The following is a 144,179-nucleotide window of genomic DNA, read 5'->3' as shown; positions in this document are numbered from 1 at the left end:
ACAAATGCAAATCCATCCTCTCTACATACCAAATCACCCCACAGAATAGTGGACATTTTGCTAATTTATTATCTCGTACAGTCCAATACAAATCAAAACATCAATTTCTTTGCAGCCACAACACTTTGTGGCGAACTAATGACATCACTTTTGTCTGTCTTTAAGAAACCAGAGGTAATCATCAATGGGCATGGTTTTAGTTAATAAAACACAAATCCAAGGAACGAAAATCTTTTATTGGGTGTGGGGTATAATTATCTGAGAACCTGCTTTCCTTCACCCTGGACTACCTAACTTATTCTCCTCGAGAAAGAGACATTTGTAGGTAGGAGGGAGAGAAAGCATGGAATGGCCAACGTTTACATAGAAAGTCTCTGGGATTTAGCCCAAGGATTTCTCAACTTAGGCAAAACCATTGTCCATAATGAAGCCATCAAGCTAGTTGCATGCTGTTCTTCCATAGATAATATATTGGGTGCAGCAGGAGTGTTTCCAATTTGGGGAAAAAATATTCCAGATATGTGTGATAAAAGGTACAAGAAGCTCTTAAAGTGATTTGCCAGAAAACTACTTAGGTGCTTGTTATGTTGCTTTCCCAAGTTGCCTTTACTATTTATGTGATTGCAAACACCAGCCAAACAAAAGAAATGTTGCTCCGGCAACACTGTGCTGTTACTTCGATATTTCAGTCACTGTTGATTGTGAAAGGTTTCAAGTCAATGAACAGCTTAACCTGGATGGGCTGCATTCCATTCAGGAAAGGTAAGCATACCTTCCAGAGAAAGAGTTGGATAACATTATTGAAACTTCTGTTGAAAAACATCCTAATGCAATATAATTTTAAATCAGGCACAGAAGAAACTAGGGAAAACCAGAAATTAATCATAGTGGAGAGCAGTTTGCTTCCCAATAGTTTAAGTAATACTAACAATATGGCTCACTCACCAGTTGCCCCAATTACATTACTAAAATGAAAATGAAAATTAATGGATTAATGAGTGGATTCTCATGAGCTGCATTCAATTCTGCTATACAAAATACATTCCTAAGCTCTGAATTCTTGAGTGCTATATGGGTGTCCCAGGTTCCGATGGGTGGAACTCAAGAGATTTTTTAAAAAGTAGATGAATAAGCCCAATCACCATATAAATTTCCTGATGTTGTGAAACCAAAACCAGCAACAATAGGTATTCCATTAAACTACACTGGCAATATCCATATAATTACTTTAATGTGTTCCCATCCTAGACCTGGCAAGAAATACCAATGCCTTGGTTGCGAGCTAGTGAATGTCTAGGTCAGAGGTGGGTTGCCAATTGTTTTACTACCGATTTGAATGTGCTCACACACACTTGCACGTGTGCGCAACATTTCTACGCATGCGCAGAAGCTTCTGCGCATGCACAGGAGTGTCCAGGTGGGTAGGCGAAGCCTCACGCCACTGCTACTACCGGTTCGCCTCATCCTGGCTGAACCAGCAGCAACCCACCTCTGATCTAGGTCAGAGGTGTCAAACTCATGGCCTGCGGGCCAGATGCGTCACGTGCTGGCCCCACCCCCACCCAGTTTAGTGAAGGGGTAAAAAGTCTCGATACGTCATGTGACGCTGCCATGACGATGCGAGTTTGACACCCCTGGTCTAGATTTATGCAGTATCTTGGTAAGGGCTGTTGAAGAGTGGAATCTGCAAAGGTTTTAACAGTGGGGATCAGTGTGGGAGCTGCACACTATGCTCAAAGCAATAGGCAAGAAGAAGAAAAGAAGAGGCAGGGGTGCTGGAAGCTCCTGGAAAGGAAATACAAGAGAGGCGAACGAGCACCTTATGATAACATGTAATATTTTGGGGGGAGGGAGGGGAAAGGCAGCAGAGGGAGGGCTGTGAAAGAAAGCAAACTTTTTAAAGGTCTGAAACTAACTTGTCACATATTTGCCAGTCCTGTTCAAAATGGGCCACATTTAAAGAAAAAGAACTGAAGCACACAAAAAGAAGCCAAAGGAGAAATAATGCCAAATAGTATTTTGTGCCTAAAAAGATTTCCTAGACTCACACAAAAACTTAATATTTATTGCACCCTACAAAAATCAGAAGCTTTCACTAAATTATACAGGGGAAAAATGTAGGAAATAGAATGGCTACTAGTTATTTATGTGCAGTCAAATCAAGCAGTAAACTTGGAACTAGTGGAGGGAAGTAAAATAATTCCTCTCCTCCAGTGGTGAAATTCAGCAGGTTCTGGAGAACCGGTAGCAGAAAATTTGAGTAGTTCGGAGGACAGGCAAATACCACCTCTGGCTGCCCCCAGAGTGGGGTGGGAATGGAAATTTTGCAATATCCTTCCTCCAGGAATGGGAAAGGAATGTTGATTTTGCAGTATCCTTCCCCTGCCACATCCACCAAGCCACACCCACAGAACTGTTAGTAAAAAAAAAATTGAATTTTACCACTGCTCTCCTCCAATTGAACTGAGTGTTTATGCCAAATAACAATCTATATGAGCAACCCAAAACATTAGACTAGTGGTTCCCAATCTTTTTTTGGCCATGCCCCATCTAAGCATCTCTAAAATCCTGATGCCTCCCCAGTGATATATAATTTTTATTTTACTGAAAAAGTGAACTCTACTCACACAGAGGAAGCCTAAAAGGCCATTAACTTGGTTTAAACAAGGTTCAAATTGCCCCCATTAAAAATCAAATTGCCCTCCCTGTGGAGTGTGGGCCCCATGTTAGGAATCAGTATGCAGCTGTTATAAAGAAATTTCTTATAAAGAAATTAGGGACATTTTTAAGGGGCATTTCTAGATGACGTGTTTCCCCTTCTCTACATGGGGCTACCCCTGAAAAGCGTTCGGAGACTACAGCTAGTCCAGAATGCAGCCGCGCGAGTGATATTGGGTGTACCCAGATACACCCATATTTCACCTATCCTCCGCGAGCTGCACTGGCTGCCAATTGGTCTCCGAACGCAATTCAAGGTGTTGGTCATTACCTTTAAAGCCCTACATGGCTCAGGACCAGCGTATTTGCGAGACCGCCTACTGCCACATACCTCCCAACGGCCGATAAGATCCCACAGGGTGGGCCTCCTTAGGACGCCGTCAGCCGGACAGTGTCGGCTGGCGGGGCCTCGGAGGAGAGTTTCTCTGTGGCTGCTCCGACCCTGTGGAATCAGCTACCCCCAGAGGTCCGGACCTCACCCACCCTCATGGCCTTCAGAAAAGCTGTTAAGACCTGGCTGTTCCGGCAGGTCTGGGGCTGTTGACCTTATTATGTAGGGTCCAGCCCCAATCAGAATGTATGCGTGTTGGAGAATTTTTTTTAAAAAATTTATTTTTTATTTTTATTTTGTTTGTTTTCTTTTCTTGTTCTGTGTAAGCCACCCTGAGTCCTCCGGGATTGGGCAGCCTATAAATCTAATAAATTGAATTGTATTTAATTGAATTCTCCTTTTTCAGTAATCAAGTTTAAAGAAAAATCAAGAAATGGAGCCAAACCAAAATTGAAAGATTTCTCCATTGCTTGCTAACAGCCACATCCAGGAAGGATTACAAGGGGAAAACAAAGGAGCATTCAATAATCTTTGAAGTAACTATTTTGTCTCTTGGCCTCTTCCACAAGTGGGAGAAGGTGTGGCAGACAAAACCGTCTCTAAGCCCACCTTTACATGTGTATATAGTGCCCCCTAGCGTTCAGGTGGGACATCTCTTCCTTTCCACAAAGAACAATGCCAGGCTTGTATTGCTGAACTGCATTCCAAAATGAAAGAGTCGTGAAAAATCCAAAAGGATTAGCAACTAAGCTTTGAATAACATCCCTTGTAGACCGAAGAGTGGGGAGAGAGAAATTCTGCTTCAGCAGCAGATCAAACAAAGACAGAATCTTTTGGAGTTGTGGCATGTGTGGGACAGCTCCAAAGATTCACACTAAACATATTTATTTATTTATTTATTTATTTATTTATTTATTTATTCATTCATTCATTTATTTATTTATTTATTTATTTATTTATTTATTTATTCATTCATTCATTCATTCATTCATTCATTTATTCATTTATTTATTTATTTATTTATTCATTCATTCATTCATTCATTCATTCATTCATTCATTCATTCATTCATCCATCCAAACTTATTCTTCTCACTCCAGCTATTGCACTGCATTGGAAGATACAGGATTTTGCAGGAAAGAAATGCATATTGGGGAAACAACTGTGCATAGGATTCCCCAAACTTTCAATGAGTTAAAACTAAGATGGAGTCCTGTGGAAAGATAAATTTAGCCGCAAGAGGAAAGTTTTATTCTTCCATACGATCAGGGCAAATCCCAAGATATTCATTCACTGGAGGTTAAAAAAAAAAAAAGGATGGTACGATTTTACACAGAAAGTGACCAAACAGGCAGTTGAGTGTTTTTTCAAGGCTAAAATAAGACTTCAGTGTTACTCCATGGAATTATGTATTCTGAAGGCAACTTAATAAAATAGTTAAGGATTATAAGGCATCTCATGCAACATCTAAAACTCTGACTTAGGCATCCAAGAGGAAGTGTTGAAAAGTTAATATGGCAGACTCAAGAGAATGATCAACATCCTACTCCACAGATCAAATTAATTCTTCTATCCGACTAACTACTACCCACTCTGATAGTTTTTCTCTGGGAATTATATCATGGCTGATAACCTAGCATTCTTTGAACTGGAAACACCAGCTGAAGACACTTAGAAAGCAGATGTTCTTACAGAATTTCAGTGCCTATTCTTGTTGCAATCAACTGAGTAGCAAAAAACAATATTAGAATGCAATTAACTCTAATCATGCCTCTGTTACCATTCAGTCCAGTCCCCCTGACAGATTCCATACTACAGTTTTATAAAAATTCAGATTTACAGGGCAAAATGCGATCTGAAGTGTGCCAGGAATATGCTAAGCCAAATATGCATCTTTCCCAAAATTGGCAAGCAGCTGTGCAAGGCAGCGGTTGAATTCCATGAAAAACCAGTGTTGTTTTAAAATATACCTAATAAGTACTATGTGTATAGTAATATATATGCACTGTGAAGTTGATTGTCCGCTCGGACCTATTTTATATAACCTGAGGCTCCTTTAGATAGTATCAGAATGAGAAAAGTCATTACTTTTGGCCCAGTATTATTAAGGTCATCTTAAGTTTGCTTCTTTCATAAAACAGGGATGAGATGACAGCAACAGGATTAGGACACAATAAGAAAAGGTGTTTGGAAAGACATATTTCTATTGTCTCAAATGGCACATAGGAAAACATTGGCAGGGATGGTGAATCAATGATCAGGGCATCCACAACATCCCTGAATGGCATCAGTAAACCTCAACGCCAATAAAATGGCTAAAAGGCTGATACAATTATCTTATCCTGCAAGGTTTCAGTATTTCTTGTGTGGCCATGTCTCCAGAAGACTTTCTAACAATGGAGGCAGTGGTGGGATTCAGGTGGTTAACACCATTCGGGCAAACTGGTTGTTAAATCCCTCCCCCCCCACACACACACACTATCAAAGTGGATCCTGGGCGCAGGGCTGCAATGGAGAAATGGGCAACAGAGCAGCTGGCATGAGGGAAGAGGAAAGCCGCTTTCCCTCTTTCTTCTCCCTGCTCCTTCTCCTTCCCTCGTGCCGGCCACTCTGTTTCCCATTTCTCCATTGCAGCACAATATCCAGGCTCCACTTTGATAATTGGGGGGGGGGGCTGTAATTTAACAACCGGTTCACCCAGGGTCAGGTTGGCCATTGCAGGAGGCTCATCCCACATCTGTGGCAGAGCCGGAGGTCATGGATGGGCCATGCTTCCCATGACAGCCAACCTGACCCTGGGAAAACCGGTTGTTAAATTATTTGAATCCCACCACTACATGAAGGGTATTTTCAAACTATAACCATGACTGGTAGGAGATTATTTTCTTCAGGAAAATTTAAAAAAAAAACTGGGAAAGAAGGTTTATATGAAAATACAAGAGAGGAGCTTACATGTGACATTACAAAGCATGGATTATATTTGCAGCCCAGGGACTGAGGTGAAGTAAAGCAAGTCTTCTTAAAGAAAATATCCATGATACCAAACACCACTTGCTGAAAAATAATTCAGAGAACATGTAGACCCAGACCTGCCAACACTGGCATGACTATCTTATGTTTATTTCTAGCCAGAGACTCCAATATAACTCTCTATTCCCTTTGTACTTCTAAGCACACCTGTAGTGCCACCTAGTGCCAGTCACAAGTAGAGTGAGACATGCGTGCGTGGCACTGCGATAGAAATCCCCTGGCTAAATATTAAAGTTATCTGAGAATCCAAATAAATCCCATCTTCATTTTTATCAATCAAACTTAATGAAACAAGATTCTTCTATCTCCTCCGAGTTATTACCTACTCAGCCGAACCGGGCTGAACCTGTAGGAACCCACCTCTGTTGCACTCCTAAAACTAGCCTGCTGCCATTAAGGATGGTGGAGGCCATTTTCTTCTGTCAGCATCCAGGAAATATTTGATTGCCAGCACAGCCAGACAGAAATGCAAGGGCCATCTTGTTCTCCATTTCATTTCTCCATTATAAGCTGCACCTGACCAAAGCCCGCATTTCCCCACCCAGAGGTGGGTTCCTACCGGTTCGGCCCAGTTTGTCCGAGTAGGTAGTAACTCGGCTGTCCACGCACCCAAACCGGTTCTATTGTCGGCGGCGGCATCTTTACTTTTGCTTCTGCGCATGCGCAGAACAATCTCCATTGCAGAAATATAATTTCCCCACCCCACCATTGATAAAGAGGTAGAGAACAGCCAACCTTTATATTACAATGAAGAAGGAAGAGGAATGTTCCATTTCAGATTTGAAGAAGAGATCATACTTTGGAGTATCAGAGGCCAGACAAGCTTTGGGCTAATTCCCTCTTTGAAAAACTGATTTTTCTAAAGAGCATGAGATTTTCTTGTTACTGTTACTAAATCAGCAATACCCTCCTTCCCCACCAATACACTCTTAAACTGAAGTCCAATGGAGATTCCTTGCTATTTTATTCCTCTCTTTGACCCTTAAAATTTGAGAAGTCGGGATTAGCAAATGTTTAGATTCTATTGCCAGATTTCATATATACATCAATTATTTTTTCTCAGAGGTCTTCAAACTTGACAATTTTAAGACTTGTGGACTTCAACTCCCAGAATTCTCCAGCCAGGCTTGTGGACCTCAACTCCCAGAATTCTCCAGCCAGCTGGAGAATTCTAGGAGTTGAAGTCCACAAGTCTTAAATTTGCCAAGTTTGGGGACCCCTGAACTTTTCCTCTTAAAACGGAATTTGGGGATGGGGCTTGGTGAACAGAGATAGGATGAACGTTCATGTAGTTTCGTGAAAGCTACGCCAGGCACACGTTTGTGGAACTGAAAACTACCAAGCTAAGCTGTTCGTACTTAAACAATGAATTACAAAGAAATCTCTCTCTTTTTAAAGTCTCTTATTTTTGCCCTCCCACTGAAAGACAATCATGTACTTTGTTAGGTGGAAGGTTATTTTGAGGTGGGAAAACAGCTACAGCTGTGCATTCACAGGGAGAAACAAGGAGAACATTCCACCTCCGTTTCCAATCCGCAAACTTTGGAGAATAATACTACCCTGTTTTATGTGCAATGATGGAGGAATGACTGGAAAAAAACGACTGCAGAGTATTTTGAATATCCAAATGCTCTTTATGTTTTATTGGAAAATATAACTTTAAATATGTTCCACCTGCTAAACAACTGTGTAGAGGCAGCTTTACCTTGAAAGGGGGATATAAAGCTATAAAAAGCATAATGCTAGTCAACAGTCAAGGCTGTCACAGCTATGAAAAAGAAATATTTTTTAAAAAAGGTAATAATAAAGTTTAGCACCATTTCCACATTTACAGATTACATTACAGCAGATTCAATTCCCAAGTATCTACAATATTTGGATAGCAGGACAGTTACAACGGCACTGAAAAAAGTGACTTATGACCATTTTTCACACTTATGACCATTCCTATGGTCGTGTGATTTACATTTGGATTCTTAACAACTGGTTCATATTTATGAGGGTTGTGGTGTCCCGGGGTCATGTGATCACCTTTTGCAACCTTCTGGAGGAGCCTGATTCACTTAACAACCACGTTACCAATTTTAACAACTTCAGTGATTTACTTAACCAATGTGATAAGAAATAAAATGGGGTAAAACTCAACAAATTTCTCACTTAACAACATACATTTTGGGCTCAGTTGTGGTCATACATTGAGGACAACCTGTATTGGTCATTCTTGCATTAAAGTTTAAATAATGTAAGCCTATGTTGGTTGTTCAAGTAGAAGCCCATCCCATAGAGACATGATGTTCAGCTGGTTCGGACTGATTCACCTGAACCAGTAATAGAAATCTTGAGTGGGCCCGCCCACCTGCCCCAGTTCTATGCCGTCCTATTTAGGCACATTTTTGAGGCATGGTGCATGCGCAGAAAGTGCAAGAGCAAGCAAAGTGCATGCGCGGAAGGGCAGGTGGTAACAAAATGTGAAACCCTCCACTGGATGTATATGATATGTATATACATGCTACCATAGCAGTCCTTGACTTATGATCATAATTGAGGCCAGAATGTCCATTGCTAAGCATGGTGGTTGTTAAGTGCCGTGCACTATTGTAAGTTTTGCAACTGCTAGCAAACTTTGAATACCGAACTGATTATATGATACTGGACTATGTTATTTGGATTATCCCTTAACTGAAAGACGTTGATGACTGACTGTCTTATCCGTGTATGACTTGGACTGTTTGATGGACTCTGATACCTCTATTTCCATGAAAGTAAAAGTCTATTTAAACTGCAGTGTCTCTGTATGCTGGTTTGTGTGTTCTCCAACACAACTCTCACAACACTTCGCTGAACGTACTCGCTCTCCCAACAGGGAACTAACCTAACACTTTGTATTAACATTGCAACAGTAAAGCAAGAAAAATGGGGGATAACCTAAAGTATAAGAAGTGTACTGGCACAGGATAAAAGCAGAGCTACAGCACTCCCTAAAATGTGTGTTCCTAAAATATTCTTAGCCAGACAGGCTTAATTAACACAATTATCTGGGTTCATATTACACAAAGAACCAGGACCTAACTATAACTGGCTGGGTTTGCTGAAACCCTATGCTGAAATATGGTCAGTTAGTTTAGAATTGAGTGGGTCCTATAAAGAGCGGGTACATTTAGTTGCATTTCCCTCATTTGTTAACCCATTTTCTTACAAGGAAGGGAAGGAAGGCACTTCATCCACCTGGAGTTCAATGTAGAGTATTTTTCCCCTGGACAAGTTCAGTCTCTTACAAAGGTGTGGCAAATAAAGCAAGCATTCTTATTTACCATATAAGGTTATCTCTTGGTCTCCTCAGGATTGACTGGCCTATCAGGAAAGGAATGCAAACATTCCAGCCCTTAACTAAGAATTCAGAATATCTGCCAGGAGGACTTAACTTTTTTTCTTCTCCTTTTAAGAAATTGCTTTCAGCTCACCAGGTGTATTGAAGGCAGTGCACAAGCTTAGCAGCAGAGGGCTGGCCTTTCAATAAAGGATGGAATGTAGCAATGGTCATCACAAGATTTCTCTTCACTCTGAAACCCAGCAAAACCAACAATGCCTAGATTAATCAGGCCAATTAAAGGTCTATTGGCTGCATTTATATAACATGCAAAACTTTTCCAGCTTTAAGTTTAACTAATATGTATGTTTCTGGGGGACTTAGAATCCTCTCAGAACAACTCGTGGGGTCTGTTTGTGGCTCACTGCATTGAAACAATACAACAAATGGGGTTAATTCAGGAACTGTATTGCGTATTGCTCAGACACTCCTTGAGTGAAGATTTCCCTAGGTGTGCGGGGGTTTTCACAGCAGTATAGAGACTGAATACCTTCTCTACTTGTGGGGAAACAATAATACCCCTGAATATTGGTGGCTTTGAGAGAGCGAGAGACAATTTGGAAACCAGTCATCTCACTCACAAGAGTTACATGAGAGGGTTATGCCAACACTTTCTCTGGCATATATATTTTACGTATGAGGGATTTATTCATCATTATCTCTATTTATGACAGGATTTTGTTTAGTGATCTGGATTTTGAATGGTGAAGGGTGAAATCAGGGGTGAAATTCAGCAGGTTCTAACAGGTTCTGGAGAACCGGTAGTGGAAATTTTGAGTAGTTTGGAGAACTGGCAAATACCACCTCTGGCTGGCCCCAGAGTGGGGTGGGAATGGGGATTTTGCAGTATCCTTCCCCTACCATACCCACCAAGCCACGTCCATAGAACCGGTAGTAAAAAAAAAATGAAATGGGCTTGCACGTATCCTTTATCACTGATGTAAAGTACCAGAAAAAATCACATTAAGTTTAAGATGTTTGTGTCATGTATAGTGTGCACCCGACATGCTCTGAATCACATTGTTCTTCAAATGTAGATTTCTGTACAACCCTACTTAGAAAGATGGTTTTCTACCTTTTTTCTTACAATCTGTATACTGAGGAGAAATGGTTTTTAAAAAATATAATGACTTAGATTGGTATTTTGCAATTGGGACGGCTGCGAGGAGACTGGCAGTCTTTGACTATATTAAATCCTAAATAGAAATTTATTCAGCCAAATTTTCTGGTGGCTAGTTTCACTTTTTATCCAACAGGCCAAACGATTCTGAAATGAATAGTTTTGAAATGTATTTTTCCTATTTCCAAATAAGAAATTTGTGATTTCCCTCAATCCTGGACGAAATTTGTGACAGGAGGACAAAATCCAAACTTGCAGGACCAATTTTATCTACTGGCTATCATGAAGCCTAATTTGAAAATGTTCGTCTATATCATCCTGCTTAGCATCTTTAGAACATGCCTGAGTTAGATACATGCACGTATACATACACAAACACACACACCTATACATACATACAAACATAACGTAAGTTGAAAGATATGTTTGCCCAACAGGCAATCTTAACTGTGCTTGGCATGATTCTGAATGAATATAAGTAGGAATTTAAGAACAGCCAGTAACAGGCATTCTGGTGCCAAAATTGATCCTTATCAACTCTGAAGACTTCAATTAGATCATGAATTTTAGGGTGTCAACATCTGGAAAGAGAGACAGACAGATTAAGAAACAGAGGAAGGAGGGAAGGAGTGGAGAAATTAGAGTTGGGGGGGAATGAGGAGGGCTTTTTGTCATTAAATATGTAGTGTTTTGACTGCATTTGTGGGCACATATTATCCATGAGATGAGATATCATCATTTATAACAACATGACCTCCAGAGATTTCAAATGCCAGTTTCCCTCAGCTCCAGCTACCATGGTCACTAGCACTTAGTAATAGCACTTAGGCTTATATACCACTTCACAATGTTTTACAGTCCTCTCTAAGCGGTTTACAGAAAGAGCATATTGCCCCCAACAATCTGGATCCTCATTTTACCCACCTCGGAAGGATTGAGCCAGTGGGAATTGAACTGCCTAACTGCCTGCAGTTGTAATACATATTGTAACCCTAAATCAGAGGTGGGTTGCCCAGTGTGGCCGAACCGGTAGTAGAATTCAGGCCTGGGTCGCAGAACCAGCAACGACCTAGGCCTGCCACACCCCTGAACAGTTCCCTCACCACTGCTGGACAGGTGAACCAATTCGGAGGCGTGGCAGGCCTGGGTCACTGCTGGTTCCGGTGACCCAGGCCATCAAACCACTACCGGTTTGGCCGAACTGGGCCAAACTGGTAGGAGCCCACCTCTGACTTAGGACCCTCACAGCATTTCCACAGTCACGTGATCAAAATTCAGAAGTTGGTAATCAACATGGATTTACAATGGTTGCAGTCCCCTGGGGTCATCTGATTGCCGTTTGCGACCTTCCCATCTGCTTCTGACAAGCAAAGTCAATGGAAGAAGCTGGATTTGCTTAATGACCGTGTGATCCATTTGACAACCATAGCAAAAAAAAAGATTGTAAAATCAGGCCTGACTCACTAACACTTAGCAACAGAAATTCTGATCCTGACTGTGGTCGTAAGGGGAGGACTACCTATATTGGGTTACTCTAGAGTTTAGTACTGATAACTAACTTCTCCTAATCAAGGATCTCCGGCAGCACATCTGTACATGCTGTGTTGTGGGTGGCTAAGTTTCGTTTCTCTTGGTACATTAATAACAGTGGGTTCTCACAAGGGGGGGAAGGGTGTTTTAATCAAATACTGTACTCCTTTATCAAAGTTAGGATGCATTAGTACAACAGCACCACCATGTGCTCAGTGGATGTTAAAAACCATTGATCAAGGGAATACAGAACCTAATTGAAAGCAGAGATATGCTGGCGTCAATACCTCCTGTCCTTTTCTGCTTCTGTCATCCACCGAATAAAAAGAACTTTATATATTACATGAATGTGCAAATATATCGACAATTTGAAGAAAATGAGTGCAGAAAACTATATTCAGATTGTAGGACAATCTGGGTTATTTGTTTATTAGTGTATAATCTGTCTTTCTTTCATGAATTTGGGCAGGGGTGGGATTGAAAATTTTTAGCAACTGGTTCTCTGCCCAGTTGCTGGGGTCGTGGCTATGAGGGCATGGCCTACTCAGCCTCCTGCACAACGGAGGGGGTGGCGTCTTCACACACATACACCAGGCTCCGAGGTTTTCTTCGAGCCTCCAGGAGGGCGAAAATGGCCTCCCCCAGGCTTCAGAGGCCCTCTGGAGACTGGAAACAGGCCCATTTCCGGACTTCCAGAACTTCTGGGAAGCCCATTTTTCACTCTCCCAGAGCCTCTGCACAGGCCCTGCACTTACCTGGCATGATGAACGGGCTGCGTGGAGACTCCTGGAAGGGCTGGAATCAGCCAGTCCTTCCAACCACGGTTAGGCGAACCAGATGTAAAATTAGTATCCAGTTGGCCCGAACCAGTTCGAACTGGCTGAATCCCATCGCTGAGTTCGGGGCAGCATACACAGTGCCCCACTATTCCAGTTTTGTCCCATAACCACCAATCGTAAAATAAGTTGAGCTGAGAATGAGCGATGAACACCAAATTACTCAGTAGTTTTCTGTGGCTCAATCTTCTTTCTCAATCCAATACTTCTTTTCTCTGAGAACATGATATTGCCATTTTCTCCTTGCTGGAAGTTAAAATAACCAACTTGTCTAATCAAACATTTAAAAATGTAAATCTAAGAGGACAAGGATTGCTTGAATTTCAAAATGCAGCTTACTTATGTCTTTCTGATTTGCGTTTTGGTTCTCCAGACAGCTTTATAAGCTTAAAAATTATTGAGGACACCAACAGCATGGTTTTGGTTATATTTATTAAAACTAAACATTTAAAATATTAGACTTTGCAGATCTCCCTGAAAGAGTCTCAGGGATCCCATAGGTCCTTAGACCATACTTAAGCCTTAAATCCCTTAACACAGAACCAACACATCAATTTTGTTTTATCTTTCTTTTTTTTTACTTCCTTCAAATATACGAGCAAGAACCCTAGACAGATGTTGCACTCATAAGTCAAGAAGAAGGGCGCATTGAAGGCAAAATACAATAATGAGTCAATTACTTGATTAGCCTACCAAAATCTGGAATATAAAAATCCAGATGAGCTCCAAATTGCTATCAAGCACAGTAGTCCTGTATAAGAGGAAAGAGAAACCAGAATCCCAATTTGGTTTCCATATTTCAGCTGGCTATGGAAATAAGGCTGGGACTGAGGAGGACATTAATTGATTAATTGAAACCATGGTGCAAATGACTGGTGCTTCAAGTGAGCTATGTTGTCTGACATGGGCTGGTGGCATGAGGCCAGGGATGGGCTACTTCTATAGGGCAGCAATGGAAAAGCATCTCCTCACTTCTTGCTGAGGCCTGTGAGCATTTGTGAATCTGGTAGTCACACCCTCTGATTCAGGGTTTTGGGAAGGGGCGGGGAAAGTAACGCAAAAGGAATCATCTCACAACTGAAGAATCCTTGGGCAGGGAGCTGCCTGCAAGAGCTGGGGGAACAAACCAGGGAGGAGATTGGGATCCTGCCAATTCTAGGGCAAATAAATCATTTCCCCTATGCTGTCTCCCAGTAAACACTGTAACAAATAAAATGAAGGCTTTCCAGAGTAAATATAAAAGATCTATAATCCTAGTGACAGAACACAGTGCTTCAAAATTTATGATTCATCCCTGTTAAAAGCTTTCTGCTCTGGGTTTTGCAGGCATAAAGATCAAGGTGTTACCCTGTTTGATCCAGCACTATGAATTGAAATGGAGATGGAGATAGTTTTAGCAGGGTCTTCAAGAAAACTAAACAATTGGTGATAATTTCCTTGCCTGGCAAAGTTCTAAATATATAGGTGGCAAAACCAAGTTATTTTTCTGGCCAGAATTGCCTACGTTAATGTAAGAAACATGCATTATTAAGTTTGGATATTTTATGATTTTGGAAAACACACCTTCAAATAATATTCTTCTGCTATTTGATACGTGATAATGGTGATCATGGGAGGTAGGACTGATCAAGAGCCAAGCAAGCAGGCAGAAAAGTTTCAGAAGATCCCAGACATACACACAAAAAATTGTGTCCTCAGAGAAGTGGCTCAAAAAAGGAAAGGAAGGAGACATTACTGCTCCTTTCCCAAAATACTTCTTTATGTTGGATTCCTTTTTCATATGCCCAAGAAAATGGTGGTTCAAATTCCATACTACCTAGGACTCAATAAATTTAAATTTTGGAGGTGTTCAGTTGATTTCCACTGAATTGCTCTAATTTGTCAAATCACTTCAGAGTTGCCTTTGTTACAATTTTAAGATTAGATGAGCTTTTATACAGGGGTACAGCACTTTCATGAAATTAAATCTCCCAAAGGAATTGGATTTGATACACTATTCAAATTAAGTTGAGCGTTCAAATTCTATTCCAACTTGACTGACTAGCTCTGGAGTAAGGCCCACTAAAATAAGTAAGATTTACTTCTGAGTAGGCATGCATGCTTCAAACCTTGTTGTTAATCACCGCTTCAAATATTTTTTCCAGAACTGAACTCCAAAATTGACAACCTATGGAAGCGAATTAGGTGCTTTGAAATATATTCGAAGTTTTGTTGGGTTTTACTCATGCAAAATTAAACTGAGTATTTGTTTTCATTCAAAAAAGCAAGTTGCACTCAACTGACTCATTTCAGCTTGACTCAACTCTTGTAATCAGAGCATATTTGAATAAAATCCTGGTTGATTCATGCAAACTTGTCCCTTGAGGATTAAATTTAATAGGGTTTACTTCTACGTAGAGAAGTAAAGATAGAGTGTCCTGCAGAGGATTATGCTGTAAACTTTTTGCAATGGAGCTTCAGAAGGAAGAAAGATGTCAGGGTTCCAAGTAACAGACCCAAAGCAATCAAAACTCTTGAGTCCTGGAGTTTCCTCAAAGTATGATTTTTTTAGGAATTCATATTGGCACAGCTGGTGAAAACCCGACTCTGAAGGACCCGAGATTTCCCCCACCTAAATCAAAACCCAAAGTTCTTTCCCCCAGGTCACACTTCCACCACATGGTCCAATCAGGTCGCAGTCCCAACTCTGACTGGCTTTCGTCCATGCCCCTCCAACACCTGGTAGAGCATCCTTGGCTCCCATGGGGAAAATTGTTATTTTGGCTACACATCCCCCCCCCCAGCTATCTCTATCTCCCCCCTCATGTTCCCACAGTTCCAACCAACCTTGCTATCACAGTCCTGAAAATGCTCCCAAAATGGCATCAGGGCTGATAGAAGATAGGACCACTTCAGGGGTGGGTTGCTGCTGGTTTTACTACCGGTTTGCAACCTGTGAGCTGCGCACGTGCGCTATTCAATGTAAATTGTTCTTCGTGCATGCGCAGAAGTCAAGAGGCCAAACTGGGGTAAATCCACCTCTGGACCACTTATTTGAAGTTCTTTAAATTAGGAATTTTAACAAAATGTCTTTTCTCTTCTCCATTAACAATCATTTTCTTTATCAACTAGAAATTGTGTTCTTTAATCTGGCTATTAGTTCTATAGCCAGCCAAATTCTGAAAGGCATGCAGCAACTGTTTCTATGTGTGTTCATGCTATTTAATGGCATTAGTCACTGAAGGAGCATGTCTGAACCTGGGGAGAGAATTTCATGATATTTTTAATATCACCCACATTAAGGTGCTCCACAACCACACACCCAGTTATACAATACTGCCTGTTAAATAGGATACCAGCATTTCATTTGCATCCATACAGCTTGAATTGGTTTTAGAGGATCAGAGTCCCTAAAGAATCAAACAACAAAAGTATAAAATCCCCTTTTCTTCCAAGAAGTTCTAAATAAATGTCTATTTATTTGCAATGTATGTCTTGCTTACTATGTTTTGATAAATGCTTCTGTTAATAAAAGGCAGAAGATTACAGGGTACCTCATCCTGAATATCCCAACTACTATAAGTCAAATCCACCAATACCAATTAAGTCATGTGGGAGAAGCTTTCATTTCAATACCGAACTACTTCTATCACTTTAATCCCTCTCCCCAATAAAGCTAGTTGACAATTATTTACTAATAGGGGAGAAAGTTAAGGATGATAGCTAATCAGTCCAAATATAATTTTCCTCTTGGGACGTCACCTCAGTCACTCAGAATCAAGCCTTTTTTTTAACCACAACATTCTGTTATTTCATCTACAGTCTCTTCTTTTTTCTGGGTTAAAGTAGAATGTGACACAATATTGTGACAACAGAGCAGGGTTTTGAGAAAGTGGCTTTTATGTATTTAGGTACCTTAAAACCAGGGGTGGTCTTCAGCCAGTTTGGACCGATTCGGGCTAACCAGATGCTAATTTGACATCTGGTTCACTGAACCGGTAGTTGGAAGGACTGGCTGGCCCCGCCCACCCCACCCTGCCTCTCCAAGGAGTCTCCATGCAGCCCATTCATCATGCCAGGTAAATGCAGGACCTGCACAGAGGCTCTGGGAGGGCAAAAAATGGGCTTCCCGGAAGTTCCGGAAGTCCGTTTGGGGGAGGCCGTTCTCGCCCTCCTGGAGGTTCAAAGAAAGCCTCCAAAGCCTGGGGAGGGCAACCACCACCACCCTCGCCACTGTGGTGCAGAAGGCTGAGTAGGCCATGCCCCCCATGGCCACCACCACCCAGCAACTGGGCAGAGAACCAATTCTAAAAAATTTCAATCTCACCCCTGCTTAAAACTGTGTTTCTTAAAGAATATTAGTTGAGATCCCAGACTTCTTCGAACACTTTGTAGGTGAACCACAAAGCTTAATGAAAATGCCTCAGCCCTGTATGCCTGCCTGGTCCCGCTCTGCTATCAAATCACGGTTGCACATGTAAATATCTTTAGCAAGCCGATTTGATGCATCACCTCAACCACAGCGTTGTGGTGCCTGAAGTATGGAATCACAGTGCCTCACTGACACTGCACACAAAGAACAATCACAAAGCAGCTCAAACTGGTATGTCTGTGTCACCATGAGGGAGACGTCCTTTGCACCTGCACAGAACACCCCTCCTAAGGGCCTGCAAAGGGTGAGAAGATGTTGAAGGAAAGCTGCTGAGTTGCCTCAACCATTTGCACAGCTCTATTATTATACCATCAGGTCAACAAGATGGGAGCCACCAAAGAATGCTGACAAATCCATTAGGACAAGCATAGCCAAGTCTACAACTTGGCCTTTGGTTATGGCACAACCCCCACCCCTGGCATACTATATTTAGTTTTATCTAGATGAATTCATCCTAAGTGAACATCCTAAAATTGTGTCCTTTATGACCAGCACGCAGCTTTCTCCTGCATGGCTCCCACATCCTCACCTTGGCCAATATAAGCCAGTCATGCCTCTTGGCAGAAGTAGCCCAGGAACTGTGTCTTGTCTTCTTGGCTGGTGGTTCCCCATAGAGAACTACCCTATGTTCAATCTGTCGGACTGCACTGCTGTTGCTCTTGTGTTTTCCACCTTTGTGAGAAGCAAAATGTTTGGTGTTCTACAGCCTTAAAAAGGTAAAAAAAAAAAAGGTAAAGAAAAGATCTTGCCATATAGGTGAATTAAATATTTCCAAAAAAGAAGCAAAACATTTAAAAAGTCTTCAGAGAGAAATGAATGTAGAGCTGGCTAAAATTCAGTAGAGCTGGTTAGTGATAAATCAGAATCCTATTTCCTCCTAGCTAATTTACCACTGAATGGTGAAAACAGATTTGTTCTAGGGAAAAATGTGCAAAGCAGTTGCTGATTTATATGGGGATGTGCTGGGTAAAAATTGCAGACAGAAAGAGGAAAGAAGGGAAGGGAAAAGATGTGGCAAACTCTGTAGAAAATTCAAATCATTTAATATCTTATGTACAATGCTTTTAAATATAGGTGTGCTGTATATTCAATTGTGAATCATTGACCACTTAGTTCCTGGGAATGCTTACTGAGAATTAACTGTGCCTGGGTTTAATGGTGCGTGTTCCTAAGATGTACACATGGGCTTGGAATGTGTTGGACTTTTGAAAGAAGAGTAAGTGAATAAAAGGAAAGTGTGTGTCAGAGCAGGAACAGGCCTGAGGAAAGGGGGGTGCAGGTGGTACATTATTCTGAGGCCCATGGAGCTCAAAGGGGGGGTCCATGAAGATGAATTTTTTAAAAAACTTTTTACAAAACTATTTTTTTAAAGAAAAACAATAGTGGATATATACTTCATACTCTATACTTTGTGTGTATAGCAAAAACGCCTTGCAGCCTTGTTTGACATAACCTTTATGGGTGTGCGACCCCCTCGTGCCCCGTTTTGGGCCTAATAGGTTTTCCTGTAGCCTCCTGGGAGGAAAAATGGGCCAGGGAGGGAAGTGTTACACCACCCTGCACCCCATTTTGGGCCTAGTAAGCCTCCCTACAACCGCCTGGGAGCAAAATGGGCTGAGGGGGAGTTGCACACACAGACCCCCATGTCCCGTTTTGGGCCTAGCAGGCCTCCCTGCAATACAATTATGACATTATTGATTTATGTGTCCGTGTGTAGGTGAGGGGGGGGGGGGATATTAGTCTTGTTCCAGCACTTAATAATCCTCTCAGTGGCCCTCTGCAGGAAACAGAGTAATGGATTTCATTTGGGCTGAACGCTCTTGTGATATAATGTATTTTTTTTTTAAATGACTCACAAAACTTCTCTTCATGTCTTGATCCATGAGAACCTAAAACTTGGCTGAAAGCCTTATTGTGAGATATCACCCTTCCTTAAACACATCCAGTACCTGACCTCTAGCCTGCTGTGTATCTGTCTCTGGTTCCATTGTCTTTAGCCAGCACAGCAATAGCAATAGCAATAGCAATAGCAATAGCAATAGCAATAGCAATAGCAATAGCAATAGCAATAGCAATAGCAATAGCAATAGCAATAGCAGTTAGACTTATATACCGCTTCATAGGGCTTTCAGCCCCCTCTAAGTGGTTTACAGAGTCAGCATATTGCTCCCAACAACAATCCGGTTCCTCATTTACCCACCTCGGAAGGATGGAAGGCTGAGTCAACTCTGAGCTTTTTTTAGTAATTAGCTCATTCAGCAATTGCTCTCAGTTACAATGGTGATGGAAGACAAACTTTGTGACCAATTTATGACCTTCGCAGGTCATAAATTGTAATGTGAAACAAAGGAAAGCTGAAATAATAATGGCCATTAAGTAGTTAATAAAAATTAGTCTTAGTAATAGAACCCTCATTAACCTTATGTGTGGTTCCCAGCAGTAACTACAGGTAGTCCCTTGACTTACAACCACAATTGAGTCTGGAATTCTGTCATTGGGCAAAACAGTCATTAAGCAAGATGGCTGCTCACATGACTGTTTCGCTCAACTACTGTAATCCTGTCACTCTCAGTTGCGATCATTAAGCCACCACGTTGTTAACAGGATGAAATCCCATTAGAAAATGAGGGTGCCTTGGGGCAGAGGGGAAACCCTGGGAGGCTCTACTCAGAAGCTGACAATCCTCCCTGATAAAATCCAAGCAGGATTTTCAGCCCCTGAGGGAGAGACAGAATAATGGAAGCTGGAAGAGGAACCTTAGAAACCTTCTAGTCCCACCCCCCTGCTTAGGCAGGAGACCTTATACCATTTCAGGCAAGTGGCTGCCCACAATCTCTTCTTACAAGCCTCCAATGTTGAAGCATCCACAACTTCTGAAGGCAAGCCATTCCACTGGTTAATGGCTCTCACTGTCAGGAAATGTCTCCTTATTTCTAGCTTGGATCTCTCCTTGATTAGTTTCCATCCATTGCTTCTTGTTCTGCCTTCAGAACAAGAATAGCTTGACCCCCCCTTTTTTTTCTTTGGAGAATAGGTTGTGGAGCGTAGCTTGACCCCATTCTTCTTTTACATTCCCTTAGACATTGGAACACTATTAACATGTCTCCTCTGTTCCTTCTTTTCATTAAACTAGATACTCACACATGACCTATGCTGGGACCCCCATATCTTCTTGAGCCATCTTGCACTATTCGTCTCTGCATCCTTTGCTTGGATTTTGGCTCCCTCTCATCTCTGGGGTCTGGCTGAAAGAGCTGCACCCTGAAGGACATCATCTCTCCTGACCTTTGGCAGAGGTCAGGAATGGAGCTCAGATTTTCCCCTCTGTCAGCAGAAGAGAAGAAAAGCAAGTCAGAGTAAATTGTGCCATTAAAAAGCCAAACAATAGGTTGCAGGTACAATATTGGAGATTTTGAAAGAGGGAACTAAGTGATGAGTTTCTACCAATAAATCAAGATAAGGTATGACTTGTTTCTTTTCATCTCTGAGGCAAGCCTCCAACTATTTGCCTAGTCTTTTGACATGTCACTGGCAAGTTGTTCCCTCAGGCAAGTCAAATCTGTCACATCTTGATAGATGTTCTTACACACACAACTTTCCCACAAGAATTTTTCGATAGCTGTGTTATTATTCCCCACCCTAATTTTCAGAACGGTCATCACTTTATCATTTAAGGGTAAAAGGAGATTAGGAAGGAATACAGTTGCTAAAAGTATTGGCCCTTTCCCTACATAGTTCAGGATTTCCCAAACATGGCAACTTTAAATCCTGTGTTAGAAATGGGGGTCAAATGAAGAGGTAGGACTCAGAATAGTGACTACAACTCTTTATTGCAGGCTTGGTACATTCTGCTGCCGGCTGTCAGACAGCTCCTTCTCTTAAAGGAAGCTGTCCAGCAGCCCAACCATTCAGGTTGCTCCAACACACACACCCCTGTGGTGTCAGCCAATGAATTTAAACCTTCCCACTTTCCCGCTTGGAAAGCGGACCTGAGTAAAGCCTACGTTCCAGGCTTCACTCCCTATTAACATATCTAACAACCTGTGAACTTCAACTCCCAGAATCCCCCAGCCAAAATTCTGGAAGTTGAAGTCCACATGTCTCAAACTTACCAAGATTGGGAAAGCCTGATGTAGTTTGTGGTAAAGTCTGCTCTATCCAAGTAGCACAATAAGGGGTTAGAAATCCTGAGCAGGCCAGAAAGAGAGGGATGCCCCTTCTTTCATTGATGTGCCAGAGTTTGAGAGCACAAAGAACCTGGCCCCATGAATCTGCTGATTCATATATATTTAAAATAACAAACCAGGTAAAAATCAGATGGCACCATCTAAAACTTGGCTGCCCACCTCATTCTGATGCTTACGTTACAAGTTGTACATCAATCACTGCCTTACCTTGCTGTTACTCCAGCTTTCACCGAATGCTATTAAGAAGCTTCGTCCTTTCTGGTCAGTAGAACAAATGTCCTTGTCCCAGCTTGACCTCTAGTTTCCTGTGTAGGATTATCAGGAACTTTCTTGCTCAGCTTGTTGTGCTTTTTCACCACTCAGCACTTCTATTTTGGCTGCCATAGCAGCCAAGAATTTGCATATTTTGATTATTATGTGCAATAGCAAATGTAGAAATAACTATGATAGTTATCTCACCAATATGAAGAAAATTGCAACCATGTCCCCTCCCAGCCTTTTCAATCTGCCATCTGAGTGTTGAAGGTCAATTTCTTTCATAGCAATAGCATTTAGACTTATATACTGCCCCATAGGGCTTTACAGCACTCTCTGGGTGATTTACAATGTCAGCATATTGCCCCAAACAATCCTGGTCCTTATTTTATTGACCTTGGAACGCTGGATGGCTGAGTCAACCTTGAGCTCTGTTAGGATTGAACTCCTGGTTGTGGGCAGAGTTTGCCTGCAATACTGCACTTAACCACTGTGTCACCATTGCTTAAGTCCAGTTTGAACTGGCAACCCCTAGAGTAGACTGTGACTTCAAACAGGGCACTGTCCATCATTAAGCCACCCTGCAGAACTTCCTAGACCAGTTAATTTACTATACCAGTCATATTAAATTGCAAAGTAATGGTATTGAGTAGGAGATTAACAGATTAACAGAATTGGAAGATAGCACACTCAGATTTTGTTTCAGGAAAAAAAAACCAAAACACCCCCTGGCCTAAAGTCCAGTTTTACTTGTTTTAACTTATTTTTGCTTTGCTGCAGGGGAAAAAAACAGACTTTGCTAAACTTCTGATTGCTCTACGCCTGCATCATTTCATTAAGGTATGATAGACATGTAGCTTACTGTCCCCCACCAGAAAATGCCAATTCCTTTTAATCACTTGAGTACAAGAGAACAATTTCACATTTCGGGGTTCACATGCATTGTAAGATGAGGAATCTGGTCCCATACATCTTACCAGGTTGTTTTCCCTAGATTTGGCACTTCCAGATAATTTCCTGGAGTCCTGTCAGTGTAACTTTTATACATATTAGAAATCCTTCTTTATTCTGTGGGTTTCTGAAATTTATATAGAATAGTGTGCCTATGTACTTTATTGGATCTTTTTGTCCCTTTAATTAATTCTTGTCTTTTTGATCCAAACCACACTCGCACATTAGTCAAAATAAATAAATAAATAAAAAAGTTGGATGGTAAATAAAATTGGAAAGGGACAGAAATGGTTGGCTTAAGAATGGGGGGCGGGGTGCAAAAGAGTCTAGGGCTAAAGTCAGCAGCTCATAGATATGAAAGGAGCCTTTCAGTTAACACAAGCATATTGTTTTCCTTGCCCTCTCTTGCTTGGAATATCTGAGTAATGTTGTCACTGAGAAAGGCTATACATTCCATGCCAAGGCTACAGGTCTTGGCTGGTAGTTGCTCTGTGTGAGTGTATGTGTGTGCGTGTGCAGGCGCGTGCGTGCATGTGTGTGTGTGTGTGTGTGTGTGTGTGTGTATGTGTTTCCTCCGCTCAAGATTTGAGCAAAGACTTGCTTTGGCTGGTTCGAAAGAAGTGCTGACTGCAGCACTTCCCAGGAATACAGGTGGAGGTACAGTACAAGGAAGTACTATAAGAAGTAGAAGGGGGAAAGGTTATGAAATGAAATTGTTCCAAAGAATTATTGTAAACTTTTTTTTTAAAGGGACAAGTTTCTTTTTTAAAGCCAAAGAGCAAAAAGAAAGAAATTAAAGTTTTTGTTTTAACCAATCAAAACAAAGGGTCTTGTAACTTGACAGCTTTCAGACTTGCACACTTCAGTGCCAGAGTTCCTGAGCCAACATGACTGGAGGAGGAATTATGGGAGTTGAAGTCGACAAGTCTTAAAGCTGTCAAGTTTGAACACCCCTGGGGTTTTTTTCCTAAAGGGTCTTGTAACTTGACAGCTTTAAGACTTGCGTGCTTCCTATGCCAGAGTTTCTGAGCCAACATTTTGGTTGCTAAGCAAGAGCGTTGTTAAGTGAGTTTCACCACATTTCACAAGCTGGCCACGCCCACCCAGTCACATGGCTGGCAAGCCACTCCCACCCAGTCACATGGCCGGCAAGCCACTCCCACAAAGCAGGCCACACCTACAGAAGAGGTTCTAAAAAGTTTTGAAACCCACCACTGGGCAGAGGGGAACCAGGCCGCCCGAGCGGTGGGCCAGCATGCATGTGCCTGAGCGGTTGAACTTGTGTACACCAGCCTGCTGCTCGCATGCCTTGGTTCCAAATAAGCCACAGCCTGATAGTGGGTCATCGCCCAGAGGTTGGGGACCCCTGGCCTAAGGCATGGAGCCCTAAATAAATCTTTTCCCATTCACTCTGCAAATTGTGACAAAAGGGTAATCAAATAGCTACAAGTTACCCAAATGCTTCTTAAAAAGGCCCAGAATTTGCTTGGATCAAGGAGGTTTTAAATTATCCACACCTCTCAGGTGGCAACAGCCTTGTACATTCAATCAGAGCAATATCAAACACTGTTCCGCTAAATCTTGAATCAGTTACCAAGTTTGTTACAAATTTTATTTTGTAGCTCAGGGTTGATATGAGGAGTCCTTGATGCTCTCTGAGCTTGCTTGTTTTCTTGCAGATGTTTCATTACCCAAACTAGGTAAAAATCATCAGCACTCATGATATTACCTAGTTTGGATAATGAAAAGTCTGCAAGAAACAAGCAAGCTCAGAGAGCAGCAATGCATCCTATACAATATTGAAGATTTCATTATGAATGTTGCAGTGCATTTGGTTCCTCACTAGGGGACTCCCTTATAACATCTTCAAAAATCTGCAACACTACTAAAAATATAATACCTTAATTTTCTCCATTTCTGAATTAATTTGTCTTATCAGTTTTGTAACCTGTGGATATGGCCGACAACTCTGCAGTATATCCCAATACTGAATATTCTGTTAAAATTTCTCCCTTGATACTCATCAGGATCTTCTCCACTTCACTTTTTATGTTAAGTTAAACACACCCACACACTGACACAAAGAAACTGTTTTGCTGCCGGGCAAACCAGGCCTCAAGGACCATCTTTATTTCTCAAAATGTTTCAGGGCCCCAAATGAGTCCCTAAAACTTCTTTAGAAAGCCAAAAGTCACTGATTTGTTTAAAAGTTTCCAGCGAAAGGATAAAGACAAAGATCTCTATACGTTTCTTTTGAACTCCAGCATCTAAGCAGGCTTCCCTAGACCAGGGGATAGCAACCCGCAGTTCTGGAGCTGCATGTGTCTCTTTCATCCCTCTGCTGCGACTCCCTGTTGCTCAAAATATATGTCACAACCACCAATGTGCGACACCCACCTACACACAATTTATGGAGCTTTTTGACCCCTCAATAGGTTTTGTGGCTCCCGGTGTTCTCTGTGGGAAACAGATCCAAATGATTCTTTGAATGTGTAAGGTTGCTGACCCCTCCCCTAGACCATTATCTGATTTAGCTGCTCCTATCAATGAGATCTGATGCTTTCTTTCATTTCAGACCTCGTCATCCAACAACCTGCTGCTCTCAGGGGTGGAAAAGCAAGTGCCCTCCAGATGTTGTAAGCCTTCAGCTCCCAACACCTTCATGCGTGATGGTGAAGGATGCTGGAAGTTGTTCTTCCAAGTTCTTCATCTATGTTTTGTCCTCCAGTATTCCTGATTATCCTCTGCAAGACCATTTTTCAGACCTCAAACTCTTAAGAGTCTCACCACTATTACAGTCTTAGAAATCACACCAACCCGTTCTTTGCATGTAAAGTTAAATAATGTTTTGATTATTTAGAGTAGATGTTTTTTTAAGTAAGCAAATTAGAGGAGACTGTAGTTTTTCTAGTAACTGATAAATTCAATTTAAAAAATCTACAAGGGTTAAGAATGTTCAAGATGCACAATCCACAACAATTGCACTTTAACTTCACAACAATAGTACATTGTGTGAGGGTTCAGCATTAATTTGTTTGGCTTTGAATTCAGAAAATAGTTCCCATTCTTCCCAAAGAGTTGGAATTAACATAGCAGAACTAACTGCTATTGCAGCCAATTACTGCTACAATCGCCAATTGCATTTTTTCCTGAAAACAATTAAGCTATCCTTTCAATAGTAACAATACCTTTTGTGAATGAAGACAAACACCTTTTGTACTTTGTGCTTATTTGAGCTTTAGTTACAAGAGCTGCCACATAAATCTGTGTTTTATGTGTTATCCCAGTGCTGTTTTCCAAGATATATTACATTAAAGAATTAGATTTGCAGTTGCATTGCTAATGCTTAATCCTAGTTGTACAGACTAGAGAGAAGCTGATTTTTTATTTTATTTTTTTGCAGCAAGTGTTTTGGCTGAAAGGAAAGGGTTTTGTATTTCACAGCGACTTCCCCTCCATGTTTTACAGATAGTAATAGTTGACTTACAACTATTTGTTTAGTGGCTGTTCAAAGTTACAATGGCATCGAAAAAAGTGACTTATGACTGATCCTCACACTCATGACTGTGGCGGCAACCTCACAGTCGTATGATCATTCAGGTTGTTGGCAACTGACAGGTATTTATGATAGGTTCAGTGTTCAGTTATGTGATTGTCATTTGCAATCTTCTCAGCCAGCTTCTGATAAGCTAACTAATGACCGCATGATTTACATAACAACTTCAGTGATTCACTTAACAACCATGGCAAAAAAAAGGTTATAAAATCATGTGTGATTCACTTAACAACCCCCTTGCTTAGCAATGGCAATTCTGGTCCCAATTCTGGTCGGAAATTGAGGACTTGCTATTCGTTCTCCATCAGTAGGATACTTCATGAACAGAATGAAGTGAATAGATATGCCATGCCATGCCCTCTTAGAAATGTATCAGTACGTATAATAGTTCAATTGAAGAGATGGCATCATTTATGTATGTGGTGACTAGACTGTAAGAAGTAGGAGGGGGGAAAGGTTATGAAATGAAATTGTTCCTAAGACTTATTGTATACTTTTTTTTAAAGGGACAGGTTTCTTTTTTAAAGCCAAAGAGGAAAAAGAAAGAAGCTAAAGTTTTTGTTTTGACCAATCGAAAGAAAGGGTCTTGTAACTTGACAGCTTTCAGACTTGCACACTTCAATGCCAGAGTTCCTGAGCCAACATGACTGGAGGAGGAATTATGGGAGTTGAAGTCCACAAGTCTTAAAGCTGTCAAGTTTGAACACCCCTGGGGTTTTTTTCCTAAAGGATTAGCGGTGCAAGGATCTTGTAACTTCACACCTACAGAAGAGGTTCTAAAAAGTTTTGAAACCCACTGGGCAGAGGGGAACCAGGCCGCCCGAGCAGTGGGCCAGCATGCATGTGCCTGAGCGGTTGAACTTGTGTACACCGGCCTGCTGTTCACATGGCTTGGTTCCAAATAGGCCACAGCCTGATAGTGGATCATGCCCCAGAGGTTGGGGACCCCTGGCCTAAGGCATGGAGCCCTAAATAAATCTTTTCCTATTTACTTAACCTTGAGAAAACATCCTTCCTACATGTAATTGTGGACAACCAGGAGGCAAGAAAAAACAACTGGCTCAGAGGCAGGCTGGAGTTCCATCAGTAGTAAAAAAATGAAGGAAGAAAAAAAACCCACAAACAAAACAAACATAATCCTCCTATTCGAGCTCAGAGAAAATATTGGATCTGGGTGCATTGAATGCTAAGAGAACTAGGTCCTATCTGATTGAGTGGGACGAGTAAGTTCTTGGTACCAATAGAAACTCAACTAAGGCTGACCATTATGCGTTCTTTGAGTGACAGCATTCTTCGTACGTAAGAGTGTGGTGCCAGAAAACCTATAAGTGCCAGTGTGATGAGTTTTGGGAATCTGGCTGACATAAACTGTTGTAAAGGTCAGTTGAGCAAGAGTCCAGCTATTGCTGCATTGTGATAATCCCACAAAACTGGCATATATAACACCCAACTTGGAATCTGCCCCTACATACTATTGTCTGTTAGCGCTGTGGTATAATTAAGACCTTGATGACTATCTCTCTATCATAGCATGGAATACATTCAGTGATATTCTGATACAAAGAAAGAAGCCATTTCAACTCCAGCGTATGCTTCCAGATTTTATCTTCAATATAAGCAAAATGCACATATAATTTCACGCAAGATCTCATTACTGTTCATGGTTCAAAAATGGGGGAGAAACCTCTAGAAACCTTGCAATGTCCAATGGTTCTGAAGGGCAGTTGGTTGTTTCTTGCACTTTCCCACTCTTAAAACAACTAGAGATAAGTAGTTACTGTTAGGAATATAATCTAACGGTTGGGTTGGCAATATATAAATCATGTAACAATGCTATACATGTTTCTTAAAACATACTGTAAAATGTGATTGGTTGCTGTTTTCTTCAATCCGCCATAAGAGGGAGCCAGAATGACTGTTAGCTCTCTGTTCGTTAGATGCTGGGCTGATCTGATCTGAGTGTTTTGGAAGCTGGCTGTTAGAAAGTGCTGTGAGCTATTGTAAATTTTGCAACTGGTAGCAAACTTTGAGTACTGAACTGATTATATGATACTGGACTATGTTATTTGGATTATCCCTTAACTGAAAGACATTGATGACTGACTGTCTTATCCATGTATGACTTGGACTGTTTGATGGACTCCGATACCTCTATTTCCATGAAAGTAAAAGCCTATTTAAACTGCAGTGTCTCTGTATGCTGGTTTGTGTGTTCTCCAACACAACTCTCACAACGCTTCTCTGAATGCACTCGCTCTCCCAACAGAGAGCTTACTTAACAATTACCACACAATGAGGTGGTATGAAGCTTAATTGCTTTAAAGGAATGGTAAGAACAACAACACTTGGTCCAAATAATCACAAAGGTTGAAGGCTGAGCTCTTAATGGAGATCCCATTGCTTTTATCTGAGCATCCTTAGGTCAGGCCGCATAACTGAGCTTCCTGTGGGATAAGTGAGCTGAGTCACAGATTTGCCCTTACTTATGGTAAGAGGTACTTAGTGGATTGCCTTTGCTTAACCAGGCTGCTTTTGCAAAATAAAATTATTGAGCGGGACTACGCCTTTCCCTGGAATGGAACTAGCTCCTAACAATGTTGCAGAACCAGGCAGTTTTCCCTTATGCTGTGTTCAAAAGATATCTGAAAAAGCTAGAGTTTATGGCAATACATGCCAGGCCTTCTTAAGAGATGACAATTGAAGTAAACGTCTATCAACTTTTTATCTCTTGCCAAACTGGCCTTTCATGCAGAACAGCTTGTTGAGCAGGCAGTAACAGATGTGCACGCAAGAGAAGAGCTGTGGGGAGCAGTCAGAAAACTTGCTGCTTATGTCTACAATTAATACTTGCTTACTTCTTAATCTGATTCCATAAAACCTCATGCAGGACCTCTCCCTAACTGCTGGACTACAAAGTTTCTCAGGATATTTTCTGTCTGAATCATAAAAGGATGGTCAAAACTGACTCCTCAATTACCCTGAAGATCTGAAGAAAAGTCTGATTACTTATTAGCACTATTACTTTTTTAGCCTCATATTTCGTCCAAGAAACTCTACATTGCCTTTTTGGTTTATGTATTCCTATAGGACTCACTGGAGAAGAGCCTAATGCTGGGAACAATTGAGGGCAAAAGAAGAAAGGGACGAGAGAATGGGGTGGCTGGATGGAGTCACTGAAGCAGTCAGTGAGCTTAAATGGACTCCAGAGGATGGTAGAGGACAGGAAGGCCTGGAGGAACATTGTCCATGGGGTTGGACAGCACTTCGCAAATAACAACAACAATCCCTATTATCTCTCACACTCAGAGAGAGGGTCGGACAGCACTTCGCAAATAACAACAACAATCCCTATTATCTCTCACACTCAGAGAGAGATACATACACTTTTGATCATCACAACAACTCTGTGGTATTTAGAAATAAATAGCAAGTAACCACGGTTACTTAATGCCATGATAGGAAAGAGGTTTCATTCAGTCTGATACTCTGAATCTCTAATGCAGGTGGGAGTTGAAGTCCAAATATCTTGAAATGGCTAAGGTTGAGAAACAGTGTAATAACTATCACACCACACGGTTGTTCTTGATTAGTACAACTTCTGCTTCTTTCACATATCTTTTACCTCCTATTTGGGACTTGGGATTTAATAGGACAATAATTGTGGCAAGGCTGAAATGACCTAGAGAGATCTCTTCCTCCTTTCCTTTTAAGAGAGTCCTTCAGTGGTACACTACTACCACCAGCTGGGCAATTTAAGTAGGAAAGCGAGGCACACACATCAATATGATTTAACTTGCAACTTTATTACCTCAGTTCCAAGGATGTATATAAATATCTTACATACATTCTGGAAAGTTAAATAATTCTGCATATTCTGCATAAATAATTCTGCATATTCATATGCTACAAGACAGTTTTTCTCATGGAAATATTTAAAGTGCAACAACACCAGCGAAGGTTTGGTCCTGACTCAGGGGTGAAATTCACCAGGTTCTGACAGGTTTTGGAGAACCGGTAGTGGAAATTTTGAGTCGTTCAGAGAACCTGCATATACCACCACTGGTTTTACTTCCATAGCAATATCTATGGAGATTCTCAAATCATCCAGGTCATGGTTGTTCTGAAACTGAGCTGAAGAAGCTTCTTGGGTGAGAGGTGAAATGTTTTTCAAGGAAAAAAGTTTTATTAAAGTAGTTGAATAGCATTCAGCCCCCTTTCCAATTCTGAAGCATGCCTCTACAGTTCTCCCTAAAAAGCATTGCTGTTTATATTAGCAAAATATAAATTTTATCAAAACATAAAATATAGAGCCAGTATAGAAGCAAAAGAAAAACCCAAAAATGTTATGAGTCTTTATTTTGGAAATAATAGGAATCAAATTTCTGTGATGAAAAAAGAATCATTAAAATGGTGAGATGCAGAAACCAAGCATATCTATTTTCCTGTTTCTGGAAGAAACAGAAAACATTAAACTTTGTTCCTATCCAGTGGGAATTCTCTGTGCAGAATCTGTCCCCAAAATTTTAAGACTCCACCATGAGTCAAGATATATTGGTAAATTTGGAAAATAATTTCTGATATACTGTAAAAATTTATGATAGAATAGAATAGCATAGCATTCTATTCACAACTTCTGGAAGCAAGTTGTTCCACTGATTAATTGTTCTGTCAGGAAACTTCTCCTTAGTTTTAGGTTGCTTCTCTCTTTGATTAGTTTCCACTCACTGCTTCTTGTTCACCCTCAGGTGCTTTGGAGAATAGCTTGTCTTGTTCTTCTTTGTGGCAGCCAGTGAGATATAACACTGCTATCATATCACCCCTAGTCTTTCTTTTCATTAAACTAGACATACCCAATTGCAACAACTGTTCTATGTATGTTTTGCCTCCATTCCCCTAATCATCTTTGTTGCTCTTCTCTGGCCCCATGTTATTCTTACAGTTCAATCACAGCATAGCAAGAGTTGGTTCTCCCAATAACTTGCCATTTTTCCTTTGACTAAATGCAAGAATATAGGTTAAAAGTCTTCCTGTCCCGTTGTGTTCAAATCTAGGGGGCAGTGCTCATCTCCGTTTCTTGGCTGAGGGAGCCAGCATCGTCCAAAGACATTTTCAGTGGTCATACGGCCAGAATGGCCATACTGCCAAAGGTGCACAGAACACTGTTACCATCGCACCATCTCAACAAGCCATCACACCATAAATGTCATCATCATCATCGAGCCAACACGCCCCTTCAAAAAGAAAATACAAATCCTAAATTACCCCAAATGTTTTTTCTCTTTTGATTTAAACAGCAAGAGGCTCCTGTCCCAGCTAGTGCTTCCAAAGCAACACACAAACTCCATGGCACAGTCTCTTGTCAGGATCTGAGTTATCTTCTCAGCCATGTTCCCTTTGATGGTGAGCGAATGGAAATGGTCAAAGTCATTCCGGCCCAACTTCCTCAGGCGCCGAGCAGCTGCGCGGTAGCATTTCCATGGCTGAGGTTCAAGAAGTAAATACGTACATTTAGTTGCAAGGCAAGATAAGAATTTCACCAGACCACTATCCCCATGATTCAAATGGATCCACATAGTTACAGACATGCAGAAGCAAATGTCAAACCAACAACGACCAAAGTTGTTCAAGTAGGAGGTCAGCAGAGTCTCTCTTGCACTGGCGTCCATAAAATCGAGAGTGATGTAGGAAATAGAACCAGGGAAAGGGCTGCGTTGTTTGGCTCTCTCAATTAGGTCTGCATCAATGTCACAGCAGAGGAGGCGGAGGTCCGTTCCATCCACAGAATGTTCCGGATTGCTATGGTTAAAGCCAAGGAGGTGCTTATAGAGGCCAACACTGAGTTCCTGAAGAGAGGAAAAGAGAAATATCTCAACTTTTGCTCTAACATTTTCTTAGTTACCCACCCCTAGACTAACTGTAATTGCCCCTCTATGATACTAAACAAAGTCCAGCAAAAGAATAGTTCATGACTCCAGCAACTCAGATTCAATAGGACACTGGCTGAGTCCATCCTGGCCAACTGGCTAACCTAATAAAGGAAATCCGATTGTCTATATAAGCATCTGCCTATATAAGTCTAAACCAGACTGTCTATATAAGCATCCTATTTCTTAGAGGTTTCTTGAAGTGAGCCACCTATGGGATTATAAATGAAGTATAATTGAACTATATCAAATCATCTCTGTCTTTTGTCAATTATTGCTGGGGAATTGATGAGCTGATCCAACACATTTAGAACATACCAGGATGAGAAAGCCTGACCTACAAAAACCGCTTTGCAATTTCTTCCAATATAGATAGCCCGGATTTGCCAGATACGCTTTGCAGTTGGGTTCGCTGGACTCAGAGAGATTGATGCCGAGATTAATAATGACCGGAGTAATATGAAAATAAATGATTGTGTAAGCAAGAGCTGAATACCCGTTTGCAAGCGAGAAGAAACCAACAGGGAAGCAACTGCAGTGTATACAAAGGTGATGAAATGATGAAACCTCACTTCCCGCTCCTTTTTCTTTCTTACCCCCGAATTGCATCCAACATCCAGCCCCAAAAGGGGACCCGCACGCGGGTTTGGGAACAACTCGCTCAAAAGACTCGCGGGTAAGAGGCAGACGCGTCCTTCGGGCGGATGGAAGCAGGAATAGTTGGGGAAATTTCCGTACGGCGCCGCCCCACCGGGCAGAACCGGGGGCTCGGCGTCTGCAAGAACCTTGCAGCGCGCGCTCAAGGGCGCTGCCATGTTAGGGGCCGGTAGCCTTTCGTTCCGACTAGAAACTGAGCAGCAGCAGCAGAGGTTCCGGGGCGGGGGGGGGGAAGGGACGGGTTAATATAGCAAAGCTTTTAAACAGTAAAAGGAAGGAAGAAAGGAATCGAAACAATTCCCCCACGATTCCCACCCCTTACATACACAAACACACACCCGCGCGCGTTCGCTTTGAGGTTTCAATAGACGCAGGGGGGGGTTGCTCCCTCCCCCCAAAAAACCGGACGACTACGTGGTGGCTGCAAACAGTTGGGGACCTAAAAGAGCGGGCATAAAAGGAAGGGTGAGCGGCAGAAGCATTCAACGTGGGAAGGGCTTGCTTCTGATCTGTTGGCAAAGGATCCGGCTGTCTCCGAGGAGTCTTTTTATTTGTTTGTTTGTTTGTTTGTTTGTAAACTGCCTGGCTCTAGAGCAGTGGTTCTCAACCTTCCCAATGCCACGACCCTTTAATCAGTTCCTCATGTTGTGGTGACCTCCAGCCGTAAAATTGGTGTCTCGGTTCCTAAAACCATCGAAAATGTTTTCCGATGGACTTAGGCGACCCCTGTGAAAGGGTCGTTCGACCCCCAAAAGTATCCAGACCCACAGGTTGAGAACCACTGCTCTAGAGTGACTGAAAGTGAGTAGGTAGCCATATAAATTCTCTAAATAAATAAATAAAAACAGATGCACAGATGCATCAATCTTGCCATCACTCTAATCCCCACAACACTGTCAAATTATCTACTAAAACAGTATTACTATTATTCTTCCCTTCCTTCCTAGTACCCATCTCTTTCCTAGTACCTGTCTCTTCCCACTTACGACTATAACCATGTTGCTTGTATCTTTAAATTTTATAGTTTATTTCTTTCCTAGTATAATTTGATTGCTTATTAGTAATTATGATTATCACTAAGTGTTGTATCTTATGATTCTTGATGAATGTATTCTGTTTTATTTTTCTTTATATATACTGAGAGCATATGCACCAAAGACAAATTCCTCGTGTGTCCAATCACACTTGGGCAATAAAGAATTCTATTCTATTCCATTCTAATCTAATCTGGAACAATCTGATGTGTGGATCTTGTGACATCACCATCACAGTTTACATCATCCCAGTTTGCAGGGACTGAACTGTAAATTGAGGTGCCAGAATAAGGATGTGAGGCACAGACTAAAGGATAATATGTATACGCCTTTTAAGGTGCTAACTGGTGGATGGATGGAAGCAGGGTTCTTCCTTAATATAGGTTACATAGCTAGGTGTCAATCCCTCCCTTTTCATTGTTTTACATTATTAGAAAGGAAACGATCAGTAGACCTCAAACTATATATACTGACTTATGACCATTCACTCTGAACATTTGATGTTGAGGTGGTGCTGAACAAAGGGAATGGTCCTTGAACCAATGGCTGTTGCAGCAACCCCATGATCACATGATCAAACTTCAGTTGATTGGCAGCCCACCTGTTCTAATAACCACAGGGGTATTTCCACTCCTCACACTTGTCAATCTCCCCTCCCATCTAGGCCCCTTGAAGCCAGCGGGTCCAGCCACCCCAGATGAATTTTGCCATCTTCCTGCTCCCGCTGCCGACCAAGCATACCTGGCCGGGCCCTTCATGAGGCAGATGGTGTCATATGGCCAGTAGTTCCCTCGCAAAGGACCAGGACGGGCACACATCTCATCAGCAGTGGGAACAAGAAGGTGGTGAAGGTCAATTGGAGTGGTGGAGTGCAGAGCAGTGAGGACAGCTGGGGCTTCCTGGGATAGGTAGGACTTTGTACTGCAAAAAGTCCATCTCCCCCCTCCCCCCCCCAAAGAATGAAATATTTTGGGAAATATTAAAAAGGCAGGATAAAATATTTTTTCCTAAAGAAGAAATAAAAAAAAATCTTAAGGGAGGCAGAAACCAGCCACAGTTTCCCTGCCCCAAGCAGAAACTGACACAGCCAGCTTTTAGAAATACAGATTTGGTAATCCATTCAGAAAGACTGGGGCAGACAGAAACTCCAGATAAGCAGTTAGGTTGACAGGATTAGCAGACAAACACCTTTCCCCTTTTGCCCATAGAGCCAGCCATGACCCCATAGGAATCTGACAACAGCCAACAGAATATCAAAAAACATGTTCTTGCACAGAAACAGGAAGCTCAAATACAAAGAAGGTATAAAATCCACCCACTCTCAACTCCATTTTGTCAGCTGCCCAGAAATACATGTGGTTGGTGGTTCTGCTCATCAACACTTTGTCAATCTTACCTGAAGTGCACAACTGCCTTTGCCAGACACATGCTGCTTGTTAGAGTTACCAAAGATTCAAAAAGAGTTTGTGCCATTGCAGCCAATTGTGAAAGTCATTGGTTGTTCTCATATAATATTGCCAAATACCTAGCTGTACATTTATAGCATTACATTGGACTATGCCAACATATTCAGAATTTAATTCATTGCAGCAATAAGCTCAATTTTGGACAGCAGAAAGCAAGCCCAACAAAGGAAGAATGCAGGTCAGGATGGGAAGGCAGGTTGCCTGGCTCCTCTTTTTTGACACACACACACACACACACACACACACACACACACACGCCAGATACCCTCTTCAATGAGCCATTGACGTTATGGGAGGATCAAAGGCAGCCTTGGAGATAGTAACAACAGTGCAAGATTGGAATTTGAGTACAATCAGTAAGTGACTAAGTTGTTTTATTACTTCAGTGAATTTACACTTTAGTATGACTAACTGTGGATCCAATTTAGACCTTAATTTTATACTTCCTATCTACAAATAAGTTGAAATGAAATTTCAGCATATATATGCATCATCTTGAGTTTTATTTATGTTAACCATGGAAGGAACTCTGATCTCACCATAGTTTACCTGCATTAATTTCCTAAACAGGAAACAACTCAGTGTTATGCTACGTACATAATGGTGTTTTGAATACATTTGTATTTGATTCACTAATTAATCACAGACATCAAAGATGCAGTGAGGGTGCAGGTCACAACTTATAAATGTGCCAGCAGATGGGATGGACCAGAAATATAAATATCTAATTTCTATCAGTACAGAATTATTATATTACTCAAATAAAGAAGGAAGAGGAGGAGAAGGAAAGCAGAAAACTCTTGATAATCCAGTACTGGATTATCTAGTAAAACGAATGGCCTCATATTCTTCATTTTAATAAGCCCAGTTTACATATCAGTATTACTGTTGATAATGAGTAAACTGAGAACAGCAATCTAGAACTATTAATGGTCCTGATTTAAAGGCAGCCACGTCAACTGCAAACATGCTTGAAGGGCTTTCTAAATCAAGTCCCTTTGTAAGAATCATCTTGAAGGCCACCTTGATGGATTCAAGGAGAGAAACCAGTTTCTTTAGCCTTGCTAGAAAATTATATCGAAGAAAAGGATTGTTGCTTATATCTATGGCTGCCTTAGGTTGAAGATCCAGATTTCTCCAAAATACCCAAAAGGTGGTAGCTATCTTAGATTTAATTATCATGAATTAAATGTAAAGTGCCGTTTAAACCCATCTCAGGCTTCAAGTCTCCCCCCCCCTTTTTTTTTACCTCTCTTAATCTAAGACATAATTGATTTCAAGACTTGTAAGAAAAACCCAATTATTTTATAATGGAGGTCAAAATAGTAATAGTAATAGTTTTGTCCTGAGTTCGTGGTGGCAAAGATTGGATTTAGCACAAGGGTTCATCCTCCTCTTTCTACTTGCACACAAGATAAAAAGCAGTGATATCAAAATGAGGACATGTGCATGATGATGTCATCTCCCAAATGCCACAATTCCATACTTGTATCATGGTGTCTGGTGCAAATAATGTTACATAATGATGTCATGACATGCCATGTTTTTTGCCTTGTTCTCCTGCTTGAGTACTGTTATTTCTCAGGTGCACAGTTGCCTGTGTTTCACCCATATGCACTCTATATATTTGTTCAACATACTTGTCAATCTTTGCATTATTAATTTTTAAGGTCATTTCTGTAATAATAGTATTCCAAGATATATAGGGAGGGAAAAAAAGCTAGCGGGCCTTTTTTCAGCAATGACCCTATAAAGGTCAATTCCCCCCCCCAAAAAAAACCCATTTGAAGCCATATTTTATTTTATTTTTTAAATGTGAAGATGTTTTTGTTTCAGGAATTTTTAAAGATTCGCTGTGCTAGGATACGTTTTTAGGGAAACAATGCATTTTGAACTAAGGATTTTCATATTAAGTTTCATTTTAAAAAATGCAAGTTACTTTGTGAGGACTCTGCCTCAAAATCTATTTTAGAAATCTGTAAACATGTTAGTTCAGCAGCTATTTTCTTAAAGTTTTTAATTAAATATGCTTAAGAATGAGGCCATGGTAAGAATATTCTGCTTTAGCATTCCTAATTGTCATGTTGTAGGAAGGAAATACTTCATTTGGTTTGTTTTTTTAAATGGAAACCATAAAAATATTTTACCATAGATCTGGAAGAAATGAACTCTCCTTGTTTCTGGTAAGATCTAGGCATTTTCCCTGCCCATTTTTTCTTAATTCTGGCAAGATGGTTTTACAGTCTTCTCTGGAAGCTTTAGGGCTAAGTCTTGATACTAGATTTCATCAACTTACTTTTACTGCTCATATTACACATACCATCTTTGTAAAGCAACAACTTTTGTGCCCTGCCTTCAAGTGGAAAGAGGGTCTCTCACCCTTCCTTTTGTAGGAAGTTAAAACCCACCCCTCTCCTAGAAGAATGAAATACCCTGGGAAATATTAAAAAGGCAGAATATTATATTTCCCTGGATAAGAAATGGAGACACGTGTTTTTAGGCAGAAAACAGACTCACTCTTAATAGCCCCCACCTTTGCCAATGGGCCATTAGAAGCCTAAATCAGTCTATTCAACATAACAAAGATCCCCCCTTCAGCACCAGGATTAAGGCATGATAGTATTAGCCCTTTACCCATCTCACCACAAGGCAACAGGCTTGGGTCTCAGCACAACCTACAGAGTTGCCCCTGGACCGCCCCCTGGGAGTCTCACCACCAATCAGAATGCATTTCTTACACAGGAATGGGAAGCTCTGAGTGGGGCCCAAGAGGGCATAAAACCAGGGACTTTCAGCATCTTTGCCTTTTTCATTCTTCACCCAACATTTTGAAGCATGTGATCACCTTTTCCCCCAGGACCCCAAGCCATGTGATCCTGTCCACCATTAAACCATCTTTCCAAGAAGCCTCCATGTTTCCAGTGTCTTTCTCCCCACTTGGAACTGAACCCAGAAGAACATTGCTTCCAACTCTTACTTTCCTTTTTTTTTATATCTATCACACAATATTTGAGTTTTGTTCTTTTTTTAAAAGAACTCTATTTTTAGATCTACCCAATAGTTCTTCTGTGTTTTCCAAAACAAATGTTTGGGGAAAGGGGGAACACAAGCTTTAACGGAGAAAGTGGAGTACTCAAAGCTTCAGATTCAAATGCAACAAGATATTTGGAGTGCACAGGGACATTCATATTGCCCAAGTCTGAAACTCCTTAAACCAAACAATGTGGATTGCAGTGCAGTTGTGGAGCAGCTTCATGAAAGCCGAAGCAGCTGCTTGAAGAAGTTGCAGGGGGAGGGGTCATATGAATGCACCTGAAGCACCCTTTTGTCTTTGAATTTGAGGCACTATAGACCCCAAAGTAGGAATATCACCAACTCTCTTTAAACTTTGGCACATGCAGCTCTCAGAGTTGTCATCTCTGCTTTGCTTTCGTTATCACAATCCACAATTTCTATGTGGCTGTATAAACATTCAGGCCATTCTTGATGACCTGAAAATTTTCATTAATCCATCTGTTATTGACCATGATACAAATAAGTGGTAAGCAGACTTAATGTATTAGAAGGCCTCCTGATTCACATTGTCTTCTTTTTGAGTTTCTTATAAATCATTCGATTGAAAGAAAATGTGCTGGAAGGTAATACTGTTCTTCCAAATAAAACAAACCTTCAGTTTTACTTAACTGGCAGAAAGCATTGGTTATGTTTTCTACCTTGTTAACCTGTTTCTCAGCAGGTTGCATCTGTCCCTTTTAGAGGAATCTGAGGTCAGCTGTTCTTCTAGATTCTCAGCTCTTTAAACCATGAAACTCCCTGGGTGATCCTGGGCCACCCACTGTTTCTGAGCTATCTTACAAGATTGCTTGCAAAAATAAAATAAAGATGTGAAGATAAAAGGGAATGCAAAATAATATAAAAGCTGACCTGAGCTTTTTTTTTTTTTTTTTTTTTGAGAAAAGGGGTTTCTCAACCAATTCTGACAGGCTAATACAGCTCTATGGGAAGGCTAAGAAATGGCATCCGGAGATTCTAGGACAGAGAAGGCCTTCATAAAGGTGGCATCTTCCTTTCCTGGGGTAATTTGGCAAAGGCCCTGCCTCATTCTGCCCATTTTCTTATGGTTGGATTTTTCACTACATTTACTTTTGAGGGCTCGGCAAGAAAGTTGTTGAATAGAAAAATGTTCAAAGCATTTGATATTTGTCAAAAAGAACAAATTTCAGCAGATAAAACACACCTGATGCAGGACATAATGAGGGATAGTTGAAATCAAATAACCTTTTACAGTATATGTAAAGAGGAAAGGAACACTTACTTTCTTTGTTTTTCTATTCAGGGAGCAAAGCAATAGCAATAGCAATAGCACTTAGACTTATATACCACTTATATAGTGCTTTACATCCCTTTCTAAGTGGTTTACATAGTCAGCATATTGACCCCCGACAATCTGGGTCCTTATTTTATTAACCTTGGAAGGCTGGAAGGCTGAGTCAACCTTGAGCCCGTAAGAATCGAATTGCCGAATTGCAGGCAGCCGGCGGTCAGCAGAAGTAACCTGCAATACTGCATTCTCACCACTGTACCACGGTGACTCATCCTTTTTGGTAATAAGGACCCCCGACAATCTGGGTCCTTATTTTACTGACCTTGGAAGGATAGAAGGCTGAGTCAACCTTGAACTGGTGAGAATTGAACTGCTGCAGTTGGCAGAATTATCCTGCCATACTGCATTCTAACTACTGCTCCACATCATTAGCAAAAGGCTGCTCTTTCTGCTTATAGTTCCTGGCCAGATTTTGAATTGCTGTCCTACTGTATTCTATTTTTAAGGCCAGGGTGATATTATCACCACAATTACTGAATCCAAAAACATACTTTGGTTGCACACAATTGTGTGCAAGCAAGAATCCCTTGACAACAGAGGTAACCAGGTGAGACATTTGAAAGAGGCCAGAATACTATAATGTTTAATGTGACAAAAAGAGCCATAGATGTGGGAAAATCATATGGACAATCACAAGTTTCCTTATTCCTATCAATATAGATGGTGGTTTTCGTACTAGTCTTTGGCTTGGAGTAGCATATTTTGGGGAGATGTTCTCTTAAATTCTTATTGCTTTCCAGTCATTGGTGGAAGAAGAGATTACTCAGGTTGGAAGCAGAAGAGATAGAAGATAAGTTAAAACCATCTTACCAATTTCAGAATGTTAAGAGACACACTGATTTAATAAAGCTTTTTAAATAACTTTTTTTAAAAAAATACAAGGTTAAAAGTTTCCGCTCCTGTTTTGTAATGAAATAGTGTGGTGCCTTATTTTCCACAAGTCCCAATCAAAGCCAGAAAGGTGATGGTTCATCTTTATTTATTGTTAATGAAAACTAAAATGCCCAGGGCTGTTTTATTAGTTTCATTAGTTTCAAGCATTAATTGTGAATACTCTATTACTGAAGGTTTTTAAGAAGAGATTAGACAGCCACTTGTGCAGAAATAGTATAGGATCTCCTGCTTGAGCAGAGGATTGGATTAGAAGACCTCCAACTCTGTTATTCTGTATTCGGTATTGTATTTATTACACTCCCTATCCTTCATGGCTGCATACCAGATTCCCTAGGTCATTTATTCTCTGCAATGGTATGAATTTGCTCTATTAATGTGGATATGAAAATTTAGTAAAGCTGGCCTTCACCTTTTTAGAGGAACTTGACCAGTGGAGACAAGATTCCTCTGGAAGGTTGCCCAGGAATGAATAAAGATGAATTTATTTATTTATTTGGGTTTTTTAAATATTTTTGTCAAGCATGTACAAGATAACAAGTATAGGTATGAACATAAACATGAACAAAGGAAGTAAGTACAGATAAATGGGGACAGTAAGATAGGGACGGTAGGCACGCTGGTGTGCTTAAGCACGCCCCCTTACAGACCTCTTAGGAATGGAGTGGGGTCCACGGTAGACAGTTTGAGATTGAAGCTGTGAGGGTTAGAGGATGTAATAATGGAGTGAGGTGCTGACCACTGTTGCTGAAGTCGTATTTTCTGCAATCGAGTTTGGAGCGGTTTACCTTGAATTTGTATCTATTGTTTGCCCATGCATTATTGAGAGTGAAGCTGAAGTAGTCGTTGACAGGTAGGACGTTGTAGCAGACAATTTTGTGTACTATGCTTATGTCAGACCATACGTGGCCTAGTTCCAGGTTGTCCAAGCCCAAAATTCCGAGCCTGGTGGCATAAAGGATTCTATTGTGAGCAGAGGAGTGGAGTACTCTTCTTGTGAAATACCTCTGGACCCGCTCAATTGTATTAATGTCTGATATACATTGTGGATTCCAGGCAGACGAGTTGTATTCGAGAATTGGTCTGGCAAAGGTTTTGTATGCCCTAGTTTGTAGTACAATGTTACCGGAGAAGAAGCTTCACAAAAGATTATATTTAAGATGATAACTCAGCTGGTGACTACATGGAAATACTCATACTATTCTCTTGACAAGAATATGGAAATAGCTTGCTTTTACTTCCCTTCTGATGTTATTTCTCGTCATCTGATTTCCAAGTCCGGCAGGTGGCAGCATTTGGCTGATGTTCTCAAACTCAGGTTGCCTGCTCAGAATCTGGATAGCTTTCCAGATGTAGATGATCAGATGTCCATTAAGACACCAGGCTTCAAACTTGACTGAAAGGATTTATGGAGCGGAGGAATCCCAGGGTATCCCTTAGAAAAATACAACTGCACTGCTTGGAAATTTTTTCTTGTATTTAAGAAAAGAAGACTAGAGTTTTTCAGCAAATAATTTGCTTTTAAAATGTCTTTGATTCCCTGAGATTGTAATAATGGAGGCAGACAACTTTCTTTTGTCTAACCATTTCAGTTAGGAGAAGGGGAATCTTTATTTTTGAAATTTTCAAGAAACCTGTTCATACTGATTGGGGAAAAATTGCTTTACCTTTTAATAAGAATGTACCTAACTCACATTTTTCAGATATGTATAATAAATCAAAACGCAACTGTTCTTCACAGTTTTGTTACCTTTGTAAGTAATTTTTAAGCCCTCCTCACAAAATATACAATAATAATATTGCAGGAATACATGCAGAAAAATTTTCTCTATTGGGTGAAAATCATACACAAACACACATTATAATAGGGATTATCGGCAGTGTGGTGACTCAGTGGCTTAACGACACTGGAGATGGTCTCTGTTCTAGCGGTTCGAGCACCAGCATTGTGTGGCGGGGTGAGCACCCACCACTTTCCTTAGGTTCTGCCCACCTAAGAGTTCGAAAGTATGGTCTATGCGAGTAGATAAATAGGTACCACTCTGATGAGGATGAGCTCTGTGCCGGCAGTCAGATTCCTGTCAGCTTTGAATCTTTCCATTTGTGGTGCCCATTTGCAAGGCAGCTCTAGTGGAAGAAGTGGGGGCTTGGATATGCTGCAGGAAGAGCCCCTGATCATTTTTTTTTTGCTGTGAAGCTAGCTTGCCTTCCTGTGATGCATCTTGGGAAGTGCACAAGCAAGCATGTACATAGTAAATCAGCAGCCAAACACCTACTCTGCATAAGCATTGTAGTCTCCTTGCTAATGTAGCAAAGCCATATGCTAACAACAACAACAATAAGGAAAATTTATCCAAAAATATATGAGAGGTTTTACAGACACATACAAGCTTTTTGTCATAAAATTGGGTTGAAAGGAATGCTATCTATGTTTGGTCAATAAAAACACCATGTATGCACAATCAGAAAATATGATTTTTGAAAAATGACCAGTGTCCAAGATTTTACCATAAAAAAATGTAAGCATCTTAAATATGTGGAACAGTATCTTCCTAAACATATTTCTACACTCAAATGGTAGCAGCAATAGTAATATACTTTATTATGCAAAAGGGGAGATTGTACGGCGTCTCACCCAGCTCCAGGCGTTAAGGCAGCTACTTTATGGAGCTACCTCTGATATCTGTGACAATGATTTCATCCAAGCTCTGAAAATTATACAAAGCCATTTCCTTAAAGGCATAATGATGCTTCTGCCAGGAAGCCTGTCCATTCTTCTCCAGACAATCACTCAGCTTCCTTTAGGATTTGCTCAGATTGAGAAAGCCTGAATTAATAAAAAATACACCTGGCTGAAGGATAATAAATCCCTGGTTAGCTTGTCCTGCAAAGTGCTGAAGCATCAGAAGGCATGGAAATCATTACTGCAATCATTGTTTTCCTCATCTACGGTATAAACATGCCTTGTTGAATCATCATGAAAAGCTGAGAGACTGGATCTATTTGCATGACTTAGTAAGCTGAAAACAGATCACCAGAAAGCTGGCTATCTCATTATTATAACTTCCTTGATAGGGTTTTATTCCTACAATATTTCATTCTACACTAAGAGCAGTGAGTTATGGACAGTACCACAGAATCCATGGTCCCAGATTGAAGATTTGATTTGTTGCTTGTCTGTCTATCTGTGGAAAGATCCTTAAGGGTTGGATATTGAACATTTAGATATGGATGATAATGTACATGAGTGTGTATTTAAAGACTATTTTGTCTAGCTCTCCTAATGCATGATTTATTTTACCCTGGCAGGCAAGTGATTGTAAAAGAGACATCATCTCAACATATAAGTAGAAATTGGAATTAGCACAATATCTCTAGATATAATCTGTGAACCATGCATAAAAATGAATCAGGTTTTATGTGAAATGAAAAGAAATTAAGTTTTAGGAGGAGGAGAGAGATTGTCAGATTCACCCATTCTTATTTGGGCCTTGGGGTTAATGGCTTGTTGTTGTTGTTAGTTGCAAAGTCATGTCCGACCCATGGCGACCCCATGGATAACGTTCCTCCTTCCTGTCCTCTATCATCCTCTGGAATCCATTCAAGCTCACGCCTACTGCTTCGGTGACTCCATCTAGCCATCTCATTCTCTGTCGTCCCTTTCTTCTTTTGACCTCAATCTTTCCCAGCATTAGGCTCTTCTCCAGTGAGTTCTTTCTTCTGATTAGGTGGCCAAAGTATTTGAGTTTCATCTTCAGGATCTGGCCTTCTAAAGAGCAGTCAGGGTTGATCTCCTCGGTTTGATCGCCTTGCAGTCCAAAGGACTTGCAGGAGTCTTCTCCAGCACCAGAGTTCAAAGACCTCAATTCTTTGGCACTCAGCCTTTCTTATGGTCCAACTTTCACAGCCATACATTACAACTGGGAGAATTATAACCTTGACTATACACACTTTTGTTGGCAGGCTAATAGCTACACAGTGGATATTTCAGTAGCATGATAGCAAACACAAAGCAGCCTCCACAGACTTCTTAGTCAAGAGCACCCCTATTTAACAAACACTGCTGAAGCAGATGTGATTTCCTGAAAGCAGTTAATATTTTGCAACAGCGAAAATAGTAGCATCTGCTTTGATTCCATAGAATAGTATTAAAATGATTGTATAGCACAAAATACCACGGAGCAAGATAACTTTTTAGAGCATCATAGCTGAGCCAAAAACCAGATCAGTAATAATCTACAAATATTACCCACAGATACTTAACATACTTGCAATTATTATTTTAAAGCAGCTATTCTCAACCTGTGGGTCGCGACCCTTTTATGGGGGCGAATGACCCTTTCACAGGGGTCGCCTAAGACCATCAGAAAACACATATTTTTAATGGTCTTAGGAACCGAGACACCGCTCCTCTATCCGTCTCCAGGCAGGTCCGCCCACATGCAGGTACACCTCATACGAGTACCTGGTGTGATGACATCATCGCGCCAACCCCATCACATACACCCCGTACAAATATAGGTGTATGTGACAGGGTTGGGGCCATAATGTACTTATGCGGACCAGTCACATGTGTAGAGAGCAGCTACTGTGTAGAAAGCAGCTGCTGTGTTGAAAGCAGCAGTATTGGAGGTAAAACAACACTTCCTGAATTGTAATTACTGGATAAATGTAAAATTATGTACTGTAAAATCGTCAACAACTGCAAAAAAAATATATCTGTACCATAGAAACTTAATCTGGGTGCTGATTGGTCTTTTTATATTCAGCTGTGGTTGGTGTGAATATTGCCCCCTTGTGATAGTAACAGGTATGTAAAAAAACACACACAGAATGGTAAATCATGGGAAACTTTAATGAACTGTATTGACTGAATTATGCCATGTATCATCTTTTGTATTATTATCCAATGACAATGGATTGTGTAGGGAAGAACGTTAAGAAAAGAAAATATAGTGAGGATTTTTTTCAGTATGGTTTTACCTCAATAATTATAGCAGGAATTGAGAAACCGCAATGTATTATTTGTTGTGAAGTTCTATCAGCCGAATCTATGAAGCTGAACAAACTAAAATGCCATTTTGATAGCAAGCATCCGAGCTTTGCCGGCAAGGATACCAACTATTTTAGAAGCAAAGCTGATGGATTCAAGAGTCAACATCACCTCAGAGAAGGAAATCTTCCTTGGGGGGTCAGCAGAGACATTACCACAATGGTCTTATCCTAAGACTGTGCTACCTTCATTGAGCTGCAGTGGCACAATGGTTAGAGTGCAGTACTGCAGGCTACTTCTACTGACTGCCAGAGCCTGCAATTTGGCAGATCGAATCCCCCCAGGCTCAAGGTTGACTCAGCCTTCCATCTTTCCGAGGTGGGTAAAATGAGGACCCAAATTGTTGGCTGACTCTGTAAACTGCTTAGAGAGGGCTATAAAAGCACTGTGAAGTGGTATATAAATCTAAGTGCTATTGCTATAGTGCTATTATGTGTATGAAGCAGAGAGAGGAAAGGAGGGAGGGAAAACTGCCAAAGGAAGTAAACATCACCATTTATTCTCTCTTGGGATCAATCTTAGATTATATCCTACTGTACTGTCTGTTCTACACATAAACAATGAACTGTAGCAATTAGTAAGTGCTCCTTGGTCTTTGCTGGTCCTCAAATGAAGAACCCTTCAACTCAGTTGCTATTTTGCAACACTTGGTTAGCCACACCAATGAAAAAAGTGCAATATTTTCATAACGAAAACAAAATCAAAGTGTTGGGTCAATTACGTTCCATTCCTAAAGTGAAAATAAGCAAAGGTAGCTGCAAGGAGCTACAAGGAGAATCCACACACACAGAGTACCTGCCAAATAAGAAATCTCGATCCTTAATTTCCTTATTAGACAAGATTCTGATGAAAAGCCATTCTCAAACATGTTTCAGGTGATGGCTATCGCTGCGTTTCACCACAGTGAAAACTGAATGACCAGATCCTTTGCTGTTCACTTCACTTGAAACTGCAGCAAAGGTTTAGCTACTGAATAGAGAATTAATTGTCCACAGAAGATGGCAACAACCAAACCACATACACCGCTCTGGTGAATTTGGGGAAAAAAAACCACAAGGGGGCAGTGACTGTATTCTTTCCTAACTTTCATTGCAAGCATGTTTGGTTTATTCCCCCCTACACACACACACATACACACAAAAACACACATATAGACAGCTATAAACTGTAACCAGGAACACACAGTGCAAGAATAAGCTGAACACTGTGTGCTTCAGAACAACACTGAAATGTGATGCTGGCTGCTATGGTGCCTTAGTTAGTTTAAAAGAGGCTAATGGGAGAAGATTGCCTGGGGGAAGTTGCACACCAATCAGCATCATGTTTTAGATTCAGTTTTTAAACAATTACCATTAAGTATGTATTACAGCAGTGCCCCCAATATTTTGGGCACCAGGGACCAGTTCCATGGAGAGAGTTTTTTCCCCCGGATTGGAGGCTTCGCATGCTGCCTGCATCCCACGGATGGGGTTTCGCTTGTTTGCACAGACCGGTTGCTGGCCTGCTGCAGACCAGTGCGGGGCCACGGATCGTTGGTTGGGGAGCCCTGTATTACAGAACTAGAAAAAGAGTGGGCAGATCACTTTCTGGCAACTTACAGAATTTCCTGCCAATTTGAGATAGGAAACTCTCCATGGATGTATCTGTAAGCCATAATGTACTTAACATGGCTGAGAAGAAAATCCTAAATTCTCCCATCTTCCAGAGATGCCCAGAAATCTTCACCCTGCCCTGTTGGCTTTCTTGCTCCTTTCACTGCATTCCCAGCAGAGGGAAGGAGGGAAGGAAGGAAAGGAAGGAAGGATATGGGAATGAGAAGGAGGGAGGCAGGGAAGGAAGAGGAGGAAGGAAGAAAGGAAATGTGATCTCAGACCATCAAAAAGTTTCTGCCTTCTAACATAGTCTATGAACATCTCCTCGTCATGGATGACTAAGGAGTTGAATTGAGACCAAAGCCTCAGGCTCCTACTCAGCCATGTAGCCACTGTTTTCTCTGCTCAACCCACTTCACTCTGTTATTGTTGTGTGTATAAAATGAAGGATCACTCTCATGGCTGCTACTTTGAGCTGTCTGGGGAAAAACCAAGCATGCACATATAAGAAATGTTAGGATGGAGATTTACAGCAAGATGCATATGTAATTTTGTGTAGAGTCTGTAAAAAACTGAGCAAACTGAGGGGGCAATGGGAGGAACAACTCACTTCAAAGGAAATAAAAAAAAATCTGTTCTACGTCACAGTGCAACCCACCAACTTCAATGGAGTTCTTGCATATACCTAAAGCCACTTTTAAAACACGTAGCCCTTTTCTCCGCAATAAATGTCAAAAGGCCTACCTTTTCTTAAATCTTCATTTCCTGTAGGTGAGCTTAATTGGATGACCTCAGATGCTGAGTTTATGAGGAAAGGTTAGCCTTCTCAGACACCGAAACCAATGCTGCCCCTCTAAGTAAACCAAGCCTTTTGTGTCCTAAGCAGCAAGTCAGACATTCACTGAAAAAAGTCCGAGCTTTTGCAAGTTTTTTTCCTTGGGAGTTTTGTAAAAGCTCTTAAAGGAAGCTGCAGAATATTATACCTCTCATCCAGGGGTGGGATTCAAAAATTTTAGCAGGGGGTTCTCTGCCCGGTTGCTGGGTGAGGGTGAGCGTGGCCTAGTCTGCCTCCTGCACCACAGCGGGGGGGGGGGGGTTGCCCTCCCCGGGCTCTAGAGGCTTTCCTCCAGCCTCTGGGAGGGCATAAATGGCCTCCCCAGGCTCCAGAAGCCCTCTGGAGGCCAGAAACAGGCCTGTTTCTGACCTTCCCGAACTTCTGGTAGGCCCATTTTTCGCCGTTCTCGAGCCTCTGTGCACGCCCTGCACTTACCTGCATCCAAAATGGGCTGTGTGGGGACTCCTGGAAGGGGAGGGGTGGGTGGGGCCAGCCAGGAGTGGGAATTGGGAGTTCTCCGAACTGCACAGAATCTTAGCTAGAGGTTCTCCCAAACCCCTGCGAACCCCCAGCAGCCCACCCCTGCCTCATCTTAAAACAAAATTAAGCCCCTTTTCATGTGAATGAAACTTAAGTTCCATATTGAAAGTGTCTTTGGAAGTAATAATAATTTAAAAAAAACAAAATATTGTATCTTGACTGAATGACTATATTTAAACTTGTTTCTGAGAGAAATAGATATTCCTTGAGAACGCTTGATTATATGCTACTGTTAATTATGTACCATCACTTTGCTGAATTCTTAGCAACTGTATAGGCAGACCAGTGGTGGGTTTTGAATTTTTTTACTACGGGCTCTGTGTGTGTGGCTTAATTTGTGGGCGTGGCTTGGTGTTCATGTGACTGGGTAGGAGTGGCTTGGTGGTCATGTGACTGGGTGGGCGTGGCCAATTTAGCTGTTCATTTTGCCAATTTAGCAGTCCATGGCACGTGGCAGCTTAGGCAGGCAAGGCAACTTAGGCAGCTTAGGCAGGGAAGCCACCCGGGAGGTGAGGAATGACTGGGTGGGGCGGGTGGGTAGGGCGAGTGACCAGGGAACCGGTTCGGGGGTGTGGCAGGCCTGGGTCGCTGCCGGTTCCAGTGACCCAGGCTGCCAAGTTACTACCTATTCGACTGAACAGGTAGGAACCCATCTCTGAGGCAGACTTTCTCCAGAATAAAGCCATTGTTTTAATGCACATCTTTATTCTGAAGGGCTCTTTCCATATCTACTGATTGATCCTTTGGGATCTCCAATTGTTTAGATGTGTCCAGTTTTTGAGTACTACCAAAAATTTAGTCAATCCTAAAGTACAGGTTCAGGAGCCATTATGCCCAGTGAAAGTGGATAGCTTTAAGGATAATGTGTGTTTGGAGGGGTGTTTGATGTATTAAATCTATAAATTGTTACCTTTCAAGGACCCTTTCAAATGCAGGGCATATCATTTGGATCTCATTCCCTGCCTTCAGAGAAAATAGTTACAGATTATTCCTGTTCTCTTGTTGTCTTTTATGACAGAGGCCACCAACTGGAGGTCCGTGGACCACTGGGGGTCCACAAGAAAATTTTGATGGTCCGTAGAAAAAAGATTTGCATTTTTTATATTGCACTAAATACTATTTATCATTTTAAAAAATTCATATTAGTGGCCCACAGGATTTAAAATTATGAATTTAGTGACCCCTGAGATCCAAAAGGTTAGTGACCCTTGTTCTATGGAATTCAATAGTTTTAGGATAGGTTCTGATGGAGTATTTAGAAGGTAAGTATCCAAAACCAGTAGCAGGTTCATAACAAATATTTTGCACAACTGTTTAATCCATTGCCAGGTCTGTTTCATTTTAAAGAAAAGGTATAGAAGAGTCCAATATTTAAGCCTTTTTCAAATATTTCCATCTACCTACAAATGTGACTGAATTCTGTGGAATAAAGGTGGGGGGGGGTATACAAAAATAAGCAGTTGGAACTACCAGTAGATACAAGATCCCAATTTCTGTTAATTTAACCCTCTACCCAGAAAGTTTGTTGGAGGAAGGCTACAGCTCCTTAATCAAGGTTAGGAAAGCTACTCCTCTTCAGAGGCCCTGAACTAGGGTTATCTTAGTTGGAATGATGGAAATGAAACCCCAAACAGAACAATGGAAACTGCTCCTACATTGTTGATCGCCAATCATTCCAACCTGACTTTCAAGGCAGCTTCCTCAATCTTGTGTTTGAGAATCACATCATAAAGGCAAGTAGACATGGCTATATACAGACTTCTTCACACCTGAACAACCTCGCTTACATTTGATACAAATGAGTGTTTGCCCATGTCAGAACATCAGTATGGACCATTTCCTCAACTTGCTGTGCTTGTTTGCTTTCACAAATCACACTGCTTCACCCCTTTATTATGAAGGTGCTTTTGATCTTCAACTTTCCAGCCTGGCTTTGAAATGTAAATATGTGCTAGTCGTTCCCGTCTCTAGAGGGCGGTGCTCATCTCCGTTTTAAAGCCGAAGAGCCAGCGCTGTCCGAAGATGTCTCCGTGGTCATGTGGCCGGCATGACTAAATGCCCAAGGTGCACGGAATGCTGTTACCTGGTGGTTCCTATTTTTCTACTTGCATTTTTTACGTGCTTTTGAACTGCTAGGTTGGCAGAAGCTGGGACAAGTAATGGGAGCTCACTCCGTTACGTGGCACTAGGGATTTGAACCGCCGAACTGCTGACCTTTCTGATCGACAAGCTCAGCTTCTTAGCCACTGAGCCACCGTCTCCCTACACAAATTGTGTAGAAATGTTAAAAGGGGGAGGGGGAAACGGGACAAAAAGCCTTTGTTGGTAGGTGCATGGCAATTCTCTTTTTCTGTCCTTCCATGGCTTTAACTGGCCAATTGCTTGAGATACAAGGATGGCAGAGGCAGAAGTGCTTGGAAGAGCAGCTGCAATTGGATGGTGCTCAGGACAGGCGATTGGGGCCCTTGCTGGCGAAATCCTTTTTTCTTCATGGGCCAGAATTGCCACACACCACCCAATGACGCACTCCCTTCTCTGCTCTCAGGGAGATCTCAGATAAACCACCCCTATCAGCTGGAAGCATCGCCTTTTAAATAATAGTTTCAGGCTGCTGGTCTTAGCCTTCAGCCCACAGTTAAGAAAATAACTGGTATGATTTCCAAATGAGGAACATTAAGGGCCCAATGGAGATGAAAAGATACTCTGGCTACTCTCTTGAGTTCATTTGAACTGTAGCCTGGAGACATGCAGAGGTGGGAGGTGGCATGTAAAGCAAGCCATCTCTCTGCTCTTCCAAATGAGATTGCCCTCTGGTTAGCAACAAAAGTCCTCTTAACTCATCCCCTCCTCCCCCACCTCACTCCCCAAATCCCTCTGCTCTAAATACCCCTGGTCACAATTACTCTTTTTTTTTTTTTAACTAAAAGCTCTTCAAAGGTCTTCTTCATCTCTTCAATTCAACTGACACCTCACAGCTGTCATTTCTCTTTTAGCTTCTGAAATTTGGGAGGGGATGGCTAGTTGCTGACCTCAGCTCTGGTATCGCTCCCCCCACCCTCAGGTGTAATTTCCTGGGCTTCCAGGTCATGCCACTTAGATACCAGGGAGTATTTTTTCTAGAGCAGGGAGCATTGGCACGCTTCCTTACTTGGCACGAAGGGCTCTGATGGAGACTACAAACACGAGCTCATTCCAGTCTTGAAATCAGCCTGCAAGTTGTGGAGGGAGGGGGGAGCCGAAGGAACTTAATGTCTCTGCACCAGGACCTGATGCACTCAAGCAATGCAACCAAAGGCATACATTAACCTGGGACAGAATGTCCTGCTTGAATAACTGAGCCACCTGGGAACACAATATGCTATAAACACTGGGAAAGGTGAGCAGGTATTCTGACTGAACACAGCTTGGATGACAGGCTGCTGGTGAGCTCTGCCTCATGTGCAGAGATCCTCGGAGGCTAAGCAGGACAGTCTAAAAAGAAAAGCAGTGAGCAAATCATGAAATAGGCACCATAACATCCCATACAGTGCATCTGTCTGCAGATTCCAGGTGGTAAAGGAGACCTGGTTTCAGCTCTTTCTCAACCACATGATTTTCTCAGCTCACTAAGAAACTCAGCTCACTAAGGAACGCCAAATATTGTTGTTGTAAAATCATTCAAAATAATCTGATTGTGCTTGGTGCTCTCCAGATTCATGGGTCACCAATGCCCACCTGTCATGCTGGGAAGGATAGGAGTCTAGATCAGGGGTGTCAAATCAATTACACCGAGGGCCGCATCAGGGTTGTTTGACCTAAGGGGGTGGAGGGACCAGGGTGGACATGGCCTGCTTGACATAACTCCTGCCAGGGGCGCCTGTGGCGGCCCAAGCGCTCTGCCAGCTAAAACGGGCTCCCAAGCTCCGTTTTTGGCTGCCATGGCCTCCTGCAACCCTTTACTAGTGAAAATGGAGCTTATGAGCCAGTTTTCACTGGCAGAAGCACTGGAGGCCAGTCCTTCGCTGTTTCCAGGGTGGCCCCACAGGCCATATCTAAGTACCCTGCGGGCCAGATCTGATCCCTGGGCCTTACGTTTGACAGCCCCAGTCTAGATAAACACAACTCAAAGGCTCCAAATTGGGAAAGACTACTACTTAGAACCCCCACCCAAACCAAAGCTAAGTATCAACACTGTCATTTGACCAGAAAATATTTGGGAGAGGAGTAGAGTAAGGCATGGCAGGCTCCAGAGGGAGTCCATTTTTCCTCCAGACCATTTACGTTCAATTTTAATAGTTTTCTTAACAACCAGCAAGAGCCATCTGAACTATCGTGCCAAAATACGTTGATATCCTCTGATCCATCCAACATCATAATAAAGTTTGCAGACAACACAACGGTGCTGGGTCTCATAACTGGAGGAGACGAATCAGCATACAGGGAAGAAGTCCAGAAGGTATCCCCATGGTGCTCAAGAAACAACTTATAACTAAATACTAGTAAAACAAAGGAGATGGTGCTAGATTTCCAAAAGCACAGAGAGCAGCCGGCCCCACTATATATCAAGGGGGGCTGTGTGGAGAAGGTTTCCTCTTTTAAATTCTTGGGAGTGCTTACTAGTCAAGATCTCTCCTGGAAAAACAACACGTCTCTGGTGATTGGAAAGGCCCAACAGAGACTTCATTTCCTTAGAGTCCTGCGAAAAAATCAGGTGGAATAACAGCTGATGATCTTTTTCTATCGGTCCACCATAGAAAGTGTCCTCACATATTACATTACAGTATGGTATATTGCTTTAACAGCTGCGGACAGGAAGGCACTACAGAGCGTGATCAATTCGGCACAAGAAACCATTGGTTGCCCTCTGACACCACTGGATGACATCGCCAGATCTCGCTGCTTTAGCAGAGTAAGGAAGATACTCAGAGATGATTCACACCCTGGTCAGTGTCTCTTTGCACTTCTACCATCGAGCAGAAGACAATACAATACAATAGCAGAATTGGAAGGTACCTTGGAGGTCTTCTAGTCCAACCCCCTGTCTAGGCAGGAAACTATACCGTTTCAGATAAATGGCCATCCAACATCTTCTTAAAGACTTCCAGTGCTGGGGCATTCACAACTTCTGGAGGCAAGCTGTTCCACTGATTAATTGTTCTAACTGTCAGGAAACTTCTCCTCAGTTCTAAGTTGCTTCTCTCCTTGATTAGTTTCTATCCATTGCTTCTTGTTCTATCCTCAGGTGCCTTGGAGAATAGTTTGACTCCCTCTTCTTTGTGGCAACCCCTGAAATATTGGAATACTGCTATCATGTCTCCTCTAGTCCTTCTTTCTATTAAAGTAGACATACCCAGTTCCTGCAACCGTTCTTCATGTTTTAGTCTCCAGTCCCCTAATCATCTTTGTTGTTCTTCTCTGTACTTTTTCGAGAGTCTCCACATCTTTTCTACATCGTGGTGACCAAAACTGAATGCAGTATTCCAAGTGTGGCCTTACCAAGGCATTATAAAGTGGTATTAACACTTCACGTGATCTTGATTCTATCCCTCTGTTTATGCAGCCTAGAACTGTGTTGGCTTTTTTGGCAGCTGCTGGCTCATATTTAAATGGTTGTCCACTAGGACGCCAAGATCCCTTTCAGAGTTACTACTGTTGAGCAAAGTACCACCTATACTGTACCTATGTATTTCGTTTTTGTTGCCTAAATTTAGAACCTTACTTTTTTCACCATTGAATTTCATTTTATTAGATAGTGCCAAATGTTCAAGTTTGTCAAGATCCTTCTGTATCTTAAGCCTGTCTTCTGGAGTCTTGGCTATTCCTGCCAGTTTGGTGTCATCTGTAAATTTGATGAGTTCCCCATTTATTCCCTCATCCAAATCATTGATGAAGATGTTGAAGAGTACTGGGCCCAAAACAGAGCCTTGGGGTACTCCACTGCATACTCCACTGCATCTCCATGAAGATGCAGTTACATTGAGGACTACACTTTGAGTGCGGTTGGTCAGCCAGTTACCAATCCATCTGGTGGTGATGCTGTCTAACCCACATTCTTCTACTTTATCTAGTAGTAGGTTATGGTCTACCTTATCAAATGCCTTACTGAAGTCCAAGTAAACTATATCGACGGCATTCCTCTGGTGCACTAATTTTGTCACATTATCAAAGAATGCAATAAGATTAGTCTGGCATGATCTGTTTTTGACAAACCCATGTTGGCTTTTGGCTATTACTTTGTTTGCTTCTAGGTGTTCGCTAATTTGTTGCTTGAATATCTTTTCCAGAATCTTTCCTGGTATTGAGGTCAGGCTGATAGGTCTATAGTTTCCTGGATCTTTTTTCCCTTTTTTGAAGATGGGAACCACATCAGCTCTTTTCCAATCCTCTGGTAGTTCCCTGGTGCTCCAGATCTCTGAAAGATATAGTTCAGTGGTTCAGATCTGGTCTGCCAAAACCCTGGGGTGTAATCCATCTGGTCCTGGTGATTTGAATTCATCTAGGGTAGACAGGTGCTCACTTACCATATTCTTCCCTATTTCAATTTGTGTTCCTAATCTGATTTTTGTGGTGCTGTTTTTGATAGGTTGGACTGTTTTATCCCTTTGTGTAAAGACAGATGCAAAACATGAGTTAAATAGTTTTGCTTTCTCCCTGTTGCTTGTCACCTTCTTGTCACTTTCTCCCAGCAATGGGCCAATTGTTTCCTTAACTTTTTTCTTGTTTTTAACATGTTGGAAGAAGCTTTTTTTTTGTTATTTTTTACTTTTGTGGCAAGCCTTTCTTCAAGACATCAAAGTATAGCCAGCCAAACAAATAGTTTTAAATATAGTTTCTATCCTTGGGCTGTCAGACTTTTAAATACAACCACAATCACTCCATGCACACCCTATTTTTTTTTCTTTCTTTTTTCGTTTCTGCTATAATTTTGCACCAGTGAGGTTAAAACCAATTTAGTTGTATTTAAGTACAATGACAATAAAGATTATACTTTATACTTGAATAAAGCACGGTCTTGGCGTATTCAGGTCTTTTCCCATGTAAGATTGAGGGTATCTTGGCGACGTTTCGACAAGGTCCCACTCACCATCTTCAGGCTGGTGCCTTCGGCAGCTCGCACGAGCATGAAGCCGAAAGCACCAGCCTGAAGATGGCAAGTGATACGCCAAGACCTGCATACCTGTACCTTTAAGTGACAACTTGCAAATTATGTTTTTAGGCCTCGATGATTACACCAAAGTAGAAAAAGTAGTTCTGGACTATTGCACAGGACAAGTAGCAAGATACTTTTTAATGGATAAAAGTGATCAGGGTTACAAAAATGTCTTGTAGGAGAAATAAGGTTCCCATCTATGTCTCTTCATCTTCATAAGGATTATTATGGGGAGAGTGCAAAGTTATTGAAGACTCTTACAGAGAATGAATAAACCCTTTTCAGAAATCCTCTTTAGATTTAGTTATTTACAACATGTTATGAAACTGCCAAAAGGTGTCTCTTTCTTCTATAAAGCCCACTCAATACCCACTCACAAAATAATGGGATAATAAGAATGTGCTCAAATCGATGATGGTTCTCTTATTTGCTGATTGCCTTGTCATCTTCTGGGCTCTGATAAGCTCTTGAAAAGATCTCCTCTGCACTACCACCAATGTCCCAAGGAACTTAACATTTGGGTGGAAGTAGAGAGTAAGGACAAGTGGAAGACGTGATGTAGCAGAAGCACATGTGCAAGGAAAGCAAATGGTGGTTCTACCAGTGGTTGGGACCAGAGCATAACCAACTCCAACATTGCCCTTGGTTCATTTTTTATAAGGTTCACTTTTCTCTCCCTTTTTGGCTAGCCTGAGATTAGGGCCAAAACAAAAATCTGCAAAATAACTCTTTTTAAAAAAAGATATCTTCAGCTAGAAATCGGGAAATTAAATGGGTAGGCCAGATAAAAATGATCTAGCCAAAATGAAGGCCCCGAAAGAGTACTAAGAAATTTCTGCAGATAAAATCTTGTTATTCAATTGGCTAAAAAAATAACCAAGAAGAACTATATATAACCTACTAAACTCTCTGTGGGGGAGCAGATCTAAGTAGAAACAACAATATACAGACTAGGATTGTGCCAGAACTCTGAAATTTGGAACAATTCACATAATAACAAAATGAACTTTACATACATTTCGGGCGTTTTTACAACTTGCTCACTTTGGATATAGCAAACTTAAGTTTCTGACTAGTTCGTTTCTTCATTTGTTCAGTTTTAAGTTAAAATCAATAGCATTTTTTTCTCTCTCCTAAGTGCTCTTTCCTCTATTACTCTAATTTCAGTATACATATTGAAAGCAGTTATGAAAGCAAGGGAAAGCCTAGCATATATACCGGTTTATCCTAAGAGCATGTGTATATAAATACACACACAAGTGTACACACACACGCGTGCACACATACACACACACACGACTGTATCGGGAGCTCAGGTAGACCAGTGGGTGAGCAAATGCTCTCTTGAAGCAATTAAGCTTGCTAAAGGACAGAGAGGTTACTTCTCTTTCCTTCTCTCCTTTCTTGCTTGTTGTATTATTATAAATCTCTCTCTTTCTCTTTCTAAATATATTTCTGTTTTATCAGACACAGGGCCTAGAGGCTCAGTCCCGACTGCTTCCAAAGATCTGAAGGAGGAAAGAAAATATGTAGATGATGTCCAGATATATGTTGAGGGCTCCAAAAATATATTCCTCTGGACTCATAGCATAGCGACGGTTCCCCATCAGCAGCTGGGTATCAAAGGCCAGGAACTAAGGAGAAAAAAAAGCAAATGCAGACAGTGATTAAAATGCAATCTTTTGGTATCCAAGGCATTGGGTGGAGAAAATTGGAAAGTTGTTGGTTCCCCAATCCCTACTCCCTAATCCTATAAGTTAAGTAAGAAGAAAAGAGTTGACAGAGATGTATGGGGAAAAAATGTGTGCAAAACCTATAGTCCTGTGCATGGATGTTCCCAAATGCTTCTCTTGGAAGTGCAGCTGGATTCACATCTGTGAATATTCAGCATCTCCTACCTAACTCTGCTCTTCACTATGGAGGTTCCCTTGGCTTGGATTATAAATTGTGGATCTTCTCCAGCCATAGGCTAATCGGAGCTCCAGTGTGGTTCAGTGACAGAGCAAGAACATGGAAAAGGAATCATCCTGTCCAGTAGATGAGTCCTGATTTCCTTAGCCTTGTTGAGCTAGGCTTAGTTTTACTGTGGTTTGTCGAAACAAGCCAGAGTGTCTAGGTACACACAATATGCTAAATAAAATCAAACAGCACACTATGACTGATGCATATTTATTGGCAGGACAGAATTTAAATATTAAAATAAAAAATGAGTAGGCTATTCACTAGAGCAGGGCTGTCAAACATGCGGCCTGCGGGCCAGATGAGTCACATACTAGCTATGCCCAGGACCAATTTAGCAAAGGGGGGGAAAGTCCAGATACATCACATGATCCTGCTGTGATGACACAAGTTTGACACTCCTGCACTAGATTTACATCCTAACTTTTCTTTGGGATCCCAGCTGGGGACTTCTACCGTTCTTCTACTTTTCCTTTTCCTAAGCTTATGAGGTAGAAGGTATAAAAGTCTCTTTTCCCCCCCAGTAGTTTGCAGAAGTGACAAAAAGTTGGCTGGTGAGGATTAGTTTAAAATTCAAGCTAGAAATGAATCTGTGAGTTATATTCTTCACATTACTGTCACTTCCACACGAAATGGTGCTGCTAATTTCACAGCTGCAAATGCAGTGGTATTAATCATTTCAAGCCTACACGATTTAAATTTCAGGCCCCTGCTTTTTCCATTGAACCCTCCTTTTTTGGTTTGGTTTGGTTTGGTTTAGAGCCCTTTAAGTCGGCTTTGTCACCTGGCAACTGCCAGACTGCATCTGTGAGTTTTCTTGGCAAGATTTTGGGAGTGGTTTGCCTTTACCTGGCTGCTAGAGCTGAGACAGAGGGGCTGGCCCAAGGTCACTTTTGTGCCTAAGATAGGACTAGAATTCACAGTCTCCCAGTTTCCAACCTGGTGCCTTAACCACAATACCAAACTGCTGCAAAAACATGCCCTGGCAATTGTTTATGCTGTTTCCCCTTTGTTTTTGCTTCATCCCAGATGGTATATGAGACAGGCTTAAGTCCAAATTGTATTTTAGCATCATTCCAACACCAACCCAGTGGAGCCTCAAGCTAATTTTCTAATACTATTATTTTCCATCCTCTTTCCTTTGCTTCATGATTGTTTCCTAAAATTCTCATTCATGAAGCTTGGCAGGAGCCAACATTCTATATCTGTGGTTTAGTGCCATGAGCAATCCTGGGTTATCAAAGGTGCAAAGTGGCATGATCAGAAAGCAAGGGGAACAGCTTTTCTTTGTTTGGAATTGGAAGTGGTAAACTGGTTTATTCCAGTATTGTTAACAGGATTACAGGAATAGGCCGGATAACCTTGTTGGCTTAAGGCACTGGCCCATTTAGTTGATATGTGTATATCTCTCCTATCGCTGAGTATTTGCATAAGAACCACATTCAAAGGTCCAGAGTCAGGAGCAGAGAAGATAAATGGAAACAGTGGGTTGGGGCCAAAAAGAGAAAAAAGAAAACCTTTTGGTAGCTCAGAGAAGTGTGCAGAGAAATCTACAGAAAGATTTTTCAGGAACCCTGACAAACAGAGAGAAATGTTCCAGCACCCAAAAGGCACATATCTCAAATAAGGAGGTTTATTCCCATCAGATGGATTACTGAACAAAGAAATAGGGCTGAACTGTTGAGACGTGAAACCCTGCTGACCCAGTGGGCTGAATCTGTCCTTAGAATATAATAGTGGACAGGGAAATTGTACATGGAAGAGGATCTGGTGTAAGACCAGCCTACAACATGTTCACTGCCTTGCTGCCTTTTTCTTTGGTCTTTGACTATGTTGCATTCTCTCAGCCTGGGAGAGCCCAGAATAGGGAAGGGGCAAAGTCTATACAGCCAGTTTTATCCCATGAATGTGATGCAGGAGGGGGTGCACAGGTAAACCCACCAATGGTTGACCAGGTTAAGTGATTCTAACAGGCTAAACATTATAACCTTTAAAATGCTTAATACTAAAAATCAAAGCTCACTTTTGAACTACTGGCCTAAAACTTCCTCTTTCTCCTATTACAAAAATTAAGGGAACGTAAATGCAAGCTTTGCACAAGAGTGAAACAGGAAGCATGGGTGTAAGGAACAAACCAAAAATAATCATGACAGCCTTTTGCATGCTTTAAAGTCAGCAATATTTTAACCTTCAATCAGCGATATTTTAGCAATATTTTAGCAATATATCCTGCTTGCTTCATGAGTAACCAAGATTCGCTTCCCTTTTGTAACTCGGAACTTTATGAGAATCTTGTATTTGTAATTTTCCCAAAAATATCTTTTACTGATCTCAGCAAGGGTCTTGACCCTAAAATGTATCCGCCTATTGTAACGCCTCTTGATTTGTAATGTTTAATTAAAAAGTATAAAATCTCTGCCAGGGGATAGCCCCGGCAGTTCAGTCTTGGTGTCAATCCCACTGAACTCTGGACACGTCCAATAAACCTGTCTTCTCTCGGAACCTTTGTAGTCTTGGCTCCTTGCCTTTTGTAAGTAGATTGCAAACCTCAAATCTGTTGCAACAAATGCACTTGTTATACATCCCTTCAATACATGTATGTGGCCTACAAGCTTCTAGCATGTGCCTTTTAAAAAGTTGATGGCTTTATTGAGACCATTCATTCATTCATTCATCCACCTGACAATAGTTCACATTTCTGGTTCTTTTGCATTGGTGCAGAAATCCAAACAATAAAACATGACTAGGAGAGGATATTGGCTTTTTATGGGGATAAAAATCAGGCTGAGCATACTTTCCACCCACAGATTCCTATTTTGGGATCAACCATCTTAAAACTGATCACTGACATAGTATACTTTCCACAATTTCCTTATGTCAGGGATCCGCAACCTTAAACACTTGAAGAGCCACAAAGGTCCTAACCGGAAGCCCCCCATTCAATTCTGGAGTCTCCTCCTAGTGAAGCGTCCTTTTTACTCTGCTGACCGGAATTCTTGTTCCCGACCACCACCATAGAGCCTCCTCCTAGAGTAGCATCCTTCTTCCTTCGCCAACCGGAAGTCCGGTTCCTCCACCATAGAGTCTCCTCCTAGCATGGCGTCCTTTTTCCTCTATCTGTCCTAACCAAAAACCCTATCAATTGAGGAACAGACCGGCAACAGGGAGCCACAGCAGAGGGATGAAAGAGCTGCATGCGGCTCCAGAGTCGCGGGTTGCCGACCCCTGCCTTATGTCTATGGCACACTGTAGCCTATATTGTTTTAGCTTTCCTTGGCCTGCATGTTTCAGAATGCTTTACTCTGCTTTAGATTCTTAAACTGAAGAACGACATTGTCCAAGGACTTCATCTTCTTTTTGAAGGCAGTTGAAGAATGATGAAAATATTCTATCTAATTTCTATAAGGTTATTGTAATATCATAAAAGGGACCTGCAGATCTCACTACTTTAACCCAAATATTGACAGACTTCAATCCCAAAGGTGCTTTTTCAAAAGGCAACTGGACTTTCTTTAAGTTGCTGACTTAAAGGACTGAAGAGATTTAAGATTTAAGATTTAGTTTATTTGTATGCCGCCTTTCTCCGGGAGGGACTCAGGGCGGCGAGCAACTCAAAGGGAGAAAAAGGGAACATAAAACACAATACACGTGATTAAAATAAACAAGAGTCATACAACCATACAAGTCAAGAGGGGAGGGGAACTCATCAACCCCAGGCCTGCCGGCACAGCCAGGTTTTGACGGCTGTCCGGAAGGCCTGGAGAGAGGTGAGGGTCCGAATCTCCGCGGGGAGTTCGTTCCAAAGGGCTGGAACTGCCACAGAGAAGGCCCTCCCCCTGGTAGTAGCCAGGTGGCATTGGCTGGTGGACGGAACCCGGAGGAGGCCGACCCTGTGTGATCTAACGGGTCTTTGGGAGGTAAGAACTGAAGAAGCTTCTTGGATGAGAAGTGAAAGCAAATGAAGTCCAGTTGCCTTTTGAAAAAGCACCTTTGGGGCAATCATGACCTGGATGACTGATAATCTCCATAAATCGTTAGCCCTAGGGATACAGAATGCCCCTAACCCACGTTTTTCACCAAGTTAATTTCCTATCGCTTTTTTAATGTACATTAAATTAGGCTTCACAGTGTTTTTTTAAAAATTACTTGACAACCCACATAAAACAGAACCTCCTAGTCTATGTGCATGATGTAACTCCAACCACTTTGCATCATCACCAAGTCCACTTTCACCCTTTGCTGCCCCTCCCTCTGCAAAATTACATATGACCCATATCCATTGAAAGGACCCTAGGATCCTAGGCAATACAAGCAATGCTGACTTACCATTGTAAATACAACTGCACCCAGAACAGCATAAATGGCCTGGAGCCATGGCACCTACAGAGAAAGAGACAGAGCTTTGGGGTCAACCTAATAGGACAGAATTTAATATAATCTGTGTGAGGACAGAAATATCCAAATGACTGCTGAAAGAAGGAAGGTTTAGTTGATTCCCAAATAATGAAGAAGAGAAGACGAAGAATTCTTTATTGGCCAAATGTGATTGGACACACAAAAGGAATGTGTCTCCTGTGCATTATCCAGAAGGAAAAGAACCTAGTGAGCATATTTTTCTGGGTGAAAAATATAGGGAAGCGGATTCTAACTATCTCTAAGGGTAGGCCCTGGAGTTTTCTTCTCGAAATGGTCACAAATTTTTCCTTCACTAACACAGCAAACAGGATTAGGGATGCTGTAGTTCATCCTGCACTGGATATTCTGCATTTAATGGGATTGAGGCCTTGATGGGACTATTATCTTTCTAGTCATTCAATTATTTTGCCTCTTGCAGGACGTCAGGATCTCCTTATGGACGAGTGCCTCCAGAATTCTACTGGTGGCCTTCTCATCCAAATAGGACAAATTAAGGCTACATCTTTCAGTATCTAGTCTCTACTATTTCTATCTTTCTGTGAGTATGTATGTGTAATTAAGGAGCTTCATTGTTTGCATATAGTGAGACTAACAGATTTTAACAGATTAACAGAGTTGGAAAGAACCTTGTAGGTCATTTAGTCCAATCCCTTGCCCAAGCAGGAGATCCTACACCATTTCTGACAAATGGCAGTCCAATCTCTTCTTGAAAGTCTCAAATGATAAAGCTCCCACTACTTCCGAAGGCAATTTCTGTTCCATTGGTTGATTGTTCTCACTGTCAGAAAAATTACCCTTATTTCTAGGTTGAATCTCCTTGATCAGTTTCCATCCATTATTCCTTGTCTGGCCCTCAGGTGCCTTGGAAAATACTTTGACCCCTTCCTCTCTGTGGCAGCTCCTCAAATATTGGAACACTGCTATCATGTCTCCCCTGGTCCTTCTCTTCAGTAATTAAAAAGCACCACTAAATTCACTTTGGGCCTGAATAATTCAGGCATGCAAGCAATATTATTTTTCCCATTTTTGCTTCTGTTAATATTTAAGATGAATGTATGACCGGAATGTTATACATTTGTATATAGCTGATAACATCTCATTTGTATATAATTAGGCCTCGTGTAGATGACGGAAGCATACATTCCCCTCAATCAGATTTTGAATAGTTATCGCTTTTTAAAACATGTTCAAATAAGTGTGTGTGTGGGGGGGGGTGTTTGTTGGTTTGTGTTTGTGTATTTTGGAAACCTTTTGTTGTTTTTATAGGGATAGTAAAAAGGATCTGCATAGATCACACGGTAAAGGTTTTATCAGCTTGTTGCATTGGTAGGCAGCAACTATAAATGGGGGATCACATGAGTGGAACTCCTTTATATAAAAAAAATCTTTCTAGAAAGATTTATTTAAGGTCAAAGACGAAATAAAAATGGGACTTGCTACCTTTTCTTCAAGCAGAAATCACATTAATGAAGAGGACAACTTTCTCTGGGTCAAGCTAGTTCACTGTATCCTGTCTGTTTCTCAACCTTCATTCTTGAAAGCATTCAAGCATACCATTTATCATCTTGTGATCGATTGGAACTAACTACACATCATGATTTGCTCTAATCTGCAGACTTGCCCAAAGAGACAGTTATGATCAGGAAAAACAACTAGAGAACAAGAATGTGCTGAAAGCCATTTAGAGAAGATGGAATATTGGCAATTCAAGGTTTGGTTTTAAAAAAAATCATTTGGGGGGGGGGTCTTTTTTTTTTTTTAACAACTGTCATCTTCAACATCCAGGAAAAGAAAACAAGGCATTTTCATCTAGCCAATTTTTGTTTTCTTATAAGCCTTTCCTATCAGAGATTTAGACTTTAGAAAATTAAGACATACAGAAGTCCAAGATCAGAGGAACAGGCTAAAAACCATTGCTAACCCCCAACTTGTCTGCTGCTTCCTCTGGGGGGTGGCATACTTCTCCATACTCTGTTTTAATTCTAACAAATGAAAAGGAAAGCCGGTCACACTCAAGCCCCTTGGATATGGTGAGAGGAGTTGGTAAATGCTATTTCCAATCCATCAGTATTTTCAGGGCTTCAAAAATTTCAGCAACTGGTTCTCTGGCTGGTTGCTGGGTGGGCATGGCCTCCTACACCACGGTGGGGGCCTTTTTGCCTTCCCCAGGCTCTGGAGGCTTTGCTCAAGCCTCCGGGAGGACAAAAACTGCCTCCTCCAGGCTTTGGAGGCTGAAAACAGGCCCGTTTCTAGCTTTCCGGAACTTCTGGGTGGCCCGTTTTCCTCCCTCCCTGAGCCTCCACGCAGGCCCTGAACTTACCTCACATCCAAAACAGGCTGTGTGGAGACTCCGGGGAGAGGAGGGGCAGGGTGGGAGGGGCCAGCCAGTGGTGGGATTTGGAGTTTCTCCGAACCGGCCATAACATTAGCTATGGGTTCTCCCGAACCCGGGTGAACCCATAGCAGCCCATCCCTGAGTATTTTTTTTTAATGGACATCTATGGGGAGAAGAAGAAGAAGAAATTGTTTCTCCCAGAACTCAAAAATCCCAGCAATAAAATAATGTAACTCTTTTCTCCCACACACTGTCGGAAGCCTATGGGCATTTTTTTTTAGATATGTTATACTGAGATTAGAAAATCCTCCACTGCAGATGACGTCTTCTGCTACTGCAGAATGATAACAGAAGAATGTGAATGGAAGTTCAAAATGATTTCCAGAGGGAAACAATTAGCGATGACAAATGATCCCAGCCAACCAAGTCAATGGGAAGCCCAACCCAGCCGAAAAACAAGCAAACAAAGTATGCTTATCAAAGGAGCCTCACCACGTAGGCCAGCCCAACGTAAGCTTACCCCCCGCTTTTTCCCCCCTTCAATATTTCTCAATATCTAGAAGGCTCCTGTGATAACAAATGGTAGAATAAAAACTCTGTTGTTGGAGAGATGCTAACCTTCCTCCCTGCCTGCATTCTACCTGTTTCTTTCCCTCCCATAATAAATATTTGCCCCATAAGCAACTCAAAACTAAACGCAACCCAGTAACACAACCTGCTACTGCTAAAGTGATAACAAGGCCTAAAACACAGGTAATTGATGTGGCAAAACAAACTGAGATAAGGCTTAGGAGGAAATTACAGTTAGAACATTTAATCAGTGAGACGGCTTGCCTCCCAAAGCTCCAACACTGGAGATTGGACAATCATTTGTCTGAAATGGTATAGGGTTTCCCGTTTCCTTGAGCAGTGGGTTGGACTAGAAGACCTCCAAGGTCCCTTCCAAGTCTGTTACTGTATTATTCTGTTACTAAGCGAGAATCAGGGGTGGGTTGCTGCCGGTTCGCTTCATGTGCCAGCCCACCACGTGTGGCTTGTAAATGCGTAGTTGCCTGTTACTTGTTCTGCACATGCGCAGAACATTATAAAATGAGTAAAAAACATGCAACAGCATGGGTGACCGGGGAACTGGTTTGGGGGGGGGGGTGCGTGGCAACCGGCCCTCCCTACCGGTTCAGCAACACAGTCCCAATGTCCACTACTGGTTCGCTCAAACTGGTGTGAACCGCTAGCAAACCCACCTCTGATGAGAATATATAGAAAAGAGGATGAGAACACGGCAATTAGATACCAAGCAATCAGCAGCCCCCAGAACAGATTCTACAAACAGCAGAACAAAAGATCAGCAGAGGTTTTTTTTAAAATTCATCTTTACTTTCCTCTCTTCAACAAGATCTTCCATAACTGTTTACCACCTCCATATGATAACTGACACTTCTCCTTTTGGCTGACAATCTGTCCCAAGCCTTCTGCCTTACACTAGCTATGCCAGTAGCAGTTGTGATAAAAGTAAAAAAAAAATAGAGGATAAAAATAAATCAAACCTAAAGAGTTTAGTGAAAATGGAGAAAGGAAATGATTTCCCTCCCAAATATCTAGTGAGGTTCACATTCTTGAACCATATTTCCTTTCAAAGGATCCTTCTGTAGTTTGATTAGTGAAGGTAATACAGATACGGAAAACTAATGTACAGATAAAATTTAAGATACAGGTAGTCCTCAACTTACAACCACAACTGAGCCCAAAATTTATGTTGTTAAGTGAGAAATTTGTTCAATGAGCTTAGTCCATTGCTTTTTTTATTACTTTTCTTAGCACATTTGTTAAGTGAATCACTGCAGTTCTTAACATTAGTTAACACCGCCGTTAAGTGATTCTGGCTTCCCATTGAGTTTGCTTGTCAGAAGGTTGCAAAAGGAGATCACATGTCCCCGGGACATTACAACCGTCATAAATACGAGTCAATTGCCAAGCATCTGAGTTTCATTCAGGTGATTATGGCGATGGTGCAACGGTCATAAGTGTGAAAAATGATCACAAGTAACTTATTTCAGTGCCGTTGTAACTTTGAACAGTCACTAAGTGAACTGTTGTAAGTCCAGGACTGCCTGCAGTGTGCTTTTTTGTTGTTTCTAACTAAATCGCATAACGAGCATAGAAAGATAGTTTTGCATCTCCTCTGCTGCTAGACATGGCAAAATAACACTTGGTAGGATGCATTTATGAATTCGGTTGGCAAAAATAGGAAACTTACGTAATGGAAAGGAAGCATAAAAGCCAGTATGATCCCACTAAACAGCAGCACCATCAGCATCACAAAGAGCACCCCCTGGCAAGATGTAAAGTCATACTGTGGGAGAAAACAAGAGGACACAGGTATAAGATGCACATATTAAGTTGAAAGTCCCTTAGCTCCTGGATAGCCTAAGTCAGTGGCCCCCAACCTTTTGGGCACCAGGGACCAGTTCCACAGAGAGAGTTTTTTTCCCCTGGACCGGAGGGGATGAGGTTTCTTGTGCTGCCTGCATCCCGTGGATGGGGCTTCGCTTGTTTAAGCGGTCTGGTTTCTGGCATGTCATGGACCGGGGAGTTGGGGATCCCTGGCCTAAGTAATGCCCACATCTGCCTTTCCCAACTTAATATTGACCAGATGCCTTGAATCTGCCACCTTAGAACACCAATGAAATTGATATCCAACAAATCTTCAAGTCACATGATTGAGGGGGCTCCCATAAATGAATAAAAAATTTCCCCAAATATTTGCTGCTTCATTTAGCATCCATATGGGACATACTACCATTTTTTACTCGACTCTTTAAGTGGCGCAGTGGTTAGAGTGCAGTACTGCAGCCACTTCAGCTGACTGTTAGCTGCAGTTCGGCGGTTCAAATCTCACCGGCTCAAGGCTGACTCAGCCTTCCATCCTTCCGAGGTGGGTAAAATGAGGACCCAGACTGTGGGGGCAATATGCTGACTCTGTAAACCACTTAGAGAGGGCTGAAAGCCCTGTGAAGCGGTATATAAGTCTAACTGCTATTGCTATTGCTATTTATAGCCTTTACCACATGTTCTCTGAACTTAATGTATATTATATATTGTATATTCCCTTTTATGTTTTCTATAAACTCCAACACAGCCCTCAATACCAATCATAGGGGCAAAATCATAAATAGAGATCAGATCAAGAGTAGCTGTCAACATAGCATGAACTCAACCCTGCCAAAAAATAGAAAATGTTTGACTTGCAATGTGGAAAGGGCAAAAGACTCTTTCAAAGTATTCTATTATATGTTGATTTTCTTGCTGTTCCTGCCTGATAAAGTCCTTCTGAATGAAAGATAATGGAGTGGGTTTTTCTTAAACTCATCATACTGTTTGAAAAGGTCTCAAATAGCATTTTTTTTCTCCATCTAAAAAGTTGCCAATTAATTTCATTCCCAGTGGGAGAAAATTTATTTTAACTTTTTGGTTGGCAATTCTTGAGCCAATTCTCAAATTTGGATATGGAAAGGGGAGGAGGGCAGAGGGGCAAGTCTAATTCCATGGAAAAGTTGCTTTTTGAAAGCCACCATTACCTGCATGGAAGGAGAAGCATTGTAAGTTTGCTCAATGGTGTAAGTTCTAAAGCAGGGTTTCTAAACCTCAGCAACTTTAAGATGGGTGGATTTCATCTCCCAGAATCTTCAACACATTGTAAAGCTGTTGAGGTTGAAAAACGCAGCTCTAGAGTAAAATCTTCCTTTTGCTAAGACTGCAAATACCATATTTTTTTCAGAATATAAGACGCTTCGAAGTATAAGATGCACCTAACTTTTGGGGAGAAAAACAAGAAAAACAAATCTGTCTCAGCCTCCCAGCAATTTGCCTCCTTGCAGCAAACAGCAAACAGCCATTTCAGTTTCAATTTTAGCACAGCCTGATTAGCACAAGGGAAAAAAATCTGCCTCCCAGAAATTTGCCTCCTTGCAGCATACAGCAAACAGCCTGTTTCAGTTTCAGCACAGCCTGATTAGCACAAGCAGCTGATTGTCAGGCTTCCAAAACTTCAGCTGTTTCAGGCTGCAGGGATTGCCATAGCCTATTGCCACCTCCGCGTGCCCCATTTTCTACCCTTTCCAGGCAGCAGGGATTAAAATGGATGGAAAATGGGGCCCGCGGAAGCCAAAAACGGGGCACGCGGAAGCCAAAAATGGGATGTGGAGGTCAAAAATGGGGCAAGCGGAGGCTGCAATAGGCAATGGCAATCCCTGCAGCCTGCTAATTTTAACAAAGAAAAAACTTATCTGCTTACATAGGAAATGGTAAAATCAGGGAACTATGGTATAAATGCATGTATGCACCTTGGTCTGGAAGCTAAATAGGGTGACGGAAAGGCAAACCAAAGTTGTAATCCCCAGGCAGAGGAGGACGGACGTGGTGTTGTAGTAGCTGCAAAAGAAGTAATGACATGACATTGTTGAGAAGAGTCAAGCAGTCAAGATCAGACACATCATAAGAAAATCTGTTTAAAATTTATAAATTTGTCTATGGATCATTTGTTAATCTAATGGCCAATTTCCATCTTCAGGGTCATAGAAAAACATCTGTGGGACTTTTTTCTAATTGACCACCAATTAATCCCAGCAAGAAAAGTTCTAATTTCAGTTGAATGTTAATCCAGAACCTCCTTTATATCATTATACAGATAATTATATCTGTATTTAAATCCAGAACTTTCTGGCTTTTTTACAAGTCCACCAGGCATGATAAAATGACCTAACATCATGTTCACATAATAAATTTGAAGTAATTTCATACAATAGGGACCTTGATGCTCTTTGAGTTTGGTGGTTTTCTTATAGAGGTCTCATTACCAAACTAGTTAACATCATGATGAAGTAACCTGTTGCTAATGAAACATCTGCAAGAAAACCACCAAGTTCAGAGTACCAATGACTTTCTGAACAGTTCAACCCTAACCTACAAATATTGTCTTCTATCAGTACCTTTAAACATTCTAAGACAATTTTTCTGCAGTCATACAGTATATGTATCAAGAGTGTATCATTTTGTAACAAATCTCGTTTAAGTTATAGCAATGCAAATTCCAATGTTATAACGTATATTTAAATATTTTTTAACATATTTAACATTTAATTGAAAACATATTTTCCCACTGTTCCATCAGTATATTATATCCAAAGTTCTAGACTTTAATGGAACTTGCTCCTAGAAAAATACGTTCAGTATTTTGAGTCTCCCAATTTACTTTTATATTCTTTTGCAAACGCTTGCTGAAAAGGTAGGGGAAGCGTAGTGGTTACTGCCCTGTTCAGTTATCTGGGATGCTTGAGTGACAGCTTTGCTTATCTGCTCTTCACATTTGCTTTCCCCATACTATTGGTTGGCCTTTGATAAATAATGGAACAATGGAAATTCATCATGTTGCTCTACATGAGATTGTTACAGCAGAAACAAAGGGAGGATTATACAAGACCCAAACCAGAGACAGACTGAAAAAGAAGACTCTTTCTAGCATCTTCCCCCTCTCCTCCACGTCAATCTATTCATTTCTGGGCAGAATTAGAGCTACTGTACAGCAGTTGCATGCTATCAGCCTGATCTTGGTTCCCTGAAATGATGATATTCTGAAGAGTAAAACACTGGAACAGTCCTTCTGCCAACACTTCTTCTCCACTCATTATAGCCTTTTAAGACATGCATTGTGAAGCTATAAACCTTGTACTATAGAGCAGAATATACATAGAAGTGTATATATAGATATAGTAGTGTAGATGTTTGGTTCATTGGCTATTTTGTTTTTCCCATCTGCACAGGTACATTATCAAACAGACAGACAGAGCTCCCAGAAAAATATTATTATAGAAAATAAATTTGTAAGTTAACAATTGACCACATTTTGAGGACTCAGTTGGGTGATCTTAGGCAATGCATAAGTACTCCAGTCCGTTAAAAACCACTGGTTTTCAAGCTAGTTAAATGTTCTCAAGATCGTACCTTAAATGAACATAGTCCATCAAAATAGTATGAGGTTTAGTAATCTTGTAAGATTTCAATCATTATTCATTGCCAGTTATATCAATAAGATTAAATTAATTTCAAGTTATGAAACAATTTTATGTGATTTCAAATACTAAGAAAAATTAAGTGAACAAAAATAAAAATAATCACTGTAGCATTTTTCCTTTCTTTTCAATTAAGAAGAAATACTCTTAATCTTAAAACTTTACTTTAGCTAACCAGTATCAAACCATGAGGAGTTTTATCGAAAATTTAATAAATAAGCACAGTATTAGTATTTAGACCTTATTATTATTCCTATCTTGCTAGCTTCTGTGCAAACCAGAAAAAGAGTCCATGTTAGCAGAAAATTGGGCTTGACTGTCCCATTGACTTATTTTAATAGATTGTCTTCCTGCCTGCCAAACAACTGCAGTTCATTGGATGCTGAGTCTAATTCAAGAAAAGGCGTTGGGATAAATAGAGGAAGAGGGTGGGTTTACTTCTGAAAACAGAATATTGTATCATAATGTCGTGCATCAACAGTACTACATGCCAGCTAGGTTAAGTAAATATCACTTTCCCTAATGTTGGAGATGCAATATAAATGATGCTCAACCCTATTGGGAAAAGTTGGCTAATTATAGGCAACTGATTATTGGCTACAGAATTGGGCTACAATTGGAGAACTGAAGAATAATAGTCTTAGAAAGTCTAGAAATTAAAATCAAATTATACATTTGATATAGGTCTTGATTTTCTACTGATTGCAGAAAAATGCAGAATGCCAGGGAAAAAATACAATCACACACACACACACACACACACACACACAAATACTCAGCATGTTATTCAGGTGCTTAGTATGGACATTTACCTGGCGAGCATTCCTGTCAGGTAAGCCATGGACAGCGTCTATAAAAATAAAAATCTTTAGTTACTGCAGAAGCAAAAGCTGGAGGCTAAGAAGGAACAAGGATGTAAAACAAGGATGTTTCTGGATCTCATTCTTCAAGACAAGACTTCACAACTAAGCTGAAAGACCACATTCTATAGTCTACCATATTCCGTAACCATCTGACCATTTTATGGTTTATCTCGTGGTAGAAACATATGGAAGAGAGTAAGTGAGGTTTTAGACAAAGAAGGGGTCCTTCTAAGAACCTGGACATGTGAGGCCTGAGTTGTGGTTAACTAGATAATTGTGCAAGTTAATGAAGGTGTTGCACAGACAACTCAGACTGAACAGCTACATGCAGGCCAGGTTCATAGGCTGAAACTCTTACTATTCTTGTTAATTTTATTGGTGTGTTTGGTTTATTTACTGCACCAATGAGGAGCTGGAATCTTTAGGAGTTGACAATCTATCCCTTATTGATCTACTGGATGGGTGCCAATGATAGTGCGTGCCATAATAACTTGTGGTTGGAAATAGATGGGTGAGAAACCTTTAGCCTTTTGAATTTGCAGATTAAGTGGGCAAATAAAAAGTCCCAGCACTGACTACTAGGCTACTTACAAAGATGCTGAGAAGGATCATGTTCCATGGGAAATACCTCCTGTGAATTAAATGAAAGGGAGCCAAGTGAACCAGGTTATCCAAAGTGCATCATTGGGAAAAGAAAGCTGTACATCATTAACTTGCATAATATGATCATTAAAGAACAACAGAGCAATTAAAACAATCAGGCCACAGCTTGTACAATTTTGCAAGAATCCTGGTTATACAAAAGGGCCTGGTATCAGGGAAAAGAAGAATGAGAATTCTACCAGATATGGGATAAATGGTATAGGTGGATGGAGGAAAGAAACAAGAATCAATGAAGGAATACAACAAAACTCAAAAATAATAGTTATGTGTAAAATAAGAGGGCTAAGAATGGTGAAAACCAAATGAAATACAATAGAAGGGGAAATAATATAAGGTGAGCGGTATCGATTGATAATTGCTATTAGAAAGAACAGGAAGCTCCTGTTCGTATTGTATTGTGTAAATGTGGTGTACGTCTAAGTTTTGTGTGTGTGTGTTTATTTACATGTTTGTAAATAAATAAAAAATATTTTTAAAAAAGGGCCTGGTATCAAGGCACGGGCTTCATTTCAATTGTGGCTAAGCCTAAAAGTACAGGAGTTACTGAGTGAAACATTTTTATGGCATGAAAATTAACTCTCACCTCCTAATAGCTGTGGATGGAGCTGGGCAGCTATTAAAGAGGCAACTAGAACTGATTTAATAGCTAGCGACCCTAATTTGGATCAAATATTAGCCAAGATATTACAGCATTGAGATATATCAGTCCTTTCAAGCAAAGTAATCAGGTGAATGAGAACTTTTCCTTTCCTTTCTAAACCAGCTGTATAACATATAATATATATAATCAACAGTGGACATATACAGTAGACAACTTCCCCCAACCATAACATGCCAAGACGTAGCATTGAAATATAGAAAATGTCTTTTGATGCAACTGTAAGATAGAATCTGAGCTAGTCATATTCACTATGTGAAGCTGTTTTGCTATTTCCCCCCAAAACATTTTTCCCTTTTTCATCCCATTTTCCCTTTTGCAGAATATCTTTGTGTATATATTAGAACAAAGTCCTGAGTATGAACCATGTAGAACTGTGACTTTTATTCTAGACATGCAGATGAAAAAGATAATGACTTGGTTAAATGTTTTCATAATTAAAAAGATGAGAGCATTTCTTCATTGAACATGAATGGATACAAGGGGCATTTCAAAAAGAGCATTGGTTGCTAATTATGCATTGGATGCATTCAACTGCTACTCTGAGGATTTGGGATAAACCAATAAAATGGTTTTGATTTATCCCCACCTCTCACCCCTCAAGGGCAGATGGCTGAGTTTATGGTTAACAGGCCAAGGAGAGCTGGTCAAAGAAAAAATTACATCCTTTTTGAAAACTGATGCCCATCACCTTCTAGTGGAGACAGGTGGCATAAACATTTAATCAAAAAACAAAATCTCAGGACTCATTTGTCTATATTCTTGTTCTTCCTGTTATACTCAACATGTTCATCTGTAAGCAAACACTATTTGTTGCATTTTTAACCATCCTAATAACAATACATTCTAACCCCCAGAAGGAAGCACATCCATAAGAAAATGGTGGCCATATTTGGTTCTTTGGACAGGCCAACAACACTAGATCAAGTGAGGTTAGAATATCCACACTCCCACCATCGCACAGTCTCTTCCGCAAACAGAATCAACCCCCCACAAATGGCCCAACCCCCCTGTGTAATTTTACCTTGGTCCAGAGCAGCAGGCAAGGATCAAATAGGTGATAAAGAAAACGGCACTAGGAGGAGAAAAGAGAGAGAGAAAAAGAGAATGAACCAAGGAGACGAGACAAAATCCTGGCTGCTGTTACTCTGAATTCTAAGAGTTTTTTTTCTCTTAGATGATCATTGGTTAACAAATTCTGAGGAAAAAAGCACTGTATAAATACTAGACATAATAATTCCTTCTATGATCGGGACCTTGATAAGACAAAGGAGCTTGTATGGACTATGCTGTTGGGCATCTATATGTCCAGAAGGGCCTTCCAAGGTGAATAGCCCTGATGGATATCCCAGATTAACACCAATCATATCTGCCAACCTGCATTGGACCAGCATGGCAAATTACGGTCTGTTTCTTCCACAGGCCAATATAATCTCAAAAACGCCCCTCTCTCGGGATTGCATTGGTTGGAAACTTATGGAAAACATGTGGAATACTCAAAGGCAAGAATACATTCTAATATTTTACCACAACCTATTGTGACTGGTAGAACAAAACACAGTAAAACAGATTCCAAGTTGAAACTATGTAGATGCGAACAAGGGAGAAAGCCCATAAATAGGGTAGTGTCACCAAGATCAAGAAGTTCCCCTCCCTAACAGTGTCCTTAAATACTTCGCTGTGCTTTCTCTCATAAAATTAAGTAAATAGATGCTTTCAGCCTTTTATCCAACAATGGCCTTCCACCAAATCAGATGTTTTGTACACCTAGCCCAGTTGTAGTCCTGATACCAAATTCTAGGAAAGAGGAAGGAAGCAATATCTTTCTGTGCCTCAAATTAAACAAGCCCTTCCCAACATCCATATGTTGCCTTTTATTACAATGTTGTCCTCTACTGCTGTGAACATTGTGGTACTTTTTCTGTAGTAACAAAGATGGATATTTGAAGAACGGATCTGAAAATATATCCTGTGCAAAGTCTGGTCCTTGTGTGATAGTAGAGGAGAAAATAACAATGCTCCTTCTCATCCAGTTTATGAACCCCAAGCCAGTTCTGCAATTTTGATCAGCATTGTTCCACAATACGTGGATATTAGGGCAGCACAATTCTTCGGAAAGAGATGCGTTGGAACATGCCAAAGCAGATTTTTCAAATGTAGGTGTTGGAACAATTTAGCAATTTGAAAAGCCATGCTTTGGGAACCTGTTCCCAGTATCTCCCACACATGTGACCCCACAGCCGCGAGAAAGTGCTGTGTGGCTCTACATTCAACAGAACCGAAACAGCCGGGATCGGCTTCCAGAACAAGGCAGACAAAAGACATGGCTGCTTTCATGAGTTGAAAAGAAGAGCTTTGTACTATATGTGTGCCTGGGTATTCCAAAATACCCCTTTCAAATGATTTGTTCAGCTCTAGAGGATACTACACATTTATATCAGCTTCTTGTACTGAGCTGTCCTCCAGAAGTGTTAGATTATAATTTCCATGATCCGTAGACAGTCTAGCAAAAGATTGTCAGACTTGAATGTGCAAGTATCTATATAGAGAGCCAGTGTGGAGCAGTGGCTAAACCATCAGGCTAGAGACCAGAAACCATAAGTTTTGGTCCTGCCTTAGGTACAAAGTCATCTGAGTGACCTTGGGCCAGTCCCTCTCTCTCAGCCCTAGGAAGCAGGCAATGGCAAATCATTTTTCAAAACACTTGCCAAGCAGGGACTGGAACAGGCAGTCACCAGGAGTGAAGACTGACTAGAAGGCATACACACACTTATTATCTATCTATCACTGCCTGCCTGCCTGCCTGCCTGCCTACCTACCTACCTATCTATCATCTACAGTATGTATTTCTCTATGTAATATATTGCCCAAAAGAGATTATTGATCATTCTAAAGAAAATTAGCCTTCAGTCCTTTAAGTTTTATGCTGAAATCTCCAGACCCCATCTCAAGGTGGAAAATTGATATTTCTGATCCCCAATTCAATTCTAATAGGTCATCTATGTACTATAGCCAACTAGCAGAATGCAAAGGTGATTTATTAAGGACCCAAGGCTTCTGATTCAAAAGAGAATGGGAGGTTAAAGTTAACCCTTGCTCCCTAAGCATTCCACTGGTACTTTTCCACGAGATAAATTTTAATAGAATGCAACCTTCAACTGCTCCCCAGACAGTCAACATCTGCCTGGTAAAGAAGAAATTGGCTTGTTAATGGGAAGGGCAGGTTTCCAGTTACATTTGCAATAGTCAGGTGGTATGCCATTAGGCTGAAAAAGCAATGCAATTGTGAAAAGTTGGCACTCGCTGAAGAGGACAAAAGTACTGCACCTTAAATAGTTATGCAGAACACGAAAATTCAGCAAGCCTCTTGTCACGCAAGCTAGTCTTGCTGTCATTTTTCTTTTGCATCCAGCAACCTAGGTTTTTAATGCTCTGCCCCATCCCACCCTACACTTCTCTTGCGCCTTTAACTGACTCCCTCGCCCTAACCCTAAAACTTATCCAGTGAAGAATGGAATATTATTGGGTCTTGGGAAATGAAGAGAATACCTCAGTTGGGTATAGTGATGAAGGTCCTAGAAATCAGGAGACTTTGAAAGCTGACTCAGTGACTTTGAGCCAACCTCTCCTCTCCTCTCCACCCTCTCTCCCCTCCCTCCCTTCCCCCCCTCTCCTCTCTCTCTCCCTCTCTCCCTATCCCACCTCACAGGGTTTCAATCAAAGAATAGACCTGGAAGGGACGTTGGAGGTCTTCTAGTCCAATCCCCTGCTCAAGCAGGAGACCCTATACAATTTGAGACACGTGACTGTCCAGACAAGTGGCTGTCCAAGAGTTGTGTTGTTGTGGAGAAAATAGTAGGAGGGAGAAGTATTAAGTATCAGTCATCTTGTAATGAAGTAATAAAGGCAGGATTTTTTTTAAAAAAAAAACCCAAATAAATAAGTCTTTTTGTGTATATATAAAGATGCGTACCTGCCTAAATTCTCTCTTCAAGGCCGCTATTCATAGTAAAAGAAATTCTCCATCTTCTATTGCTAACTATTGGATTTTGATAATGGATTCATGGCTTGCATAGCTTTTTCCTGCTGAAATGGATTTTCTCTATCATTTTACAGGCCTCTCATTCATACTGATCATTTCATTTCCCTAACTTTGATTTCCTCTTGATGATCGGCAATTGAATATGCCAAATGACTGGGTGGCTGGGACTGAACTGTAGCCATTCAAGGTGTCTGCCAGCATTTCAAAGCTGGCAAAGAGCCCACCACCCCAAAATTATTGGCATTCTAAGTTTGCACACAGAGCTTAATTTCGATCAGGGTTCAGGTGAAATGCCTTGTCCATGAGATTCTGAGATTCCTGGGTCATCACGGGGACTGATTCCACTGAAAGCTAAAATACCTGATCTGGCATTAAACGATGAAGGCTTGCAGCAAAACAAAACATGTATGTTCCAGAGTAAGCCATTCAATTCTTCTCTCCCACTTTTCTTTTCCCAGCATGCTCATTTATGACCGATCTGAGATCTTTCCTTTTAAGATTCTTTCATACTGCAAAGCCTTCCTATAATTTCTCCGAGTTTGCATTTTTCTTACATAGCTATCATCCATTTGCATCTAAATTTGCACTTAGAGTGGAGAAACACTTGTCTGTGGAGATGGATCTGCTAGACCAGTTTATGCAGACCAATACGAGGGTTTTTGACTTCCAAACTAGGAAGGAAAACTTCTCAAGAACTGGTTTTTCCATATGAGCTGGTCTGATGAAAGCACTTGCTGTCTGTACAAGTTCTTCTTCATGCCCCTTTCTTATCTGAGGAAAAGTCAAGTGAGCAGTGAAGATGTTGCTGAACTACAATTCCCAGCATCTCTCTTTCACATAGATCAGAAATGGTAGTAGTTGCACTTCTGAGGGCCCACATGCATGAATATTTGAAACATTTAATAATAGGACTAAAGAGTGTAGGTACCAGTGGTGGGATTCAAAAAATTTAACAACCGGTTCTCTGCCTTGATGACCAGCTGGGTAGGTGGGGATCAGTGGTCATGTGACTGGGTGGGCGTGGCCAACTCAACGTCACTCACGACAATGGGCGCTTCGCCTTAGCTGTTACAATGTAACAAGGGTTAACTGGAGAGGCAGTTTCTGTAAGCAGGGTAATAAAGATTAGGCTAGAAACAACACCAGAATGTTTCCTTCCTGCCTTCTTTACAGGATTAGCTCTGTAAAGTGTGTGGAGGGGGGGGGGGACGACAAAATGAGATTTCTTCCAACAACCGGTTCTTCGAACTGCTTAGAAAGTTAAGAACCGGTTCTCCCAAATAAGTGCAAACTGACTGAATCTCACCACTGGTAGGGACCCACTTTGCTTAAATACATTATCCTTTCTTAACATGCTCTTGTTATGGCTTAAATTGGGCGCATGAATTTGGGCCAAAATTGTGCCCCAGTGTTTGTTTTTAGTTATTGATTTGCTCGGCCTCTTCTTCAGCTTCTGAAAAAAGCCCTGCAAATTGGACAGGGGCAGCGTTGAGATTTCCTAGGCTTCTAATCACAGAAAGCAGTTATGCAAAAGGGGCATGATCCTGTTCCATTCCCTACAGCCATGATGACGAACCTATGGCACACATGCCACAGGTGACACATGGAGTCATTTGTTAGGGCACGCCATGCGTTGCCCTTCAGCTCCAGCGCACATGGGTGCGGTGGCTAGCTGACTTCAGCCTTCATTTTCAGCAGTTTTTCGCTCTCCAGAGGATTCAGGGAAGCCTCCTGAAGGCTGCGGAGGGTGAAAAACGGCCCTATGGGAAAACTGGACGTCCATTCCTGAACTTCCAAGTTGCCCATAGGGCCATTTTTTGCCCTCCCGATGGCCTCCGGGGCGGGCAGGGGAGGCCGTTTTCGCCCTCCCCAGGTTTCTAGAAAGCCTCTGGAGCCTGGGGAGGGCAAAAAATGGGTCCATCATGTGCCAAAAGCAGGGAGAGGGCAGGGGTCACGCGCATAGAACTATGGGTGTGGATACGCCCGTGTACGACCCCCCTGCGCTCCCCCCTGCTTTTGGCACGCGATGGGAAAAAGGTTAGTCATCACTGCCCTAGAGGATCCTAGAAAGAGTGGCCAAAGTATGCACAGAAGAAAGATGTGTGGGGGCATATTGAACAGCGCAAGGTTCATCCTCTGAAATTATGATTTTTTGTCCTTTTGCCCTTTTGCCTTGTTGTGTTAAAAAAGAATCTGCAGCAAAACAAAAATAGCAAAAAAAGTGAGGAAATGTGTCCTATTTCCTTTTCTCCTTCTCCCTCACCTATTTTAAGCACTGAATATGGATGACTGCAGGTAAAATAAAAGAATACTGATCATTCTTGACAAACAGTTTGCTTAATGACCGTAATTACAACAGCAATGAAAAACATGACCTATGACTGTTTTTCAGTTATGATCTTTGCAGCATCCCCATGATCATGTGATCAAGATTCAGATGCATGGCGACTGATTCATATTTATGACCCTTGCTGTGTCCCAAGGTCACACAATCCCCTTTCGTGAACTTCTGACAAGCAAAGTCAATGGGGAAGCCAGATTCACTTAACAACCAAGTTACTAACTAGTCAACTGCAGTGATTCACTTAACAACTGAGGCAAGAAAAGTCGTAAAATGGGGCAAAACTCACTTAACAAAGTTCTCATTTAGCAACATAAACTTTGCACTCAATTGTGGTTGTATGTTGAGGACTACCTGTATAGATATGGTGACCAGACTGAACCCTTTCAAACAAACTGAACAATAAATAAATATAATTGGCTACCACCATTTTTACACTTTGATCCTGGTTGGCTAAGCTGGTCTACATCACCTTATCCTTGGGAAAAAATGAAATGAAGCTACATGGTAATTTTGCAAATAATGTTTTGTTTTTCTTATTCTATAAGATGCTGTGTTAACTTTGATGGCTGACATACAAATAATCTCTGAGATCAAATCTGTACTTACTAGGAAGCCCAGTACCAGGCTGGATTTGCTTGGATATATCCTTGAACTGGTTTACTGCAATGGAAAACACAAGAGATTAGAAGAATGAGAGCAAAATATGGAGCACTAAAACCATTGATTAAGGTATTTAATACTGACCTAATTGTCCTTCTAAGAATGCTTTAATAAATGATAAAATACTACCCTGCTAAAAACAACAGATATTAATTGATGCGGGTTATGGCTAACATAGAAAACAAATTAGAACACTCACTATGTTTGATTTATGAAAGAATCAAGACAAATTTGGATGTTAGTGCTTGATTAAAAATACCTCCCTTAAAGGATGCTATGATCTGAATATTTCTAAGTGGCCTTCCTTAATGCTTCAAATATGCACCAAACTAAAACATGATTGAGTCATGCAGTATAGATGTATGATCAGGGGCATAATATTTATAAGAAAATTCTGCATGTTTAATTCCTCATTTGTAAAATGTGGAATACGAGAATATGGGAGGAGTAACATCAATAAGTGGAAAAAATAGCAGACCAGAAAAGAAAAGCAGCGACAAAAGGTTTGTTGCTAGGCAGGGTTACTAGGACAGAGACTTACCAGAAAGTGAAGAAAGCCACAATGCTGACTGTAACAAGGAGCTGAAGTAAAAGGATGCTGTAAACCTAATATCAAAGAAACAGAATAAATATCAGCCTGGCTAATGCTCAGCAATTATTCTGAAGACCTGATAATTAAAAAGCAAACCAGACCCTATCAACCTAGTTCCGGCCCTTTGGAATGAACTCCCCGCGGAGATTCGGACCCTCACCTCTCTCCAGGCCTTCCGGAAAGCCGTCAAAACCTGTGCCGGCAGGCCTGGGGTTGATGAGTTCCCCTCCCCTCTCGACTTGTATGGCTGTATGATTCTTGTATATTTTAATTATGTGTATTGTGTTTTATGTTCCCTTTTCCCCCTTTTGAGTTGTTCGCCGCCCTGAGTCCCTCCTGGAGAAGGGCGGCATACAAATAAACTAAATCTGAATCTGAATCTGAATCTAGTTCTACCACTCACTCTTTTCGGGGGAAGTTCATGCATTGTACTGTAATCTCCTTAGATGATCATGTTTTAGCCATCTCCATTAAGAGCCATGTAATCAATACTGAGTTGCTCATGTGGACAAGTGTCCACACGAAGCAGCTGTTTTATGTGTTGAGAACATGATCCGTGGGTGATAGTGCTACCTCCTATGGAGAGTCATCAGTAGAGAACACACTGTGAATCTATAGTGGAATGTAATCGAGATTCATGGGAGGGAGGAAAGGAGAGGCTCTTTCCCAGAGCCGGTGGAGCTTGTCTGTTAGGCAGGAAGATGGACCCCCCCCCCCCCAACTGTTCACAGAGTACATCTATAGTTATAATTGGTTTAGTCCATCAAGATTTATGTCTTTAGGCTAACAACAATAAAAAAAAAACTACTCAGAAATAACTCCTTGTGTTGTTCCTGGTTCTTGGGCTTGACAGAAACTCCCAGACAGCCACTGAGCCTACAAAGTCTGGAATTTAGGTCTAACATTCCTGAGTTTAACTCAAGACACAATTCCAGGCTCAAAGCTTTATCTGGCTAGGAGTTTGTCAAAATTAGTTGGAATACCTTCAAGTCCCAGAAATTGGAGGAAACTGATGGTCCAGATCTATAACTAAGAGGCAGGAATTTTAGATGGCCTGAGGGCTGACGTTTGAGCGTAATTTTAACAGTTGTGATTTCATTCAGTAGACAATTGGCCTTGGCATTGATTATTATTTCTGAAGCCCCACTTCATGATGGACTCCTTCTGGAATCTGCTTTAGCCTCTGATTCATTCTATGTGATGTTGTGTCTTTGTTCTAATACTTGTTCTTGATCTTGCCCTTCTTTCTGACCTGCATAAAAAGAACTAAGCCCTTGCAACCCACCATTCTTCCTCACTACTGAGTAAGCGTTGAGTTTGGTTTGGTCTTAATTGCTTTAACATTACCTTCCTGATGAATACCCTGCGCACATTCTGGTCATCCCAGCTGAAACTTGTGAGGGTCTCAGTTTCCCCTGAGTATCCACTGCCATAATTAGGACTGGAATCTGAAACAGGTGGAAAATAAAGAATTTGTCTAAGCAAAGGGTATGTCATATAAGATGAGAACTGTGCTCTTCCCTACTGAAATTTATGGTCTGAATATTTATTTTACACAAAATTTCAGGTTTAATTTGAATTAAATTGAATTAACCTATTATCTGGCTTTTTTTTCTGAGCTAATCAAAGAAAATATTGGAGGCAAATTATACATCCATTGCGACCGTGAAAGTATAGAAGTCTATATTATGGGCTGGTTAGCTCTTCTGGCAGGTTTCAGCAGCTCACATTCATTCTGGGATGTCTATCCACTACATAACACAGCTTTGATGAAAACTTCCCTCCTTTCATCCACACGCCATTCTTCTTTCTTCTTTTTTTTTAAAAAAGCAATTTTTATTTGTTTTTGAACAAGGACAAACAAACATAAAAATAAAAAAAACCATCTTCCATTGCAAATTGTAGAAAGTGTGTCAGTTGGTTACAGTATTTCCATGCATCTCTTCCATAGTCACCACCTGCTTTTCATATCAAATCGCATATTGTAAATTCACCTATATTCATGTATATCACAATTATTATATCTCAACCTTAATTTGACTATAATTGTTTTTACGTCATTTTATATATAATATTCAAAATCTAGCATAGGATTATATGATAACATTCCATTAAATGATTCTAAAATCATCCAATCACAATACATCTTTATAACATATTCTAGATAAATTTTAAACCTCCTCATAATCTCCATGTGTTGTTTATATAAAATTTCATATTATCAAACTAATATATCTATATGTATTGTTATCATTATTAATCATTATTTAACTATAGCTATTGTCACTTCATTTTATACATACTACTAGTAAACTAAATTTAGCTTAATTTTTTATTATACATTTTCATTGCATCAACCTGTATCTTTTCAGTAATAGTACGGTCTTATATCTCTTGCCATTTGTAGCATTAATGTTTTAGTTACTTTCTTAATAAATCTTGTATAAACTTCTCTTGGCAACATGTTATTCCTTTTGTATCTCATAAAAGCTTGAAACCCAACATCTGTTCTTTCCATCAGCTTATCTTTGGTCATCACTAATGCTTGTGTCAAGATTTCTCTCCTTATCTCTGTCAATTTTTCTCTCTTTTCTTCTTCTGTGCTTTGAAGTCTGGGGTAGAGTTCCAATCCATCTATCTCCCCTTTCCATATTCCGCTCTTGCCATTACCAACCACACTCACTTTGTTGTCAGTATCCAGAGTTTTCATATCTCTTTGCTCTTTTTTTTCTTCCATCTTTTGAACTCTGTCCTCCACTTTCTTCATTTGGTAAACATCCTCAGAGTCTCCATCAGATTTTTCTGTTTTATATTCCATAGTCTCCAATCGCTTTTCAATTCTCTATGTCACAACTAATAGATTTTGAATTTCAAACATAATCATTTGCAATGTTACAGTTTCTTTTTCCTGCTGAGCCATTCTTTCAATTTTGCAGACACTGCCACTATAGGGTTCAAGGCTATTTTAATAAACTTCAAACAGGTTCATTTATTATCTTTCAAGTCAAAATATTGTCTTCCCTCCAATAGCTAGTGATAGACCTTCCAAAAGGCACCTTTATAAACAACTTGTGCTCTTCCTACTATCACTTTCAGTAAACAAACTGAAATAACCTTGAATTGCAAGTGATCAAAAAGAAAGTAGAAAAAACAATGTATCCAGCCTCCAGCCTCTAAGTGGCAGTGTAACTGCTTTTCCTCCTGTTGTTACAACCCTCTTTATAATCCTTCTTATTATCTTCTTTATATTCCAAGCTTAAGAAAGAAAAAAAAGCTCTTAAATGGAGATCAAAAACAATCCAATCAATCAAATCCAGCATTATTAAAAAAGAAGAATTTTTATCCATAGGTATAAGCAAAAGTGAAAAAAGAAGAAGAAAGAATTAATCCATTCCATTTAAAAAATAGGGAGCCCCTGCAAAAGTTCCATCCGTGAAAAAAATAATTAGAAACTGGATAACACACTAAGTTCAATGCAGATCAATCTCACCGCCTACAGTCTTCTGTCTTCAATCTTAACTTATTTTTTTTTCTTGGTAGTCTCTTCCTCTAATAATAAAATTTCCTCACCAATTCGACAGACTTTCTCTTTTCCCTTTCCAGAGCTGTCCCAACTTCAGCAGTTTCATTAGCTGCGTTTCTGTCATTTTTATTTTTATAATCTCACCTACCATGAGTCTTTTGACTGTGAGGAACCTTATAAAAGCGGCAAATAAAGAAAACTGAACTTTATTTTAAGATGTTCATTCCTATAAATTGGATATCACACAATACTGTGCTAACATCTAACAAATGTAATAAACAGGGAAGGGGAGAAAAATATACTCATTTCAGTATGAGCTGGGTGAATCTGCCATTCTTATATTCAGGTAGGAGTGCAAATGAAACCAAACTTGGATTTCTGAACATCTCCAGTTGCGGCAACTTAGATTACCAACTCCCACAAATTTATATAAAATGCCTACCTAAAACTATATAACGTGAGTGAACTAGTGAAATGGCATAGAAAATGTGAAGGGAAATTGCAGAGAGATATATTTTGCACCTGGAAATATGCATGCACATGTACCAGTGGTGGGTCTCAATTATGTTTACTACCGGTTCTCTCATGTGACACTTCTGCACATGTGCAGAAGCATCCAGGTGGGTGGGCGGAGTCTCCCACGGCTGCCACTACCAGTTCACCCAATCTGGGGCGAACCAGCAGAAACCCACCTCTGACGATACATATATGACTGTTTGAATTTTTAAGAACAGCTATTTTCCAACTGAGGCAGAAACAGGACAGAACGAACATGTCTTGAAAATAATAAAGTCATGCAAGGAAAAAGAATCACCACTGATCATCTCTATATAAATAAGACTATTTTACCATTCTGAAGAGATAAACACATATTTTAAAAAGTATTGTCTAAGAAAGATATGTAGGTTGTTTTTAATGAATTGCCATTCTATTAAGTCTATTTTAGAATTTTTTTTATATAGAGACTCCCTTTTTTATAGCTTGCTTCAGGGCTATGTTTGTTGTGTACATTTGAATCCTGGACATACGAAGGGAAAGAGAGACAAAGAGACAGAACAAACTTTAATTTACTTTTGAGGCTGAAGTGCATGGAAAGTTCCCATCTCTTAGATGGGCAATTTTAAAAGATGTCACAGGTGACAGTATGAGAGGTCAAAGATCTAATGAAAAAGAAAAATGTCAAAGATGAACCTGGAATGACTTTGAAAACTGCATGTTCCAGTTCTGCTGAAAGATCTGACCCATGAGCTATAAAGCAGGATCAAAAGGCCACAAGGCAATGTTGTCCTCTTGGGATCATGTGAATATCACAAGAAAAGCAACAGCTTCGTAATTTGTTTAGGCTCCGGTGACATGTGAAACTGCAAGTACAGCATGCCACGGTCATGTGATTGGTATCACAAAAATCACGTTTCTATTTCAACTATTCCATTTACATTCTATCTATTGAAACACTAAACAGCTAGTCCTTGACTTATGACTGTGATTGAGGCTGGAATTATGGTTGTTAAGTCATGCCCTATTTTATGGTCTTTTTTGGTGGCAGTTATTGAGCAAACTCCGCCTTCATTAAACAAGTATGGTGATCATGAAGCAAACCCATTGTGCGAAATCAAATTTGGGTTGGTCATCGGACCAGAGATTTATTCTTCTGCACTTTCGAACTCATGCTGGAGCCCATCTTTAGGGAATTTCTCTACCAGAATACGTGCTTTGGGTTGTTCTGTGATTTGTGTTTACATGGTGTCTTCTATTGGCTGATTGGTGTGTTGATGGCTGGCTATTGGCTATCATTTTCTTGTGCTGCCAAGACCTCGGCTCCTAAATATTTGATAGGCTGGTGATAATTCAGCACTCCTATTAACTGATAAGGGGCCTGTTTCCCCAGCTTCAATCACTTCTCTGGCTGTTTTTGTGCCTGCTCGTCCAACAATCTTGGTTAGCTACAAAACTGAATGTGTGTTCTTGTTCATTGAAATGGGCAATGTACCCAATGGGCATTTTTTTGCTAGAAATACTGGTTTCCGGCAATAGACATTATAAATTACAATCACATGACTGCAGGATGATGCAAAGAGATGTGAGGGTCGGCTGCCAACCTCCAAAATGTGATCACATGACCATGAGGAGGTTGGCAGCCTCTGGAACTTCAACATTAGCTTGTAAGTAGCTCTGGGGAGGTCTGTCGTAACTTCAAATAGCTGCTAAGTGACCGGTTGTAACCTGAGGTCTATCCGTAATGCTATCAGGGTGGATGGGAGGGTTGGTTTATATGTATTAAATGTCACAAATAAATTTTGAAGCAATAACCCTCTTTTGTCACTATCCTCAACTATTGGCATTTGGCAGGGATTCCATCTCACTCCATTGCACGAAGTGAGCTATAGCTCATTAAAATGTATGCCTTGTAATGTAATTTGTTAATCTGAAAAGGTGCCACCACAACTTTTTCCACAATTCTGTGTCAAGAAGCAAGAGGGATTCTGGGAAATTAGGCAGAGAAAACATACCAGGGGGTTGGCAAAACCAACTGATTAATTTCCCATATTGGGGCTCAATATTAGGAGACCCATGTTCAGGAATCATGTCTCAATATAATTGTAGGGATGGTTGCGTTGCTAGTCTAGGATGATGTACAGGAAGCCAAAAGCAGTGCATTGGAGATTAACATCACCATCATCACTACCACCACCAAGAATTTCCAATATTTTTAAGACAAACATTTATCATAACATGATCTATCATGGATCATAGCCTCTGCCATAAAGAAAGTATTATTTTGTAAGGTGAAATATAATTCTCTGCTGTTTTTACTGCCATAGGCCAACACAGTTACCACTGTAGAAAATGCACTGTAGAATTGCACTACAGATAACACTGTTGTATGACAATACTCTCTTTTATTTTCACTCCTTTTCCCAATAGGCTTAGTCTGTTTGATTGCCACTCCATGCTTGGCTGATAATTTTATTGAGCTGTTTGTTATCTGATCTCCAGGGATCTTTTTTGTTGAAATCTCTGCTTTTAAATATGTTTCATAAGTGATTTTCAGTGGAAATCCTTTATCCAGCAAGAGGAACCCTAATGGAAGACAGACAAGCAAGCAACCACCTGATATGATGGTGCGCAAGATACAGAAACAAATTGTAGGACAGGTAGTCCTTGATTTATGACCATTTCTTTGACAATCATTCAAAGTTACAACGGCCTCCGAAAAAGTGACTTACAATTTTACAACTTCAAATTTACAACCATCTCTCCCTCCCCTCCTCTCTCTCACACAGACACATACATGTCTATAGTCATATGATCACAACTTAGGTGCTTTGCAACTAGATCTTATTTTCTACAGTTGCAGCGTCTTACAGTTACGTGATTGGGGTTTGCGACCTCCTCAGCCAGCTTCCAACAAGTATATTCAATTGGGGAAAGTGAATTCACTTAATGACCACACGGTTCACTAAAACTGTGTGATTTACTTGGTAAAAAATAGTAATAAAATCAGGACTGGTCACAAGATGATGATTCAGAGCCAAGGTGGCGCAGTGGTTAAATGCAGCACTGCAGGCTACTGCTAGATCAGCAGGTCAACGGTTCAAATCTCAAATCTCACCGGCTCAGGGTTGACTCAGCCTTCCATCCTTCCGAGGTGGGTAAAATGAGGACCCAGATTGTTGGGGGCAATATGCTGACTCTCTGTAAACCGCTTAGAGAGGCCTGAAAGGCCTATGAAGCGGTATATAAGTCTACTGCTATTGCTATTGCTATTCATTTTATGACCATATTGACTAATGACAGAAATTCCAGTACCAATTATACGTCCATACCTATACCTCCAGAAAACTGTAAAAAAAAATCATCTCCCAAAGCAAATAGGCAGCATTTTGCTAGCAATAAAATGAAATGGTGAAAACTATATATATATATAGCTTGAAATAGATCTATACTAGTCTCCCTTTATTTATTTATCAGCACAAATATATATATATATATATATATATATATATATATATATATATATATATATATATATATATATATATATATATACACACACACACACACACACACACACACACACACACACCCATGGGTATGGCTAGCTGATGAGAGCTAAATAGCTTGAAATAGATCTATACTAGTCTCCCTTTATTTATTTATCAGCACAAATATAACATAAATATAACAAAGGCAACAGTAAAAATATTGGGTTTCTGTCGTGATGGACTCTTGTGACGAGCCGATTGACAGATAATGGAAGCAGTTAGCTTCCTCCCATAATTGGGGCATACCAGGGGTTGTGACACTAAATATATATTTATATATACTTTATTTTTCAGCTATGGGTCAAATGCTTTCCTTATTCTTGAATATTAAGCTCCTGAATATAATTAATCCTTCTGCAGATGGATTCCCTTGGCCTTAGCTAATTGCCTGAGATTATCCACCTTGACATCACTTATGATGAAAACTCTGTCCCTCCAGAGACAGGTGTGTCTCCGCTGTACAAGCCTGATTTTTTTTAACAATTGTATCTTGCTTAAGCTGACAATTAAGAAAAACATTACCCAAGCTTCTGAATTACAATAACAGTCTGAATTATTTCATAAACAATTGGACTGCTACTACACGTACCATATCCAATTAAAAAGAAAACTAGGCATTTCTTTGTTTAAAATACATATATACAAATTTAGGTGTATAGATAGATAAATAGATGGATGGATGGATGGATGGATGGATGGATGGATGGATGGATGGATGGATAGATAGATAGATAGATAGATAGATAGATAGATAGATGATAGATAGATGATAGATAGATAATAGATAGAGAGAGAGAGAGGAGATAGATAGATAGATAGAGAGAGAGAGAGAGAGAGGGAGGGGGGAGAGAGACAGGGAGAGAAACAGGGAGAGAGAGAGACTGATCTTCAAATAATAATACTAATCTAAACCAAATTGCACCTGCAAAACACAGTTCTATTAAGGTGTAGAACTGGGTATTGATGGACAATGATAAGATTCTTTCTTTTCTCTCTACTTATCATGAAAGGAAACCTTCAAGTAGAGGGCCATCCTGTAGGATGCATAGCCCCCAATTTAAAATGATGACATATTCAATTAATAATTGAAGTCTACAAACATTCTGTAATACAGTATAGCATGATGACTCCTATGAAGTTTAGACATTTACCATTTTAAAACACTTTATCCCAGTAGTTCAAAGTGGCTATCAACAACCCCAGTAAAGCAAGATAAAATGAATAAAATGAAGTAACCAGCTCAAGCACAGCAGTTATAATAAAAATGCCATTCAAAAGAAATTGCTACAAAATTGAACAACAAAATCTTGCCAAAAGTTTTTTTAAAGCCTCTCTGAGTCACATATGTAAGGTAACTGGAGAGGGTATTATTCTACAGCACTCTTCTCTAGGATGGTTTCTGTATGAATTGGGACTATAGCTGAGCTCCCATAATTCTTAGCTACGTGGCCAGTAACTAGGTTTGTCTGGAATTCTGGGAAATCTGGTCCTAATATGCATGGGGGAATTCAGCTTAGTAAGGCTCCCTGAGATCTCCAGGCTGATTTCTGTCACCAAAAAGGCTCCACTTAATATACCTATATCTCAAACAACAGGAGGAAACAAAACAGAATTTTATTGTTGTTATTGTTAGTTGCGAAGTCATATCTGACCCATCATAACCCCATGGACAACCTTCCTCCAGAACTTCCTGTCCTCTACCATCCTCTGGAGTCCATTTAAGCTCACACCTACTGCTTCAGTGACTCCATCCAGCCACCTCATTCTCTGTCGTCCCCTTATTCTTTTGCCCTCAATGCAGGATCATTTCACCTGTGTTAACAAAGACATGTTGCACTTGCCCTAGGGAAGGATCAGGCAGGTAGACCCCATGAAATGAGCAAAAATATTCTAAGTTATAGCTTCACCTAAGCACGCACGAGCCCTGTTTCCTCTGAGAACAGGAACAAACCAAAAATTGATTCTTTAGTAGGGACGTGGCTCCATCTTATCTTAAAACATAGACTAATCTATCTATGCTCCAACACATGGGTCCCCAAACCCCAGGCCAACATCAATATCAGCCCTAGGCCTGCAAGAACCGGGCCGCACAGCTGCAGGTGAACGGCAGGTGAGCAAGTGAAGCTTCATCTATATTAGCAGTTGCTTCCCAGTGTTAGCATTAATGCCTCAGCTCCACCTCAGATCATCAGGCATTAGGTTCTCACAGGAGAGTAAACCCTATTGTAAATTGTACATGTGAAGGATCTATGTTGTGTGCTCCTCCTCCCCTCCCCCCGTCTGTGGAAAAATTGTCTTTCACAAAGCCGGTCCCTGGTGCCCAAAAGGTTGGGAGTGGCTGCTCCAACAATACTCATCATTGAAATTAATCTTTAGCCTGTAAGCTGTCATTCTCTCTCTCCTCTGGTATCAGGATAAGTTACCATAAGGAAGACATTGGGAATTACATTTCCTGGTCTTTAAACAAATGTAAAAGTTTTCTCAGATGATTTCATTTGCTGCTATATATGCTACGTTAATGACCAAATCAATGCTATGCTCTATCAATCCTTATCCTCTAAACCTGTGATGGCAAACCCAAGGAACCTTTCTCTGGGTATGCAAGTTGTCGCCCTAGTTCAGCTCCACCGCGCATGCATGCGCACCTCCCACTGGCCAGTTGGTTGTTAGATCTCTGCTGTGCTTGCGGGGGTGGGGTGGGGTGCATTTCATTTCATTCATTTCATTTATTGGTTTTGTATGCCGCCCACTCCCGAAGGACTCCGGGCGGCTTACAATAAAACAGGGAAGGGGGATAAAGACAATACAAGACAATACAACAATTTAAAATACGACAACATTCACAGATGAAGTGGGGCTGGCTACTTCAACAGCCCCCAGCCTGCCGGAACAGCCAGGACTTAGTAGCTTTACGGAAGGCCGGAAGGGTAGTAAGGGTCCGGATTTCAACGGGGAGCTCGTTCCAGAGGGCCAGAGCTGCAACAGAGAAGGCTCTCCCCCGGGGGGGGGGGGGTTGCCAGCCGGCATTGGCTGGCAGATGGAATCCGGAGGAGGCCAAGTCTGTGCGATCAAATCGGTCGGCAGGGGGATATGCGGTGATGTGCGGACATATGTGTCGGGTGGGGCGTGAGCAGGGGCCATGCATGCATGTGGGGGGGCAGGGCGCATACACAGGGGCTGCATGCACATTGCTTTTTGGGGCACTCGGTCTGGAAAAGGTTAGCTATTACTGCTCTAAACATTACATATATTAATAATAATATAGACATATCTCAAGATAGGAATCTCAGACACATATTTAGGGCTACCCGTTTTTATCAAAACTTCAAACTGAATATTCCCACCATCTACTTGATATGATACATTTCACATAACCATTATTAGTCAGGGAAGCAACAGGGTATGGGGAGGGGGAGGGATAATTCTGATTTATCCACGTTATTGCTCAAAATATAATGATAAGCCTAGATTTGCCAGCAAATTCTACTAAAATCTTGTACTACTATAAAATTTCAAAATCAATATCCTATAAAAACAGTTATTGATTAAATTAAATCGCTCCCATCCATAAAGAGCTAAGAGAATCAAGCATCACAACTTGCCATTGTGGTAATGGTCAATAATTTTGGCCTTTGGGCAACAATTCCATTTTGGCATTACTTTAAATCCACTTTCCAAATGCCCATTTGTACAGTAATAGCTAAGCTAAGAATTAATTGATCAGTTGCATTTACTGTATTTCTGTAGGGATTCCAGCTTTGTGTTGGTTTTACGCAGAAAAAACTTCTCCACAGGCATTGAAAGGCTCTAACGGTTAAAATAAAAACAAAAACAATGAAGAGCAATGGGAAAAAAGTTTTGCTGCAAAGTTGTCCTGTCCTCCAAGTCACTGCATTGTGATGACACAGAACTGACTGTAATCTTCAGGAGACTGATGGGATCTTCCATTCACTGTTGCCATGATTTTTAGGGGCTCAATTTCTCTTCTCTAGTCAGTTATGACTCAAAGGTGTTATCTAAAAAAGGCAAGCAGGCATTGGATTTACCCTTCCTCAAATCTTTCTGGTATCTTCCAACCCACACTGCTTTTCCCCAGTGTCTACTTCAGCATCCACCCCCAACTTCTTGGTATATTCTCAATGCCCCTTTCACCTCCTGATCTTCTATTCCTGATGAGCCACCTTCCATCTTCAAAACAATACAAAACCTTTTTTCTATAAGCTAAACAATAGCCACTGGCATGGCAATATTCAAAGCTAAGCTGCTTTTTAAAAAAATTAAGCAACCATAAAGGCTGGATTCACACATAATGGCAGGCCATAAGGTTGGTATATTGTGTTCAGCCAAAAGTAAACTAACCATACTGGCTAATTCATTATGCCATTATAGCAATAGCACTTAGACTTATATACTCCTTCACAGTGCTTTTACAGCCCTCTCTAAGCAGTTTACAGAGTCAGCCTATTTCCCATATCTGGCTCCTCATTTTACCCACCTCGGAAGGATGGAAGGCTGAGTCAACTTTGAGCCTGGTGAGATTCGAACTGCCGAAAGCAGTCAGCTGAAGTAGCCTGCATTACCACATTATAACCATTGCACCACCTCGGCTCTTTGGATATCCCTTTCAGATATTATCACAACATATTAGCAGGGGTACTTAATTTTATTTACAATATTATTATGCTGACCAATATTTGTATTGCAGAGTTGTGTTCTATAAAATTGGCACAAAGTTGTAGCAGACTTTAATGCATGAGAAAAAGAATTATGAAGGGAAACAAATATATAAGATGCTCACTCTTCCTTAACTAAGGTTAGGGGATTGAAAATACTAGGTCAGTATCTATACTTACTGCTTTTGGAGTCTGATTTAGTACTTATGGTACCATGTAATATTGATAAAATAAACAAGAATTTGGGCAATGTTTTTCCAATATAAATGTACTGATCCGGTATTTCCTAATCAGCAAAAAAAGTGAAATAAAAGAATATCATATAGCACCATGAAAAAGTATTGAAGCTCTTGCACTGTTTTGTGTCTTATTCATTATTTAATGTACTAAAAAAATCTAGGATAATAAGATGATTTGTTCAGAAATGCTTCAGCATGACTTTCTGGTATTGTAACTGCATGGAACTTCTTCTGGCTTGCTTCGCATTGCATTCAAACTTTGATTTGCTCTTCTACACAGGTCATCTCAGATGGGGACCCCCAAGTAAGACTAGATATCCACAGTCACATCTTGGCAATGATTTGGAAGAAGCTGGTAGGAAGAAGCCCCTACCTACAGTCATTTCTTCCCTTGCAAGATATTCCCTCATCTCCTTGATCATCACACAAAGTATGTCTTCTCCATTCTGCTTTGCTGTTCGATTCCCCCCTTCTATTCAGAATGCAGATGCACATGTATCCACTTTACATGCCTCCCTCCTTTAGAAAGTCACCCCCAGTTGATGACTTAGATGTCTTTCTACATAGATTCCTTCTCAAGCCAGAAGGAGGGATGACAGAACAACAGAGTTGGAAGGGACCTTGGAGGTCTTCTAGTCCAACCCCCCAACTCAAGCAAGAAACCACATCAGACAAATGGTTGTCCAATGTCTTCTTAAAATCATCCAGTTGTTGGGGCTTTCTGGAGACACATCCCACTGATTGGTCTAACACTGATAGTTTCTCCTTAATTCTAGGAGGTTGGTTCTTCCTTGATTAGGAGAGGGAATGAGCATCAAGGGAGCTTCTGGGGTTTCTGAGTATTTTGTTTCCACCAAATAATCCAGCCTCTCCTTGTGCAGTTTCCAAGTGATCCATCTAAGATGGATGGAGGGGAAGAGGGCTGGGTTTTAAAGGCTGCTATTGCTGATGTTGAGGTGGTAGCTTATAGTGGCAGCAGAGAAGATAATGGTACAATTTTCACTGCTTCCTCCTTTCCTCCATTGCAAGCTTCTACTAAGGCCCTGCGGAGCATGAAGCAAGGAGTCAGACAAGGTGAAATTCAAAGCCTCTTCTATCTGGGATTCAAACCCACTGCTTCTTCTGCTTGTCTACCATCATTCATGTTCAAACATGTCCCATTTTTCACTTTCTTGAGATCTCTCTTACTAAAGAAAAAAAATCTTATAGGCAGTGGTGGGATCCTCCCAATTTAACAACCGGTTCAGTGATCACACGATTTTGCATGTGAGCTTGCGCTTCACACACACGTGCAGAGTTTGAAAAAAATCTTCACTTCCGGGTCACGAGTCAGCTGAGAAGATAAAGGTAGGAAAATAGCACGGGTGGAGGAGCCCATCTGATCGTCGAGGTGAACCAGTTCGCTCCCAGCTAATCATCGGAGCTACCAGTTCGCCCAAACTGATCCGAACTGGCAGAATCCCACCCCTGCTTATAAGTAGGTTGTAGGCTGCTTCCAAGACTGTAATTTTCTATTTCTGAGATCCAGTGGTGGGATTCAAATAATTTAACAACCGGTTCTCTGCCCTAATGGCCAGCTAGGTAGGTGTGACTTGGTGGTCATGTGACTGGGTGGGCGTGGCCAACTCAACATCACTCACGTCGATGGGCGCTTCGCCTTAGCTGTTACAATGTAATAAGGGTTAACGGGAGTGGCAGTTTCTGTAAGCAGGGCAATAAAGATTAGGCTACAAATAATACCAGAATGTTTCCTTCCTGCCTTCCTTACAGGATTAGCCCTGTATAGTGGAAAAAAACAAAACAAGATTTCTTCCAACAACCGGTTCTCCAAACTGTTTAGAAAGTTAACAACCAGTTCTCCCGAATAGGTGCAGACTGGCTGAATCCCACCATTGCTGAGATCAACTGAGAAGCCCAGAAAGAGACAGGCTGTTTTAATGAACATCAGAGAGGGGGTTGAGCTTGAGTGAATCCAAAACGTTTTCTCCAAATCATATTTTGAAGCTAGTACATAATCTTAGTGACCAGACCCCACAGCCCCAGTGAGCTTTCATGGCTGATGATAAGCCTCTTATTTCCAGTCTGGTAACTTAAGCAAGGTAGAGGGAGTGGAGAGTATTTCAGAATAGTCAAGATGTCAATTATGACCTCATAACTGCAGTCATGCTCCTTTTGTATAGGTATAAATATACCCAAAGGGACACGGTGGCTCAGTGGCTAAAACACTGAGATTGTCGATCAGAAAGGTTGGCAGTTTGGCAATTTGAATCCCTATTGCCGTGTAACGGAGTGAGCTCCCATTACTTGTCCCAGCTTCTGTCAACCTAGCAATTCGAAAGTACATAAAAAATGCAAGTAGAAAAATAGGAACCACTTTTGGTGGGAATGTAACAATGTTCCGTGCACCTTCAGCATTTAGTCATGCCAGCCACATGACCACGGAGACATCTTGGAACTAGCACATACGTGCGAAGGGAACCTTTACCTTTACCTTAAACATATCCAAAGGACTTCAACCATATCACTTTTTTGACTTTCCCTCTGGACACTCCTAATTTCCCATTTCTATTCCACACGGTTCTGTTTTCTTAGAGAGGAAAAGATATTTGGTTGTCCTGCAAACAAAAGGTTATGTGTGGGGGTTATGTGTGGGGGTGTGACTTCTCAGACAGAAAAAAACTTTTTGATCTGAATTTCAGATCTACTACAACTTGAACAGATGATATGGGGCAAGAAGTCGCCAAATTTCAAAACAAAGTGAGTTTATTTTGTTTGAATCAGACAACTCACTGGGATCCACGTACGCCCAAGTGGGATGGAGAGGGACATTCAGGGGGGGAGAAAAGGCCCCCGCTTTCATCCCTTCTGCTGAGGTTGCCTCTTCATAGGTTGGTGGCACTGCGGGGGCACTGGGTTCCTTTCGTTCGGCATTTCCTTGCTGCCCTTCAGGATTTGCAGGCTTGTTGTTCACAGAGAGCTGCAAAAGGGAAAGAAAAAAATAAAATTTTTTTTTAAAAAAAGATAATAATTTTTTCTTATAAATTTTACATGGGGAGAGATGGAGAAGAGAATCAAAAGCAGATGAGATCCAGGGTTTGAGGTACAGGTAGTTATCAACTTACGACCGCATTCGAGCCCAGAATTTACGCTGCTAAGTGAAAAAAAATTGTTAAGTCAGTTTTGCCCCCATTTTACCACTTTTCTTGCCACATTTGTTAAGTGAATCACTGCAATTGTTAAATTAGTAACACGGTTGTTAAATGAATCTGGCTTCCCCCGTCACAAAAGATGATCACATAAATGTGAGTCAGTGGTCAAGCATCCGAATGTGAATCACATGACCATGGGGATGCTGCAACGGTCATAAATGCAAAAAATGGTCGTACGTCACTGTTTTCAGTGCTGTTGTAACTTCAAATGGTCATTAAATGAACGGTTGTGAGTCGAGGACTAACTGTATATTTGTGGGTGATAAACCTCTTAGCCTGGAATAAATGCAGGGGAGGGATGCATGAGCAGAAACCTTTCCCCCTGTTTTTCTGACCTGCTCTTGATTTCCCTGCCCTTCCCTCACTTGATCGATCCATCATACATCTTCTTACGTGGAGGTTTACAATAATCAACCTATGTCTTGTCTTTGGAATGGGGAGCCTTAATGCCCAGAGTGCATTCTACGCCCCTCAGACAGGGTTCGCAACTTGGGAGTCCTCCTGGACCCACAGCTGACCTTCGAACATCATTTGTCAGCTGTGACCAGGGGGGCATTTGCCCAGGTTCGCCTGGTACACCAGTTGCGTCCCTACCTGAACCGGGAGGCCCTCACAACAGTCACTCGTGCCCTTGTGACCTCTAGGCTGGAATACTGCAATGTGCTCTACATGGGGCTGCCCTTCAAGAGCATTCGGCGACTTCAGCTAGTCCAGAATGCGGCCGCGCGAGCGATTGTGGGTGCACCTCGCTTCACCCACGTTACACCTATCCTCCGCGAGCTGCACTGGCTGCCTGTTGATCTCCGGGTGCGCTTCAAGGTGCTACTTATCACCTATAAAGCCCTTCATGGTAGTGGGTCTGGGTATTTGAGAGACCGCCTACTGCCAATTACCTCTGCTAGACCGATACGATCGCATCGATTAGGCCTCCTCCGAATTCCATCTACTAGCCAGTGCAAACTGGCAACTACCCGGAGGAGAGCCTTCTAGGTGGCTGCTCCGACCCTCTGGAACGAACTCCCCGTGGAGATTTGGACCCTCACCACCCTCCAATCCTTCCGCGCCGCTTTGAAGATCTGGCTGTCCCGGCTGGCCTGGGGTTAAGATTCCAACCCCACCCGAATTGTGTGACTGTTATGTTCTCTTTTAATATGTTGTATTGTTTCCATATTGGAATACTGTTTGTCTTTCCCCCCCTCCCTTTTTTAATTGTGAGCCACCCTGAGTCCCCCCAGGGAAAAGGGCGGCATACAAATAAAGGAAAATGAAATGAATTCTGCAAGAATGTCCAGAGCAATATTGTATTAATTTATCTACATTGCTTCAAGCATTTCAGCAGAATGCAGTGACTACGGGCATTAAGAGTGGGCATTCTCAAGACAAGACACAGTCATATGATTTGGTGTTCAGTGATGCTCTTCCTTTCCTGGCTGAGAGCTATTCAGGCCTATTGCTTCTGGAGCTGTAACATTTGAGAAACATCTCCTGCATGGTAAGTTCTACCTTCTCTCGCTCCTCAATCTCAATTTCTCTTTTGTTTTCCTTAGTTACTTGTTATTTTTAAGAAAAAATCCTCTGGTGTATTGAAAATCCCTGAAATCATCTAGGTTAGTAATGCACAAAGTGGTTCACAATGTACAGCAGCTGCTATATGTCTGGATCTCAAGCAAGTGATCTTCCAAGCAGTGGTGGGATTCATTTTTTTTTACTACTGGTTCTGTGGGTATGGCTTGGTGGGTGTGGCTTGGTGGACATGGCAGGGGAAGGAGACAGTAAAATCTCCATTCCTTCCCGATCAGCTGGGACTCCGGAGACAGAGAATAGATGGGGGTGGGGCCAGTCAGAGATGGTATTTACCGGTTGTCCAAACTACTGAAAATTTCCACTACCAATTCTCCAGAACTGGTCAGAACCTGCTGAATACCACCTCTGCTTCCAAGTCTAAACTGGACTTGTAATTTTAGCTTCAGACAGGAAACAAGCCTAAATTCAAGATACCTCCAAAGGAGAAGATTAAATTGAAATAACAACCCTGTTTCCATTGCTCAGATTATCAGGAATGACTGTCCTATTTTACAGATTATGTATGTATGTATGTATGTATGTATGTATGTATGTATGTATGTATATAAAACTTCTGGAAACAAAACTTTTCATAAGATTCCTTGTCAATTATTTCAGCCAACAGCAGCTGAATGAAGGTACATAAATCATGAAACTTGCAATTTATTTATTTTTTTAGACATAATTCATGTCTTTCTTCAAGGAGGTCCTGAAGCTTTTATTAAAGAAAGGCCAAATCTGGTAGATATTAGTCTCCAAATAATGCCCCAAGTATCATAGTGTCCATGGGTACTTTTCAAAAAATAAATTAATGCCTAAACTTATATTGAAATATACCACATAGACTCATAGATAAGGCCACCTCTGGATAAAACATCTCTGGACTTTTTAACCGAAATACCATTTGAAACACACCAGTCATGAATAAATTTTCATTTGCACAATTGGTTTATCTGTCAGGGATGATGAAGCTGAGATGCTTCAAAGAAAAATGTCAGCCTCCAAGATCATCTTAATCCTCCCGCCAAAAAAAACCCCAAACCCACCTCTCAATCATAGACACTGTTTTAGGAAACAAAATGAAAGAAAAATAGTCCAGGGCTTGCTTTGGGGGGAAAAAAGGCTTTAGGCCAAGAAAATAACAAAAGAAGGGGTAGTGTGGAAGATTGTGCAAGAATAATTGGAGGGGGGTATCTGATAATCTACTAAATGGCAGCTTTGCAGGTGTATATATCTCCAAAGGCAGCTATTTTATGACTAAATAAGCTTCCCAAGCATCAATTCTATTATTATATTAATTTAAACAATACAGCTAAAAGACGAACGTAGGTAGAGGCAAGAATTTTATATTGCCTCATCAGTATCTACATTACAATAACACGGTTAAAATCAGCTTATTATATGAATGTCAGAATAAGACTGCTGTTGACAACTGTCATTTAATTTGTGAAAGTGCTCGTATTTTAATTTCCTGGATTGCTCTTAGTATTCTATGAGAGACTTAAAAAGTTGAACAGATTGGATAAAATCCCATTTTCTGTTGCTATAAAGTCATAAGAGTCTTTTCTTCTATTCCTCCTTTCAGAAAGCCAACAGAAACCAAGAGAATGTCATAATATGTCTTATAGTTTGGCCCAAAAAGGGGGAACAATGGTTCTCTGCATATAATTGAACAATTTCCAGTTTAGCTAAGGATGTTGGGAGTTATAGCTCAACAAAGCCTGCTGGGAAACACACAAATGACCCGATTCTTCAGCCAGTCCAAAAATGATCCTTGGATAGCAAAGCCACACACCCATATATTTCTCAAAATATAGACAGTGCTCCTTGATATCTCCAGTGTAAATAACTGATTCAAATTAAAAATCCCTGTTAATCTCAATCAGACTTCAAACCTACCCTGTTTCCCCCCAAATAAGACCTCCCCGGATAATAAGCCCAATAGGGCTTTTGAGTGCATGTGCTAAAATAAGCCCTCTCCTGAAAATAAGCCCTCCCCCAAAATATTGCAACACAGCAACAGCCATGAGGTGACCATGCTCACCACCTCCTGCACCTCAAAAATAATAAGACCTCCCCGTGCTTATTTTGGGGGGGTCAAACAAAAATAAGACCCTGTCTTATTTTGGGGGAAACACGGTAGTACTAAGTCTGCCTAAAGTTGTAAGCTTGTCATTCAGTTTGAGTTAAGTCACTACTGTCCATCACCTAGCATCTGCATAAAGACAGACAAAGCTTTTGATTGCATAAAGCCTCCCTGTAGCCACTTTCAGCCATGAAATGACAAATTCTGTATAGATTATGATAATTAAACACATTTTAGAACAAGATGAGGCAATCAGTAAATATTCAGAATCAGAAACGCAACAAGAGGGTAGCCCAGAACTGCGTCACTGTGGTGCTGCTGAGGCAGGGATGATATAATGCAAAGGAACAAGCTCTTGGACACACACACGCACATACCCTGGTGCTCACCAGGATTACAATAACCAAAATTCCCTTTCAGCAGACCCTTCGGGGATTGTAGTTCCATAACATCTGGAGGGTCTCAGGTTGGCTAAAAGGAGAGTTGGAAGGTGGGAATTGGGAAGAACCGTGAATAGGGATTGTTGCCAACACACACACAAAAAGAATCTCTCCAGCCAAAATGACCTGCTTTTGTTCAGTGAAGAACACACACTATCATTTCATATCCCTCCCAAATGCTATGGGTAGCCAGAGGAATGCAATTTGAATCCACAATTTCAACACCCCCCCCAGACACATTCTGTTGCCCAAGCCAAAGTTACATAATTCCTCTTCTGCATATTATGACCCTAAGTAATGTTACTGAATTGTTGATTTGATAATGTAATAGGTTGAATTATTTATTTTTAAAAGAAGAAAATGATACATTGTTGGACATCTGCAAACCGGTATATATCTAGCCCAAGGATTGAAAACAAATTTAAAAATGAAAAAAGAAAACATAGAATTCAGCATATCAGTCCAAAAATGGATGTTTGCTGCTGAATCCATAATCTGCAGTTCTCTGAGTGAAGACTTATGCTGCTTCCTGAATTACAGGTTCTGGATTTAGGATCTGATGCCTAGTCCTTGTGACATCCCCAGTGACAAAGTTGGGACTCCCGATAAAGGAGCACCTATAACTTGCAACCAACAGGATTTTTAGACCATTATTAAATACACCATTCATACTATAATTTGCCATCCAGGAATCCTAATACCAATCAGGGGCTAAAATTCAACATTCAATTAGATGCTATTGCTAAGTTTCCAGGGCAACAGATTTTTTAATTGGGGGAGAGAGGGGACCAAAGCAAGCATAGAGAAATTGCATCTCTTATGGATTCGGAAGTCACTCCCTCCCCTCCTTTTCCTGCTTGGGGAAATAAAGATGCTTTATGGTTTATGAGTAGTCTAAATTAGGGTAATTTTTTCTAGGGCTGCTGTGAAACTTAATCTTGATGGGAGAGTAGGGAGACAGGGCAATCAGCCCTGTATTAACTGAATAATTTAAAAAATCTCTTTTCCATCTGTATACACCCAGCATCCAGAGAAAGCAGATAGCTTACAAGCCCTCCAGATAAAGAGAGCGATGGGAAATTGGCAAATCGACTAAAGAGGCCATTCAGCCACGTGAATGAAGGCACAGGGTCCTCGTCCAGCTTGAACCTACCTTCCCCTGCGTCATCTTTTCCCCTTCAGTGACGCTCCTCACTCGGCTCGAATAAAGCCCCTTCAGGGAGGAGGAATGGAGGGGAGGCAATTCAGTCTCCTCTTTGAGCAGCCAGCTGGGTTGCTCTCACGGGCGGTCTCCACTTCTGCCTTTGCCGCAGCCTGCGAGGACTCTCCTACGTTCCAGCAACCTCTAGAGCATATCTCCCCTCCGATGGAGCTGGGGCGATACCATTGCCCAGCTTTTGAACGGGGGTGGGGTGGGGGTGATGCTGAGGAGAGCAGGCTCAGCCAAGGAAGAAATAGGGGGGGGGGAGTCGTTGTTATTATTTATTTATTTTGAAAGGCTTTTTCTGGGCCCGGTTTTGCAGAATCGCAGTGCGAAGGTAGAACCCGGTGGATGCCAGGATGCAAGAGACGGTCGAGGTCCAGCATTTTGCAACGGGAACTGGAGGGGAGGAGGCGATGATGTAGGGAGTGAGATGAAATGAGATGCGCAGAGAGGCACCGCTTTCCTGTGTTACTAACAGCAGCCTAGGGAGCAATTGCCAGCACAGCCCCGGGGACTATTAGATTTCTCTGGCACATAAAAAGCTTTGCTCATCAGAGACAGGGGAGAGATCCCTGTTGCTCTGCTCAGTTCAGTAAATATCTCCCCCTTTCTCTCACACAGACCAGCTGATTCCTTTGGAGTCCTTTTTAAATGTTACAGCTACATTCATCTCCTTTTATTTGTAGAACCGCAGGTCAATTGCTTTGTGGCCTAGATTCGTCACGAACTCCTTTCAGGCAACCTTCACTGGGACTCACTTCCAATCCCTTAAAGTGCATTGCTTATTTTATTTATACAATTGTAATGGCCAGCCATTACAATTGTATAAATAAAATAAGCAATGTACTTTATGTACATTTAAGGGAGGTGGTAGCTCAATGGCTAAGATGCTAAGATTGTCAATCAGAAGGCCCGCAGTTCGAATCCCTAGCGCCACGTAATGGAGTTAGCTTAAGGTGACCAGATTTTCAGATTGGTAAAGAGGGACACCTTTGACTGGGGTGGGGGGGAGGGCTTGATTAAAAATTTTATACGGAGCAACAAAAATTTTCATACAACGCAAAAATAGTACTGTAATATTTTTTTTATTTCAACATAACTACAATTTACAAATATAAATTGTAACTCTTGTCAAACATCAAAATTTTGATCACGTGACCATGAGGATGCTACAACGGTCGCTAAGTGTGAAAATGGTCACTAAGTGTGAAAAATGGTCATCAGTCACTTTTTTCAATGCCATTGTAACTTCGGTCACTATACCACCTTTCTTGCCACAGTTCTTAAGTGAATAACTGCAGCTGGTATTTTGTATTTTGGATAGAATCTTTTTTAAAATAGTCTAAGACAATTTAAAAAAAGATTCTATCCAAAATACAAAATACCAGCTGCAGTTATTCACTTAAGAACTGTGGCAAGAAAGGTGGTATAATGGGCTGAAGAGACAACGTCTGCAGGGTTGCAGAGGTCCCTTCAACCAGTGGGCCACTTTCACGGTCCCAATTCCTGAAATCGCTTCCCAATAAAACACAAGGCTACGATCTGGGTGAAAATGGCTCTTAATGGCTTCCCTCTGCTTTTGCAGAGAGTCTTTTTATTTAGAAAAACAAGTTAATTACAGCATCATCAGAGAGAAGCGTATCACATGGTACAAGTAAAAAGATCACAGCATTCTTCAAAATAAACCAATCATAATTCACTTCATAGCGAAAGGGTGAGCAAAAGGAGAACAAAGGATTACAAATTTTATGGCATTTAGAGGGGGAGAGAGGAGGTTGAGGCATGTGTGTGTGTGAGAAGTTGGTTTGTTACACTTAAGCTGCATTTATGACCATCAAGCCGTAAAGATGTTTCTTAGTGTGAAGATAAATCATTCCTGTGTATTTGTGTTCCAGAACAGAAACTGCCTTTCACACAAAACGTCCGGAATGAATTCTAACACTTTCTTATCTTAGGAATGTTTCTTTTGCATGTCAGCTAACTGGCCTTGGCAAATTTTCACTAGGCTTTCAAATTGCTTTTTTCCTAGCTAATTCACTTAGCCAGTTATGGCGACATCTATTTCCTACAATGGGCTTAGTGACCAAAGTTACAATGGCATTGAAAAAAGTGACTGATGACCATTTTTCACACTTAGCGACCATTTTCACAATTAGCGACCGTTGCAGCATCCTCATGGTCACACGATCAAAATTTTGATGTTTGGCAACAGATTCATATTTATAATGGTTTCAGTGTCCTGGGATCATATAATCACCATCTGACAAAGTCAAATGGGGAAACCAGATTCACTTACATTACTAACTTATCAGCTGCAGTTATTCACTTAAGAACTGTGGCAAGAAAGGTGGTATAATGGGCTTAGTGACCAAAGTTACAATGGCATTGAAAAAAGTGGCTGATGACCATTTTTCACACTTAGCAACCATTTTTCACACTTAGCGACCATTTTCACACTTAGCGACCATTGCAGCATCTTCATGGTCATGTGATCAAAATTTTGATGTTTGGCAACAATTACAATTTATATTTGTAAATTGTAGTTATGTTGAAATAAAAAAAAATATTACAATACTATTTTTGCGTTGTATGAAAATTTTTGTTGCTCCGTATAAAATTTTTAATCAAGCCCCCACCCCCAGTCAAAGGTGTCCTTCTTTACTGAAAATCTGGTCACCTTGCTTTTTAGGATGCTGTCTAGATTTGCCATAGCTTTCCTCCCCAGGAGCAAGTGTCTTTTAATTCCTTGGAATTGGGTATGTCTAGTTTAATGAAAAGAAGGACCGAGGTGTTGTATTGTGGTTGCTGCAATTAATATACTTAATAACTCCATTTTTATTCTTTATTTTTTAATAATAATTTTCATAACAGTTGCTCCTGTTTTTGTAATTACTGTTTTTTATTATTATTTTAGTGGATTGTTGTCACCCCTGAGAGTCATTTCTATTGAGATGTACACATTTGAACAATAAATGTATTTATTTTCATATTTAAGGAAAGACATCATCTATAAACTAAGCAAAGGTGTAGCTTCCAAGATGTGCCCTTGGGATCTTGAAGTTGGTGGGAATCTACTCAGAGATTAATTGAGGAAAGCTTAATAACAGGGAGTTCTTAACTTAAATCCACACAGAATAAAACTATTTTAATAAATCCTATGCACAATAAATAAAATATTATTTTAAAATACATTAAAAAATAAAAGAAAAAAACCCACTTACCAGCAGGCTTGCACTCCAAGTAAACCCAGAATGATATAGATGTTAATACAAAGAACTGAGCAAATTCTGCATAATATTTTTATTTCCATTTCATTCTATACAATCACATGTTTACTGTGCATAACCGGGACATATAACATTGAGTAATAAACACAGCCCTCGCTTATATAGAACTGAGCAAATTGAAATGGTGAAATTATTCAGGGAAAAATGCCACCATTTTTCAGAGCAGACCTCCAACCTCCGTTGCCCTCCCCTCCAGAAAATCCAGGAAGTAACCTCTCTAGCCATTTCCTGCAGCTCTATGGTACTAGATCATTTTTTTTCTTATAAAATGAGGTAAAAGCGGCGCGGGGGAGGGGAGGTCTGTTTTGTTGCTTTAACATTTTAATATCTTCAATGAAAGTACTGAGACAGAGAGAGGGATTAGACAGGCTGTCTTGTGTCTTGCCCCGGTTAGGATTTCTTAAGCAAATCCACTGGGCTTTCAACATGAAGCCAGAAAATCGGGACTTTTTAAAAACGCAGTGGGAAATGGGACAAATTGTTACAAAAGCATGCTTGTCACGCTGAAATCGGAAGTCTGGTCACCTTAAGTTAGCTCCCATTACTTGTCCCAACTTCTGCCCACCTAGCAGTTGAAAGCATGTAAAAAGCAAGTAGAAAATTAGGAACCACCTTTGGTGAGAAGGTAATAGCATTCCATGCACCTTCGGCGTTTAGTCATGCCAGCCCTAGGACCACGGAGACGTCTTCAGACAGCACTGGCTCTTCGGCTTTGAAACGGACATGAGCACCGCCCCCTAGAGTCGGGAACGACTAGCACATATGTGCAAGGGGAACTTTTACCTTTAGCTTTAGTGGCCTGTCATCTCAGGTGATTCAGGGTGGTGTGCAAGGGTTAGAAACACAAAACCACAACAAATAAACCTCTGGTCTCCATAGATAAGCAATAACCCCACTCACAAAAAAAAAAAAAATCCAAAGCAAAAAACCACCACACCATACTTCCTCAACAACAGAGCTCATCTAGCCTGCTGACCCAAACCTCTATGGAAACAGCCATGTCTTTGATGCCTCTGAATCTTCAGGAGGATGCTATTCCATAGAACAGATACTGTACTGCCACTGAGAAGATGCAAATCCAAGTGCAACAAGGTGACATTATGTGTTAGAAGCGATCCAGAGCATGTCCTATCTGCTTGAACTGATGAAGCAAACTAAAATGACAGGAGAAAGGTAGCACTGCAAAGTATCCTAGCCTTCACAATGTAGGTTTTGTTATGCTTGTTCTTTCACTGTGAGCCATCATCATCCAGCAATCCACCATCCAACAAGAGAAAGACCAGCATGCTTTCAAAGTCTGCTCCTGTTCTTGAGTGTTTCTTCACCAAATCATTGGGATTATATGAATTCTATACAGGTAGTCTTCAATGTACGACCACAACTGAGCCCAAAATTTATGTTGTTAAACGAGAAACTTGTTAACTGGGTTTTGCTCTATTTTACAAACTTTCTTGCCACTTTAGTTAAGTAAATCACTGCAGTTGTTAAATTATAAATCATGTGGTTAAGTGAATCTGATTGCCCCATTGACTTTGCTTGTCAGAAGGTCACAAAAGGGGATCAAATGACCCAGGGACACTGCAATTGTCATAAATATGAGCCAGTTCCCAAGCATCCAAATTTTATTCACATGACCAGGGGTATGCTACTATGATCATAAGTGTGAGAAATGGTCATGTCACTTTTTACAGTGTTATAATTTTGAATGGTCACTAAATGAATTGTTGTAAGTCAAGAATTACCTCTTTCAACAGGGTACCAACCAGATGTGATGGATTTCAGTTCTCATAAAAGTTGGCAAGCACTGCTGTACTATCTCAGGCAATACACTATTAGACGTGTAGAAAGTTAGCACCCATTCCTCTCCTAGAAGAATGAAATATTTTGAGAAATACTTTTTTTAAAAGAATATTATATTTCCCTGGAAACATGTTTTTGTAGAGGCAGGAAGGGGACTTACTCTTAATAGCCCCACCTTTCTTAATAGCCCTCAGCAGATGTCAGCACTTAAGAGATAGCTATCTCTATTCATAAGCAAATTCCCTGCAGCAAGATCCAACAAAGGTGGGATTAGCCCTCAGCCACAATAGGAATTGCCCAACACCCTATCAGAACACAAGCCCCTTCATTGCATCATTTCAGTGGCACCACCCCAGCAAACGTCAACCAAACTTAGCTCAAACTCCTAGGATTTGCACATGGCCCCATGGGAGTCTGATAACAGCCAATAGAATACAGGTTCTTGTACAGGAACAGGAAGTTCAAGTGCAAAGCCCAAGAGAAGGCATAAATACCCTCCACTCTCACCTCCATCTAGTCAGCTGCCCAGAATCACACCTGCTTGGTGGTTCTGCTTCATCAATAAATTGGCCCTCTTTCCAATCAGCCTCCAGCCTCCATTTTGTCTCTAGTACCTTTCTTCTAGCTCGGAACTGGAACTAGATATTTCTTCCAACAGACAATTTCTCCTTCTCCAGCTTTGTGTAAAGGTGCTTTGTTAACAATATAGTCTGACCTCTTCGATACCTATTTTTTCCATCACCTTTTTTCCATTTCCCTGGTGCATGTTATCTTGTTTGAAAGATAGAGACTGTGTTTTATTTACATTTAAACAGAGATCTTATCAGTGGTAGCTACGCATTGAATTTTAATGTCATTCAAAGAACTGCAGCGCAAACAATATAATAGAGCAACATGAGCATAAAATGACATAAGAAGAGAATCTAAAGAGTGGCATAAAACAGTTTGCAAGCATTCAAATTCTTCACATTCATCAGATAACAGAGCAAACAAATTAATGAGGCAGAGATACAAACCACTGAGGCCAAAGACAATGGAATTTTAGACTTGATGGAATGCAGAAAAAGTGCTTGTTGTTGTTGTTAGTCGGACAGTCATGTCGGACCCATTGCGACCCCATGGACAACGTTCCTCCAGGTCTTCCTGTCCTCTACCATCCTCTGGAGTCCATTTAAGCTCACGCCTACTGCTTCAGTGATTCCATCCAGCTACCTCATTCTCTGTCGTCCCCTTCTTCTTCTGCCCTCAATCTTTCCCAGCATTAGGCTCTTCTCCAGTGAGTCCTTCCTTCTCAAGTATTTGAACTTCATCTTCAGGATCTGGCCTTCTAAAGAGCAGTCAGAAAACCCCATGAACAGTACCAAAAGGCAAAAAAGTGCTAGATGGTAACATTATCTTTTTGGGGGGTAGTGTGATGATTAACCAATGAGTAACTCTTCAGGGATCAAACAAACGAACAATAGATCTTTGCCATTTTTTTGAAATTTTAACATCTGGCTGTTATTCAAATCTGCCTCTAATTGGAGACAAGGCAAAATTGTTGCCAATATTGCAATTAAATTAATTGTGTAGTCCTGGCTGATATTAAGCTGATATCAGTAATCAACTAGATTATATAAAGAGGTATCTTTATCCACATTAGGCTGTTCTCTTCCAACGGGTTCTATCTGAAGCTTCCTTTGCAAAGTACTCATAAACTGCAATTGGTACAGCATACAGTTCTACCCTCACCCACTCTTATTGTTAGGTAATAGCCATTACAGCTATGTGACACCTAAAGCATTGGATTCCCTTCGATTTCTGGATGTCATTCGAAGTTTTCTGTCTATCTTTAAAGTAACTTAATCCCAGGGAACTTGCGGGCATGCTTTCTCCAGTCAGAATAACTCATTCAGTATTCCCATTCCATCGCAGAAGATTGATAGCTCTTCAGGAAATTTGGATTTGGAAGTGGGATTCTTCTGTGATGGCTTCCCCTTTCTGGAATGGTGTTCCCTCTGGAGGTTATGTCAACCTTCCCATCTTTATGAAAAGCTGTCAAAGTAAAGAAGAAAGGGGCTCAAAGAGTAGTTACACTGTCTTTTCAAACTCCAACTTTCCCATCAAAAATAGGCATATTGCTATTGCCTTTGAACGCCAGTGACAGCTATTTCTTTTCCTTTTGGTCTATCTCTTCCTTCCAGGAAAGCTTTCCTGTGTTGTAAGACCCTTATGTAAAATTAAATGGATGGAAAGTTGGATGAAAAGCCGACCTATGTTCCTAAAGTGTTTCTTTTAAAACAATAATTTAATACAGGGCTGAGAATGACTGGCCCAAAGTCACCCAACTGGCTTTAGTGCCTAAGGAAGGACTAGAACTTGTAATCTCCCAGTTTCTAGACCAGCAGTTGTTTTTGTTTTTTTTACCAAACTGGTTTTGGAGATTACAAATACAAAAGTCCATTTGTGAATCCTTGTCCCTCTAAAGATCTTTTCAAGCAATTGGGGGGGGGGGGTGGAATCTCACCTGCTCCCCCATTTTTATTCCAAAATTTGTGTTGCAAATGAAGCTATGTACGGTGGTTAGAATGCAGTATTGCAAGCTAACTCACTGCCCACACCCTGGAGTTCAATCCTGACCGGCTCAAGGTTGACTCAGCCTTCCATCCTTCCGAGGTCGGTAAAATGAAGACCCAGACTATTGGAGGCAATAAGCTGACTCTGTAAACGGCTTAAAGAGTGCTGTAAAACACTATGAAGCAGTATATAAGTGCTATTGCTATTGCTCCAGAGACAGAGAATCCACTTATGAGCAATTTGCAGGCCATCTAGAGTCTTCTGCGCACTGTTTTTGAAGCCTAATTACAGGCCCTGATACCCATCCAACAGCAGGATCAGGCTCCTGCCACAGCCCACGAAACAGCTGCTTGTCTGGACTGATTCTTAAAAGGAGAAAGCATTTCATTTCCTCAGCTTAGAACAATTATAGCATTAGCATGAGAATGGGGAAGGTGAGAAGAGGGACACTTTTTAAAATCCTCACATAATTAGATAGGAGGAAGAATGTGTGATGAGCAGATGGATGCACCCATTCTGCAAGAAGGAGACAAGGGGAAATCACTTCTAAAATCTTGACAAGAAAATTGCAGAAAACTTGTCCAGTCACCAGGAGTCAAAAACTGACTCAAAGGCGTGTGTGTGCGCGCACACACACACACACACACACACACACACAAAAGCTTAGCCAGTGGCTGCCTCGCCTCCCAGAGGAAACACCTCTGAGTAAAAGGAAAATATCCACATCACCACAAGCTACAGAACTAAATGTTGAAACCTTGGGCAAGGAAGTGTAAGCTAGCCACACATCAAGGACAGAATCCAACCCAACGTATATCCAAGCCAACATCTCTAACCACTTATAACAGTAATTCATTAGAGCCAACAGTTGTCCCTCAAGAGAGCACCTTGTCCTTCAGTGCAGTTCAGGATAATTTTGTTTGACTATGCAGGCAAAGTAAGGGTTTGCCTCTCCAAGGATGTCTTCTATAGCTCTAGATCAGTGGTTCTCAACCTGTGGTATGTGGACCACTGGGGGGCCATGAGGTCATCAGAGGAAATCCACAAAGGATTGAAGAAATATTATTTAAATCTTGAGTTAAGTCTTAGTGGTCTGTGGCCAAGGTCCATGGCCATAAGAGGGAGTCTGCGGTGAAGAAAATGTAGATCATTTAAGAAATGCTTTAATAAATAAATAGAGAGGAGAAGAGTGTCACGATGTTTTTTTTGTTTTGCCAGCTGTGCTTATATTCTAAGACATACGGTAGTCTGAATCTTCTCTGTAAGCTTACTAGTATGTCCTTTTTGCCTTTCTCTTTCTGTTTGCCTGCCACAAGGAGTAGGCTAGGAACTTTACCAGAATGTAGTTATTAGCCAGTAAGTTTGTTTGTTATTTATTTTACAATAAAAATGTGTTTCTTAGAATATACCTCGGGTTTATTTTGCTTAATCATAGAGTATGCTCCAAGGAAAAACCACGATTCACCCCTCATCAAACAGAGGGCTTGAATTTACAATCCTCACAAAGAGAGGATATAAAGAAGACTTCTGCTTTGTCCTCATTCTAAATTTAGTTGTGTAATCCAGGATTACAACTTTTCCATTAGTGGTAGAAAGGAGATTGGTACATACTATTAATTAGACCAGTTCTATATTGCCGGCCACAATCTTATACCAGAAATGACAAATAATAAGTCACCCACATGAATACTGCACAAATCAGCTACATGGAGTATTGAGAATAATTTATGAAACCACAAGAATACAAAAATTCAGCCCAAGATAATAACTGATTGAATGATTTGGAGGAGGGCCAGGTTTTTCACAAGAGAAAGAGGGGAAGATTGTAAGTGAGCGAGGCAAAGAGAGGATGAAGAAGCAAAACAACAGAGATACAATATGATGAATGAGAAAAAGGGGTACAAAAGAGAGATATAGCCAAATAGGTCAGCGGTGCAAAGCACCTCCATATCTGCAACCTGATGTTCAGACAACTTGCAAGACGTGTAAACAGAATGAGAAATAAGTCAGTGTAAGGGACACGGTGGCTCAGTGGCTAAAACGCTGAGCTTGTCAATCAGAAAGGCCAGAGGTTCAAATCCCTAGTGCCATGTAACAGAGTGAGCTCCCATTACTTGTCCCAGCTTCTGCCAACCTAGCGGTTTGAAAACATGTAAAAATGCAAGTAGAAAAAAAGGGACCACCTTTGGTGGGAAGGTAACAGCGTTCCATTCACCTTCGGTCTTTATTCATGCCAGCCACATGATCACGGAGACGTCTTCGGACAGTGCTGGCTCTTCAACTTTGAAAGAGAGATGAGCACCATCCCCTAGAGTCAGGAATGACTAGCACTTATGTGCAAGGGGAACCTTTACCTTTAAGCCAGATAGGGAGCAAAAGGTAGAGAGCATCAGAGGATCAGCTGTCCTGTATTCAAGGTTTTGACAGTTGGCAAACCAGATAAGTCTGACCATCTTGTCACCTCCTCTCCAGCCCTATCTTCTTTAAGTAATAAAGAAGAAATTGGTTTTTTTTAATCTTGTCCTGAATTAAATCTGTAAGAACAACAGCAGTTGTCGGCCTCATCCCAAGATGATGTAGGGTTCAGCAAGCAAAGCAGAACAATTTAAGCTAACACAGATTTTTGCCAACTCAAGGACTAGAAAATTTCACAATACTTTAATACAGCTATGGGGAACAGGCCTTTCTTTCAGTAAGTCATAATAGATCTGTTAGTCTTTAATTAGTCTTGGCTGTTTTTACTGCAATAGATTCTAATAGCTACATTTCTAAAATCTGGATTAACATTTCCTGATCTCCACCCTACCTGTGCAATGTTGTTAGTTGTATTTAATTTCTTTTCCAATCAACATTACTCTTTTGTTCAATCAAGAAACTTTAGCTGTAGAGATTTCATTTTACAGAAGCTGTTTGATGACATTCTTGAATATTAATTCCACTCCAATACACCAAATCAAAACTACACATAAATGTTCTTTGACAGATTGGGCGTGTGGTAGTGAATGAGGTGGAGTATCATATGATATAACCTCATTCTTAAAACAAGACACTCCCCAAAATTAATTATTCTGCCACTTTTTCCTAACCGACTTCATGTGATTAAACCTTGAAATTAGATACAATTAAACAAGGATAGGTATTCAGCTAAAGAAAGATGTGCCACAAAATTTAGATGTTGGCAGCAAGGCCACCTTGTGATTTTAAGGAATTGGCCATCAGAAAGGGTTAATTTAAAATATATTGCTTTCATAACTTTAATGCCATTTTCTCTGCCAAATGCATATGGGATACCTGTTGCTTTGTTATTCATGAAATCTAGTGACTATTCCTAGATGGTGCTTCAGTAGTTCAGACATTTTTTTAGATGATTGCTTTGGAAATTATTCATCTTTTTTCCTCTGGACTAAAAGTGTTTTGGGATTACCAATTGCTTGTCAAAAATTATTCAATTATTAAATGACGCTGAGAACATATTTCTCCCATGGTTGAAGAACTGCATTGCTTGCTTCTTCATTGGTTCTCATGTCGAGTTTTATTGTCAAAACTCCAAGTGGTATAAGATTCAAAGTAACATAACATCTCTGATTACATTTCCTACATTTTGAAGTGACCAAGTAAGATTTTATCTAAATATTGCCATTCTTGAATATAAAGCTGATGAAGCTGAGCTTTAGTTGTTGCATCACTCCTGAAGAATGCCCTGCAAGTTGTGCCTCCTTATTTTATTTATTCTCCCTAGGCTTATAGGTTTGGGCTCTTTGTCTCTCTCTCTCTCCGTCTCTCTCTGTGTATGCACTGATTCATCCTAACTCAATGTATCATTTTGTTGTGAATCACCTTGGGCATAACAGGTTGGAAGGTTGTATACTAAAAGTCAGAACGAAGAGATGAATGAATGTGTGCAATGCATGGGAAATAAATGAGAACTTTAATCACTTTATTGTTCAATGAAGACAGATACCTGCATATCAGTCTACTGTCAAATCTACACAGCATAATCAAGCTTTGTTATGATCATTCGGGAAACCCTCCCCACATCACATGCACACACTTATCTAGAGCAGGGGTCAGCAACCTGCGGCTCTGGAGCCACATGTGGCTCTTTCATCCCTCTGCTGTGTCTCCCTGTTGCTCAAAATTTGTATCAAAATCGCCAATGTGCAATACCCACCAGCATGCAATTTATTGAGCTTTTTCGACCCCCGGTAGTTTTTGTGGCTCCCGATCTTTTCTTTTCTGTGGGAAACGGATCCAAATGGCTCTTTGAGTATTTAACGTTGCCGACCTATGATCTAGACTGGTATACACATTTCCAGCCTAATTGACCTCCTGCATCATTATATACACAATCCTGTAACTGTCTGGGGAAGACAGGAAGGAGAACCCAGATTGTATAACGAGTGTGTAAGGAAGGAAGGAGGGCATGGGAAACACTTCCGCAGGGACCCTCTCTAGTTTTCCCCAAAGTAAAGGGTGGGGAGAGGTATTTTCAATCTTGCTAGATTATGTTATTATAACCTTACAATAAAGAAAGAGCTAATGCTCCTGATTGTACAGATAGTCCTCAATTTATGACCAAAATTGAGCCCAAAGTGCTATTCTTACTTGTCCCAGCTTCTGTCAACCCAGCAGTTCAAAAGCATGTAAAAAATACAAGTAGAAAAATAGGAACCATGTTTGGTGGGAAGGTAACAGCGTTCCATGCGCCTTCAGCATTTAGTCATGCCGGCCACATGATCACGGGGATGTCTTTGGACAGCGCTGGCTCTTCGGCTTTGAAACGGAGATGAGCTCCGCCCCCTAGAGTTGGGAAGGACTAGCACATACTGTATGTATGAGGGGAACCTTTACCTTTACCGTACTGTGAGTAGGTGGATCTATTCCAAGCAGGATGCTTTTGTTTTAAAAAGTGGTTGGAGTTTTGTCATGCTAGTGGAATGATAGCCAAGAAGCATTCTGATCTATCCTGTTTATCACAATTTTCTTCCTCTGGTGGTGCCTGAACATGGGAACTGTCACTACTTCCTGCCCATCCTTTTCACAGTGAGAACAGGAAGCCGCAAAAGTGGGGGGGTTGAATCAAAATCACAGATTCCAATAAGATCTTCCAAACCAATTAAGTTAACCCAATTAAAATCCTGTGTATAGAGTTGCGTTAACACACAGAAGAAATTTTTAACCATTTCGTGTATGCAGCTATAATATTTTACCTCTGATAAAGGGGGGGGGCTCTGTGTAATCAAATTATGATTATGCCTTTGGGTGAAATTTCCTGTAGCACTTGGCTAACTATTGTCTGAGAATTTCTGAGCTAGACAGACTCTGAGAATTAACACATTCCTCTTTCTACCTTTTCTCCAAAGTATTTTGAGAAACCCCCTGCTTTAGGGCAAAGGCTCATGGTTAGAATTTGGCCTTTCCACCCAGTGCAATTGCAGCAGGTGGAAAGGTACCATTAAGTGAAAAATGACACTTTCTAGCAGGATTCCATATCAGTTTTCCTCCTCCCATTAATTATACATTCACTGTGCTCTTATCAGTTAACGTTGATCACATCATGACATGGTAGAGACAGTAGAAACTTCACAAGCTTCATCCATGCTTTGCTTTTGGGAAGCCTTTTGTATTCATTTCTTAATTGCCCCTAGGAATTTGTTAATAGAATAGAATAGAATAACAGAGTTGGAAGGGACTTTGAAGGTCTTCTAGTTCAATCCTCTGCCTAGACAGGAAACCCTACACCACTTCAGACAAATGGATATCCAACATCTTCTTAAAAACATCCAGTGTTGGAGCATTCACAATTTCTGGAGGCAAGTTGTTCCACTAATTAATTGTTCTAACTGTCAGGAAATTTCTCCTTAGTTCTAAGTTGTTTCTCTCCTTGATTAGTTTCCACCCATTGCTTCTTGTCCTACCCTTAGGTGCCTTGGAGAATAGCTCGACTCCCTCTTCTTTGTGGCAGTCCTGAGATACTGGAACACTGCTATCATGTCTCCCCTAGTCCTTCTTTTCATTAAACTAGACATACCCAATTCCAGCAACTGTTCTTCATATGTTTTTGCCTCCAGTCCCCTATTCATCTTTGTTGCTCTTCTCTGCACTCTTTCTAGAATCTCAACATATTTTTTACATCGTGGCGAATTGGATGCAGTATTCCAAGTGTGGCCTTACCAAGGCATTATAAAGTGGTATTAACACTTCGTGTGAGCTTGATTCTATCCCTCTGTTTATGCAGCCTAGAATTGTGTTGGCTTTTTTGGCAGCTGCTGCACACTGCTAGCTCATATTTAAATGGTTGTCCACTAGGATTCAGAGATCCCTCTCACAATTACTACTATTGAGCAAGGTACCACATATACATAATAGTTGTGTGAACTAAACCATAGTTTGCATTCAATTAATCCAGTATTATAGGGTGGCAAAACACACTGAATCATTAAACTGACAGCCCAGAGAAAAAGGTGACTGGCTGACCTGTGGTTCTGCCTGAACAACTGCAGGGATATGTACTAGGTGCTTGATATTTCAGAAAACACCCATCGGGCATTAGAAGAGCCCCTTCTATATATGGGCACGAGATTTTTGTGAAATGGCATTAGAATTGTTTTGTTTTTTTTAAGAATGCCTTTAGCGCGCTTTTGAAAGAATACTAGACTTGTACTCAAAAGCAGCAGGATGAGTGGAGAAACCCTTTCAGAGCAATACAGCTCTAACTTGGGCAGCTTTAAAGCTACAGGGAAAAGAACTACAGGCATTAGAACCATATCTGAGATTGGAATTTTTTTTGTAAATCATTGTAGTTATAGATCCTGCTGGACTCAATTTCGCAACAGTTTTTATGGCATTTGTTAAGTGAATCATGCAGTTGTTCAGCAAATCCAGCTTTTCTAACGGGTGCCTTTTGCTGGAAATCAGGGGGAAAAAATCACAATTGTAATCATGTGATTGCAAGATTCTGTAGCAGCAGATCATAAATGTGAGCCATTTGGTAAGCACCCAAATGGCAATTGCATGGTTGTGGAGGTGAGGTGATGACTGTAAATGAAAGTGCAGATTTAAGTCGCTTTTTCCAAGACTGTTGTAACTTTGAACTGTTGTAAATGAAATGAACTGTTGTTGAGTGAAACTTCGAATAGAGACATAAAAACAAGTATTCCACACAAAATGGTTAGGGAAGAAATTGTGGTTAGGATGAAGTAAAAACATTTCTGATGGTCAAGGCTGTATTTTTGAGAAGCAAAGGACTGTAATGGATGGAAGCAAGTATGGTAGGTGAGACTGTATTTTGGGGGATCTATATACGGGGAGTTTAACAACTTACACTAGTGCAGTTCTCAACCTGTGGGTCAGGACCCCTTTGGGGGTCGAACAATTCTTTCACAGGGGTCGCCTAAGAGCATCAGAAAACACATATTTTCGATGGTCTTAGGAACTGAGACACCAATTTTATGGTTGGGGGTCACCACAACATGAGGAACTGTATTAAAGGGTCACGGCATTGGGAAGGTTGAGAACCACTGAACTAGTGTGTTGTGTGTTTCCTGTGTTGAGAAAGTAGAACAGAATTAAAAAGTAATCTGATTTTTAGTGCAGTATATAATATAATTTAATGGACTGTTTAGTAGGAAGTGTCACATTGGTGGGTTGCAATTTATTTTACTACCGGTTTGCTTGTGAGCACGTGCATGCTAGTGCAATTGCCCGACACTTCTGCGCATGCGCAGAAACGTCTGGGTGGGTGGGCAGAGCCTCCCGCCACTGCCACTACCAGTTCGCCCGATCTTGGGCAACAACACACGGTCACTAGGTTGACCAGACCAGGAAATCAAGTTCACAGGAAGGCTAAAATTATTTTCATTGAGATTGGTTACAATAACAGAATCTTGAAGGTCTTGTTCTGCTGTACTTCCTCCTTACAGTTCATGAATTAGGGAAACATCAGCCTGAATCACTTCTAAATATTATGTCATACTGGACTTTTAAAAAGGTCCAGCTCTATTTTATTTATTAGATTTGTATGCTGCTCATCTTTTGCCTAAATAATAATCCCTGCATATCTCTATCAAGATCATCTCCCACAGGAACATCAATTAAATCTGAATGGTTATTAAATCCAACTTTTGGTTATTTGTTTCCTATTTACATCGTTTGTTTATGTGAAGCCTCTAAGAAATTGGAGCATCTCATAAAATTATTAATGAGAAGCAAATAGTTACTCCCCTCAAGCTTGTATCGGAAAACAACACTTCAGTCTCTAGCATCCTGAAAAGGGCAGTTTCACAGCATTCAGCCCAAATGAATTCATTAATCAATTAGTGTTTATTCAGTTTCCAAGAATCTGTATTAATCTCTCACTTTGCATAATAAACCTAACTAATGATCATCTTGCTGGATTATATCCCACTATAAGAGGTTTGATAGTATAATTATGTAATGGACATTGCTGGCACCATCTGTGGTAAAACTTTGATTTAACAAATTCCTGATTTAATGGACATTAGCTTATTAAATGGCAGTGAAGTTTAAACCAAGCCTGTGACTCTTTTACTTCAAGCTAGTTAAACTAAGGTTTTGCTGCAATTAAGATCAGAAGGGATTTCAAAAAGTCATCTGGAGACTGCATGTACTCTTATGGCTTCAGGTTGCCCATCCTCAACTTAGAAAATAGAGGATAGGTATATAGATTCCTACATTTCACAGTCTTTCCCACAGCTTGGTCAACTTCCACATATAATTTTAGATTTAGGTGTGCCCCTAAGCAGAACTTTTGAGCTAAATAAGAACTGAGTACCAATAGCAATAGCACTTCGACTTATATCAGAGGTGGGTTGCTCCTGTTTCAGCACAGTTCAGCCAAACCGGTAGTGGAATTCAGGCCTGGGTTGCAGAATTGGCGGTGACCCAGGCCTGACATGCCCCCAAACTGGTTCCCTCACTGCCGCTGGGCCACCGCCATTTTGGTTTTTAGTGACTGCGCTTGCGCAGTTCACTGTAAATTGTGAAATGAGTGTGAAGCAAGTGCGCGAGCACAATGTGCATGGTTTGCAAACCAGTAGTAAAACTGGCAGCAACCCACCCTGACTTATATACCACTTCACGGTGCTTTTCACCCCTCTCTAAGAGGTTTACAATGTCAGCACATTGCCTCCAACAATCTGGGTCCTCATTTTACCAATCTCAAGAGGATAGAAGGCTGAGTTAACCTTGAGCCTGATGAGTTTTGAGCTGCCAAACTCCTGGCAATCGGCAGTCAGCAGAATTAGCCTGCAATACTGCATTCTAGCCATTGTGCCACCACAGCTCCAAAGCACCAAATCTCCCCCTGATGAAAGAAATGTCCTTCTGGGTTCGGCTCCAAGTGGGGAAAAAGACACTGGAGACATGGAGGCTGCTTGGAAAGATGGTTTATTGGTAGACAGGGCCACATGGTTTGAGTCCTGAACAGAAAAGGCGATCACATGCTTCAATGTTGGTGGAGAAGAAGAGAAGGGCTGAGGGAGGGGCTTGCTAGGCTTTTTATAACCTGTTCAGTCCCACCTCTCTGCTTCCTGTTCCTGTGTAAGAAATGTATTCTGATTGGTTGTCAGACTCCCATGGGGCCATGCAGGGGCAACTCTCTAGGCTGTATTTTGAATCCAGGTTTGGTTGAGTTCTCAGATGCCATGTGGTGAGTTGGGTAAAGTTCCTTAATCCCATCCCCCTGGAGTTGAAGTGGAGAAGTCTTTATTATGTAAAGGGACTAGCTTGGCCTTCTTAATGGCCCATTGACAAAGTGGGGATGGGCAGGAAGCTACAGGCAGCTATTCTGCCTTTTAAAACATGTTTCTTTCTTTTCACATCCAGAGAAATATTCTGCCTTTTCAATATTTCCTAGGATATTTCATTTTTCTGGGAGAGGGCTGGGTGATAACTTCCTATACCCCTTAGCTTGTCGCATATTGCTAGTGCATGTATGATATGCCATACAGTAAATAAAGAATGCTTAGTATCAGTGTGATCACAGTTTGTGGGCCAAAAAGACCACATTTGACCATAGAGCTCCTCAGCTCAGTCTACCTCGTGGTAGGCCCTGCCTTGGCTTCTCAGAGGAAAGATGTATACAAATATTATTAGGATGAAGGAAATAGAGGAGTCTGCTCTGGTTATAGAAATGAGTCCGTATGCGGTTGCCTTTCATACCAACTTTTTGATAAGCATGGATCTCTGTCCTCAAGTTGACTATCCCAAAAGTACTGTAAAGTAAGGAAAAGAACTGAAGAAAGTTTCTCGGATAAGAAACAAAACATTTTCAAAGGAAAAAAAAGTCGAATTGTCTTTATTCCCAGGGGTGGCCTGCTATGGGTTCGCCTGGGTTCGGGAGAACCCATACCTAACATTATTGCCGGTTCGGAGAACCTCCAAATCCCATCCCTGGCTGGCCCCACCCACCCACCCCTCCCAGGAGTCTCCACGCAGCCCATTTTGATTCAAGGTAAGTGCATGGCTTGCGCAGAGGGGAGGGGGAAAAACAGGCCTCCCAGAGGACCAGTGGAAGCAGTTTTCGTCCTCCCAGAGGCTTGAGGAAAGCCTCCGGAACCTGGGGAAGGTGAAAATGCCCCCCCTCATGATGCAGGAGGTCAATTAGGCCACACCCACATGGCCACACCTACCCAGCAACCGGGCAGAGAACCTGTTGTTGAAATTTTTGAAGCCCACTCCTGGATATTCCTCATGTTAATTATAGGTTTAACAGCGCAGAACTGCAAGAGTACAAAAGAGTGTACATTACCACACATGAGGCAATTCTCAATGTGGGGATTTCCCATCTGTTTCTGACAGGGCCCATTTGCAATGGCACTTGCTGTCTCTAAACTGATCTGTTTCATTATTTAAAGGGAACTAAAATGGAGAACGATACATCAGAACCAGTTGTTAGATAAAGCAACAGCAAATTATATTATTTTGTAACATATATTTGGGGAAAGGGATGGAAAAGTATGACATTTCCGGTGGACAACAGAACGTTTGATGTAAGACTAAACTACAGAATTGGATCTCATCAGCACACTAATGATATTTGGCCCCATGCTGACTAACCACCTCTCCCAGCAGTTTCATGTAGATGTTTGGAGAAATGGGGAGAGCAGAGAATGTTGAACACAGAGTAGAGGTGTCCACGCAGACCTCTCATCTCCACTACCACTGACTGGGACTGCCCCCTCAGGAAAGAGGAAAGAGGAATAACAGAAACACAAATTCCTCAGAATCAGTCAGGTCTCTTTTGAGTCTAAGTTTTCAGTAAGCCGAGTATTGCCTGGAAGTCCTGAGGCAAGGACTCCTAAACCTGAAAAGGGAGAATTGTCTGTGACATGATGAATGCTCAAAACCTGACTCAGAACTTTCAGAACTTTTCAAAACTCCATAGAGGATATGCACAAGTAACAGCCTCATAGCTGAGAATACAGCGTAGTTATCTTCCAGTCCACCAGATTCAATTCTCCAGAATTAATAACAGTAGTTATTGGATACTATAGGTAAAATTTGTAGTCTTCAAGAAAGCTCTTAGTAAAAGCTCCTAGTACTTTGTTCTGATTTTCCTTCCCTTGTTTCTCTCTCTTCCCCCAGCCTTTGCACAGTTGTCTTGCCAATACTCTAATCACTCCTTCCTTAACCCAGTTCTCTCCTGCTATGCTTCAATTCTCAGTCAGTATAACTAAGAGCCAAGGTGGCGCAGTGGTTAAATGCAGCACTGCAGGCTACTGCTAGATCAGCAGGTCAGCGGTTCAAATCTCACCGGCTCAGGGTTGACTCAGCCTTCCATCCTTCCGAGGTGGGTAAAATGAGGACCCAGATTGTTGGGGGCAATATGCTGACTCTCTGTAAACCGCTTAGAGAGGCCTGAAAGGCCTATGAAGCGGTATATAAGTCTATTGCTATTGCTACTGGTGGTATTGGCTGGGAATGCTGCATTCAAGCAGGGTTTTCTTGGTTTGTGTCATACCTTAGTTTGACCTGACCTGCTTTTCCTTCCATGAACCCTTCGAAAAGGGAAAGACAAAGAGAAATGGAGTTACTGTGTCTCTTCAGGGTCTGCTGTTCTCCTAGTCATTGGCCAGACTTTTAGTTGACTTTGCTTCTGCAGAAAAAACATCCTTAACATTTAGTTGATCAAATCATGTGGGATGGCATTAGTGTATGTTTGTGTGTGTGTGTTGAGGGGAGAAATGTTCCATTAGAAACATTCCCATTCGGGATGTCTACAACTGTAGAGTGTTGCCACAGCAGGCAGATTTATTTACAAAGATCCATAATCATTCCTACAGGTACTTCCAAAATCTGTATCATTATATGAACAGTTATTTTAATAACCATAGAGATAAACCTAAGCTAATCACTTCAGATGATGAGTAGAGGGAAACATCATAGCAGGGTCTTCCATATCTTTCCCTTCTGCCCTTTTCCCTGGCCAGGGTTTCATGCTGAAAATGGGATGTTAGCAGAAAATAAGACTACGCTGCCATGCCTTTCCCTTCAGTTGTGTTTTCTAAGTGGAAGGAAGTGGGTATATGGAAAAGCAAAGAATTGAGATTTTTCCTGAAATTTGAAATAGCACAGCTGAAGATAGAGATAAAGTAAACTTCAAATCATAGGGATTCAGTGGCTTAGTGGCTAAGATGCTGAGCTTGTCTATCAGAAAGGTCGGCAGTTCAGCGGTTCGAATCCCTAGTGCCGTGTAATGGAGTGAGTTCCCATTACCGGTACTTGTCCTAGCTTCTGCCAACCTAGCAGTTCGAAAGCATGTAAAAAATGCAACTAGAAAAATAGGAACCACCTTTGATGGGAAGGTAACAGTGTTCCATGCGCCTTTGGCGTTTAGTCATGCCGATCACATGACCACAAGACATCTTTGGACAGCGTTGGCTCTTCGTCTTTGAAACAGAGATGAGCACCGCCCCCTAGAATCGGGAACAATTAGCACATATGTGTGCGGAGAACCTTTACCTTTACCTTAAACTTCAAATCAAGACCAATTAGAGGAAAGGCTTCAGGAAATCTTCAACACAGAGCTCTCATCAGGTCTTAGATTTTATATGTGGCCAATAGCACCAAAAAAAGTTTTATGAATGCAAAATATTCCTTATTTGCTGATGTGCCGTGAGTATATATAAACAATTATCATAAAGTTGGCTATATAAAAGAAACATTTAAAACACGTTCAAACACTGGGTGTGCTGTTTAAAGTCAGCTACAATAAAGTCAGTCATTTAAAAAGCACATTTTTGGGAAATATGCCAGATATTATTTAGGGAAAATAAAGGCTGCTGAGAGTTTTGGCATGGATCAAAACTTGGCATGTGGTGATGGGAACCGATTACCCGGTTCAACTTTATGTTTTTGACCCAGAATAATTTTTCACAAAGAAGACTGAATCCTCCCTGCCCAAAGGGAACCAGTTAGGTTAGACAATATTGTTACCTGTTGGAACTTGCAGCAATCATGTATACCACAATTTACCTTATAAATCAGGTGCGCTTACTGGATAGTTGTGCGGCAAGATCCCAAAAGGTTCCATTTCCTTTCCAAGAACATTGGTGCTGTCAAAGTGACCTCCAGAATCCCATAGCCAGGAAGATGAAGCATACACACAAAAAGACTCAGACCATGAGATGTCCTAGAGGAGAAAGGAGAAACATTGAGCAGGGGTGGTTTTTACTTACCTTCCTTACCAGTTCACAAATGTGAGCGTGCACTAAGCCTTCTACGCAAGCACTTTTGGCTTTAAAAAGGGCCTAAATAGGATGCTATAGAGCTGGAGCTAGAGCTGGTGGGTGGGACTACCTGTGATTTCTGCTACCGGTTTTGGTGAACCAGTCCGAACTGATAGAATACCATCTCTGACACTGAGTACATATAGCCAATGAGTAGCTAATGTCATGGCTGGAAGCTACATCTTTGGGCTTTTCCCATTTATGTATGGATTGGCACATCCTAGATAAAGTTCATTGCACTACACTGTACTGCATCTGAGAAAAAAAATAGAAAATATGAGTCAAGGGAACAGTGACTTAAAAGAATGGGAAGCCATCAAGAATATACCTGTTGTAGGTAATTATATTTATGTTGCACATTCTTGTGCACCACTGTCAATTGGTGTGAAACATCAGGGGTACCTGGCTTATCCAGTTTTAGATTTCCTTTGAAGGAATTGATTGGAACGGAAGACATTTTCCATAATATCTAATGAATATGCATGCAATTATAATAACCAGTGAGCTTATTTAGCACAGGATTCTAACCTATTGGCCTTCTTCTGAGACTTACAGCAGAATGCTGGAGCCTCAAATCAAGGCAAATCAGGGGTTTGACTTGACATGAGGCATAGAGCCAATATAAACAGCCATCTCATTCATTTCCTTCCCTAGAAAAATGTGGGTTAGACAGCATCACCAGATGGATTCGTAACTGGCTGACCAACCACACACAACGTATAGTCCTCAATGGAACTGCATCTACATGGAGGGAAGTATGCAGTGGGGTACCCCAAGGCTCTGTTTTAGGCCCAGTACTCTTCAACATCTTCATCAATGACTTGGATGATGGGATAGATGGGGAACTCATTAAATTTGTAGACAACACCAAGCTAGCAGGAATAGCCAACACTCCAGAAGACAGGCTTAAGATAAGGAGGATCTTGACAGATTTGAACATTGGGCGCTATCTAACAAAATGAAATTCAATAGTGAAAAGAGTAAGATTCTACATTTAGGCAAGAAAAACGAAATGCACAGGTACAGTATAGGTGGGACCTTGCTCAATACTAGTAACTGTGAGAGGGATCTTGGAATCCTAGTGGACAACCATTTAAATATGAGCCAGCAGTGTGCAGCAGCTGCCAAAAAAGCCAACACAATTCTAGGCTACATAAACAAAGGGATAGAATCAAGAACATATGAAGTGTTAATACCACTTTATAATGCCTTGATAAGGCCACACTTGGAATACTGCATTCAGTTTTAGTCACCACAATGTAAAAAAGATGTTGAGACTCTAGAAAGAATGCAGAGAAGAGCAACAAAGATGAATAGGGGATTGGAGGCTAAAACATATGAAGAACAGTTGCTGGAACTGGGTATGCCTGGTTTAATGAAAAGAAGGACTAGGGGTAACATGATAGCAATTTTCCAATATCTCAGGGGTTGCCACAAAGAAGAGTGAATCAAACTATTCTCCAAAGCACCTGAGGGCAGGACAAGAAGCAATGGGTGGAAACTAATCGAGAAGCAGCTTAGAACTAAGGAAAAATTTCCTGACAGAACAATTAATCAGTGGAACAGCTTGCTTCCAGAAGTCATGAATGCTCCAACACTGGCAGTTTTTAAGATGTTGTATATCCATTTAATAGCAATAGTTAGCAATAGTTAGACTTATATACCGCTTGATAGGGCTTTCAGCCCTCTCTAAGCGGTTTACAGAGTCAGCATATTGCCCCCAACAACAATCCGGGTCCTCATTTTACCCACCTCGGAAGGATGGAAGGCTGAGTCAACCTTGAGCCTGGTGGGATTTGAACAGCCGAACTGCTGAACTGCAGTCAGCTGAAGTAGCCTGCAGTGCTGCATTTAACCACTGCGCCACCTTGGCTCTTTACCTGAAGTGGCATAGGGTTTGTTCCCTAAGCAGGGGATTGGACTAGAAGACGTCCAATGTCCCTTCCAACTCTGCTATTCTATTCTATTCTCATTCTCATTCTTATTCTTCCATTCAGAGCAGAGGTGTCAAATTTGATTCCACTGAGGGTCGCATCAAGGTTTTGCTTGACCTCAGGGGACCGGAGTGGGCGTAGCCAGGATGGACATGGCCAGCTCGATGTCACTCATGTCAGAGGTGCCTGTGGTAGCCCGAGCATTCTTGTCAGAGAAAACGGGCTCCTGAACTCCGTTTTCAGCTGTGACAGCCTCCTGCAACCCTCTGCCAGTGAGCAGGAGGACTGCATGAGGCCTTCATGAGCCCATTTTCTCTGGCAGAGGCACGGCGGCCCAGTCCTTTGCTGTTTCCAGGGCAGCCCTGCCGGCCAGGTATTAGCACCCATGATTTAGAGGAAAGAATCATTTCCATCTGTTACCTTTTTTTTCTTGGGCCATCCCATTTCTTTTGCGTCCTTTTCCCAAATCATAAAGGCTTGTCGGGTTTAAAAGGCCTGATTGCCTCAGGTCACCCACTTTAAGAGCTCTAATCGCAAGAATCTTGCATCTCAATGACTGCAGAGTTTAAAGGGAATCTTATCTGTCACAGCCTGACTCTCAAACAACTCTATCACCATAATCAACATAACATCATCTGGGTGTGTCTACGCTGCTTTACAAAGAACTAGCATGACAGGTCTCTAACTCCGTGGATCCCCACTGGCCTCTGAATAGATGAAAACAGATCCCAGAAGACCAAATTCAAATGGCAGTGACTTTATAATACAAGATAGTCCTCGACTTACAACAGTATGTTTAGTGACTGTTCAAAGCCACAACGGCACTGAAAAAAGTGACTTGGGGCCATGTTTCACCCTTACGATCTTTGTGTCATCCCTATGATCATGTGATCAAAATTCAGATGCTTGGCAACGGGTTCATATTTATGACCGCTGTTGTGTTCCAAGGTCATGTGATCTCCTTTTGCAACCTTCTGAACAAGCAAAGTCAATGGGGAAGCCAGATTCGCTTAACAGCCAAGTTATTAACTTATCAACTCCAGTGAATCACTTAATAACTGAGACGAGAAAGGTTGTAAAATGGGGCAAAAACCCACGTAATACATGTCTCATTTAACAACAGAAATTTTCGGCTCCATTGTGGTCGTAACTCGAGAACTTACCTGTATTAATGAGGTTCTCCAGACTGTTTATGCAGAGCACAGCTAGAGGCAGTGGATGTTTATGCTTCCTTTTGAGCTGGAGCAGTCTGGATGTCTCCCTGACCTGATTCTGATCAGTGAGAATTGTGTAACCGCCATCAAAAGCACATTAGACATTGGCTCACTTCCTTCATTTTGCATGGTAAGGGGGAAGAATTAAGAAGGGGGAAGAAAAACCTGCCTCTCTCTTAAGCAGAGGAGAGAAGCTGAAACTTTGGAGCAGCTTTTCATATTGTCTTCTAGCACTGATCATATTGTCATACCCAAGGTGGTCAAGAGCACGATGACTCAGCAATTGAATAGTCAAATGGCCTGCATAGTGTTCTTTACCTGAGGTAATTGGAGGCACTGACTTCCAAATTGAAAGACATCCAACATTCCTTTCAAGTATTAAGGACTGGTGTGATGTTTACATAAAGACTGAAACTGCAATCCAGCGCCTTGGCAAGGTGCCTCATTTCAGAGCCTACAAGACAAATAATGGAAATTTACAGAAGGTCTACATTTCCAGTGGTCCCTTGGTAAATAAAATATCAAGTGATATCACTAGCACTGATGATGTTACCTAGTTTGGGTAATGAAACGTCTGCAAGAAAAGCTCAGAGAGCACCAAAGACCCTTCATGTCAACCCTGAGCTACAAATATTCTCCTTTATAAATAAAATATCATAAAAAGGGGGGAAATGAATTTGTGATTTATGTTTCTCATGATTAGACAAGATAGATTATAGAAAGAAGAGCAATGTGATGTAACCTAAAGAAAGGTTAAAATATCATTGTACTTATAACTGCTAGGAAGAAGATCAGAAGCAATTTCTTTATATCTTTTTCACTTTTAGCTTTTTTTATTTCTCCTTTTCTCTTTTGTTTCATTCTATTTCCATTTGATATTAGTTCTTACTATTGTCAAAACTGTCAGCAAAATATATATACTGTATGTGGTTAGATAGATAGATAGATAGATAGATAGATAGATAGATAGATAGATAGATAGATAGATGATAGATAGATAGATAGATAGATAGATAGATAGATAGATAGATAGATAGTATAAATCACCGATTCTGTCTTTATACTCAGAATACAGCATGCTGAATAATCAAGTGATGGACATACAAGTCCCATAGATTTGACCCAGCAGCTCATGAATGGTTCGTCTTGCATTATTGAACCAATTTTTCTATTGATTCTGCTAGAGAATGTCTGCTTCACTTCAAGCAAAACTCACTCATACAATTCATCATGGGGTTGACAGTTTGTTTTGCTCCACCGCATCTACTTCTGCTCAAGCCCTTTGAGTTTGCCCATTTCTCAATTTGTCCTGTAATTTTAACACAGAGAGAGACAGAGACAGAGAGAGAGAACAGTCATTTTGTGAACATAACTATGGTATGTATACGTGTTCTGGAAGAAGGTGGAGAAAAGAAAAGGCTGTCTCCAGACAATCACTGAATAGACTTGGTGTTGTACACTAAGTTGATCACTTGTACAATTTGATTGAGTTTTCCAGCAACATGGTCTGCAATTAGTGCCTGGCATGGCACAGTTGTGACTTTGGCTGAGAAGAAGACTGGTGGTGATAGAAGGATGAGACACCACCATACTTGGCCCCCTGATTAAACCTTTTACTCCTCTCCATCTGGAACCAGTTGGGGATCTTGGGAATGATCCAGCTCTTTCCACTGTTTTATTGTAAAGTTATATTAACAGAATTTTGCAAGTCAAACAATATCTCCCCCTCCCACTATGCATTTACAGCCTGAGAAACTAGGGAGGGTCCCTTAGAGATAATTGCCATGCCCACATTCCTTCTAAAGTCTTGACTGCCTCTTATCAGACCAGAGTCTAGTTTGTGACTTATCCACCTGTCACCCAAGGTCAATCCCCGTACCATTACAATCTCTCACCTAGCTTATGGTTGGTCAAATGAATCTTATTTGTTTAAGAGACAAAGGAAATTTCCTTCCTTCCTTGGCAAGGAGTTTCGGAGAGTCACAAATCAATTAAGTGAACTAATTGTCTCCTGCAAACTCCACTCCTCTTTTGCTTCTCTTTTATTTCCTCTGGGAAGGGCCATTCATCGTAGACCTGTGGCCTTACTCCCAAGTCGACCCCTGTTCTTTTGCTGTTCCTTTTGTCTGGCAACTCTGCGCATGCGCACACTGGGAACAAACTCCAGCTGTTTGTCTGCCTCACAGATGTCTGACTCTGAAGGCAGCTGATAACTGTCAGACGGCCCTGGCTCCCTCTCTGCCTCTGACACAGAGCCCTCATTGGAGCCTTCTCCAGCCTCCAGGACTGGCCCATGTTCCTCCCCAACCTCCTCACTGTCCAAATCTGTTGCCAGCTCTGCTGGCCACTGGCAGGCCACAACATGTTCCTACTCTTTAACAAGGCTTCCTACTACATTCAAATTTCTACAAAAACAACCAGTGCAATTAAAAATAGCTCTGCTCCTGTTCCACCATTCAGTGCCTTCTAGGGGCAGGGTCCATGGAGGGGGAGTCCAAGAAGTCAAATAAAAGTCAAGATGGCAGGTCTCATGTCCAATTGAAGCCCCCACCCCTTTAATCACATATATATCAAAAAGAGCAGGGCATCAATCAAGCAGTCACGTGTTTAATCTCAACTTTTTAAATCCTTCTCTGCACTTTCCTTGCTACAATCCAGGATAAGGTCCTATTCAAGAGTCACCTCATTTTGCCTCAAAAAGGCACTTCACATTATGGAGGCTTCAACATATGCCTCACTGAGGGAAAACAGTGAGAGAAATTATCTTGCCAATATTTTTTGCATTGTTCCTGAGGTCTCTATTGAGGAGCCTCTGGTTTCTCTTCAGATTATATAAATATTTCACCTCAGAAATAACCTAGAGTTGCTATGCAAAGGCATTCTGAAGTGACGCTTTATTCAAAACATCCCTTCCCTTCATACATCTTAGTCTAATACTTCCCAGGGAATAAACACCATTATACTTCTAAATAAAAATGCCCTAGAAAGCATTTAAAAATGCAAAAAGAATTCAACTTTCTCATATACTCCCTTCATTGGCTGCAAGATGTCACAATATGGAATCCCATAATGTGATGATGTTTCTTCCTGTGAACTAAGTAGCTAAACATCACTACTTAGAAGGAAAAGGAAGTGATCTGTTTCTACCAGCATCTTCTGTTTTTAAATTCTGATTAGAAATTATTCCTGTCTAATTTATTGTTTAAATACTAGGGGTATGAATTATCTGTTCTTGTGTGCACAGCAGTACAGGTTCAGATTTCTTTTACGTCTCATTTTTTGAGTCTGTGGAATAATAACAAAAAGCAAAAACTTGAATGTTCACTCAGTCCGAGTGGTTTCATCTGTGGAGACTGAGACTAATCCAAATCAAGACACTTTGAGAGTTAATTCTGTCTGTCTGTCTGTCTGTCCGTCCGTCCGTCCGTCCATCCATCCATCCATCCATCCATCCATCCATCCATCCATCCATCCATCCATCCATCCATCCATCCATACATACATACATACATACATACATACATACATACATATATATATATATATATATATATATATATATATCGATATCAATATCTATATTGATATCATATCTAGATATAGATATAGATATAGATATAGATATAGATATAGATATAGATATAGATATAGATATAGATATAGATATAGATATAGATATAGATATAGATATAGATATAGATATAGATATAGATATAGATATAGATATAGATATAGATATAGATATAGATATAGATATAGATATAGATATAGATATAGATATAGATATAGATATAGATATAGATATAGATAGATATATATTCATCTACCCATCTACCTACCCATCATTCATTCATCTATCCATTCTTCTACTCATTTGTTCAGTGTTGAATAGTCACTGGGAATATTAGATAAAATAATGTTAAAAACAAGACAAAATGCAAAGAAACTGAGAACTCCAATACTGAAATTCAACAACAATGTATGAGACAAAACAACACGTATAGGTGTCCTCCTTGAACAACCCCTTGTTCAGTGACCAAAGTTACAATAGTGCTGAATGAGGGAGACCTATGATGACTCCTTGTAGTTGCAGCTATCACCATATTCCCTGGACACCTGATTGCAATTTGGATGCTTGGCAACCAGCTCCTAATTATGAGGAATGCAACAACCTTCAGAGCCACATGATCACCATTTGCGTCCTTCACTGTCAATTTCTAAGCATAGTCAATGGGGAAGCTGGCAGGAGGTCACAAATGACAATCCAGGATGTTGCAAACACAAGGGATTCCCTTAATGATGTCAACTGGGACTACTACAACTGCCATCTTAAATTGGCGGCACTTCGGTTATGTTGCACATTTTGATCGTGTTATTAAGTAATGGAGTTGTAGATCCTAATTAACATTGTTAAGTGAGGAAAATCGATAGTCATGAGAGCAAGGAGAGGCTCTTGGATAAGAGATTTGATAAGCAGGGTCTGAGAAGACCTCCTTTTTTGCTCAGCTGACCACTTTTTGTACACCTAGCATGAATACACAATCCTTATCTTTTTAAAATTTATTCTCACTGTATTCGCTTTTTCCCAACCTCTATTATTTCCTCTATTATTGACAGGCTGGCCAAACCAAGTTGAGAATAGCCGTTGGGTCATTGACCTTCGGTGAAATAGGGACTTGTCTATCCCGAGCTTGAGAAGACAGATTCTGGTGGATTGAGCGGATGAAATCTACTAGAATAGGACAACGGTCATGAAGGCGGTCTCTGCCAGCAATGTGGTACTCTAAGACACAAAAGATGCCCTGGTCAACCACTGTGCCCAGCCCATCTCCAACTTTCTCGACCCTTGTCCTACTAATGAAGTAAGATGGAATCTGGGAAGTGAGGGTGAGGCTGACTCTGCACACCTCTCCCTCTTTTTAATCCAATTCACGCACAAGTCTTGACATCCCCTCAATTAGATGTCAAGGTCCTCTTTGAACGGGATGGGCGAACAACATTATTTCCAAGGAATGGTTCAGCCTCACCAGATTTGGTTGACAAAAACCAGAGCTGAAGGTTTCCCATACATTTCATTCCTTCTGTCAATTAAATTCATTCAGGGCTAATGAAGGATCAACTTGTTGATCTTTCATCTCTAAGCCCGGATGTTAACCCCGATTAAACTAATTAGCTAAAGAATGTTTGTTTTACAGGTTGTAACAGAGTGTCCTCAGATGACTGTGGTTTTTTATTTCCTGTTTAAGACTGCAGGTAGCAGATTTATGTAGAGTCCAACTGGCTAACCCAGTATTGTTAACTAGCACACACTTCAGATTTAATCTTCCAAAAATACTTTGGAGGGCAGTGGCTTTAACCAAATGGCAGCACTTTTTGTCAAGATTAAGCAACCAGATCTTGATGTCCAAGCAACAGCAGCAAATCCTTCCTTGCCTTCTCAATGAAATCATGGTGCTAGTTTATTAAAACCGAAGTCCTCCAAGTTGATATTTTAATTATCCAAATGAGGATTTGTAGTTAGAAACAGGACTTCTGTCAGTCCTGTTCAGCAGGTGAAATTCAGCATATTCTGACAGTTTCTGGAGAACCGGTAGCGGAAATTTTGAGTAGTTCAGAGAAACGGCAAATGCCACCTCTAGCTGGCCCCAGAGTGGGGTGGGAATGGAGATTTTGCAATATCCTTCCCCCAGGAGTGGGGTGGTAATGGGGATTTTGCAATATCCTTCTACTGCCACTCCCACCAAGCCATGCCGATAGAACCAGTAGTAAAAAATAATGAATTTCACCACTGCTTCTGATCCCATATGATGGACAGCTATGAGGACATCCAAGTAGAGAATCTAAGCAAGGACGTTTATTATCTGACTTCACCCAAATGTAGCTAAGTCCAGCATCCCCTAGTGATCAAGTCAAGTAATAGCAGTAATTGCAAAAGACTTCTCATACATGAGATTACACCTCATTCTCTTCCCAATGGACAAAAGACAGCTGCAAATGAAGCTTACCTTCTCCAATAAATAAACTGCTATCTTCTCAAGGGAAAAAATTAATAGCAAGTTTGCAAGCCACATGGTCCACAGCAGGCTGCACCTATTCAGAGGTGGGCATTTAAAAAAAATTATTCTGCCATTGTCCTTTATTTGAATATGAACTGGAATGCTAAGTAGTTATTTAGGAATTACCAGGATATTGTTGTGACTCTGACGAGAAGAACCATTTTGTTGTTATGAATAAAGGAAAAAATACTATAGATTTGTTCTGTAGTATGAGAGGACAGACTGAAAGTTATAGTGGATAAAGGTCCATTAGAAGACAAAACAATTTTGTTGGTAAGACTCTTAATAATATGGTAATAATTGGACATCCAAGAAGAATTTGTAATTTATTGAATGAGATGCTGGAGAAGTAGCAGTCCAAAACTGGAAGCTACATAGAAAATCTATGCAGATATAAAACAGGGCTTATAAATTGTTCTAATCAACCAAATTTAATGATATACAATTCCTCAAATCCATAACTCAGATTAAAAACAGACAAGGTGAGTCCCACTTTAGGCATAAAAAAAAACAGCTGGGTGACTTTGGGCCAATCATTCTTTCTCAGCCTGTCAGAAGGTCGCAAAAGGTGGTCACCTGACCCCAGGACTAAAACAGTCATAAATACATGCAAGTTGCTAAACGGCCAAATTTGGCTGGCTGGGAAATTCTGGGAGCTGAAGGCCATATGTCTTAAAGTTGCCACAGTTGGACACCCCTGATACAGATACAGGAGCCCTCAGGTGTAGGGATTCCTGGGCAAGCATGTTTGTAAAGCATGCTTAGGAAGATCTTGTGCTAAGAATCACATATCTGCACCTCTAAATGTCAGCCAACATTTCTATTCCCTGAAATTACGATCTATGATCAAGGGATTATGGAGAAAGCCTGCCTGTTCTCAGGTGGGACAGATAGACATTACAAGCATTTTAAAGTGAATAAGGGAGTAATAATTAAAAACATAAGAAAAAAGGATAACATTCTTAGAGTTTGAGTAGCAAAGTTACCCTAGAAACCAGTGGTGGGATTCAATAATTTTTACTACCAATTCTGTAGGTGTGGCTTGGTGCACGTGGTGTGGCTTGGTGGGCATGGCAGGGGAAAGATACTGTAAAATCTCCATTCCTCCCCACTCCAAGGGAAGGATACTGCAAAATCCTCATTTCCTCCCAATCAGCTGGGACTCGGGAGGCAGAGAATAGATGGGGACAGGGCCAGCCAGAGGTGGTATTTACCAGTTCTCTGAACTACTCAAACTTTCCACTACCGGTTCTCCAGAACTGGTCAGAACATTTTCAAATTTAAAAACAGCATAAAAAGCACATCGCTTAAAGCTACAAATACTAAAATTGTAACTGAGGTTAACAATGGTAAGAGTAGATTATGATCCAGCAAGGACAATGAGATGGAATTTTAAAAGATGGAAGTGAAAGAGCAAGCAAATATTCACTGCAATATTGTTCTATAGTTATCCTGATCATCATCCCTACTCGTGGAATAGACCCTCAATTTGGGGGTCTTCATACACTTTAACTTCATACACTTTCATCCCCTTTTCAAATCTTTCTATAAGTTTATCGACTATTGGCATGAACTACAATCCACATGGGAATATTATTGTGTAAATGCAGCTACTGGCAGAAAAAAAATTGTTCATACCTAGGGTAGAGTCATAGTGAGACGCGGTGGCTCAGTGGCTAAGACACTGAGCTTGTAGATCAGAAGGTCGGCAGTTCAGCGATTCGAATCCCTAGCGCCGCATAATGGAGTGAGCTGCCATTGCTTATCCCAGCTTCTGCCAACCTAGCAGTTCAAAAGCAAGTAAAAGTGCAAGTAGAAATTAGGAACCACCTTTGGTGGGAAGGTAACAGTGTTCTGTACACCTTCAGCATTTAGTCCTGCCAGCCACATGACCACAGAGACGTCTTCGGACAGCGCTGATTCTTTGGTTTTGAAACAAAGATGAGCACTACCCCCTAGAGTCGGGAATGACTAGCACATATGTGCGAGGGGAACCTTTACCTTTAAGGTAGATTCATAGCAGATGAAGGCGCAGGTGCCAATGTGGTGAGATCGCAAAATCAGTCAAGGATGCCAAACTGCTATGAATAGGCCTGAGGTGCTGTCAGATATTTGGAGACTTCCTATTGTAGAGAATTGCACTGCGGGAAAGTTGAAATAGCAGTTGCTTGATGCCATAGGCACCAAGCAATCAGGTTTCTCCCATTTAAAGAATATTATTGCAGATACAGAAGCTTAGCAGGAGTTTGTGGTATGGCTCCAGAAAGAATACGTTTTGTTAGAAAATTCCAAAGATGGACACTGACCTTGAAAGAGGACATTCCAGTCCTTCCTCTCCCTGCATCTGTATATGCAATACTTCTAGGCACATCAGACTGGAGAGATTATGGTTCCCCAGAATTCACCACTGCTCCAGCATAGCTAATGCTGAGAGAGATTGGGAGATCTAAACAGTTGAGAGTACAGGATACAAGAGAAGTGCAACTGTTGGGCATTGCTTAGAAATTCAAAGCCGAGCCAAAAAAACAAACAAAATATCCCAATAGATTACTTGAAATAAATTCAGATAAAAACTATTAGCTTTTTTTTTTAAAGGAAAGCAGAGGTCAAAAAGGCAATGTCAAAATAATCCACCATGCTGCCAAATATGTTTGAAAGTATGAAATTAAAGGTTAAGATCTAATGGGAAGGAAAAGCTAGCAAATGTTAATTTTTCAGTTTATCAGAGAAGGCAGAGTCTAAACCGGAACAACTCAACTGGAACAGGAATGAAAAAGCATTAGATTTCCAAACCCCACCTCCATTTAAATAACTTTTACCTGCTCCGCAGGTAACGATGCATACACACACACATATATATACACACACCTATATACCCCTTTCTCTTTCTCTAAGCCTACGTCCACATATACAAACGGATTTTATCCCACCATCTTTCCAGGATACAGTATCATCATTGGAAAGGAAGAGTGTAACTACAGGTTTCAATCCAGTCTAATCTGTGCAATTGTCATCCGTGATGTGGGAACTCCGCTCTGTGGCCTTCACTCGAGCTATCCTTGCTGAATTCCTAGCCACGCTCCTCTTTGTCTTCTTCGGCCTGGGCTCAGCTCTGAACTGGCCTGCTTCCCCACCAAATGTCCTCCAGATCTCCTTCGCATTTGGCTTGGCCATTGGTACCTTGGTTCAAGCGGTGGGTCATGTCAGCGGAGCCCATATTAACCCTGCAGTGACCATGGCCTGCCTGGTGGGCTCTCAAGTCTCTTTCCTCAGGGCCATCTTCTACATAGTGGCACAGATCCTAGGAGCTGTGACGGGGGCTGCCCTCCTGCATCAAATCACGCCGCCTCATATTCGGGGCAGCTTGGCCATCAACAGGGTAAGGATTTTACTGTCTTTAGGAATGGAAGGGCTGAAGGACTCCAGCTTTCTGGGTCCTCACAATGGATCATAGGAAGTATATTACTAATAGTATTATGTGTGTTGAAAGATAGGTTAATTCGATAAATCGAATTTTTCCCAACCTAACAGTTTCTACATGCAAAGCAGATATACATCTACTGAATTACAGTCTTTCCTTTTGAGAAACTTGGGTAAAGGAAAGCAAATCTATGTTAAAAGAGGTCAGCAATCTTGCTTTCCCTTACTGTTGATTTTTATTGTACCTTTCTTCCAAACTTCATGCATAATAGTTAGCAAGACTGCAAAAATCTGGACTATCACTAAATGGTTGGAAAGAGTTGGAGCTTTTGATATTACCCAGATTTTTACTATGATTGGCCCATAGAAGAGATGGATGGGATTTGGATTTCATCTTGACTCATCATAGTCTAATGTTATGCAGGACTCAATATGTGGCTTATGGTTCACAATTCATGCTAAGCTATAGGCAATTTGCTTATGATTTACCGCACTGTGAAATTCCAATAGTAGTAAATAGTAAATTACTATTTACTATTTGGTAAATAGTAATTTTTGATCTGGTGGGGTATTGGTACTCAGCTATTGGACCAGCTCATCCTTCTGGGTCTCCCCATACCCAGTTCTTCCAACTGACACCATTTTAACTAAAGATGCCAGTAATGAAACATGTGCTTTCTTGTTGGGTAGAACTGCCATTAAACTGATGGTGGAAATTTCAGTCTTGCAAGACTTTGTATTTTCACCAGAATTCTGCTTTCCATTCTCTGGAACCTGATGCAGAATATGAGTGCATCATTGGAAGGTCTGAAATACTATGTTAGGATCATATCATCACAGAGAAAATCTATGTGATTGCTAAGACTTGATGGACATAACCGATCAGATGTTTAGCAACCTCACTTAGAAGAGGAAGGTTGTCTTTTGCTTTTCTAATGGATAAATCACTTGGCTGATCTATTGTTAATCATCCAAAAATCTACCAACAGATCTTCCTGACCACTATCTAGATATTTAAGATACATAGATTCCATCACACACAAAAAGACATGTAAGCTTTTACTACAGATCTTTTCAATCCATTTTAGAGCAAGCTAGTTATTATAAATATAATATATTTATCAACATGGATTCCAAATCTAGCAATGATCTTTGCATGTTTCTAGCATTGAAAGCTTACTCCTTGCTTAACCTTTCTGGTTTCTATTCTCCCACAAGAACCATATGCTATTTAAGGGATGAGCGGTTTGTTTCCCTGTCATATTCCAGTTCTTCTGTGAAAGCAGTGCTAAGCCCAGGTTAATGCTGGCATGACAAATTGCTACCCAATTGCCAATTTGTTTATTTATTTGTTCAGAAAAAATCAAGTACTTCCTGATGCCACGTATTATTGCAAAGAATGGCACCTGGGCAGCTTAAATATTGCAGATCCTCCCTTCATTGTAAATACCTATTTGTACATTTCATAAGCTCCAGGACCTGGTATCTTTTGACATGCTGTGTCAAATACTAGAAGATCTACGTGTTTGATATAATAATTATTTAAAGATATTTCCTATGAGCCCATAATCCCCTGTCTCCACCCCACATGGATGGGCTCTCTCAATTTACCAACACTGAAAGGTCTTCTCTAGGCAACGGGGGAAAAGGAGTTGCAGTCATCTTTTTTTTTCTTCAAATGCCTCCAGTGAGCCAGGGATATTTCTTGGAGATAAAGGCACTTCGCAGTGTGCATACTTTTCCTTTATATATTTTAATATATAAAATTGAAATAGTTTTAAACATTAAACCAGCAAGGTTACTAGCATGACAGGTGGGCACCCTAATGCCAAAGGGCATTGTATTATCCATTTCTGAAATTGCTGGTCATTAATAGAAAACTGGGATCGTAGAAAAATAGATAACATAATTATAATGGTAATATTATAAGACTGTGGCTTCTGATCTCTTATTGTATTGGCCAGCTGTCAGCCAGAATTTTATTTATTAGAATTTTGTGCTCTTGACTAACAGCTGGCAGCTGTGCCATTTGGCTCAAGTCTTCAGTCTTCATGAGGGATGGGATCATAGTAATACTAGGGCAATATCTTGCGAAGTCTTCCTTTTGGCTTGTGGACACCAATGAAGTGGCTAGGGTACATCTCCTGTCCCTTCTGGGCTGAATCTCTGTCCTCCTTAGCTGCGTGATCACTGGATTCAGGAGATAGGCCAATGTCTTGTTGCAGAGTGTGTGTGTTTCGGCTGTCTTGAAATAAACTGTAGTGCACCTGTATTTTAGGAGGCCTTCCCTGGGTTCAGATGAATTAGACTGCTGTTGAACTGTTTTCAAACTTCCCTTTTTAGGGAAATTTTTGAGGCAATAGTAGAAAAATAATTGTATAAAACCCTAAATAAATAGTATAATAGTATAATAGTATAAGTTTATTTATAGGCCGCCCTTTTCCCTGAGGGGACTCAGGGCGGCTTACAACTTATGTGGGAGGGGATACATACAATGACGTATAGAACATACATAATTAAAAAATAGAGCAACATTCATCATTCGGGTGGGGACGGATTATAATCTTTAACCCCAGGCCTGACGGGATAGCCAGATCTTGAGGGCTGTGCGGAAGGTCTGAAGGGTGGTGAGGGTACGAATCTCCACTGAGAGATCGTTCCAAAGGGTCGGAGCTACTACTGAAAAGGCTCTCCTCCGCGTAGTTGCCAGTCGACACTGACTGGCAGATGGAACTCGGAGGAGGCCTAATCTGTGAGATCTTATAGGTCGCGAGGAGGTAATTGGCAGAAGGCGGATTATCTGTCCATGGATTATCTGTCCATGGTTCAGGCATGGATATGGCACAAAAACCACATTAGTTGTGTTAATGGATTACTTTGTTAGATTAGAATTTAGCAGATGTCTTTGTGTGTGTGTGCCTTCTGGCTCTTTTAGATCTTCTAGTGGATTTACAATGCCATCAAACATGGACTATTTTTGGACTACTTGTAAAGGTTGGGGACTAGGACATTGTGCCTTCGAGGAAGAAATTTCAGTTCAGTGGCCTTTGATGTATGGCACGCAGCAGACTTTGAGCTTCCCCTGTTAACTTTTCAATATGTGCATAAAGCTAATGGGAGACTTTGAATTGGTATCATCAATATGTTCATGATACCCAATTATACATTGCAACCCTGGCCAACACTCAAAATGCAATCAAGGTTTGGTCCAAGTGTTTAGACGCTGTTAAGACATGGATAGGATCAAGCAGATGGAATCGAATTCATTGAAGGCAGAGTTGCTGGTTGTACATTGAAGATCTTTATGGACTCCAGGGATGTCTCTGGAAGGGATGGCATTGCCTCTGAGGTCTGTGACTTGGGGGCTCCTCCTGAATTCCTGGCTACTGCTGAGTGGGCAGATACATGTTGTGATCAGGAGAGTGTTTGCCCAACTCCAGTTAGTGTACCAGTTATAAGCTGGAGCAGGAACTAGCACCTGCAACTCATGCTGTCATCAACACCTGATTGATTCATTGCAATGCACTTTGTGGAGACCACCCAAGAACTGTAATTGCAGTATCCCTTGTGCTAACTGGCACAGGGTAACATAAAACACCTGAGGTACATGCCCTGCATTGGCTGCAGGTACTTCTCTGGGTGCGATTTAAAGGCTTATTTATGAAGCCCTATATGGCTTGGTACTAAAGATCACCTCCATCAACCAGATTTGTCCCATCCAACATGAGCAACTTGGGGAAAATGCTGATACAGTAATTCCCTACTACCAGGAGATTAGGATTGCTGAAGATGGGGCAAAATGCTTTTCTATAAGTGTTTTTATATTGTATACGAACTACAAGGAACCAGGTTTGCCCTGATCCTATTGGTTAGAAGCAGGTTAAGTAAAGGTAAAGGTCCCCCCCCCCCCGCACATATGTGCTAGTTGTTCCCGACTCTTGGGGGCGGTGCTCATCTCCATTTCAAAGCCGAGGAGCCAGCACTGTCCAAAGACCTCTCTATGGTCATGTGACCAGCATGACTAAATGCCAAAGGGGCACGGAACACTGTTACTTTCCCACCAAAGGTGGTTCCTATTTTTCTACTTGCCTTTTTACGTGCTTTTGAACTGCTAGGTTGACAGAAGCTGGGACAAGTAAGGGGAGCTCACTCCATTATGTGGTGCTAGGGATTCGAACCGCCAAACTACCGACCTTTCTGATCGACAAGCTCAGTGTCTTAACCACTGAGCCACTGCATCCTATGGTTAAGGTTAAGCTACCATTATTCTAGAGACCATTTTTCGTTAGTTAAATCAGCTCCACCTTAAAGATGATTTTAAATATTTATTTGATCCACATTGAAGATAATTGAAAATATTTTAATGGTTGTATTAATTATTATAATACTGTATTGTGGATGTTTTTGTTTATAAACAAAGAGTGTTTCCTTTCCATTTGCCTATCCATAAACTAATCTAGTTAATTAAACTTCCTTCTGTTTTTAAGAATTAGTGATATCCAGCAATTTCTAATTTATTAAAAAGAACCATGGTGGCGCAGTGGTTAGAATGCAGTATTGCAGGCTAATTTTGCTGACTGCCAGCAGTTTGATTCTCTCTAGGGTCAAGGTTGACTCAGTCTTCCATCTTTCTGAGGTTGGTAAAATGAGGACCCAGATTGTTGGGGGCAATAGGCTGAATCTATAAACCTCTTAGAGAGGGCTGTAAAAGCATGGTGAAGCGCTATATAAGTCTAAGTGCTATTGCTAATTGCTATTGCTAGTATTTGAAAAAGATTGCATTAATCACCATGAAAATCATTTGTACTGCTAGCCTGACTTCTTAACTTTGTTGATTAGGAATTCTGGGAACCCTTCAATTTCTGTGGAATTTATCAGTTTGGGAAAGACCAATAGGGCAATTTACTCTAATAAGATTACTAAGATAATTTATTGGAGCTGTTTGCAGGAACATTCCATAGGTCATAAAGCTCAGGAATAATTTACAAGCCCCTGGAGATATGTGACTATCAAGGCATCCTCCAAGAACCATTAAAGTAAAGTTGCCTATTGGGAATTAAATTAATGCATAATTATTGGTGATTTTACAACACAGAAGCAGGAGAAGAACAGGAAAGTTTGCATACTTCTAATTGTATACAATTAGGTTTTTACAAGTGTAATCTAAATGCACATTTAGCTAGGTAATCTGACAGGCATTCTTCAAAGATGAGACAATTCCATCTGCCATTTTTAGCATTGTCAGCTGCATTTTTATTTGCCAAAATCTTGTGTAAGATATAGCAGAATAGATCTCTGTCACAGGGCAAGAGACTGATTTGTAAATTCCAGTAACATTGTAACAATAATCAGATTTTTATCTGCACTTAAATGCACATAAAAATACTTAAATGACTGAACATAATAAAAAGACCTACTTGGATACTGGCTTTTTTGTTTTAATCTGGCTGGTCAGATGTATGATATTTACTTTGATATTTTATGTCTTATTTTATATTATAACCCAATAAAAATGTTAAACCTAGGCCTGATTTGCAAAAAGGTATGAGAGTAATTCAAACTTAACTGTCATGATCCCTTAATATTGCAGCTCAACAACTAGGTGTTTCATCTGAGTTTTGAGAATATTCTTCATTTGGTATAGTCTCAATCAAGCAACAAAAATATACAACATCTAGAGTGACTAGGTAAAGTTAGTTGATTCTGTTGTAACTTTTTGTGACTCTATAGAAATGTATTTTAATTTACTGGCATTAACAAAAGGAAAATGTCATGATACCACTATGGTATGAAACTATGAAAATAAATATATTTATTTGGTTCATTCTTTAAGATTATGTTGCCCTTTGTGGACCTTTGAGGGGGAAAAGAATGAGAAAGAACATCAGTGGTTAGAAAAGTACACTAATACTTGGTTCTAGATTAATAGTACAACTATAACTAACTCACAAGCCATGAAATGATCTAATAAGCCAACTCCATCCTCCAACTTACCTTCCTTGCAAAAGTGTGGGTAGATATACAAGAGTGGGTGGAAGCTGAGAATACCGTATGCCACTTTTAGGTCTGGGAAGAAAATGAATAAGTACACAGACAAAAAGATTTAATGGATACAGAAAATAAATGAAAATGGATAGATAGATAGATAGATAGATAGATAGATAGATAGATAGATAGATAGATAGATAGATAGATATAGATATAGATATAGATATAGATATAGATATAGATATAGATATAGATATAGATATAGATATAGATATAGATATAGATATAGATATAGATATAGATATAGATATAGATATAGAATGATCTTATACGAAGAGGCTGAAAAAAAGACCATAAAAAGAGCATTCTACAAGCCAGAAAGAGAAGTTGAAAGCCTTTTGCATGACAATAAATATCCCCCAGACAGAAATTTATTTTACCACAGGTTTCCATTAGATCAAGAGAAAGATCAATTATGATAAAATAGATGTACAACTACCGGATCTTCCTTAACTTAACACGCCCATGGAATTGCTTTACCTTGGGGTCCTTCACAAAAATAAAACAAGGTCTTATTTTCTTTTGAACCCCCCCCCCCAAAAAAAGTGCTTGGCTTTATTTTTGGGCAGGTTTTATTATTTTGGGGGTGCAGGAGGTGGCGAGCATGGTCACCTCATGGCTGCTGCTGTGTTGCAATATTTTTGGGGAGGACTTATTTTAGCACATGCACTCAAAAGCCCAATTGGGCTTATTATCCATGGAGGTCTTATTTTGAGGGAAACAGGATAATAACTTCCAGGTTCAATACAAACTACCTAATAAAGGAGAATATCTCACTGTGTTGCTCCTTACATAGACTTAGAGCAGAGGTGGATTACTCCCAGTTCGCCCGGTTAGGAATTTCATGCAAAAGGCAAAGATATTATAAATAGAGCTGATAAGTGGGTATGTGGGAGGCCTTCCTCCATTTGCCTCTTTATAAGTAAGTACACTATACTATAATTAATCACACCCACCATGTCAGCTTTTTGATGAAAGATGTCATAGTACCCTTTTGAGATTCATGTGCTCCTCAGTCAAACGAGGCAAAAAAAAAAAGCATGCAGCTTTGAAAAGTCTTCCAATGCGAAATGCCTATCAAGATAGATTACCATGTCAAGAAAAAATATATGCTGATGCAATGCTCTGTGTTAACTTTTCTTCCCCATGGGCTCTATTTACTTGCCTAATGAGATTCCGACCCAAACCACAGGAATTGCACTTGAAGGAGGGAGAGAAATGCTCCTTGAAAGCATGAATTATGCATACATGTTATGGACGGCAACTGTATCTGAGCAACTGGTTTTTGTTATGGAGCCCTGGATCAGGGCAACCACAGGGAGGATTTAAAAAGTTAAGACGATTGGTATAACTATGCAATCGAAGCCGTACCTCTTTTAATGTGCAAGGGTAGGGCTTTAATTGCAGTCACACTCACCATCTTAGCTTTTTACCCTCCTGCGGACACACCTGCACCAGATGCTGCATTTTAAAACTCTCCAGTAATGTTTTCTATAGATAACAAAGTTACGGCCTAGAGATAACCCTTAACAGAATTTCACAAGCCATTTGGAGAGGCAAAATTGATTTTTCTCATGGCCCTCTGCCTAACTTTTAATGCAAGCAATAAGTTTTTGCTGTGGTAGTTATTTGTCTCTTCCTCATGGCCTGCTCTGTGGAAGTTATTAGTTATTTTTCTCTTTCTCTGGAGAGAAAGCTGCTCGGCTCTAGGGAGAAAAGGTATCAAAAAGAGGAAAATGATGACATCCAAGAAAGAATTGATGTCCCTCCCACATTTAGCTCTTGACAAACTTACTGATAACTTCGGCCCATGTACCACACCGCCTGCAGGAGATTATCTTAAGAGAATATAGCCCTTGAGAGAAATAGAAGGGTTTTTTTTCTACAAACTCCCTAATTTTTTTATTTTTTTATTTATTTCATTTATTTCATTTATTTCATTTATTTCATTTATTTCATTTATTTATTTCATCAAGCATGTATTAGATAACATATATAAGTATAAACATGATTATGAATACATGAAATGGATACGAATAAAAAGGAACATTAGGACAGGGACATTGGTGCGCTTATGCACATCCCTTACAGACCTCTTAGGAATGGGGTGAGGGCAACAGTAGACAGACTAAGGTTAAAGTTTTGGGGGTTTGGGGAAGAAACCTCAAAGTCAGGTAGTCCATTCTAGGCATTGATCACTCTCTTGCTGAAGTTGTATTTTCTGCAATCAAGTTTGGAGTGGTTTACCTTAAGTTTGTATCTATTCTGTGCTCATGTATTGTTGTGGTTGAAGCTGAAGTAGTCATTGACAGGTACGATATTGTAGCAGATAATTTTATGTACTATGCATTGGTCAGACCAAAGGAGATTCGTTTACTGCAATGCTTCTGTGAGGCCACTTCCTTCAATGATCAAGCAGGTGGGAGTTACAACAAAACCTAGATGCACATCACAACTCACCAAGTCAAATATGATCAAACACAATCTCTGGACCACCAAAGATAAAATAACACTGGCCTCTTTGCTGTGTGCTGGGCAGGGCACTAAAAACTTTGAAGCATATATTTTGCCACCCAGAGTAGATTAATGAGCTGCATTCTGATTGATTGATCATTGATTTTACGGGCTTGCATTATGGAGACAGATCTATGGAGATTCTCAACCGTCCAGGTCATGGTTGTCCCAATGGTGCTGTTCAAAAGGCAACTGGACTTTCTTGGGTTTTTTGCCTTGAAA

The 144,179-nt window shown here is 40.8% G+C and overlaps 3 protein-coding genes and 2 long non-coding RNA genes across 5 annotated transcripts in view; 2 read left to right on the top strand and 3 right to left on the bottom strand.

Moving 5' to 3' along the window:
- Positions 1-20,498: 20,498 nt before the first annotated feature.
- On the top strand, positions 20,499-25,973 carry LOC148048248 (uncharacterized). The gene is made up of 3 exons (XR_015695820.1): positions 20,499-20,689; positions 22,566-22,625; positions 25,312-25,973. It is a non-coding gene; the product is annotated as an uncharacterized LOC148048248 (long non-coding RNA).
- A 4,103-nt stretch (positions 25,974-30,076) lies between these two features.
- BCDIN3D (BCDIN3 domain containing RNA methyltransferase) lies at positions 30,077-33,036 on the bottom strand. Its single transcript, XM_014075809.2, has 2 exons — positions 32,813-33,036; positions 30,077-32,135 (listed from the first exon to the last, which is right to left on the bottom strand). The coding sequence occupies exons 1-2, from the start codon at positions 33,029-33,031 to the stop codon at positions 31,551-31,553; spliced, it is 804 nt and encodes a 267-aa protein (XP_013931284.2). The 5' UTR covers positions 33,032-33,036; the 3' UTR covers positions 30,077-31,550.
- A 22,870-nt stretch (positions 33,037-55,906) lies between these two features.
- FAIM2 (Fas apoptotic inhibitory molecule 2) lies at positions 55,907-101,779 on the bottom strand. Its single transcript, XM_087710438.1, has 12 exons — positions 101,327-101,779; positions 95,666-95,852; positions 81,742-81,842; positions 80,344-80,408; positions 79,749-79,802; positions 73,781-73,831; positions 72,027-72,066; positions 71,385-71,422; positions 68,848-68,935; positions 66,762-66,857; positions 62,083-62,136; positions 55,907-57,431 (listed from the first exon to the last, which is right to left on the bottom strand). Exons 1-12 carry the CDS (start codon positions 101,339-101,341, stop codon positions 57,282-57,284), a joined length of 939 nt encoding a protein of 312 aa, XP_087566564.1. The 5' UTR covers positions 101,342-101,779; the 3' UTR covers positions 55,907-57,281.
- Positions 101,780-108,197: 6,418 nt separating this feature from the next.
- Positions 108,198-126,028, bottom strand: LOC106556805 (uncharacterized). The gene is made up of 3 exons (XR_001314059.2): positions 125,869-126,028; positions 122,518-122,674; positions 108,198-108,498 (listed from the first exon to the last, which is right to left on the bottom strand). It is a non-coding gene; the product is annotated as an uncharacterized LOC106556805 (long non-coding RNA).
- An 8,822-nt stretch (positions 126,029-134,850) lies between these two features.
- AQP2 (aquaporin 2) overlaps positions 134,851-144,179 on the top strand; it is a 19,177-nt gene continuing 9,848 nt past the window's right edge. Inside the window, exon 1 of the mRNA XM_087710437.1 lies at positions 134,851-135,354. Coding sequence (XP_087566563.1) covers positions 134,995-135,354 — 360 coding nt within the window. The 5' untranslated portion in view covers positions 134,851-134,994. The remainder of the gene's footprint in view (positions 135,355-144,179) is intronic.

Source organism: Thamnophis sirtalis, unplaced genomic scaffold (genome assembly GCF_051295495.1).
Source record: "Thamnophis sirtalis isolate CommonGarterSnake01/CBP01778 unplaced genomic scaffold, rThaSir2_p1.2 scaffold_3, whole genome shotgun sequence".
Lineage (NCBI taxonomy): Eukaryota > Metazoa > Chordata > Lepidosauria > Squamata > Natricidae > Thamnophis > Thamnophis sirtalis.
Note: the sequence above shows the minus strand (reverse complement) of the source record. Positions and strands in the feature narration are given on the sequence as shown.

Bases quoted from the DNA above. Each gene is read 5' to 3' on its own strand.
- FAIM2 (XM_087710438.1), bottom strand. The intron at 81,843-95,665 runs GTGAGTTGTCTG...CACCTGTTTCAG, and splicing joins TTGGGCGTACGTGGATCCCA to ATTCCAGTCCTAATTATGGC. The intron at 68,936-71,384 runs GTAAATGTCCAT...CTTCTTTTGCAG, and splicing joins CTGACAGGAATGCTCGCCAG to CTACTACAACACCACGTCCG.
- BCDIN3D (XM_014075809.2), bottom strand. From the start codon at position 33,031: ATGGCAGCGCCCTTGAGCGCGCGCTGCAAGGTTCTTGCAGACGCCGAG. The intron at 32,136-32,812 runs GTAAGAAAGAAA...TCCTCTCTTCAG, and splicing joins ATGTTGGATGCAATTCGGGG to GAACTCAGTGTTGGCCTCTA.